The sequence below is a fragment of the Rhamphochromis longiceps genome, linkage group LG18 (assembly GCF_057381845.1).
Source record: "Rhamphochromis longiceps isolate RC_006_pf linkage group LG18, R_longiceps_female_GT1.1, whole genome shotgun sequence".
Classification (NCBI taxonomy): domain Eukaryota; kingdom Metazoa; phylum Chordata; class Actinopteri; order Cichliformes; family Cichlidae; genus Rhamphochromis; species Rhamphochromis longiceps.
The window spans coordinates 16769307-16882490 of NC_140574.1; the positions used below are offsets into that span (position 1 = coordinate 16769307).

At 39.0% G+C, this 113184-nt stretch overlaps 3 protein-coding genes across 5 annotated transcripts; all 3 read left to right on the plus strand.

Moving 5' to 3' along the window:
- The first annotated feature begins 13544 nt into the window (after nt 1–13544).
- On the plus strand, nt 13545–31119 carry rb1cc1 (RB1-inducible coiled-coil 1). The gene is made up of 23 exons (XM_085388544.1): nt 13545–13889; nt 15028–15160; nt 15250–15376; nt 15459–15629; nt 15800–16002; nt 16440–16854; nt 16954–17124; nt 17207–17391; nt 18221–18407; nt 19458–19539; nt 19632–19696; nt 19801–19904; nt 20976–21102; nt 21349–23279; nt 23747–23933; nt 26611–26719; nt 26916–27210; nt 28592–28640; nt 28737–28784; nt 29209–29267; nt 29481–29608; nt 29915–29985; nt 30225–31119. Exons 2-23 carry the CDS (start codon nt 15090–15092, stop codon nt 30300–30302), a joined length of 4863 nt encoding a protein of 1620 aa, XP_085244670.1. The 5' UTR covers nt 13545–13889; nt 15028–15089; the 3' UTR covers nt 30303–31119.
- Nucleotides 31120–39584: 8465 nt separating this feature from the next.
- Nucleotides 39585–79605, plus strand: st18 (ST18 C2H2C-type zinc finger transcription factor). 3 transcript variants are annotated; one of them, XM_085389964.1, is made up of 22 exons: nt 39585–39708; nt 57674–57789; nt 60779–60830; nt 61685–61715; nt 61895–62082; nt 65901–66611; nt 67299–67433; nt 68339–68429; nt 68525–68617; nt 69150–69358; nt 69644–69843; nt 71712–71957; nt 72998–73110; nt 73707–73769; nt 74082–74150; nt 74418–74480; nt 74817–74897; nt 76340–76561; nt 76715–76803; nt 76955–77058; nt 77157–77303; nt 77443–79605. In XM_085389964.1, exons 1-22 carry the CDS (start codon nt 39615–39617, stop codon nt 77581–77583), a joined length of 3258 nt encoding a protein of 1085 aa, XP_085246090.1. In that variant the 5' UTR covers nt 39585–39614; the 3' UTR covers nt 77584–79605. The 3 variants fall into 3 exon arrangements, with proteins under 3 accessions (XP_085246090.1, XP_085246091.1, XP_085246092.1); XM_085389965.1 differs by lacking the exon at nt 39585–39708 and adding an exon at nt 47395–47531; XM_085389966.1 differs by lacking the exon at nt 39585–39708 and adding an exon at nt 51620–51752.
- Nucleotides 79606–88349: 8744 nt separating this feature from the next.
- pcmtd1 (protein-L-isoaspartate (D-aspartate) O-methyltransferase domain containing 1) lies at nt 88350–110749 on the plus strand. The gene is made up of 6 exons (XM_085389148.1): nt 88350–88573; nt 101964–102420; nt 102754–102856; nt 103957–104128; nt 107827–107950; nt 108292–110749. Exons 2-6 carry the CDS (start codon nt 102114–102116, stop codon nt 108663–108665), a joined length of 1080 nt encoding a protein of 359 aa, XP_085245274.1. The 5' UTR covers nt 88350–88573; nt 101964–102113; the 3' UTR covers nt 108666–110749.
- Nucleotides 110750–113184: the final 2435 nt, after the last annotated feature.

The following is a 113184-nucleotide window of genomic DNA, read 5'->3' on the forward strand; positions in this document are numbered from 1 at the left end:
TTACGCACAGTAATCACTCACCAAATTGATAAAGATTGGGTTTTCCACACTAGGAGCCTCACCGTCATCATTTTAGCATTAATCAATGAAGGCCAACAGTAACTGCGGTTTGGGTTGCAGACAATTTATCCACAGGGGGCCCAGAAATCCCAGGTTCTCCATTTGTTACGGCTCTTTTGTGTCATTTCACACTACACATTTGTTAGTAAATTTGCACCTCTAAAATACATCTAGGCTCTGTATTAGTGTATTATATATAATCGCTACTGATGATGTTTTCCTACAAAAGCTGGAATTCATCAAGTTACCACAAACCTATTGATAAACAGAGAGCCTTGAGCCAGATACTATTTCAATATAGGAACCCCTCTGTGGTTGCCTGTGAAAAATGTAAGGAAGCTGCGTATGTGTATCAGTACAAATGTTTTCCCCCAGGCTCTCCAAACTGGATTCCCGGCCATGTTTATTCCTGTGTCTCGGATTAACAGCGTAGCGTCTTCAAGATTTTCCAACTACTAGTGCTCACAGCCATTTTGCTTGCATGTATTCCCTGGTAAATTGTCCTAGCTCATCATATATTTCCTACTAATTCTAATTCAGATCAACTTCAGTTGCGATGTTCAAACACGGCTCTTTAAAATAACAAAAAAAGGTAGAAGAGGAAAAAAAAATTGAATGGTAATCATAGCAACTGTAATGTGAAATGGCTTCCAGAAAGCAAGCAGCACCCTAAATATCAATCACCGCAAAAGTATCACCATGCATGGCGAGACATCATCACATAAAGGCCTTATTAATCAACAAAACAACAGGGAGACCTTAGTATCGATGGGAATTCATTTTGTAAGGGGTGTAATTTCTATTCACTCTTTTTTCAGCTAAATGCATGAGCCACTGGTTCCTTAGCAACAGACTCTGCAATGATGCAAGATTGAAGAGGAACAGATCTGCAGTTTCACAGTGCAGGTGAAGAGAAGTCAACCAATGTCTCCTGTTGCAGGTTTTCAAAGCTCCTTAAAGTTGTGGTTATTAGGGCGACCGTATCTTATTTAAGAGAATGACAAAGCACCATCAGACCACTGCAGTGTCTCATCAGAGGGATGCCAAAAACACCTTTTTGCTTCTAGTGCATGCTGAGAGACATCAGTTCACTACAGTTCTGTATGAACAAAAGACAGTTAATCCTAAAAATGCTAACAATGTGCTACGTTAATTGATAACTAATAAGCCGAAGGGAAACATTCAGTTAATATCTGTGCATATTCTGTTGTTAGGTGTCAGATATTCACAAATGTCTAAACATATTATCCCAGTTTATCATTTGGAATATGACAATTTCCCTTCTAAAGCATCAGCACTAGGCTTCTAGTCAAACATGCAGTGCATCATAATGATAAAGCTTTAGAAAGCATGCTTCAATACAACTGAAACATGCACTGTACATTAATGCAGCCCATATGGCATGTTTTGAGAACAACAGAAAGGTAGAACCAATGTGCATAAACTGGTCGGCCGCATTTAGTTAAATGCAAACATCCTCTCTTAAATTTACATCACATTTGAAAGCCTTGTTATTTTCCAGAGGATGGTTTAATTGCATCATAGGAAAAGCAGACTTTCTTTAGCTGAAGGAAACACACCAACTTGAGAGAGAACAAATCCACAACAAAAGTTGTGCTCTGCACCACAAAATTGTCCCTTGAATGCTTTCCATATTTATGACAGCCAACAGGGAAACAGCACTGAAACTGCCTGGCTTGTTTTGCTTTGGGTCAAGTGTTCGCTTGCCTTTTTAGGAAAAAGAAACAAAACATTTGTATGATAACTGACATCTGAATAGCCTTTTTTGACTTGTAAAAAAGGTACATCTGAGAGGTAACTCGTTAAAGGCTCCAGTGTTGTCCCATCAAACAGAATAAAGGCATGTCTACATTGAAAAAAAAAAGAGAAAATTATGTAACCATCCCAAAGCAACAGAAAAATTAAGAATATCATCCTTTCCTCAAAAGGCTGAAATGAGGCAAGACAGGCCAACCAATTAATTTTCCATTTTCACATGGAGATGATTTTCCATTTTCACACTGAACCTGCTCTAAAAACCAGACACGCCGTATAATGTTCTGATCCTGCTTTCATTTTTATGGCAGTGACCAGTGCCGTGTAGTGAAAATCCAGGTCAAAACCCCCAAAAAGTTTGTGCAAACACATTAATCCATCCATAGATTGGCCTGTGCTTCTAATTAAACTACACATATATCATAGCTTAATGGTGAGTTCACAAAACTTAATGGGAACTGTAGTTGTGTCATGCTGTGTCATAACCACGGCTATATTTGTGTTTTAATGAAAAACTCCAGTCAAATATGAACAATAACAATGTTGTAGGATTAGCTTCCATTTGCAGTTGTTCTCTCTTCATGATTTCTGCCTTAAACTAATTTCACAAATTCTTCATACTCTTTTTCCTATTCTAGAAACAGAATTTTAAAAGCACTATTGGGTTTTTATTTTTATATTATGTATTTGTTGATTCATTGTTAATTCAGCCTGTATTTTGATTCTTTATTTTTAATCATAAGGAATGAGTCCAAATCCAAAAGAAATGTGCACTTTCAGAGACTTGATCTTCCAGGCCTCTGAGTTTTGATTCACAGCGATTTGATAAACGGTCGTGTGAGAAGGTGGAGAAGTGCTTAAGAATCTGCTATCATCATTTCAGATGTTTATATCTGACAGTGCATCTTCTTCAGTCGATTTTGTCATGATGTGGTTGATTCCCACATACAAGGCAGCTATGTTTTACAGCCTCTGTCATCCTTGCTTTGGCATCTCACAAGATTTGGAATTGACTTCCAGTGCGACAAGGAATATGCCCAGGAGAGGCTTTATAACCAACCCAATCATGTCTATCACCATCTGTAGTGGTGCATCATAATGTGTTCTCTCCTTTTTTACCCTGACTGCATGTGAGTGTTGAATTTTGCCTCTGCATTGTTGAGGACAATTACTACTTTCACAGGACACGTGATCTCACATTTGGAAGCCTCTTTTTCACGTGAACTCAATATTAAAAGAAAGAAAAAAAATCTCAGCCCATTACTGGAGGTCAGCATCAGATGGAAAACAAGGTACCCTTTGGCAAATGCCATTAAGCAGCAGAACTAATTTTGGGGGGCTAATTACATTTGCACAGGCTGTCTCTTGTGAGAGCAATTGAAGAGTTTATTGTTAACACTGCAGTGCATGGGTGCAGTTCAAACCGCAAACAGGACTATGAGATCAGCTACGCCCCCAGCCTCAAAGTGTGATTGTTGACACTAGGCTATGCACCCAGGGCAATGTTACCAATGTGCATAAAAGAAAGGAAATGAGGACCCCCCACACCTTCCCCACCCCCCACTTCAAAAAAAAAGAATGGGGGGAAAAAGGAAAACACACGCATACACTACACCCCCTTTCCCTGAATCTCAATGAATGAAAAGCACTAGTCGAAATAGGAAGAAAAAAAAAACAAAAACAACAGTCATTCCTCCTTTACTCACCTTCAATGGAAATTACGTGTTCTCTGATCTGGTTCTGCAGTGCCAGGTCATCGATGCGCTCGATCAGGTCGTAGATTGCGTAAATGTTCGGGTGGACAGACTCGAACCGATGGATCTCTGCCCGGATGGCCGCTGAGTTGGACAAAACAAACTGCGAGCCGGCCGGGCCGGGCTGTGCAGCCTGGCCCGAAACAGTCCCCGAACCGAACTGACCAGCCCCTGAGCTTGCAGACGATCCGGATCCGAACTGGGACGGGATAGACTGGGGCACTGGGACGGGAACAGGCGCCGGGACCGTTCCTGGAGTGGGCATGGCTGGCTGAGACTGCTGCGAGATACCGGACACGGGGACGTTCGCCTGAAAATTCATCTTCTTCTTCTCTCTCGCTCTCTCTCGCTCACTCTCTCTCTCTTTAGAGCTACTAACTCTTTTACAGCGGCAACACAAATAAGAAGCAGACTATAATTTGGGATAAAAGCGATGCGAACAAAAGAAGTCCGCGCGATTTGATGGTCTGGAAAACGATCGGCGCAGAAGCATCAATAGTTGGTCGCCTATTGCAACAAAACGCGGCTCATATTATTAAAACTTGACTGTGATTCATTTTCCGTTATTGGCCAGATCTGTCCAGGGCCCCTTTTCTGTTGCTAACAAACCCGCAATGCCTACCACTTGGACACTCCTATGGGCAATAGCGCTGTTTTGGTCAAAGCCGATTTTCCTTAGTTGCTATGTTTGAGGCAGACAATGGGCTAGGCTTCAGCGCGGCGCCCTGGTCCACTGCCTTGAACGCGTTGTTTCTGCGCCGAAATGAAATAGTGTTTAGTCCTCTTTGGTCCAAGTGGTCCCTGCCCAGAGCCCTCCTCCGCATGCTGAAACGTCACCCATCACGTAATTGTACTTGAGAATGGGGGAGGGTGTGATTGGATACGGTGAAGGGAGAAAATCTCAACGTGCACATCATCGTAATAACCTACCTGACAGTTATGCAAGCCCCACACTCCCCCCCCCCCCCCCCCCCCAATATAATTTTCTTTACCCAGGGTTAGTGGAAGATGTGAAAGTAGATTCCGTATTTACATTAGCAGTCACATTGCGGTTAGTTAGTTTGGGTTTTCTTTCGCATGAAGACCTCAATCTATTTTATTCCCATGCAGACCTACACATTCACACGTTCACACTTGTGTGCGCGAACGTGGACACTCAGACACACACAAGATGTTATTTTAGACTATAGGACTTCTTTGCACCATTCTCACACTTATGTTACATAGTAATGTTTACTGGCTTGTAATTCCAAAATACCGTTTTTTCTTTTCAGTTTTACGGATTGCAACAAAAGCAAGTTTCAAAAACACAAGGGAGAACAGGCCCGAACACCACAAGCCTATAGTTTATCTTTTGCAGTTGCTGCAGTCCCATATTGTTGACATACCTATGCAGCCATATAAGGCAACAACAACAAATCTTTTTTAAAAAATCATAAGTAAAAAATCCTTCATCTTATCCCATGATCTGCATGTTTTCTGTTGTTTATATCACTTCCATTATAGAATTAGATGAGGTGCTCTTATATGGCTCACAGTTGTGATTTCTTCCCCAGTAAGAGGAAGAGGCAGAGTCACCTGCTGGCCTGAACGCACACTACAACAACAGCTGTTCAAGGCCAGATGACTGTCACTGCCAGTCAAGGTCCTAATGTTGTTGCAGCAGTGTGGTGCTGCTGATAAGGATTGACTGAGCACTGCTAAAAACAAAGGGCATGGATGCAATCTGGGTGACATCGCACGTGTATGTCAAGTGTTTTAGGTTTTTGATGCAGGGAAGAAAAACTGTTGAAAACTGAAATTATATATCTAAAAGTAAATGTAAAGCTATTCGAATATAATACAGGAAACATTAAAGTATTTCAGTCTCTCAGCTTCCAGGAAGCATGCAGCAGTGCAGCTCTTTTTCCATGTCATTAATAATACACACTGCAGTAATCGTCCTTTGTTATTTTCCCAGTGTGGCAACTGAAAACATGTATTCGGACTAGAGATTAATATTGCTTTTGAATCAAGTTATGTTAAAGAGACATAACTGCATATAATCCAGAAAATACCAATATCACAATTTTTTGTTCAGTATTATGAAGCTCTAATAGTTTCTCATGCAAGCCAAAAGGTTGGCATTTACTTAATGAAAACCATGCTTGGGATGTTTTTTTTCACCTGATCATGTATATTTCATGTATTATGTAACCAAACCTGTTGTATGATAATGCACATCAATGAACAGCTGCAGTATGACACATAACTTTTTGTTCTTCGCAGCAGCAGGATCATGTCTCAGCAATTATAAATTCAACAGCGAGAGCAACCTGCTGTTTTGAAGATTAGGATCATTATTATGAGTTTCATGAGGAATTATGTTTTTCCAACAGAACAACTTGCTTCAGCTGGGTCCTCACATTGATGAGGAAAACCTCAGTAAATTTTAAGAATCCCTCTAAAGATACTAACAGTATTTCCCAGAAATCCGCTGTAATAGATTATAATACATGATTAAAATGAGGCGGGGCGGGGGGGTAAAAGCCTAGATGCTTCTTTTTACTGCACATGTGTTATCTTCAGCCTTCTGCCACCATCTGTTGACCAAATATGGAACTCCTCAGCACACATTACTATGCCCATCCTGTTACACTCCATTTTGGTGTAAACGACATTTATAGCAACAATGATTGTTTAATCTACTTGTCACTCGTCGGTTCATTTCATAACAATGTTCCGTTTCCGCATTAGCATAATGATGACAATTACCTGCCCTGCGTGTTGATAAGCACTTTTGATAAATATAAAGCAGCAGGGAGCAACATGTTAAATTTGGTGGAACTGAAAATAGATTGATATTCACTCAGCACTATGCAGTTGGCTACTTCCCTTTTTGATTACATGAATTATGCAGGTAACTCTTTGGCTTAGAATGTTTGGACTCACTCTGTGGCTGGCACTGCTATTTGCCTTGCATCTTTTCATCCGAGCAATTTGTGTTATAAGGGCGATGACACAAGAACAAGCCTCCTGCAGGGCTTTCCTTTTTGGCAAAAGTCTACTTAATAATAACTGCATTACACAACAGGGCACCAAGTGTGTCTTATTAAACAGCGAGGCCATTTCTCACAATCAGAATGTGAAAAATGTAAACATTTACAGCAATATCTCTGCATTTTACTTCCTTTATTTCATTAATTTAATCTTTATTGACTGTTATGCAAGTTCAGGGTGAGCAGAAGCACAAATATCCACCTATAGTACACAAATAAAGATTAAGAGGAATAGAAACTCAGTGTATAACACTACCCATGACCTTTTTTCAGTTTGAATAAAGCCATTTTCTGGAATTAGTTAAATATTAACTTTAAATTGTTTCACAGTACTGCATAAGTTGAACTGATTAGATAAATCCCCTCGCTGAATTCCTTCATTTCTCACTCCAAATGATCTGCAAGAGTCTCAGAGAGCTGCCCCACTGCAATTGGAGCTACCGTGAATATTAGAATAGTCAAGCTCTATGTATAAAACCTTCTGAATTATTGATTTTCATTTTTACTTGCAAGATTAGGATCTAATTTTTTGCTTCCAGCTATGTTTCACCCACATCAGTAAGAAGTTCTTGTGGTCTAAACCGTAGGGTTTAGATCTAAAACCACGTAGCTATAAAACTATTTCAGAGTTTGCACAGGAATGCTGATCAATTTGTTGACAAGACAAGATGGAGCCACTTTTAAATGAGCACTATAAAACATTTTCTAGCAATGCACCATGCACACTGTAATGAAGTTATATTAATATTGATCACATAATATACCCATTGTTTTACATACTGCAGATAGCAGCTGTGCTGTGGAGTCATAACATCCTGCTAGCTAAATGCAGGGAAGCTTTCATACTTATTAGCTAAATAATTTCAGTCACTGATTTCCTGCATATTTTTGCAGAAATATTTTATATTTCTGCATACACAGTATAAATAGATATTGTGTAATTTAGTAAGTTCAAATGTCAAAATGCATGAAGCAATGATAAATTTGTGTTAAGTCTGAGTGTGAAGTGCCAGTCACACCCCTCATTCAACCTTCATTCACGATGTGGTGTGACATAAAACCATTGTGGTCACGTATAAGCCAAATACGTCATACTGAACTTTGTCTTTGTTTCTATCTTAGCTGGTTATCTGTGTTCTGACCTGGCATCTCCTCTGTGAAAAATAAATACACACCATGATTCAGTATCTTATTGATCCACCTTCAGCAGAAATAACTTTGAGTAATCATTTTCTATATAACTTTATCAGACTCTCACACTGACACTGAGGGTTTTTGTAGGTATTCATTTATGCACAGCTATCTTAAGATCCCAGCACAGTGTTTTATTCAGGTTGAGGTCTGGATTTTAATAATGGAACATCTTGATTCTTTTTCTGTTTTTTCCCCACCCATCAATAAGGTGTTTGTGCTGATAGGCTGTGTTTGGTTTTCTCCAAACATGGCGCTGTGCATTAAGGCCAAACATCTCATTTCGGTCTTGTCTCTTCTGTTGAAAGAACATTATTCCCGAAATCTCATGGTTTGTTCAGATACAACTTTGCAAATTTAAGCTTTATTGCTATGTTGTATTTAGAGAGAAGAAGCTTAACATTTAACTTGCTGATTCGGGTTTGTAGAGTCTGAAATGTAGGTCTTGGGTTTTTGAAGCATTGTACAGTCTGAGTGTTATGGTCCCTCAGTCCTCCCTGGCTTTCTGTCTCTCTCCCTTGGTTTTCTCTAGTCTCTTCTTTATCTGTCCTCGTTTGTTTCTGTCTGTGTTGTGGATGGGACTCATTGCGGGTTTCTTGCTTTGGCCAATCACATCTGTGACGATGATCTCATGAAGCAGCTACTACTTAAGGTAGTGGTTAAGGGTCATTGTTTGCTAGATTGTTGAACTACCTAGTTAGGTCTTTGCTCTTGAGTCTCTGGCTACTGTGGATCCTCTGTACAGACTCCTGGATTCCTTTCGCTGGAGTGTGGTGATCCTAACTCTGAGATTAAGAGTGTATTGCCTGTAAATGTTGGATGAATGGATTCCCCTCCTTCCTGGACCCCCCTGAAGGGCTATTCCACTTCTGCATTGTGTAAATATCTATCCAATATAAATAAACGCATTTAACTGTGATCTTCCAAGTCCTGTGCCTGAGTCCAACCTGCCTGTTAGCCTTGACTGACCTTACTGTGATGTCAACTTCAGGGAACAGTGCAGCATTGTTGAAGCACACTTGAATGCTAAAACCTTTGCTTTTATAAAAGTTCTCACAGTTGCTGATAATTGGATAATGAAGTTGATTTCATTAGCAGCACTTGGCTGATACTTGCCCTCTAGTCACCCTAATTCCAATGAAAGCAGTTACGTTGAACAGAACCACACACACACAAAAACAGAACAAAAAAAAGTTATGAATTGATTTTTATGTCATTGAGTCAAATATTTGGTTCCCTGCAACCAAGCCAGAGACAGATTGACTGTCTGCCTGATCTCAACTCATTAGGTGTATAAACCAAAGCTGTCCACAGAATCACTTTCTTCCATTGCAACCTCTCCACCACTATGGGCAAGATGAAAATCCTATTAAAGGATGTCAGGGACAAGATTGTAGACCTGCACAATGCTGGAATAGCTATGAGACAATCATCAGGAAACTCGGAGAGAAGGTGACACTGTTGGTGTGATTATTCAGAAAGAAGAAATATAAAATAACCATCAAACAACCTCAGTCTGGAGCTCCATGCAAGATCTTGCCTCATGAGGGGTGAGTGTGATCATAAGAAAGTTAGTGGATTAGCTCAAAACTAAATGGGAGAAGCTTGTTGATTATCTGAAGGCAGTTGGGACCACAGTCACCAAGAACATACTGATAACACACCTAATTGCAATAGATTGAAATCTTGCAGCACTCCTGCTCAAGAAATCTACACGCCTGCTTTAACTTTGCCAGTGAACATCTAAATGACTCAGAGAAAGTGCTGCGGTCAGATGAAACCAAAATCTAGCTGCTGTGTTTGGAGAAAGACAAATGACTCAAAGTACAGTCAAGCACAGAGGCATAAACATTATATTTTGGGGCTGTTTTTCTGTTTAGGGTACAGGATGACTTCACAGTATTGAGGGGCCAGTGAATGGGGTCATGTACCATAAAATCTTGGACAAGAACCTTTTCCCCTCATCCAGAATACTAAAGATGGATTGTGGATGATCATCCAGCATGACAATGACCCAAAACATACCACGGATGGAATAAAGGAGTGTCTAAATAATAAAAACATTAAGGTCATGGAATAGCCTAGGTAGTCTCCAAACCTCATAGTGTTAGGGATGGCTGTGTGGCAGGCAGGGTTGGACCCAAATGTAGGACTCAAAACACATGAATGAGCTTTATTGCTAAGCCTCAGGGGAAAAACTTGGAATACGAATACAAACTAAGAAACAATGGAACTTCGCATTGAAATACTAAACTACACTATGGGCAAAGAGAGACCGAGACAGTCTATACACAGATTGATGAGGGATCATAGACTAAAGAGACAGAGGAAGCAAAACTGAACAAAATGCACAGGACAAGGGACCACCAAAATAAAACAGGAAGGAACAAACACCGAGACCAAGATAAAGACACACAAGCTTCACATAGAGAGAGAAAACAAAACACAGAGAGAAGACCAAGGGAACAGAAAGGGAACACAAACGGAGATAAACAACCTCTAATCAATTGAAGGCACAGAACATAATCATAATTCTATAACACAAAGCCAGGATGTCAACAACACTAAATAGAGAAGTGTAATACAAAAATAATCAAAACTACAAAACCCTTAAACCTCGCCAAAACTCAAAACGACCATGACACATAGAGATGGTTTGACATCACACTGAAATGAATACAAATAACATCACAGACATCATGACTCTTTCACGTGAATTTCTATAGAGAAGAGAGGGAATTTGAATGCACAGCTTAATGAGTTATTAGTATGCACATGACTTGACATCATTTCATGAGCTAATTGAAGTAATTGCTGGAGAAAGACGTGACTCTCATTTAAGTTTGGACCTTCTTGGGTGCCATCCAAACACATCAGTTTTAACTACCATCTAAGGATGTAACCAGTGGAGCGAAGACATCGTCTGGCCTTGCTGAGCATGTGCCTCGCAGAGATTTAAGATAGTTCAGCTTGGACCAGCACAATGACCTTGCTGGATATTTTGGAGGATTCTTTTTTTTTATTCCAGTGCAAGTTTCTAGTTATAAAAACCATTTCAAACACAGTAATTAACACCAATGAATGAAGGTCATAATTTTAATAGAGTTTATTTACAACAACAAAAAAATCCTAACTTGGTATTGAATTGTTTTGCCAGTCAGCACATTTGGGCTACAAGAAGAAGCTTTCTAATGAGTATTTCTATAAAAAATATAAATGTATTTAAAATCCTGGTTTCATGTTGCAGCACATAAATCTGTCTGTTTTCTTATAGCATGTGGTGACACCTAATGTAACACACTTTAATTTGAGAAAACGTCAAGATGATTCTGTAATATGTAGGAGCAATAATCTATAAAAGCATGCAGTAGGCACAATGGCAGAATGGTTAGCACTGTTGCCTCGCAGGACGAAGGTCCTGGGTTTGAATCAATCATCTGGCCTGGGCGTTTCTGTGTGGAGTTTTCATGTTCTCCCTATTTTTGTGTGGAATCTCTGTATACTCCCTCTTCCTCTTACAGTACAAAAATGCAGTTAGGTAACTGGTTATTCTAACTGGCCAACAGTTGTGAATAGTTGTCTGTCTCTCTATGCTAGCCCTACAACAGCAACCTGTCCCGGGTGTGCCCTCTCTCTTGCCCTATGGCAGCTGGGATAGGCTCCTGCCACTCTGAACTGGAAGCAGAACAAAATGGATTGATGATTTTATGGTTGTTGTAATGCTTTTAAAAAGTTTTTACTAACAAAATTAATTTCTGTAAATCTGAGAAACTCGTGTGTTTGTACATTACTGTAACCCAAACTTCTGTTTGGCATTTTCAAAAGGCCTGGGATCATGTGCTTTTATTTGTTTTATTTGGACATTGATATTTACCTTAGAATAATAATATAAAACAATGTAAAAATGATGTCTATGCTCATTTTTAATGTTTTTCAATTTTAGCAAATAACCAGACTTGGTTTAGGTGGGTTAAGTCATTCCCATATAAAAAAAATCTCTATTGTCAAAACTTGTAATGTTAAACAGTACAAATAATTGTGTCTCATTTACACTGGAGAAATTCTGCTCACCATTAAAGTGTATAGTCATTATCTGAGGTTATGATGGTCTGCAGGGAGAAAACCTGATTTAAACTGAAGCACTGTGTGGCAGTGTGAAAGGTGATAACATGTTTTCAACATATTGTTTGGTTGAAAAAAAGTCCTGTGATATGGCGACCCCTAGTGGGCGTTTGTCTTAAAAACGTCACAGAGATTACAGAGTTTATTCTTCAAAATTAGAATTTATACATTTAAAAAAAATGTAACAGAAATGATGCAGCGCAGTTTGGTTGGAGGTGCCTGTATCAGATTTTTTTTAATGCATACTGTCAACCAGTTTCAATAAACCTTTGCTTATATTGTGGATCACTGACTGTTAGCATGAAACAAGGACTACTGTTAGCTGAATAACTCAAATATCTTTGTGAAATGAACAGAAATTGTGTACTTATATAAGGCTTTCATCTCATCATCATTGGAGAGTAAAAATGTTAAACATTGCATAACTAATATGTCTTCTTTTTATTATGGTTGTTTTAAAAATAAAAGAAATTGGGTAAAGATAGAAAATGCGATGAATCATCACAGACTGCTGTCCACAGAGTGCGATCAGCAGATACGCAATCAAGGAAAAAACGATTTGACTAAGTCCGTTCCTTTGCTTTTTCTTTTCCCGCTTCTTAAAGGCGCATAAAAACAAGCTGTGTTTACTGTATTATTTATTGATTTTCTGATTATGTTCAGATGTTATGTAAGACGGTGTTCTATAAAGTCTTATCTTCCATCAGAGTTGGTGATAAACTTAATCCCCAAACTACCTTTTCTTTGCAGCAGTATCATGCACACACTGCAGCCTTAACCACACCCCTTCTCATGTTGCAGCAGATTGGGGTTTTTTTCCTCGTTTTTTCCCAGAATACACCTGGAAAAGTGCAGTGACGAATGCATACTGATGGAAAATTTAGCAGTAGGTTGAGAGCATACTTTTTAAAACTATTCAGTAAAAATGCACATTTTGGTTTATTCATTCGTTCATTTTATTAATTCCATATAAATATAGAAATATATACCTAACTTGAAATTTTGAGACAATAAATTACATTTTTGACTCACCTCTGCCTGACAATTATTTATTTATTGAATTATTTATTTATTTAAGTGGTGGAAACAAGTAAAATGTTGCATTAAAAACAGCACAATAAAGTAATTAAATAGTAAAACTGTATTTATAAAACTTATTAAAAAAGTTATAAAACTTTTTTCTTTAAAACTTTTGATAGCATGATTTTACAACAAAAAAGACAGCATGGTAAGCCAAACATAAGTAAATACACAAAAGAAATTAAGCAAAAGTTCCTCATCATTTCAAATTTAAATATGAAAAAATTAAACTTTGAAAATTATAGAAAAAATACACAAGAAGTACTGTGATAAGGCCAGTGAATAAGTTACTTTAAGAAAAAGTTTATCTTTGTGCTGAAAATACTACTGTGGTGATAATAAAATGTTCAGTTTTAGTATAAATTTGTCAAAGGTAATAGTAATAATAATAATTATTATTAATTTATTATTTAAAAAGAGTCGGTCCTCAGTCTGAAACAGGAGTTACTCGGCTTGTGACTGAACTCTGAATGCTTTGAGTCGTAACGGATGAACGAGTCGTTCGCGGACTTCCCATCCGCAGATGACAACAACAAAACAAGCACAGCTACTAGAGAGGGTGTTAGCGTAGGTAGCCACCTGAGATAAACAACTAGTGGTTTAGTTCGTGTGCTACACCATTACGGCTGGAGTTTGCCAAATTAGAACGTTATTATACTGAAGCATGCTTACTTTGTGGAACTAATTATGACTGTCAGTTATTCTACTCTGGTTTAGTATACCCAACATTAGCTGAGGGGCTTGCTAAGCTAGCTCTATGTATGCCAATCCAAAACGGGTTAGCTAGCTAGCTAGAGTGCTAGCTTTTTAGCTAGCCAGCTCGCCAAGGCGAAGCCAAGAGCGAGAAGAGGGAGATGAGCAAAGTGAGGTAAGACTAAAGACATCGTTTATTTTAAAAATCCGACATGATATCTCATTCTCATAAATTATAAATCCAAACTAATGATTGTAACTCCTCTAGTTTATGGTTCTAAATTTGTCGACGTTAGTGTTGACTATCCTGCGCTAGCTCGTTTTAGCTAATAGCCAGTTAGTCAACGGGTTATTATTGACTAGCTAGCCTGCTAGCAGCTGTTGGTGACCACTTCTTCGGTGTTTATGATGACGGACTGGAGGCCTGGAGGTTATTAACAGCGGTTGAGTGTTTTCAGTAGACATAAAAATGGCAAACATGAACCCCGGTACCGGAGTATGCCTAAAGGATTGGAGGCCCCGCAGATATACAAACCGTTAACGTTGTTAAAGACAATTAACAGACAAGCAATTCAGAAAGCAGTGTGGCTTTTAAGTTGTTTATCGTTGTAACGGCTAACATAGCGCTAACTGTTTTGTTCTATCTTCAACTTTAATTAGCGCAGCCCATTTTGCATTATTAATTTCAGAATAAACGCAAACCCGTGTGAAGAATCTACTACTTCAGGTAGTTTCAAAAGACAGATTGTGTCTTTGGTTAGAATAATATGTTGGGTCACTATCTGGTTACCAAACAACTAGCTAATAGCCCAGCCTACCGTGTAGTGACTCAGCTACCAGGCTAATTATTCGGTAGGAAACAATGCACGGGCTGTCTTTGGAAAAGTAAAATGTAGTTATATTGCCTTTTTGTTGTTGAGTTAATTTAAATGACTGTACTGCATAAGCACACTCTATAGACTCTGTAAAGTATATTGTTATAACTACTTATAACATGCGGTGTAACAGTATAATATCAGTATAATATAAATATTACTCAAGTAGTTTTGTGCTCTGAATAAATGGCACCATTACTTGTCTTCAGAATAGAATAGAATAGCCCTTTGTTGTCATTGTACATGCACAACAAAATTATGGGTGCTCCACACCAACTTTGCAGGGATAAAATATTAATGGTAAGACAGCAGGAATAAATAATAAACAGGAGAAATAAATACAATCAAGAGGAATATATAATTCAATTTAATGATTTCAGGGATGTTTTTATTGTCTGTTCTCAACTACATTTTTTGCGTTATTGTGTAATTTTGCAGGGTTGTGGTGAGTGACTAAATGAACAAGACAGGCAAGAGGGAAAAACTCTGGGAGATCAAACATGAAGTTGTATGTGTTCCAGGTCAACAATGGCAGCACACTGACATTTGATACTGACCTTGCTGTCCAAACGTAAGAAGCTGGCATTGTAATATTAATCTGAAACAGTGGTCAGTACGCCTTGCTTAGTGTGACCTAAAAAGTGTTTTCCCTCTTCTCAGTGTACAGGAGCTCAAACATGCCATCCAAGCCAAATATAAAATTGCAATTCCACATCAAGTCCTCGTTGTTAATGGAGGAGAATGTATGGCTGCAGAGAGACGGGTCTGCAGCTACAGTGCTGGCACTGTGAGTTTTTCAGTTTGTTAGGTGTTGATTTTATTTCCTTGAATATATATAATGCTCTAAACACTGTTATTTTTATCTATAGGAAACCAACCCTATATTCCTGTTCAACAAAGAGATGATCTTGTCTGACCGGGATCCAACGATCCCCAAAACCACCTTCTCAATTGAGAGTGAGATTCAGGTCAAGGTGGAGGAGTCTCTTTTGATGCCAGCTGTCTTTCACACTGTTGCCTCTCGAACACAACTTGCTCTGGTAGTTAACAACATTTTTTTAAACCTTGGCCTGAAAAAAGTTTTTGAATGTATTTGCCATGAAATGTTTTTCAACTGAATTTCTTTACAAGAAATAATAACTAATCAATCATCTGTAGAATACTCTGAAAATGTTCTAATGTTGAGTTAAATATTTGTTAATCCCTCCAGGAAATGTTTGAAGTTGCCAACAAACTTTGCTCTTTCTGTGAACGTTTGGTTCATGATGAACACCTTCAACACCAAGGCTGGGCTGCTATAATGGCGAATCTGGATGACTGCACCCTATCTTATCAGAAGTTGCTTATAAAATTCAACACAGCTTATACAAATTATCAGCATGATCTGGAGGAAATCAAAGTGAAACTTACAAAGTAAGTGTTACTGTGTAACTGTGTAATGTAAGTAAGTGTTGGTTTGCTGATCTTTTTCAATAAGTTTAAACCTAAAATGCAAAATATTGTGTTTTTATTGGTAAATAAGTCTACAGAGAATATGCTAGAGGAACCATTTTAAATAATGTAGTTATAATGTTATTTTTTTAAAACAAATAAAATAGTAAAGAAATTGAACCAGTCTCAACTCACAAGAAGGTTGATTCTGATCATCTGGATGTAGTGTTTTCAGTCGGAGAAATGTTTCGTCACTCATACAAGTGCCTTCTTCAGTCTCAGCTGACTGCAGGTTTCTCCAACCTTATAAACAGTAAATTTGCACAAAGACTGAAACTAGAATCAACCTTTTAGGATTTACTTACCTGGATGAGCATGCATCAAGACAAGTCTCAACTCATCTTTTGTTATAATTGCAGGTTAGGGACAGCAGTTTCAGTAATGGCCAAGATACCTCTGCTGGAATGTTTAACACGTCAGAGTTACAGAGAGAGCATGGAGAAGTCCAGCTCAACCCCTGCAAAGGATTCAGATGAGACGGAAGAAGAAAAATCGACTGACTCTGTGCTCTGCACAGCTGAAATACAGATGCCCTCTAAGTCATCAGCATCCTTCTCCGCTTCAGGGACAGCCACTTGTGAGCCAGCTGAGGACCAGGAATCAAATGAAATGACTGACAGTGGTGGCCTGAGAGCTGCACTATTAGATGATGACACACCAGAGCTCACCAACCCGTCCGTGTTCAATGTTACATTATTAGATTGGATCAACGTCCAGGACAGGCCCAATGATGTGGAATCGGTTGTAAGGAAATGTTTTGACTCCATCAATAGGGTAAGTCATTGATCTATTTTTAAAAAGGTCTTGGTGGATTTTTAAATGTGCTGTGTTAAATTGGAATAAGAGGTTTGACTTTGATTTTGTGTCTTTCAGCTTGACCCGCGGACCATTCAGCCTTTCCTAACAGAATGTCATGACACAATTTCCAAGCTAGATAATCAAAACATGAAATCCATCAAAGGGCTTGAAGACAGGTTGTATGCTCTAGACCAAATGCTTGCAAGCTGCAAGAAGTTGGTGAATGAACAGAAAGAACTTGCTCAGGTATGCAAAGAAAAGCAGTATTAAATAGTTTTCTCTGCTTTTTGTTGTGTTATGAATTGTGCTCACATGTTTTTGCTTCCAGGGATTTTTGGCCAATCAGAAGCGGGCTGAAAACCTGAAGGATACATCTGTTCTGCCTGATTTGTGTATGAGTCACACCAACCAGCTGATGATCATGCTGAACAACCACAGAAAGCTGCTGGAAATTAAAAAGAAGTGCACCACTGCCAAACAAGAGCTAGCAAACAACCTTCAAGTCAGACTTAAGTAAAACCGGAAACCATTTCTTTTTCCATATTAATTGCTGATCCTGACTAGGGCTGTGCGATATGACCAAAATCTCATATAAGACATCTATCGTCTGATAACAACATAAATTACAAAAATTTTACATTTTCTGTAAATTCTGTGAATCTCGGGCAGCTCGACTTCCGTGAAGTGTTTCCAGCTGGGTGTCGCGTACCTGGAGTCAGGTGTTTTAATTTTAGACATAAGTTGTAGCGGCTGCCGTTTTCTTTGTGAGTGTTTATTACACAGCATGCTGCGGGGAAAAGCCTGCTCTAACGTTTGAGTCTAAGGTTTATTTTTTTAGCACCTGACGGCTCTTTTTTTACTTCTCATCTGTGAATACTCTGCATACTCTTTCACGTGATTCAGTTTATTTTGAAAAGTCTCAACAGGAGCTTGAGCTTTATTGTGAAAGGTTGTGGAAAATAAACAAGCGGACACGCGATGGTTTTACTGTTGTTGTTGCTAATGACAGCGCATAAAAACAGGCACTTGTCCGTCTGTAGTGTGGTTATATTAAATATAAGAGAAAGAGAGAACTTTAAGAAATTAATATAGCCACTACAGTGACCATCAAAATAATGAAAAAATATTGCAGTAAACAGTTTATTTTGTGACACCATGAAACAAACAATAGCATAAAATGAAATGATAGACGTTTTAATATCGTCATCCGATATATATCGTTATATCGTACAGCCCTAATCCTATGTTTAATAAATTGTACCTTGCTGTATTTAATATATGTTTAAAAAAATGTGATTATGAGAATTATGTTTTCAAATTCTAATGATTGGAATAATTTTAGATGGTGCTGCTACGTGATGCTTCATGCAGACCAGGATGCAGAGAAGCTTCAGGCTCTATTCAGACTTCTAACTGAGCTAATGGAAAGAGTGAGGGTGGTGGAGGCCCTCAGTACCGTGCCCCAGATGTACTGCTTGGCAGTCGTAGAGGTAGTCAGGAGAAAAATGTTCATGCGCCACTACAGAGAGGTCAGTACTGTTATTAGAAACTAATCATGCATTCAGATGTAGCAATTTAACAAAAACAGTCATCTCAATAAGATTTACAGAAATGACAATGTACAGTATGAAATCATATAATGAAAAATAGTATAAAGTACATAAAACCACATATATAGCCTAAAGAAAGGGTTTCTTTTAAGAAGATTCTGTGTGGGTTCCATCTGGGTATTTACACTTCCTAAAAAGTTATCTCTTTATATTAATTGGTTATTCAAAATTATAAAGATGTGAATGGTGGTCTGTCACTGTGTGTTAGCCCTGCAATGGACTGATGACCCAATCCTGAATTAAATAAGATGAGGGAAATGAATGGATGGATGGTCTTTGGGGGTTTTGTTGTGAGAATTCAGCTCTGTTTCAAGTGTGTAAGAAATAACATTATCAACACAAAGTTGCAACCATTAGGAAGCCTGTGCTAACAGGGGGAATTAAGTTACTGTAATCAGCTATGAAGTGTCTAGATGTGTCCAATTTTCTAACATCTGGCCATTTGTGGTGTGCTGTGTTGGCAGCAGCAGAAAAGAAAATAATGCCTAATTTGTGATATGTTATGACAGCTAAAGGTGTGTGACTTGTGTCTAAGCAATGTACGGTCTATGGTAAAGGTGCAAAAAGGGTGCTTAGCTCTGAGAAGGTTTGACTAATAAGACAGATTTTTGATGATTTTGATGAAACTTTCCTTTATTTGAGCTTAATTTTTTGGTCTTTATTATTTCACAGTCACAAGAAAGAATAGAAGTTAACACTTTGTGTTTTGGGAATTGCTTGAAAGATGGCTCCTCTGATTGATGTAGTTTTTGGCAAAAAATGTAACTGCTCGTTTTGACGGACGCTGCATACATATTGGCTTTTTTTGAAGAGTGCCTGCAAGCCTTCCATTAAGTTATGTCTAAATGCTCAAATCTAAATAACATTAAAACGATGTTAAGGAATGTAATCTTCTTGTGAAAATGTTTTTGAAACATAATTATTAATTTATTGCATAATCTTAATTAAATTTTTCTTAAATCTTTTCAGTGGGCCAATGCACTTGTCAAGGATGGAAAACAACTTTATGAGGCAGAGAAATTTAAACGGGAATCCTTTGGGAAACTCTTTCGTAAGTGTTTTTGAGAAACTCTGATTAAATAACACACCAATTCCACGTAAGAACAGAATTTTGACCCAGTTACTGTTTTATTTATTATTTAGGAAAGTCTTTTCTCCGAAATCGGTTGTTTAGAGGACTTGATTCATGGCCTCCAACATCATTTTGTGTAAGTTTGATTGAATTATCGTGTGTATCACTTTTTCTTTGTTAGCACTATTGTTTCACACTGTTTGACAGTCTATTTTTTTCATGGTTCTTAATTGGCTATAGACACGAAGGCCAAGAAGGTTTGATGATGAACTTCCAGACATCTCACTTGAGGACCTGCAGTACTTGAAATCTTGTTGTCCTGTTGAGGTGCAGCCTTTCCTCATGTAAGTCACTGTCTTGAATCATTAGTGGTTTTAAATATCATTAAATGGGGTTTTTTGAGAAAAAATGGAAAAACTATTCGTTAACTACCAATAGTTAACATAACTGAATTTATGGTTTGTTATCAAAATAAGCTGTTTAGTGTTCAACCAGGTCCCTGGCACTGTTTGTTGGTTTATTTAAATGCATTTATCTTTGGTTTATTTAAATAAATAAAACAATAAAGATATAAAAAGCTTTAGATATGTAAGAAACTGAATAATGAATAAATCATGGGACATGTTGTGGTTGGTCTTACTTGGGGACCAAGTATGTCATAGTTGGAGTTGTTTATAGTTCTTTATGATGGAGATTATGTGAATAATCTGAATATAGTCTGAATGTGGTCTTACAACATTTTATGCAGATTGCACTTTGAAATGCAGGCTCTCTAACGCTGTAGAGCAAAATATTTCAGTTTAAACTAGATATTAAAAAGTTAATTTAAAAAGTCAGACTATAATTAAGTGCTAATAACCAGAATCATTATAACTTGGTAAGACTATAAAGTAAAGGTCCGATATGATCATCTATAAGTAAACGATCTAAAGTATTGTTTGAGCTTTATTTTTATTTTCAGTTGCCGTCAGTTGCATTTGTCACTGCAGTGATGCATAGTTTCATGTATCACATAGTTCACAGTTTTAATTCTACTGAATTAAGGCTTTGCTCTTTATTTACCCATTACTGTGGTGATCATGGTCTCAGAACTCTGTTAATTATGCCTTTTCTTTTTCATTCGCCATGTACTCTCTTAACTAAAAGGGAACATACTTGGAGTTGATCAGCCAAACTTTGTTAACAACTGTTTAATCCTTGATTAAGTTAATCAAGAAATAAGTTTCAGCTTTAGACTCAGTTTGCTTTCTTGAACAGATTCTTGGTGTGAAAAGTGGCCTAAATTTATTCTGTTATCTCTTAATTGCATCAAATTGAAGACCTTCTAAGCAATCTTTTTAAACTGAAGAAATTCACAACATAGTTTTTACCAATATGTCCGTGTTTGTTTAGTTTAAAAAAATCTTTTTCTGCAGGCTTCCCACAGTGTGCAACTTTGAGCCCTTAAATCACCACATAGAGACACTTCACCAGCTGGTCCAAGCTGCGCAGAGCGTGGACGAGATGTCACAGACGATTACTGACCTGCTAAGTGAACAAAGAGTAATGATTTACCTTGGTTATATTACACATATATGTATTTGCTGTCCTAGTCTGAAATGAACACATAACTTAGAACAACTATCAAAAAGCAAACAATACTGAGGTATAACTTTAGGTCAAGCATTTTCTAATTTTTTTCTTTCTTTTTTTGTAATATTGTTTAATTTCTCTTTTCGTATTAAGATTAAACTCCAACTTGAAGAATATATTTATTTATTCTTGGGTGTTTTGTTTTTTTCTCCCTAGGCATCTTGTAGTCAGAGTGCCCACAGATCAACTACATTGTCTCCTCAGTCTGAAATGCCTGCTACCACAACAGCGGTGTCGCCCAAAACTCCTTCCTCTCTCAGCCTTCAGGGCCCCAGCTGCCAACCCCTTCATGTTCCTGTCCCAGCTCCTCTAGAGGACTTATCGCCAGACAGCATTGATGCACAAACATTTGACTTTGAAACCATTGGCCATCCAAACATGGATCCAGTCCTACAGCAGGGATCCCTTGATTTAGATTCTCTGGCAGAAAGCCCTGAATCAGACTTCATGTCTGCTGTAAACGAGTTTGTGATTGAAGAGAACTTGACCTCTCCAAACCCTATCAGTGATCCTACTAGCCCTGAAATGATGGTGGAATCTTTGTATTCTTCAGTCATTAACGCTATTGATAACAAGCGAATGCAAGATACCACAATACTAGAGAGAGAGAACTCAAAGATCGCTGTTCTTCAGCAAGTTATTGAGAGGTATCGAAGTGCTGCAGAGGAGTCCCATTCCAGCTTAAGAAATGTAAAGGATGACCTGTGTCATTTACGAGGTCTAGTATTAAAAGAACAACATGACTTTGGCTTTGTTCTGCGTAGTATGAGCACAGAGGTGCACAATATTGTGGATAGCATCTGTCAGACCCATGAACAAGCGTTGAAGGAGCAGCATCAAAGTGAGCTTCTGGCCATACGGCAGGACTTTGAGAAGGAGGTAAAGACACTAACCAAGGAAAACCAAGTAAACCAGAATATTGTTAGAGATGTTCAGCGTGCAATGCTGGAGCTCGAAGGGCTTATGGAGCGCAAGGAGAAGGAACTGACTCAGCTTGAGAATGAGAGAGAGCGATGGATTCAAACGGATGGTATTCAGACTGATAAGATCACCAACCTGGAGCAGATTATCAGTGATCAAGCTGAAGAAAATAAGAAGCTTGCAGCCTCAAGAGACTCTTTGGCCACTCAGCTTGAGAATCTGCACTTTGAGATTGAACGCAGTCAGCAGAAGATCCGACAGGAGCTGGAAGTTGTTGCACAGACCAATTTAAAAGAGTTGGAGGACAGAATGAAGCATGAACACAAGGCAGAAATGGAGACACTGACCAAGGGTAACCACGAGGCTCTGGAAAATCTTGCTGTTGAAAATAGTGTTAAGTTAAGCGAGGCAGCTGATCACCATGCCACTGCTATAAAAGAGAAGGACAGTCAGGTCAAGGACTTGGAGGCTCGGATAGCTGAGCTTGCAGAACTCCGCTGCAAGTTAGAGGTGGAGTTAGCCCTCAAAGAATCAGAGACAGAAGAGTTAAAGCGCTTGTTTGAAGACTCCAGGATACAGCAGGAAGAGGCTGTCAAATCCCAAATAGAGGCGGAGACCAAAGTTCTTGGTGAAGAACTGGCAGTTGTCAAAAAAGAGCTTCAGCTAAAGAATGAAGAGTATGAAGTGGACCTAGCAGAGCTCAGGACTCTCATGAGGATTGAGAAGGACCACTGCATCTCAGAGCTTGTTGACAGACACGAAGAGGAGACTATTTTGTTGAGCAACAAGCTCTCTTCCCTGCAGCAGCAAGCCCAGGAGGCTGAGAGGAACCACGCTGAGCAGCATCGGAAACTTAAAGAGGAATTAGATCAGCAACTGGCTGCTGTCTGTGAAGAAAAAGAAAAGCAACTGAATAGTTTCCAAGAACAGGAGCAGGAGTTGAGGACTGTTATCAGCAGTTTGCAGCAAGAAAATGACCTGCTTTCGCAAAAAGTAGAGCAGGACAGACTTGCATTTGAGAAACATTTAGAGAAAGAAAAGGCCACTGAGGCTGCAGCACCAGATGTCTTTAAAGACTTAGAGCAGAAAGAGGAGATGGAGAAGAGACTCTTAGGCAAGATTAGACAACTTGAAAATGAGCTTCATGAGGTCCGGTCCTCAAAAAGGTAAATGTTTAATCCAAAACAAGTTTGCTCTTCATGTTTCTTCACATTATTTTCACAGTTACAGGTTCATCACTTGGCTGATTAATGTTTTTGTTAGAGGTATTATGATTTTGCATTTTCTGTAAGTTGTTTTTAGTTTTAAATTTGGGTTTTCAGTTTAGTTTCCACAGTTTCCTGTGCTTAGGTTAGTTTAACATTCCTTTTAGTATTAACTTTAATATTATTATTATTATTATTATTATTATTATTATTATTATTATTATTATTATTATTATTATTACATGGGTCGTTTTTTCAGAATTTAAGATGTAATAAGTTAGGAAAAGTACAGTAATAAAGTGTAATATTGAGGCCATACATCGTAGCTTCTGGATTTCTATTATCTATTTTTATTTCAGTTAAAGTGTTTTTCATGGTTAGTTTTAAGTAGTTTAAGTTGATAACTTTGTTTGCTATGTGCCTTTCAGTGATGAAGGGTTGTCCCTGCATGCTGACGGACGTGCAGATGCTGGAGCACCTCTGTCTCTAGACTCAGCACTACAAGAGCGTCTGCAACAGGAAAGGGCCTCTCTGCAGGCACAGATGGAGCTCATGGAGAAAAAGAAGAATGAGGAGATACAGAACATCAAAACATCACTTATTGCAGAGCAACAGGTTTGTATTTGCTCTTGTTAGCTTATTTTAGGGTTCTGCTTTTGTTGATATTTGTCTTTTGTTGATATTTGAGTGCGGACCTATGCTAACATACTTGTGTGCAGTCTTCCAAAAACCCAACCGCATGTGACTGAACGTGGATGATGCTGTGCATAGGTTGAATGCCTGCTGGTTGAAAACAAGCTGGAATAGAAAAGAGAGCAACAGCGGAGTTCATAATAAACGGGGGAACTGTGGGGGAAAAAAAACCATCAAAGATCATCACGCACCGACAGTCACTGCATTGGACACAGCAGAATTTATGTAACACAATTCAGCTCTCTTGTATTTTCTAACTTTGCTCCTCTCTATGTGGTCTTTAAGTCTGACGTTATTAGGCGTTTCTGGGTCCAAACTCGTCAGTGATTAAAGTCAAACAAACACTGCGGCATCACTAAGAGATGAAAAACTGTCTAAATTATTTCATCTGTAATAAAATGATTAGTGTGGCTGCTCTACCAGGTGTAACAATTAAGTTTAACATCCAGGCATCCATAAAAACAGAATTTCTGAAATTTAATGGAGTTAGAAGTTAGCAGGGAGTTAGCTCGCTAGTTTCCATTTAAATATAATATACCAGGTTCTGACTGAGAGATTTCTGAAACAAATTAAGATGTACAGCTCTGCTATCACTTCTGACATAAATGAAGACAGAAAACTAAACAGCAGTGATGTTTGTAGTGTTACTGAAGTTGAACTAGCTTGTATATAATGATGTGCTACGTGAATGCTAGCAACACAGCTATGTTAGCATAATATAAACACAGTGAATCCAGAGGATGAATGCTAACTTTTTTCCAGTCGATAAAAATTAACGCAATGGTTAGGGACAAATGTGATTGCATGGCAGGATGCTGTCAGAAGAACAACTGAGATAATCCATCCACAATATGAGGTTGGTTAATAATATACTGCTGTATGAGCTGGGCAGTAGTTACATTGTATGATTTTAAAAACTGAGCGTTAAAATGAATAGTGGTAATAAAACCTGAGAGAGAGGCCGACAGTGATCACTGCCCTTTTTTTAGGGGCTTGTCCAGATTAAATAGAAAAAGATACAAGGAATTAAAACATGTTAAAAACGCAACAGCCTTAATAAACGCAGAGTAGTTTGGACCTAGAAGCAGGGTTCATACGTCATCACTTAAAGACCAGATAGTTGGCTAAAGACCAGATAGTTGGCTGAAGACCAACAAGAGCATTACCAAGAGTAGCCCACAGACCGCTTGTTTGTGACACTGCCCCCAGGTGACAGCAAACAGCTATAACATGTAGCAAACGATCTGCAAAACTGTTCATAGACTCTGTGTATGTCGATGAATGGGAATAGTAGTAGTAGCACTAACGTGTTTCCTTGGCCATAGGAGAGTGAATGCAATTAGCAGTGGCCATCTTCATTTAGTCAGTCATAAAGTGTGTTGTAAATGGAAAAAGCTGTTTGTGAAGGGGATAAGACCTAAACTAACTCAGCTGGAAGCAGCATACACACAGGAAGAAACTAGCGGCAATTTGATTACCAGAGACTTGCAGCACTGACAGGCTAAATAACCTTTAGCTGTGCAAAGAGGGGTGGATGCCTATTTAAACTACTGTCAGTTTTGAGGAGAGCAATTATTGCTGCAAACAGTGGGAGCAAAGAGATACCATTGACTGACATGACAGTGCGGGGGATGTATAAGAGGGTTACCAGTGAACCTTAGCCTAAAATGTCCACTATAGTGTCCAGCTGTCAGCTACAAGCGATGCACGGTGACCCAATTTCTTTATATATGCACAACGCTTCTTGTTTGGCAGCAAAGATTTTAGCATGGCAGGCTGCCATGGAGAAATATTAGCAGTAGAAAAAGTGCTTGTCAGTATAGCGTTATGGTAGTGTGAAATATTTTAAATACAGTTCATCCTCCCTATAGACAAAAGCCTTCAACATGCCATCAAAAGTTTCAGTGTTGACCTTACAACCCTTGTGTACTGAGTATTCAGTACTTAAGGGTCAGATCTCATCCATTTTATAAAACCTACCTTTAGTTTTCTGTCTTTTTTCTCACCTTCCTAAGTAAAAGTAGGGATGACTAATACATTGGCAACTGGATGAATGACACCGTTTACATATTACAGGTCATAAAATATTTTTCAGGATCACCTAGGGAACCAGAGTCTGGATTTTCCTCTAGGGACCATCTAGCTACAATGCTATGGACGATGAGCAGATCGCTTCATATGTGGACAGACATTTATTTTACTGTGCTATAGATTTTGTATTATTTCATTTACTGTTTACGAAAAAAAAATTGAGGACATCTCACCTTACTTTGCTACATCTCCCTTTGTAGTTGAACCTGATGAGACTTGCAACAAACAGAATTGTTAGGAGCACATACAGTTTGATTTCTTTTGTTATTTATTGTCTGGTGTAATACATGGATGTACGATACAAAAATATCAAAATACTAGGAGTAAAAGCTAACAAAACAACTGTAACTCCCATGGCTGCATGCTGATCTGTGTCCTCAGAAATTGGCAATTAAAAATGAAATAATTAATGCTTTGATATAAATGCTCTGTTCTCACTAAAATGGTTGTTAAGCTTGTCAAAATTTTTAAAATGTTAATAATAATAATTATTAATCTTTTTATCCAGACAAATTTCAACACAGTTCTAACACGAGAGAAAATGAAAAAGGAGCAGATCATCAGTGATCTCACGGAGAAGTTGCATAAAGTTACCCAGCAGCAGGAGAAAGATAAAGGTGAGTGTGTACTGTCCACATTGAACACTGTTTTTCTTACAGTTTTGGAAATGAGACATCATGGTAGCACCTCATGAATATTCATTACTTGTCCTGTTCGCTTGTTCTCACTGCCATAATATTCATTTTTAGGCTTTTGTCAAAAATAATGTTATTTTGTGTTTGTCAGTGGTTTTTATTTATACTTTTATTCCAGCTCTGATAGAGAAACTGTCTGAGGACCGGGCTAGTGTGATGCAGGAAAAGAAACATTTGGAAGAGGAGCTCAACCGTTTCCGCAGCACTGCACTGGTGTCCTCTGCCTTCTTCAACCCTAACCCCTCAGCTCAAGATGCCTCAGAAGCCGGAGCAGCAGCAGCTAGAGCTCTGCCCGTTGCTGGGGCTTGTTCTTCTGAGCCCCTCACTGAAACTGATAGATTGGCCTCTGTGGCAGCCATTCGAGATGACGAACATGTTGATTCAGCAGTGGAAGCCAGCATGGTGACCGTCCAGTAAGCATCTACTCTAAAATAAACATTGTGTTTAGAGTCTGAAATACGTCCACGTGATTATGTGCCTGACACTATTACTGTTCATGGGGAAAGAAAAATCAGAGCAGCACACATTAGCAGCACGGTTAGGACAGGTATCCTAACCAGTTATCCTATCCTAACCTCACCTGGTTAACAACTATGTGGGCTGCATTTGGACAATGTGTTTATCCTTACTCCACACTTTATATTTCAAACAACATTTGCAAAATACGTAAGAAACCTTCTCACCTGCGCATGATCTTGTAGCCACAGTTTATAGAGAGGTCCATGTAAAAGGAATGCACAGAATTTTGGTTATTCTATACATAATAGTTTTTGTGGAATCTGTGATGCACAATGTAATGTAAGTCCAAAAGTTTGGATAAACCATCACTGGTTAAAATTTTAACAGTATATCCCCTTCAAGGTCATCTCCTGGCGTAGTGATGCATAGCTTGCAGCTCCTGCTTCACTGAGATTGCTCCCTGGATGGCCGTTCTGACCACTTTTATGTGTGCATTTTTTATTTCATCATTGAGCTCACATTTACTTTGAAAGCAGACAGTAACGTCTGCATCAAACTGGCCATACCTCACAAGGCTCATTACTATTAATGACAACCGGTGCTCAAATGACATGACAGATGAATCTGCACTATCTAAACTCAAAGTCCATAAAGTCAGGGGAATGACAGTATTCACAAGAATGTACACAGTAAAATCCTCCCATATTGTCAGGCGCAGTTGATCAGAGTAGCTCCTACAATGAACAATCCCTACAGGTGCAAGAGGGCAGGGAACAATGTAGAGCTTCACAAAAGGGCCGTAATGGAACTTGAGGACAGTTTTTGCCTTTTTATAGGTTGGGTAGTGGGATCTCTTTGACTGCACCTTGGATTAAGATTTTAGTTACAGTTTAAGTTGGACAAGGAAACTACGAGAATCTGAGTGTGTTCATTTCTGTGCATTCGCAGTGCTGCAGTACATGGATTTTATTGCGCCAACATGTTAATCTCAAACAAATTCATAGTGAAACCTAAAAAGGTTTCCTTCATAGACAGTAAGTTTTGTTTAGATGCCGTCAAATCGATTGCGAGCCAGAGAAACAGACTTTTGTGTTGTGTTTCGAGAGCCAACTGTATAAACTAGCCAAAAATGGACGAACAGAAGAGACATTTGACAGTCCAAGGAAGGGAGGCTAGGAACCGAGAGTGTAAGTTAAAATAAATAAATAATTTTTAAAATTCTTAATATTAAGAAGCGCCAAGTGGTCACAAGTCAAAAAATGTTATGATTTATTTATTTAGTTTTACCTTTTGTATACTGCATCTTGTTAATTTTTGTTGTTGTTGTTTTTGTAGTGATACTATGATGTCAGAGGAGAAACAGCGGATAATCTTACTTGAGAGGGTAATTAGACATGCTGCATCTTTGTCATTGCATCTGACTGGATAAGAGTTTGTTTGTGTAGGCATGTCTGACTAATTCATTTAATATATGTTGCAGACTTTGCACATGAAGGAAGAAGAAAACAAGCGTCTCAGTCAAAGACTGGTCAGTTTATCATTTTCATTATAGGCTATGAAACAATTTCTCCACCAGGTGGCACTAGCATCAAAGAGTAGAATCCTGACCCAGGAGGCCAGCGAGCTCAGTGAATAAAAATGAGTCTTTAGGAAGAGGATCATTGAAATGTACAAGGGGTGAATTTTAGTGAAGCACAAACTTGTATACTAATACAAATGTCAAAAATGTACTTTTCTGGTGTGAAAAGATTTAGTCAATACTAATATTGCATAACTCGAAGACTGGTATAGTTTAGATTATGATATAATTCTGTCAGGTGGTAAAAGTATAAGAGTTCAAAGCCTATGTCACAGACAAATGATTTAATAATCCCCAGTGGAAGTCAGTTCTTGTTAATATTATTAATTTTGCTTTGATAACGTGAGTAATGTTGCCCTTCTCTTCTGTGTAGATGTCTCAGAGCATGTCGTCTGTGTCATCACGGCATTCAGACAAAATCGCCATCAGAGAGTAAGTGAATTTAAAAAAACGAAACACACAGGGCCTTAACATGTCCTTGCTGATGTGTGTGTGGTTTTTCTGTCATTATTGTGTACATTATTATGTATGTAGGTATAATTATACACATATGATTACCGTTAATGTATTTTCTTTTGTGTTTTCATTTTGCAATTCGGTTTCATCATCATTTGGTCTCTTTATTGGTCTTTTTTTATGTTTCAGTTTCCAGGTAGGCGATTTGGTTCTAATCATCTTGGATGAAAGGCATGACAACTACGTGCTCTTCACAGTTGGTCCCACCCTCTACTTCCTCCATTCTGAGTCTCTTACTGCACTGGACCTCAAACCAGGTCAGCTTCATCAAACCCTTTTGAGTTTAGCGTTGTGTCATTGAAATTTATTTTACACATTTCTTTTTTAATAATAAAATAAAAAGGCACGACTGATTGTTTTCTGATTTTATATATATATATATATATATATATATATATTAATCAAACATGAGAGCTTTGTGTGTTGTGTGTACATGGGTGCTAAAATAAAATGTAGTTTAATCTTTGTTCTTGCTACTGATGCTTGTTGGCTTTATTTTACACATAGAATTGGTGAACATTTTCTTAAGTTTATTTAACGATGCGATTTGTTTTCTTGTTTAGCATCAGGGACCTCAAGACGGCCGTGGGTGCTTGGAAAGGTGATGGAGAAGGAGTATTGCCAGGCAAAAAAGGTACTTAAGTACTAAAAATACTTTGTTTACATATTCGATTAACATTTAACCCTGTTTTACTTACAGTTTCAACTGTAGGCCTATAAGTGTCTTTTTTTTTTTATATATATTTTTTTTAAATCAGAGTTGGATTTTTTTTAAAGTCATGTCAGTAATGTTCTTACAATTAAGTACAAAGTTTGAACCTTCATTGTTTCTTGTAATGATCTCTCTCTCCTTCTCTTCCTCTCCTTTTTCAGGCCCAAAACAGATTCAAGGTTCCTTTAGGAACCAAGTTCTACAGAGTGAAAGCTGTTCCATGGAATAGAAAAGTATAATAGCCAAGTAATGAGCTAAAATGTATATTTATATAGTTTAATTTTTGAACAGAAACATCACATAATAACTCATAACTTGAAAATCGAAAGACCTAAAAAATGGAAAGAATTAAGATCGCCATCATATGGTTTTGCATTTTATTTTAAAATCCCACCTGCTATCACTTTTTTTGTTCTTTTAAACCCAGATTTGTTATTGTGGACCAAATGCTATTAAACTTATTAGGGCAATGCCCTATACACTGTGGCATAATGCCATCTGACCTGTATGTAAACTTAAACGAAATTTGGATGTTCAATATTAGTTCTCATTATCAGCATTTGTCCTTTTGTGGAAAATACTGTCATTATCAGCATAATTAAATGAAAAATATACATTTATTATAAATGTTTATGGAGGAATGTTCATGGCATGCATATTGATATATTTTCTTTGATTTACTTATCCAGATAAATGTTGTAGTTGGAAATGTAGTTAATGCTGTTTGTTACTCACAAAACAGTATGGCCCTGTGTCAATACTGAAATGTACATTATGACTGACTAATGGAAACAGTCGTCTTTGCAATCCTTGAAATGCACTTTCAAAACAATGCTTTTGTTGATTTGAAAAGGGAAGTTAATTGAGCTGTCAGAACTAAGTAAATATATCAGCACAAACTTCTCACTATCATAGAATATTGATATGTAGAAAGGAATACTTTGTGACTGTGTTTCATTATCGGGAGACATTGTATATTACCCATCAAATCACATGTAACAATAAATTACTGTATTGTAAAAGCTAGAGTTTTGAAACAATAAAGGACTGATCCCAAATGGATTCAATAGTTTTTTTTTCTTTCCTTTTCATTCTTTCCTCTGATGCAGAAATGTAACAAATACTTATGTGCACATTAATATTACAGGTGAGATATTTTATGTTTCATTGGGGAGGAGAAAGCCGACAATTATTATTTTTCACTGACACGTCATTCTAACCATTTTGTATAAAACAAAAACAGCAGAAGCTTTTAAGGCATATATAGTAAATGGCACCTATAATGATGATTTTTAAAATTTTCCTGGGGGAAATTCAGGAGTCAATGTGGAATAGCATAGTATAGTGTATTCATTTGATTTAGCATTTTTGCTTTTGTGGAAACATTAATGTTGGCACGGTGCTGCAGGAAACAGACTTCAAAAAGGCTTCAAATCGGGGCCCAAGAACGATGCGGCCCTCATGGAGAAGGAAGCCCACCAACATCACTTTCCCAGTTCACAGCGGGGAGCATAGCAGCTCTCCGCCGAGCACTCTCTACCATGTGGGTCTAGGGGTGTTTTAACAATGTTTAGCTCTATTTTCTCCATTTAGCATAAGCCTGTTGTCACATTTGGATGGCTCCTTCATAAATTGATGGTGTGATTCCTACAATTTCGGGACAGGCCTGAATGACAAAATATGCAACACAACATTCGATACCGAGGTGCCTGGCAAGCACCAACCATGTGCACTGGACAGGCTCTTAGTGTAAATGTTTACAACCCCCCACTGAGCTCAGTGCTGCTGGGAGTCACTCTCATCAGGCTGAATGGGATTTAACACTGCCATGTGTAGTCTCAAGCTAGTCTAGTCTCAAGACTTTTTTTCGTAACATTTTTGAGTTCTTATCTTTAGTAATGAATGTGAAATTTGGCTGCATGCTTAGTAAGTCATAGTGTAGTGTCTGTATTTAAATGTCACCAGTTTAATTTATTTATATCTTTAACACGCACACACATACATAATGAGCTTTAATGAAATGACAATTAGCAAAAATTATGTAGACTACATCTGATATATATATATATATATATATATATATCTTTATATATATACGTATATATACGTATGTGTGTATATATGATCAACCAGGTCATTTAAATTTAATTTGATTGAATATGAAAATCTGATTTCATAATAAAAGGATTTAAATAGAAATTACTGTAGTCTGAGTTAATCAGGTAGTTCCTTCTGCAGTTTGGACAGTTACACTTTAAAAACCAATTTTAATCGAGAGGTATAACAATGAGAAAAAAATTTCTTCCAACTTGCACTTGGTTATTTAAGAAAAATAAAATTGCAAGACTTGATATTTCTTTCACATCTTTGTTAGTAAACACTGAAACTAGGTTACTGTATACGGAACATTGTAAAGAACACTAGGAAAACAGTCCCCTTGCAAAACATTAGGAACAGACTATAGCTTTTCATGCACAGGCTGAAATTGTATTTCATTTATAACTAGCATGAAAAAGTAAAAAACTTGTTAATATTCTGAAGCACTCGGAAGATTCATTACAAATATACTCAGGTAATTGTGTAAGGACAGGTATATTAATGCAGCGCTCTAATGCCATCAGCTAAAAGTCAAAGACACATTATAAATGCCTTTGTTTGCATGTCAACATATGCCAGAGGCACTAAATGAAGGTTTAGATGAGTAAATGTGAAATATCAAAATGATGTCAAAGACGACTCACAAATAATGTCTTACAGTCTGAGATCTTGCGCTTTGTTGCTGATATATTCTGTATTTGAAGATAATACACAAGTTGTATTTGATTTTCCAATATCTCTGACACTATACTAGATAGATGGTGCTGCAAATAAACAAGCATTATTTGTAGAGTAAATATATGCATGAACTTCAAATGATGGATAAATGAAAATAAATAGGAAAGCCTTAACGTAACATTTATATTTTAGAAATCTAAATGGAGCGAGTGTGTTGAAGAAGAGCCAAGAGGCATTAAGGCTGAAACTGCAAACCAAGGAGTAAATCGACTTAATGCCATCACATTTCCACCCTATTCATGCCTAAGAAAAGGGTTAGGGAAAGAGATTAGGTTATATATCTGCTGTCAGGGACTGAAGAGACCAAGTAGAGAACTTCACCTAAACAGAATGATGATCAAACAGACATGCTTTAACAGACATGCTTCATAATCTCATCCGTTATTGTCCTCTCTCTGCCTTGACTACAGGTTCAGTAGAAAATCTTAGACAGGGGCAGATTAAATGTGTGATGAAATGTCTGAGAAATATGTGAGTATGTGAGAATATAAGGATGGTTGATTTTCTACCCACATGACGAACATAATCACTATTAGTAACACATATCTACATAAATATGATAATTCAAAATTTAAACACATTTATTGGGTTCATATTGGAAATCATAACCATCTGATGGCATAGTTTTATGGATAATTACCGTTATAGAGATAATGCAGCATGTGAAAGAAAAGCTTTGAGGCTTCTCCACTCACTGGGAGGAGAGTGCGTAGGTTTAGTTGTGCATCGGAGCTGTACCCAAAAGGCAAATATGTGGAAAGTTTGGTGACAAGCATCCAGGCGTGTGGTTAACAAGATTGCATCTGGTGAGCAGAAAGTGTAGGATATAGCTTAACTATGTATTTAAAAGGCAAATTATTTTCACATTAAGTTCAATGCCATCAGTAATCCTTCCAAATATAGATAGAACTATTTCATTTTCAGTAGAAAATAATTATTCAAATACCCTATAGTGCAAATCCCTTTAATTTAGTGCATGACACAGTTTTTGATTTCCTACCACAGAACAAAAACGGAGAAGAATCCAGTAAACATTAAAATCTGTTGTCTTATTTTGGTAATCTGGCTGCTTACTGACAAGTAAATAATCAATACAAATAGTTCCGAAGTGTCTGAAAATAGACAGGCGATTTAAACTGTAACTAACAGCCATGCATTTTCCAGCTGCAGTGCAGTGTTGAGGAAATGACACCAGCTTTGATGGGCTGTATAGCTTTTGAGATGAGCCTCTTTATGCCGCTTGCAGTTCCATTATGGCTTTGTTCGAAAGCTTGTTTACCTGCTGATAACATACACTGGTGGATTCAGGAGCACCGATCCAAAATCTGCTGCCAAAGTCACTCAAGTCTCATTGTACTGCAGGAGGGGAAGAATGAAATGTTTATGCGGAGGGGAATGCAAATGCTAAATGTGAAATCAAACTATGGGACCAATAAGGGATCAGAATAACTTTGCCAGGTTTTATTTTTAGCCCAGTTGCAATGCTAGCTTTGTGGAACACTCTTCACTTTAGCCTCTGTGCATCTGTGTGCTTAGGTTTTGCTCAGTGCAAAACTGCTGCTCTAATTTTACAAATAAATTAACTGTAAGTTGTTGTTGTTGTTTTTTTTTAAAAAAGGGGAGGTTAATCTGCTTCCATCACACGACACATGACTCTGATTTAACTGAAATATCCTACCTGACTAAAGACAGCCTGAATATGTTGTTGTTTGTCTGTGATAAGGCTTAATATCAAACAGCCAGCAGATCAAAAACGGTTCATCGAATCTCATCGTTGTACATCACTTGAATATTTTTGGATTTCACTGTTAGAAAAGCTACGGTCTTGGGTCAAAGGAATAGCCCCTTGGTTTGCATATTAAAGAGGATTTACTAGACCTCTGTTAGCCATGCATCCCCATGCAGGCCAGTCTCCAGGGGGCCAGCAGGGCCCCACAGACGGGCAACTAGGGGGCCAGGTGACCCTGTCTCTGAGGTTAGCAGGAAACACTAAAGAGGGATGGGCAGGGAGCTGAGGAGCCACTGAGTGCGAGTGTGCAAGGCTGGTGATGGCAGCTGTCAATGGTTTGGAAGGAGAAGCAGACAGATTGTGCGTTCTGTTGGTGCAGCCAGTTCGCCACCTGGCAGGCTTTTCCTTGTTAGAACTTCTTGCTGTTTCTGTTCTCATCAGAGAAATGTTTTTCCTCTTATCCTCTGTGTTCATGGGAAGTTAAATTTGTCAGAATGTTTAAAGATGTTTAATGAAAAGCAATTGTTTAAAGTATGCTCTGTGCATTGTACAGAATGGCTGCCGCTCATGTTTGCGATGAAATGCAGTCAGGAAGCCCGATTTATTAATGTAAACCTTCCATTTTTGTGATAAACTGTATTTTTTTAAAGAAATTAAATTACGGATGAAGAGAATGTATGTATGAACGCAGTATGCCTTCTCGGGGTTGACCTTAGCTGTATTATTTGAGTGTTCTTTAAGAAAAGAAGGTGTAGGATTTGCTTAGAAAAAAATAATCTGTAACTTTCAAATCCCATCATAGCCATAAATACTGCACCATGATGCTCAGTTGTTATGAAAAAATGCAAGCAGAAACCATGAAAAGCTTAAAAGTACATTTAAAAATCAAATTTGGCAGTGAGTCCTTGTTCCAACAGGATTAAAAAAAAAGTCTTTCATTTGATATAAATATATGCAAAGAGAGTGGTGTGGTGATCTGGGTGCCAGAGGTGGCGCTTTACTCTGGATATTCTGGCTTGGGCCGGTAAGGGACATAAATTAACATGAATTAACACATGCATGCAATAAGAAAATAATTAATTCAAGTTATCAGTCACCTCTTCCATTCCAGGAATCTGATTGACAAGATAAAGTAATGTGCAAACTGCTTTTCAAAGCTAACAGCCTGGAGCACCCCTCCTATTAGTTAGTCATTCCCTCAGTATCACACCCGGAATCTGTCATTTCACAATTTTCTCCTATAATGCATATGTGCCGCTCTCACCACTCCACTATAGCAACTGCCATCTAACAAGTTGACACAGAGAATGATACAATTCACGTCCAGTATTCAGTTCCATATACAGCAAGCATCTGAGGCAGACGGGTCAAGAATATGGTACATTCTGTTCTCTCTCAAAATTGCTTTTCCAGGACTCTAGAGAAGGTAGATAAAGCTCCCGTGATATCCTCCAGACACCTAAGGGAAGTTTTTAGGGTTAAAAAGTCTCGTCAGGTGTAAAAATAGGTTGTAGCGATGAAATTATGGGATATTTCGTCTTAAAAGACTCGTGCCTGCATAATTTTCATAGAACGTGATTCTTGGTAGGCATTTAAGTGTCTATATACACTCTATATAGGGCAATCCTCCTAAGAATTGTTAACTCAAACTCACAAAGCACATAAAACAATCACACAACAAATCTAAAATGCATACATCCTTTATATATAATTCACAGTAATAGCTTTATTTTTAAAATTATTCAAGAAACATGTTTAAAATGTGGCATTTTAGTGTTTTCAAATACCAGATTATTGCAAACACATTTTGCACAGCAAAAAAAAATAGTTTTGTACCAGGGGTCCCGGTGCTACAGCAAGTATAATACCATTTCCAAGAAGTTGAAATTCTGTTTAAAATGTGGATAAAAATACCAAGTCCGATGTTTATCAAATCATTTAAACCTTTTATTTTATTAATAATTGTACAAAGACAGCAGAAAGTACACCATAAGAGTACTAAGACAAACCCTTAAAAAAGAGAGCATGAACAGGGGCATGTTTACTGCTGGGTTGCATCATCTCTCCTTTTAACAACACTGTGTTTGGCAAATGAGGAGACCAACTGCTGTAGTCTTTAAAGCAAATGTTTTCCTGTACTTGCAGTATTTCAGCAGCTCAACAGTTCAGGACTTTCAGTGTTATATTTTTCATTTTATAATGTTTCTTTCAGTGAGGGACAGATCTTGAGTGCAGGTGAGCTAGCCTGAATAAATTACCACAGCGTCATGTTTTGTACAGGGTTAGATGGACATTGTTTTGCTGATATTAGCAAGGCCTTCCCTGAAAAAGACGTACGGCATTAATGGTGCCTTCACATGTGCGAGTTAACCCACGTACATGTTGTTTATATGTTTGTTTGTTTTTTTGTAGATGTTGGACTTTCTGACTAACTTGTATTTGTGGATGCGGGGACTAAGTGTGCTTTCTGTTTTCAGTGTTTTTGAGCTCTTGACTGATCTCTACTACAGAATAATGTCCATTTTTAAAGCAGCTATCTCAGGGCTCAAAGATCAGTGACCCTCAAAAATTATTTTTAAATTGAACTATCTGCTGAAATAGCTATAGCTCACCATGTGAAGTACAGAAAAACCCATGCTCTCTAGAATGTGTTTTTTAATACTCCGACATGTTTGTTAATTAACCTAATTAACCCGGGTGCTTTTTGTTTAACTTTTCCAGCGTTGTCCTTATGCCTGCCAGCTTCTAACTTCACTAAAATTGCTGTCTTTGCACTATTTCTAATATTAATAATAATAATACAGGGTGTCAGTGATATGCATACAATTATATTCTACTTTTATTTATAGTTTATACAGCATTCCACAGAACATGTAGGCTACATGTTACAGACACGTTACAGTAGGTTACATGATACAGAAAAGTCCAGGGTTGTTCATCTTTGTGTAGATATAATGCTTTTCTCAGCCCCTCGTCAGAAAAAGCGTATCAGTTTCAGCACAGGCCATTTAAAACATCCTTATCCCTTAACTTGTTGTCTGTTACCTTCCAAACATACTTTTGATAGTACATCAGTTACCCAAGCATCTCAGTCTGTGAACGTTGCCGGCTGTGCTGGCTAGTTTAACTTGGTGTTTAAGTGCCCCCTACCTAGTTGCTTTATTCATGCTACCAGCAATTAAAAATGTTTTAAGCCTTGCTTCATTTTTCTCAATTTTTATTCAACCAGTCTAGTTACCCTGGTAAGAGCGCTGCTTAAAAGAGCTCTGGTGAAATTTGTCTGCTCACAAATAGTAAGTCTGAATAAGTCGAATAGCATCAGGATTTCTGTTCACCCACAATTTGCGAGTTTTTAGCTTTGCAACATGTTTTATTTTTTAATGTCAATCATATTATATTCTTTAAAGAATATAATCTTAAAATCAAATTTTTTACCAGACAGTTTTTTGCTTTTTAAATTTGTCAGCAGTCTGAGGGCAATGAGGTAGAGCAAGCTATAAACCAAAAAGCCTGGTTGTCCAATTTTGGGTGACAGAAAAAAAAAGTCTCCAAAGGACGATAGTGCGCACAAAAGTTGTTCTGTTGGCTGTGAGTGTGGTGTCAGCCGGTCCCAGTCCCTGTGGCCCTCACCGTGCACTGTGCAGGCCTGATGGGAAACTGACTGCAGCACAGGACATGGCCTCGTTTGTTCACGGTCCCCCCTCTCTGAAAAGAGTTATGCTGTCTGTTTTGAATGGACAGCGTTTTTCTTTGTGTGCTCGATCAAAACACAGGGCAAAGTTAGTCAGCAAGTTGCATAGCTTCTGCATTCTGATTCTTCAAGCCTCTTTTGTATGAAGTTTAGCACAATGTTTTACACTGTGTTTGACCTGAATGGCATGCTGAAGGTAGGAACATTTTTTAAAAACTATCAAATAGAAAGGAGTAGAAAGTCATTTTCGTATGCAGTTTATTTTCTCACTCATTTCTCTGTGATAGAACAAAGTAAGTAACACGATCATATGGGGTTAAAAAAGCTCTGCTGTAATACAGGAAATGACAGAGTGCAGTGTTGCTGAAATATTTATATGCTTTTATCTGATCTATTTCCTAACCACAAGGTATTTGCCTGTGAATCCCTGGCACTTTTGATATTACCTGAAGGCAAATGGTATATAGATTTATACAAGTTATTTACAACAACAGCCAAGCCATTCCTCTGGAAACTAGGCTGCAGATCAAAGGATTGTTTTGATCTCTACTTAGCATATTTGTTTAACCTAGCCAGTGATTCTGAAAAGTGCACAAGCTTTTCGGTGATATGCAGAGCACCCTTTATCCGTCTTTTTCTTCTGTTAGCTCTGGATTTAAGTACTTTCTGTATTTAGGAGACAACTGGATTTGCCAGCTTTTGAAATTTAGTTGCCCACTGCTAGCAGTCTTGGCACTCAGAAATAGATAACTAGGTATGTTCCACTGCTAATCCTGATCGGCCTTGTAATAGTATTTGTGGACTGTACAGCACTCAATTAGGGCATAATGTGCTATTTTTATTTCCTTTAAGTTGGATTAAATATGAAAACATGTTTGTTTGGGTTTTTTTTTTCAGCTTCCATCTACTGTTTACTGTGTGGGTACTTTGCAAAGTATTGTTTTATACTGTTTCAATCAGTACGACTCTCTCCACACAGGATTGCAAAATGTCAGGAGAAAAACAATGTCCAAGCGCTCTCTCTACAAAAGATGCCAGGGCAATCAGGAAATTTTCTGGAATGCTTAAGAGAATGCATATGCACACAATGCCCTAATTCTCTCTTACTTTGGGTTTGGAAAAGATGAGCCCAGGTTTATTGAGAGCCAAAAAAGGGGGCAGATGGCTCACAAGAGGGATAAACCTGGGAAGTCATGCTGTAAATGTGTTTTACAGAAAACAATGAAAGGAGCGGACAAAGCGATTGTGGCAAAGTCCTTTGGAAAATGGAAAAGCAGCTCTCTAAGGTCCAGGACCATGGAGAAGCCGGATGAGCCGTCCGAGGAGAGTAAGGAGAAGAGCCTTTCCAACCGCACCTGTGAAGCCCCCCAACTCGGCAAGAAACCAGTTGGTAAAAGTACACTATTTTCTTATTTCTAGTCTATTCATACTAATGTGTCTATCCACTTGTTTTTCTTGTGGCAATTTTAATTATTACTGCAGTGACTTGGGTTTTTTTGTGTGTGTGTTTTTTTTTTCATTTGACTCTCTGGCCTGCCATATCCGGTGAACAAACAAACCACATTGTTGGGCAAGAGAATTCCTTTTGAGGGAAAGTGTGTCTCCGATGATACAGTGTTGCCAGAAAAAGACAAAGCAAAAAATAGCAAACACAAAAACAGTCACAGGTGCATGGGAAAAAGAGAGAACCGAGTGAATGGTCACTGCGGTCCCCAGGAGGTCTTTCAGTGTTAGCCAGTGCGGTGGGTGGACTTCTGACAAGGACGCTGGTTAGCAGCCAGGTGGAGTGTGTAACTGAGAATGCTCCTGTTTATTCTTTTCACATGCTAATGCGGCTCCTGTGTGACTTTAATGCGGCAAAACTTTTTCTTGGAGTTAACATTTTTGTTGTTTCAATACCTGCTCTTGTATCACAGCAGTGGACTGATTCAAAAGCTCCACACTCTTTTATAAAGGATTGGGACTGTGCCAGGGAGAGAGATACATTAAGTATGGGCTACATGGGGGGGGAAAATACACTGGTTGAATATTTTCAATGCAAACAGGTACCGACATTTTACTTTAAAATAGGCAGTCATTATTTGTGTTAAAATTATAAACGTGGACAATATTTTCAAGTTAAAGTGTCTAAATGGACAGCAGAAAGTGTCCATATGGGCTCTTTTGGTTTCGCTTATCTTGATTGCAGCATATTATCTCCCATACACTGAGTGTTTACATGCAGTATTATGGAGTTTCATCTACCCAAAAAATAAAAAATAGATACCAGCTTTCCAAAACTCTGTAATGAAGGACTGCATGAGGACCCACGTTTTGAGCAAATGCACCCCTATGTGGTCAAACTAAGAATTTGAAAGAAACACACAGGCCGTGCAGGCATTACCAAGCTTTTGTAGCCATGATATCTAACGTGCTCTATCAGTATTGCTCTAAATATTCAAAATCACATCTTAAGCTTTTATTAGTGCTTTATTAGTATACAGCCAACACAATATCTAATTGAGGAGCACAAAAAAGCAATATGGCTTCACACTATGGGTCTTTCCATACCTTGTAGTGTACAATCTGTAAATAGCTTCAAAGGCACTGCATCTGCCATCTGCACTTCTAGGAACTCTTCTGCATAACCATTAAAACAAGCTGTCTCAGAGGACATCATTCGTATTTCAGCCTCAACCCTGAATTACAGTGTGTTCATTATAATTATAAGGGAGGAGTGTTGCCAGGCTAGCCTGCAGAATGCCAGGTGCACACTTCCATAATCTACCATTTTAAACAACTCGGAGCATTAACAACAGTATCTACATGCTATTCAGCCATTAGTTCTCTTTGGCTTTCATGCTCAAACTCACATCATGCATCTGAGCATTTTGTATTCTGCAACAGACATACGAGCAGAAGAAAGTGCAATACTTTGTAGTGTTCCATTTTTCCTAAGCCTGCTTAGGTTATGTGACTGAGCCATGCCGCTGTGTGAAATTTTATCCCGATACTGGCACTGTATCCTTGTGAGGGAGTCTTGTAAAATAGGTTTACTTAGCGCCTTTGCTGGCATTTTCCGAAGATAGCAAATGCACACACACTGTCCGTGATCGGATTAACTCTTCAACAAAATGATGTAACTCTTTGTCTTTCTTGTGTGGCATAGGTTTCTGTGCTTAAGTTTAGTGGTCATCCGGTAGAGAATAGAAACACTTGAAATCCAGTCACAGCATTATAATCCATATATTATATATATAATAGATGACAGCCTTGGTTAATCATTCTTTGTCAGCCAAATGTGATATGTCACTGCCCAGAGTGAGTCATTCACCAAAAAAAGAAGAAGAAAAAAATATCCCTAGATTTTTTTCAGATACTGCCTCAAACCGCACAGCCACAATCCTTAATTAAAAGCTAATTCTAATTTGTAAAGCATTTATATTTGAACTTTGCCTGGTGTTCCTCTGTCATGTTGAGGCACAGGATTTAAATTTCATGTGATAAGTGTGAACGATTTTTTAAGCATCCAATACAGTAAAAAGTATGCGATGCCAAGTACACGGAGAACATGAATTTGCACCTGAGGACATATAGCTTTACATCCGGAGTCGCAAGGTGTGTCAAGACAAAATGTTAATTGCACAATTTATGAGAGAAATCAGTTGAAATATCTCCACGGATCCCATTTATTTACATTTTAATTACTACTATTACTTATTCTTATTTTTTGGATGTGACCATAGCAAGCCCAATTCCTCCCCTACACTAGAAAGAAGCAGAATGACTGTTTTCCACTGGAGGTTTAGATGCTTGTTTATCACTTTTAAATACCATCATCTTTGCTGAAATCCCCTCTCAAAAGAACCTTTCACTTGCTGGAATAAATTCAAATTAAAATTTAAATCCCTCTTTGCATTTCTTCAGCCTTTTTTAAAATAGCTGCCTCCTTTTAGAAAGCTGTTTATGTAGTGATCTGTTCATAATCCAGTTTGTTTCTCAACAGCGAAAAACACAGAAATCGTATTATCACTATCTTGGAGAGATGATGCGAGAAATCAGGAAGTATAAATGTCTGGATCTGTGGAAGTTTTCAAAGTTGTAAAGCTGAAGAATATGGCAAAAGCCTTTAAATAAAGTAGTCAGTAACACTCCAATTTGACTTGTAAATATGCTGCAAGTAAATTGTGCCGCAATATCTCAAACATATTTCCCCAACCTTTAGCAAAGCTAATATAAGTGTGCTCATTCAGTGAATACAAAACGTTTTAGCATGTTTCAGACAACAGATGAACAACATTTCTCTTACAACTTAGATAGATTTGATATCAGAAATCTTGATATGTGTTACAAACAGCTACTGAAGAGAGAACTGGGGGATTAACCCCTGGCACTGTAGCTGACAAGTCATGCAGATCTCTGTAAACAGCTCTTTCTAATCTTAGGAAGTGCTCACCTTCCAGTATACCGAGAAAAACAATATCTAATCAAAAATGTAACAAATATAAACAGAAACAGCAGACATTTACATGCAATGCCTTTTGATAACAATCCATTTCAGATGTAAAATGACGCAGAAGAGGCCATAGGGAAATTTAATTTGCTCAAGCTAGATTGGATTTATTGTTTGGAAACAAATTATAATTGTGTCTCCAGAAAGTTAACCAAGATCTAAACAAAAGGAAATCAATGACCCACCCCCATTAATCACTCAAAGCCAGCTACTTGTGCTGTAGAAACTTACTTCATAATCAATTTCTTTGTTTTGCTCAAAGGGCATTTGCATTTTCGTTCATGTCAGCAAGCTTCCTGTATCTGGCGCAATCAAAAATTGCAAGCCATCCACATTAATGGAGTTTTTTTTTCTATTTATTCAAGTGCATATCTCTGAATACTCAAGATGATTTTAGCTTATTATGCAAACAGCCCTGCAAATATTTTGTTGAGTGACAAAGTAAACTTTTCTGATACCTAATTTTTCCAGTGTCATGGAAAAAAATCTTTTATTTTAGTAGCCTACATACATCTGACACATTTTTCCTTTAGTTTTAATGACCAACAATCTCTAATGAATATCTTATCCTTAGGATCTTGCTACGGAGCACCTCTAGGACTTCTGAGACCAGACACAAATGCCTCTTGTTAGTTGTGTCTAGACATACTATTACAGCCACCAAGGTCATTATCAAAGCATGCATTATACACACCTGTTACCATTGTGTAGATGCTCGTTTTTGGCTGAACATCCAAGCTCCTATCTCGCCATTTATAGGCGTGTCTGCTTCATTGTCTGCCTGCCTGAGTGAAAAAGATGGGCACTCATATCTGGACCTAACCTCTCAATGACACAACAAAGTGAGTCTACAGGCCTTTGAAAAAGAAGACATCGACTGACCAATCAAGTGCTGATTTATTAAATGTAACCAATCAGACACTCTCAGTTTAGGCTGGTAAATGTAAGAACCAGTTGTGATTGTTGCCACTGATACTTATAGATGTAAATATATTTAAACCAAACTCTTATTTTGTTATTATTTTGTTTCTATGACTGCACTTTATAGATGTGAAAATAATGTTTGCTTGATTACCTGCCCCGTTTTGTAAAATCTGATCAACATGGGAAAAAGAGAAAGAGGACAAACAATCGCTGACTAATGAGGCTTTTCACTGAAATTGCTAAATACATTATATAGATAATTGTGGACTCTTTGTGTTCTCACTTTTACATTGTTTGGGCTTAAGCTTACAATGGTAAAACGTCTTGGTAAATAGCAAATTGTGAGCTATGCCATATAAAACATAAAATAAAATGGAATCACTTAGAATTGTGATGCAGTCTTAATAATCACCGTGGTTTCTGGATTTTATGATCCCGTGTGCAGCTTTTCTGCCATACAAACCTTAAAGTTTGGCTCTTTGGTTAATTCATCAGTCAGATAAATGCAAAGCTAATAATAAAAGCTCCTTTTCATTTTGAATGTACTGGATGTATGGATGCTAATGCCACTGTAATTATGTTAAACAACATTTCTTCCTATGTAGTTTCAGTAAACATTTGCAAGTGACATACAAGCTCACCTATAACCCTTTTCACCTCAAAAGTTTGGTCACCTGTTTCTTTTTTAAAAAACAGAAATTTGGCTACAGAGTAATTTGTATTAGTTCATTAAAAAGAGTATTTCACACCCTACTAGAGGAGGATTTATCAAGTTTGGAGAAACTTTTTCAAACTCAAATATAACCGTGGCCCTACAGTAGCTCCAAAGGCATTGGTTCAATGAAGAGATAAATAAAACCAACCTACATTTGTTCACAAAACATTCCAAATGTTATTGAAGTCTCTTCAAAGGACACTGAATAAACATATTGTAAGGTTGCCCACGGTCACACATAAATCGCCCAAAAGGGGATTGCTGGGAAGTAATCTAATCATTTCCTTTAACTGAGACACACTGACATGCAGTGTAGATAATGATCCCCATGAAAAATGCACTGTATTTTCAAAAGAATATTCCCTGTCTGTTGACATTAACATAAAGATAGTTCTACATCCTGGAGCCATATCAACAACATGTACTTATGTTTGGTTACCCATATTTGCATATGCAAATAATTTATTTAAAATTTAATTCAGTCCTTTTATGTGACTTTGTGGCGATGAACAAGCGGCATCAAGTGGTTGCACAATGAGGGTTCAGTACCACCAAGAAATACCATTTGTGTCATTTTAGACCGAGCTTGAAGCATTACAGCCGAAATTAACCACAGTTCAATATAGATTTCTACGTGTCTATCACATTCAATGGGACAGTGAATATGCATTGTTGTTTGGCTGTACGGGCTGCCACGCAAAATTAGTCGTGTTGCTTTGTTGAAATTACAGGGCGGGGTGTTGAGTGAGGGGGTTTGTTGAAGTTATACCGCTGACATTTTGATCCTGCAGTACATTAGAAGAATTCAGTTAAACATATTTGTGTAGGTTTCACAGGAGGAAGGTATAGTGTTCAAAACAACAGGGTGCTGTGACACTTCACTTTGCTTACATAATTTGCAGCAGAATGCAAAAAGCTTTTAGACACAGATGTGACCCATTGTAATACCTTTCTAAATGCAATCAAACACTTTCTACAAATATGAGCAGGACTTTTTAAATGTGAACCCTTGTTTGACATGTAATTTTGTCCAACCCACTCCTCTTTCATTTCTCCATCAGCTCTCTCCAGTTATGCCCACATTTTCAGTTGATGAAATAGCTTGACAAAACACTAGTTTATGTTGCATGTTGCCTCTGAATGAGTTCTCTCTTTTTCGAGATCCGAACAGATGTTATGGGCAAAAGAAAATGTTACATTTTCGTAAATGGTGTTGTTGCGCGGTCTTCAATATGCTCTCACAATTTGCCGGGACTGCTTAACACGAGTTGATTGTTTTTGTGTTTTCTTCAAACAAAGCTGATGTCTGGTCGTGGACATGAAATAATCATCCCTTAGAACAAGCTTGCCATGGCCTCACAGTGAGATTGTCTACATCAGGAATGAGAGAACATGCCATGTGATGAGATGCTTACATAGATGATCCTTTACTTTCATATATTTGTACGATTATCAGGTACAAATTGTGGAAAAAAGAGGGTAAAACAGAGCATGTCTGCTCTCTTTGTATGTCTCTTTCACAGTGTACCATGAATTGGCTCTTGAAGACAGTTAGAAATTAGACTTTCAAATGAGGCATTAAACAAGGTGATGATCAACTGCCAAACCTTAAGTAATGATATTCTCCATCCTCAAGTCCCCAGCCTTGCATAACCAAATGCACAAATCACAGGAAAAAGAACTGAAAATTCATTATTATTACATATTGTGTTCACACGTCAGTCCCCGGGGACTGGGGGGACATCACCATCAGATAAGCGTGTTTGGGTGGCCCCTACCATCAGCTGGGGAAGGGCTAGGCTTGGATCTTGAGGGGGGGCCCCCTCATGGGTATCACTTATTTTAAATCCTGAGCCTCACCAACCCACCCCCCTCTTTTGCCCCCCTCGCCCCAGGCTCCACCCAGAAGTGTGGTTGCCTTTGTCATTGTAATCTGGCCCTGTTTGCTAAATGCTTCCACTGTTTACTCTCTGCTATGGGGGCTTGTATGAACAGGAGTCAGCAGGATGCAGGGTGACATCACTTTGGCTGGGGGGTGGTGGTGGTGGTTTGAAAAGCTGCATTTGTGATTTCTCGGGGCCCCTTTCTTCTTTTATTCTTCCCTGTCTCTATCCAGGCCTGTCGAACGCATGAGCTAACTCAGGAGGCTAACATGGACTACAGGGAGGAATTACACCTAATTACTTGAATAACTGCTAGGCAGCAGCTTTCCGTAGTCACCAAAAATCATTTCCAGGTCTGTGCCTTTTAGTGATAGGCAGACTTCTGATGACAGAAAAACCTCAGACAAAGCTTTTACATTGAAATGGTCCAAGAGAAACGAAACAGGCTGACAGGTACAAACACTAAAAAGGAGGAGAATCAAATTAACAGACAAGGATTTCATATCATCTATTTTTGTTGTTGCCGTAGCGATAAAGTCGCAGACATTGAAACTGGTCTGTTCAGCCATTGTTATCATCCCTGGCCATCTGCTGCTGAGGAGTGACATTCCCTCTCATTTGCATGATGAGTGATGTATGAGGAGCTTGGGAGGGCATATGCCCTGGTCTTATGACAAACCAAGGGAAAGTTTTTTGTTTTTTTAAACACATAAAATGAGGATCAATATATGAATAAGTCTGGATGAAGGAGTTAAAAAAAAGAAAAAGGAATAAATCATCTGTGAGTGCACCGTGAGTGTATATGTGTCCACATGTGTGTTTGCCTGCATGTAGGCTGCATCCTCAGTAAGCGCACACAAATCTGTGGTGCCTGCGTGTGTGTCTGTGTGAGAGTACGCGCGCATGAGTAGAGCCCAGTGCGCGCATCTGCCTTCTTGTGTGCCTGTTTGTGTGTTTTGCGGATGTGGGAGTAGAGCGAGGAGGGGGGTTGGTGGCTGTTGATGTGCAAATGTGCATCATGTTGAAGGGCTGTGAATGGGGAGGTGTGACGTAAAAAGGGACCCGAACGCAGGTGCTTATCTCGAGGCTGTCAAAGGCACAGTATGTCATATTCCTGGGGACTACCTTTCAAAGCCACAGCACCAGCTAAGCTATCAAGAGACTGGGAGAAAATCAAACTTTTTGGATCACAGCACTAGGTTGGTGTCAAAGTTCTTTTTATTTAATATACTGTCAGTTTGGTCAGCATTTGTCATCAGTGATATGCTGTATCGCAAATGTGAACGACAAGGCTTTTAGCTCACGCTGTTAGATGCTGTCCTGTGCGATCCAAAGCAGCAGCTGAAACGCACAAGTGTTAGAAACTTATTTAGATTTACACTTAGATTTTTGAATTTTGATTTTTTTTACTCGGCTGCGGAACTCGCCTCGTCCAGAATTTGCATGACTATGTGAAAAAGAATTGTGCTGGCAGTTGTTTTTAACTGTGTCAGGGAGTGTTTGTTGTAGAAAATGTTGCACAGATGAACATGAACACTGCTTTCCTGATACAAATCAGTGTTCTTAAAATCTTTGCTGGAAAGCGAGCGCAGCTTCTGTCCAGGTTTCAGACAGTTTGAGAGGAGATTAAATGGCTCAAACTGCTTTTTGAGAGGCATGACCTATTTTTGATCATCCAGATAGCATGAGATACTGTCTACCTAGATTAAGTTCACAGCATTTGTGTAGAGTATAAGCTTGTCTTAGGAATAACACATGTTCGTATTGTGTGTAGAGACAAAGCATTGTCAGGTTGCCTGTGGCTTTGACAGTGACAGCTGTACATACAAGACCACTGAGCCTAATGCACTTAAACATTGACTCTGTGTTCCAATAACGTGTTTGAGCAGTCAGTCAAGTATTTTATTGCATCCTGTCCTGGCTTTCTGTAATTTGTATTACAAGTCTGAAAAAGATATGTTAATAGTGATCATAGTTTGACAAAAAAAAAAAAATCCACAAATCAGCTTTTGTGTTATTGTCTGAGGACAAATCTCAGATTTAGACAAATTCACAGGGCCGAAGCACTACAGTCTGTTTTGAATTTATGTTATCATTTGCATCATAACTGTGGCAAAGTTACAAAACTATATGCTAATGCCAAATGTAGTGAGACAGTAACACAGTCCACTAGCGAACTTTTGTGGTAGACGTGGGCAAGACTTAGCTTTGACCAAATTGTAAGGGGTCAAAGCACTCAACAGTCTCCAGAGCAACTATTGATTTAAGAGGATGGATGCTGGTTGGAAAAGTTCATCATTTACTAGTAAGTTGGAGCACACTAATGCCTCAGAATCTGCTTGTATGACCCATCTTCAAGCTGATCCCTGTTTTTTTATTTTTTTTATTTTTTTTAATTTAAGGAGCATTTTCTTTTAAATGAGAGTCAAGAGTAGATTAGTGTATGAATTATTAAAACGTGAATATTATTTCTCTTTTTTTCAGCAAAAAAAAATCTAAATGATATAAGCTAAATACTTCAGTATTTCTATACAACTTATATAAATGTAAACTAAATCTCTTATATTTGCCAGTGATTTTTATTTTTGTGAGGGAAATGATTCTTTCTGTCATTGTTACATTAGAAGAATTCCCACTGATATGACTCAGTGGTAAAATATATTAAATGCCACTTGTCATTGTGCCTGTTTGTCTCCATTTGATCATAAGTTTTGTCATCATCTCATGACAGGCAGCACTCATCTCTTAATAAACATGAAAAAGACATCAGATGATACAGTATTGTGTAACACATCTGAGTAATCCTTTGAAAAGTTTGCCCCGTTATACAGAGATTAAAACATATGAGGAGAGCGAAGTTACAAAGTTGCACCTCCACACTTTGTTTTAATTATAAAAGCAGCAGAGTCTGTGGTAGGGCTGTGTGCTAAAGCAGTGATAAGTAAGAGGCATTATTCCTCTCTGCTCCACACCCTCCTCTTCAAAGCACAGGGAAGTTAGTTGCTACACAACACATTAACGTAACCTTTGTTTGCCTCCAGGAACTGTCCATGGTACCTGCTGCTCAACAAAACTGGATTCACAAACCCATTCACATAGCTGAAATACACTTTAAATGACCGTGATGGCAAATTTGTTTTGTACCTATTTTCATGTATTTAGCACACAACTAAATGAATGTTATTTAACTTCTGGCCTCCTTTAAAAAAAACACGAAGAGCTTGTCTTAATTATAAACAAATTGCCGTCGAGTCTTCACATTGTCAAGTATAAAATACATTTCAGACGAATACACAATGTGTTACCTGTTTTTCCACTGCTCAAACTTTCAGTTAGTTAATCCAGGAAAATGAATTATGTGGATTTAATTCAACAAGGTCTCAGAAATGATCCATCTGCTGTTGAGCAGCTGGTGAAAGGATAAATGTAATTAATTACTTAACTTTTGAAGAGTATTCCAGAAAAAAACAGTGATGTTTGTTTGTCCTGCTGGAGAAAAATGTAAAGCAACAGTGTTAACAGTACCTTTCAATATTATTATTTATTTCTCTGAACATTTGAATATAATTTGCCTGCAGTCTGAAAGTATTGTTTAAATATGCTCTTTTATAAATGTAAAAAGCCACAGTTTGTCACAGTGGAAATATGTCCCTTAAATTAAAAGAGGTGATATTGCATTGATTCAAATTGAGCCAGTAATAAAGTCAATATTATAATATTTAATGAGTTGTGCATAATTACTGATAAAGGCAATTTATGTTATATAAATTAAAACAGGTTTGAGCTGTATTTTTACTGATTGGTGCTTTAAAAGTGGAATGATTCTAACCAAAGCACTGTAACTGGGCATTTATTCCAAATCTTAATAAAATATTTGGAGCTGCTTATAATGTCACACATGTTTTTAAGCTTGTTGGTAGCATACAATAAAATGATCTAAAAACGTTAATGTTGAATCAGGTGGGATTTTCCTGAAAAGACAATAAAAGACAAGAGAAAAAAAGGAGGTTTAAGTGAATACATATATTTGCCTGACAGGGGCAAGACTATGAAATGTTCCCAATTATTACTACATGGGATTTTTTTTAAATGCCTTTCTTTCCTTCTTTTTTTTTTCCCTTCTAAATATATTTCAGAATTTACCTTGATTGTAATGTACCTCATTGGCTGTGGTTTTGTTTGTTGGCCTAACTATAAAGGATCTGCTTATACCCTTGTGGGTTGGGAAGAATTAGGATTTATGAATTTATTTCCTCTGTTGTATTGTTTAAACAGCTTTGGTTTAGTTTTGATCCCTTCCTCTTGCCTTTGAGGCTGTTCCACGGTGTCAGCTGTTGACTGATAGTAAGAGAACTGCCTCACAGTGTGAATGAAAGAAAACTAGCGGTTGGTAAACACTGATAAGGGATAAATAGAAAGCGGTCAGGCAGAGATAGTTCTGTGGGAGCCCAGATTGTGTGCGGTCTGTTAAAATGAGATTCTGAGCCTGTCCTTTTTATTCTTCCTCCCCTCCCCTCCCCTCCCCTGTGCGGCGTTTGTCTGGAAAATCTCCAGTGACCCGGCTCGGCAGTCCCAGGATGCAGTATTCTCTTTTTTGTATTTGTTTTGTTTTCTAACAAGGGTCAAGTTGGCCAATAGACATGTCCCTGATGCTTATAGACAGCTGTCATGACTTCAAGTACTTACAATAGTTACATTTTACATGCATTCAGGGTTCGGCAACAACACACCAGCAAGCGAAGTGTTAAATAACTAACGCTGTACCCAGTTTTAAGACATCTATTTCTTTTTTATTCAACTATGGTCATATAATTAATCTCGACAGTCCTCTTAAGTTTTTTTCCCCCCTTTAAGTTGGAGCACAAATTCTAATGCATACTGTATGTATACCGTCAAGTATCATCATTCACTTTTGTTACAGTAAAACCACTCTAAATGACTCTTGCGTTTAATTATTTCAGTTTATTTTTATTATCCATTTTTTCCCCATTTTATTAATTATTTTATATATTTTTGTATTTATTTATTTATTTATTTATGGGCTATCTACCTTTCTTTGGTTTAGAAAAAGACCTTCAGAGGTCTTACCTTGAAGATCACCATGTGGTGTATTTATACAGAAAATAATTCAGACCATTGTAGCCCAGCAGCTAATGAGATTGGTTGTTAAGTGAATGACACAAAGGCTACAAAAAAAGAGGGGGGGAAAAAGCTTAGCGTTTCGGGTGAATATCACAGTGTCCCTGCACACACGCACGCACACACAACACACACACATACACACACACAAACCCCAACCAAACACACTCTCCTCAGCAGCGAGACTCTGGACTACCCTGTACCCCACCTCGGTATCCTTCTGCTCCGTCTACCTCCCCGATGTCCCCGAGAGATGCAAAACAAAGGCTAAAGGGGGCATGGTAAGTCGAGCTCGCGATTCTGCCCTGTCGGACATGTTAACACGAGTGCATTTAGATGCAGAAGACAAGTGATTGTGGCTGTGTGAGGATGCGATGTGCTGTGTAAGCCTCGGGCTCAGATAAGTAGATTCATGGCCGGGTCAATAACAGTGATGCTGTTTTATGTGGCTCAGAGTAAGATCACCACATTTCACTTCACCATTCTTAACTTCTCAATTCCTGCTCAAACTTTTTTTTCGTCTCTTTCCATTCGCCACAAGGCTGCTTGAACTTTATGTTAGTTTACATCGGAGCTATGACTTGGTTGTTATTCACGAAAAAATAGAGATGTTTATATCTGTGAAGGTTCTCAGTCATCAGAGATGTTTATACATATAATGGTTCATTTATTTTTGCGATGGTCAGATATCTTAATGTTGTTGTTTTGCTCGGTTTTGCCTAAAATGCATTGAGTGTTTAACGTAAAAAAGAGGCAGGACAGCACGAGAGAGGCTCGGTTGGTATCGACTGCTTTACTGCTTAGCTCGTTCAAAGTGAACGGACGTTTCAGTGCAAACACGCACATCTGAGCGCCGTGCAGATATCGTTTACCTTTCCTCCGACTCCTTATTTTGATCTTCACAATAGTAGCAGGCAGCGTCAGTAGTGGCTGCTGTAATACGAAATTTGAAGTGCATTAGCTTATCGTGCTCTTCTGTCAGGCTGGGAAGTGGGTGAAAGTCCATCTTGTATATTAAACCCTGGACTTAAGTCAAATTTACATTTTGTTAAAGATTACTCCTTTTATTGATGCATATAATCATATTCATGGACCATCTGCTGATTTGGCAAGCGTGGATCAAACTCACAAAACAGCCCTGCTAACCTTTTAAGTACAAAATAGTCTGGCTTAACTCTGCTATCCCAGAAGTCTGTGTGTGTGTGTGAGTGCGAGAGATTGTATGGATATTGGATAATACTTAATTTAGATCCTCCAGGCTGCTCATGCCATATTTTATTTTATCATGATCGCTTTGGTAGCAGACCAGGACTTGTGTTTGAACAACTGAGCAAATAATGTTTGCCTGACAATAAGCAAAGCAAAAGCTTGGAGTGAGGAATCTGATTAAACTCTTGACCACAGTGTACAGCTCTGAGTTTATATCTCTCACCATGGTTATGTGGATTTCACAGTGCAGCACTGCACACTTCCACCTGGATGCGAGCGGCCATACGGGTCTCACCTTTTGACCGTACTAAAGCACAGCTTCAGGCTTTTCTAGTTGTTCTGATGACTGATTTAGTCCTGAACTGTGTCCCAGTGTGTGTTTCACAGAAATAGGAATTCACCACTGGGCATCCTTACTGCATGAAATACTTATGTTCGACTCATTCCAAACAAAGCTTACGCAGATTGAGAATTCATATGCCAGAGGTAAATCCGAGTTAACACGGATTTATACTGGCATGAGTTAAAGGACTAGAGTTTGTAATCCAGGTGGCCGAGGGATTTTACCATACAGTGGCAAAAATCACTTAAAACTCCCCCAACATCCTGAGCCACTGAGCCCAGTGAGTAGACAGATTGTTCAGAATTGATGACAGCACAACTATTACAGAGCTGGACTCTGTCTCTGTGTGTGCATGTATGTGTATCCGCATGTTTCTGTGTATGTACGTATGCTCGTGTTTGTGTGTGCGCATATGTGACCATGTTTGCTTCCTATATGTGCTCAATTAATTCTAAAGGGTCTGTTTAGAATAAGACCTTGACAGATTGGTCTTATTTTTCCTCAGCAGGGTAGGGGAGGTGTGTTGGGACTACTGCCTTCTATCTGCATAAACATCCATAGCATAAATAAAAATACAGCAACCTCCATTTCTGTGGCCACGACTGACTTGCAGTTCGACCAAAGTCACTTTAATATCTAAATAATGTTTTAACACTCTTTGATCACCGTACACAATGCACTAAATATAATGGGTAAGAAAAACAAAGGGGCATGTCCGTGTGCGTGTGGCGCAGTGTCAGTGTGTGCGTGACCGTGCACACCCGTGTGCACTTGTGCACATGTGTGAGGAGGACAGAGGAGCAGAGATAGAGTGGAGTTGTTTAATGACAGGAACAGCTGACTCATTTAGAGAGAGCAGTGAAAGGTAATTAACCCTGGGAAAACTACAGCTGCCATGCGAGCTGTTCACTTGAGCGCAATCTGATTAGGAATCACTGCTCGAGTCCTGACTCCTTTCAGACACTATGTGTTCAAGGTAAACTTTTCCCTCTGCCCCGGAGAGGCCCAGAGCGCCGGAGACCTGCCTTTTGTGACGGGGGATTAGCTGGAACGGTTACTACGTTTCTCCAAATTGCAGACCACCTGGTAGCATTCATGCAACCTCCTTCATGAAAGGGGCTCCTTGGGCAGGAACAATGAGCAGGATTACTCTGCTCATTGTTACACCGGGGCTGGAACTTCTCTCTCCCCAAACACCTGTCCCCAAATTAGACAGGTTTGAAAAACCATGTACATGACAGAATTCAAAGATTCAAACTAACATGAGAGCGGTTTGGCAGGCTGGAGACTTGCCAATGGATGAATTGTTTGCCGCTCCATTTATTATCCTATTGATGGATAGTGCAGTGAAAGGAGATACTAATTTTATTTGTCTCAATATTTTGGTGTCCGTAATTGGATTGAAATTCACAAATAAAATAGCATATCATCTAGCCTTTCATACGATGAGGGAACTAAAAGCAGCAGAAATTTGGTCAAAAACAAAAATTGGCTCTTTGATGTCAGAAGAAACAATCTGGACTTGGTGCCTCTGTGTGGTCCGGCTCCAGATGAACTCAATTTAGAGGGAAGGCTTTGGGATGACTTTGGAAAGCGATTACAAGATTCATAAATCACCTCGGCAAAGGTGTCACCATCTGACTCTTTTATGGGACTCTTGCTAACTCTGTCCAATAACAAGTTTCCCCTGTAGTTATGCCATCATAACAAATCATTGAAGCGTTAGTGGCTAGCCAGGCTCCTAATTGTCTGTTAAGAATTCTGTGAGCTGTGTTCTTTTATTGAAGCATCTCTGTCTTGGAGAAGTGATAAGATGCCAATACGCTTCTCTATAAAAGTACTCTTTGGCAAAAGGCACAAACACTTTGCTTGGCCGTCAGGGTAGCTGTGAGGCTGTTATATCTGAAATCGCAGTTGACTTCAAGATTTTGACTGTGTCTGCATGAATCCAGAAACCTCCATTACACAGAGGAATGCTCATAAATTGCTGGCAGATTCTTTCTTTTTTAAGATACAGTATTTTTTTGCACATACATACTGCACATGTAAAAAAGCCTAATACTTTTCTTTTTCTGAGCTCTTAAAGTAGAGTTGTGCAAAATATTTTTTTGTTAATATAAGGGGAAATGCAAGACTGTTCATCCTCTTTTGTCCCTAGATTCAGGTGAAAATATGTAATAATATTATGAACAGAGCAAATCTGCCAGCGCCGTGAAGTGTTGATAAACTGTCAATTTTACCATGAAGGTAACTGACAATTACACATTGTGAAATGTTAAAAAAAAACAAACCTATAAATTGCACTTCTAAAAATTATGATCACTTCACCTTCTAAATTACATATTTTTTCTTGTGTTCATGGAAATCTCTCAAAAAGACATAAAAAGTCGCTTTGAACAGAAGTTTATCCATTTTCCATCTGACATAATTAAAAAACAACAACAACAAAATCTGTCATTTTAGCTGTGCATACAGTTTTACCTGCTTCTACAGAGATGATGGGATCACTTTCCAAGCAGGTAGCTCACCCTTTAGCTTCAGCTAGGCAGGCTGTATGTCTGGCTGGTTCTCAAACCTCCTATAGGGTCAGTATGAACTGAGATCAGTTCACAATTTCCTCGCAGAAATTCATTACAAGAAAATATGAAAGTAAAAGGTGCTATTGCCTGCCGTTCACTCTTTATTATACACAAACAGAAAACACTTAGCATGTAAAATTAATGTGAAAATTATTCCCGGGGTAAACTATAAACACAGAAGTTACCCCGCACATTTACCCTTTTTTTCTCCTTCCCCTAGATCAGAGTGTAATTGCCAGTAATCAGGTCTGTTTGCTGCTGATAAAACCACTCTGAATGCGAGGAACCCTCTTTGTGTGATGACTCAATTATGCCAGAAGTGGCTCATCAAACCTGGCCCATCAGCTGCTTTAATAAATAAGGAGGAAAACTTGCTGCAGGCGCATTATAATTCCATTCATTCCATAATTAAATCCATTCCAGTTTTAACCCTTCACTCAGTGTGCTTCTGGAAGAGGAAACAAAAACAGGGAGCGATGGGAGGAGGGGGGGGGGGAGTACACACCAGACAGTGACCTTGCACAGAGCACCCATCCGTTCCCTATAATTCAAAATGATACTGTTGAAGAAAGGTTAAGAGAAAAAGACTCGCGGAGAAAAGGATGGGAATCAGTTAAGACGCTGCTCCTGTGTTTTATGTATGCATTGTTTCCACACACGCACAGCCTTAGACAGTAATTATATTAAAAGAGTAATCTAATCATAACAGTTGGTTGGTTGAGTGTGCAGCACTGACATTTTGAAATCTTATTTTGTGTAATCTCATTTGCCTCTATCATCTCGCCTGTACCCCCCTATCTAAAGGAAATGTAAATAATGTAATTAATTTTATGGTCTCCAGAATCTTACTTTGCTACTCTGGCCCGCTTTATTGGTTTCAAGATGAGGTATCTGCTCAGAGTTTTTTTTTTTTTTTTTTACTCCATCACAATAATGTCTGCGTTAATTACACGAGAGCGTCCCAAGTGCACGGATAAGCTGGGAACAAGGGGACACAAAGACTCAAGGTCAGTGATGAATATCCACAGCAGCTGCACAGTATTAATAAGGCATTATTTGAAAATAATAATAATAGCATCACTTACAACAAAATGCGAGAGTGCGGTTTGAGTAACGTCAGGAGCGTTGGGGTGTTTTACAGACATTTGCTCTCCACCATCTCAGCTTGGATCCAGCCTCTCTGATAATGGTGCGAGGCAATGGTTATTCATGATTGCTGGACTGGGAAGGTCTCTCTCTTTTTCTATCCCCAGTCGCAGCCCATTCTCTCCTCTGTGGTGGGAATGCTAGCAGATGGGGTTAGGGGGGAATGGGCTGGGCTCAAGGACAGCTAGCAGCCAGATTAACACATAGAAAATCTCATGGACCCTCAGCATCAGGCTGCCTCCTTTCCCCCTGAGAAATCTGCCCTAGACGCAGGGAAACCATCCTCTGAGAAGCATTATTTATGTTGGACTTGGGGTGTGTGTGTGTGTGTGTGTGTGTGTGTGTGTGTGTGTGTGTGTGTGTGTGTGTGTGTGTGTGTGTGTGTGTGTGTGTGTGTGTGTGCGGGGGGCATAAATATGATTCAGCAGATGACGAACAAGCCCGAATAGTAGTGAGTCTTTTTCATATGCTAATGAAACTGAGTGAATAACCCCCACCCCCCTACTTTTTCCCCCAGTTTTGTTTTTCCGGGGAAATGCTCTGTGAGCTATAATTAAGAAGATGTTTTTTTCTTTTTTTCAAAGCTAACAGAAATAAATAATTCCATAATAAGATCTGTGAAGTGAAGAGGCTTAATGTACTCATTGTGTTCATCCTTGTTTTCCCTCTTGGATGTTTTGTATTAATTAGAAGCAAGCAATTTGATCCCTGTCAAGCAATCAATTTGCATCGTGTTCCTTATTCCATGTGAGATGTTAATATGCTCTTTCCACCTGTTTTCTGAATACATGTTCATGTTCACACAACAATTTAAAAATTTATGAATACAAACCCTCCAAAAGTTGGTTTTGGGATATGTGAAAAAGTTACAGATTGTGGGGTAAGATTTTAAACTTGTACTTATGTCTTTATTTTTTCTTCATAGATAATGAATTACATGATCATTTCCTGAAAGATAACAAGCGTGAAATCATCGACCAGGGTGAACAGTGTGGATCTGGCATCTTAGTCTACAGAGCGCTTGGGAAACTACAATCAAAGGTAAATAATCTGTCACAGACGTGGCACAGACAGAGCCTAGAGTGTAAACACAAAGTAAAAAATAAGTTTTGTTAGGGACAGAAAGGGATAAATGCTTGTGTAACAGTGTTTTGGATAAGTAGCATGCTAAGTGGTGGAGTGCCACTGCCCCTTTGACCACAGTGATCATAAAGTGAGATTGGTTTTTACTTATGCAGGGCTGTGGGTGGCTGGCAGATACTATACTCTTTACAGGCTATTGCTGAATCCGCTTTTTGTTAAGTGATGATTGCCTTTTATATGTCAGGTTGTCTCAACTGGATTTGTAGCCTAGTAGAAAGTTTAGAGAGAGATTTACTCAGCACTATTTCAGTGCAAGGACTTTAAAGACACACTAGTGTTTCACCAACATTAAAGTATGCAAAATGTTGATCACTTGCTCTTTTCCTTTTTGTGCTGCTTTTTAGTGTGTAGGTGTGGAACTCACAAATATATCAGTAAAGATAAATCAGTGACTTCATATAGACAAAATATAAATACAGTAAAAGCTTATTAAGCTTTAAAATTTACTGTTGTCGTTATTCTTTCCTATATTCTGTTCTAATCTGAGTGCATTTACAGCAATCCCATTTATTCCTCTATATTGTGTGCACAGTTGGAAGAAATTAAAAAAAGAAAGAAAAAAAAAATATATGTGTGTGTGTGTGTGTGTGTGTGTGTGTGTGTGAGTGTGTGCGTGCGTGCGTGCGTGCGTGCGTGCGTGTGTGTGTGATATAACTCTCTATATATTTATCTTTCTTTATAGATTTTTATTTTTAGATTTAGATCAGTGATCTAAACTTTTTCTGACTTGCACACCTTGAAAATCTGAAAAAAAGTCTCACCACCTACTTTACAATTTTTACAAAGTGGATTTTTTCATGAATTTAAGATCAGCAGAATAACTTAAACAAATTATATTTATTTAACTTGGTTCGACTGAATATCACTGACCAATTAATTTGATTTTTAGCAGATAATTACGGTGGTTAATATGTTAGAATTAGAATATTATACAGTAAAAATATGCATATTTTAAATTCCAGCGGTAAAATTTTATATTAACCTGTCCCTTTAACATTTTTAAGGACAGTCTATGTTTGCTAACATAAGATGTTTGTGAACAATTGTGACTTTTCCTCTCAGTACAGACAAGACATTATTACACCTGCCTGTCTTTGTGAGTGTAGAGGGTTTGGGGCTGTACTTCCTGACAAATATAAATGATAAATTACATAAATGTGCAAAATGTTGTTTATAAATGCCATATGTGGAGGTTTGATATAGATTATTATTATTACCCTGTACACCATCACAAGTCACCCTGTAAAATGTATAATCCACTAACGAGAAGAACTGTCATAGGAGAAAAAAAATGAAAAGGTAACTTACATAATGATTTTAGCCAGATTGTTTAGGGGATGTCAATAAAAGCTCCCATTTGACCCTGATTGTATCTATTTGTTCTGCTTTTGTAAACACTCCACATCACATGTTTACCCATGTTGTTGCCATGCCAGGAATACCTGTTAGGAAACCACAGATACCTAACAAGGCCTTCCTTGTTTTATTGTTACGTGTCACTCCTTGTTATATGGATTTGATACAAACTGTACTGTGTCACGACGACTGCTAACAGTGCGTCAGAAATGCCTGTGTGTCTCCATTTCGGAGCAGCGCTCACAAACAGACTCAGACTTCTATACGTGAAACTGATTGATTGAAAAAGAAGCTCTAGTTAAATATACAAAACAGCCACTAAAACTATTTATATCAAAATAGTTTTTACTGGTTAGGCTCACAATACTTACCATCTATTATTCTTATTATTCCTATTAATATAATCATTAATGTCATGAAGTTTGCTTACTTCACGTACATAACACACAATACTCTTGACTGATCAGAGAAAATGTAGATACTATAAAATAATATAAAAAAGTTATGTAAATATTTACATAAGATAGGCACATCTAAAATGTCACATAAAGAAAGGGGGGGAAAAACACCCTGGTAACATTATGAGTCAGCTGTGATATTTCAGTGCACTGATAACATCATTTGAACTTTGATTAATGTCCATGTTATAATCTCAGGTTGCATGATGCAAGACCAACATTTTGCCTTCAGAGCAACACATTTATACAAAATGTTAAAGCATGTCTGTGTGGAAAAGTGTTACAAACTAATGAGGTACATTCATTTTTACAGAATGTAATCTATAGTGTTTGGGAGTTGTTTGTCTCAATAGGCTCTAGTAATCAAAAGTAATGAACCTATTATGAGCAGGACCTCTGAGGGCCCGGCGTGGCATTAAGAGTGTGGCACATAAAAGGTTTATTAAAGGAAATTAAGGTCCATCACTGCCACACCTGCTCCCCTATTATAAATGTATGACAGGTCAGTGCCTTCAATCACAACAGCAAACGAGAGAGAGGAGTCATGTTTCCCATTACCAGGGAAAAGTAACAGCATATCCTATGACTCACAGATTTCACTGGCCTGTGACCACTATACGCCACCATCAGCCTGGAATAATTATGTTTAATAGGTTTTATTTGGGACCCACAAGCAACAGCCAGCGAGAGTGGATGGATTTTAGCAACTATTTTTGTCTAAACACACTCTCTGAGGTGCTGTCCGTACTTTAATGTCATTATTTAGTGTCATTACATTTTTACTCACCTTTGAAACTTTTTTTCCTGGCATTATACTTTATGTGTTTGCATATTACTGGTGTTTTTAGAGCTCTTTGTGATGTTGCCCCCCCGCAAAAAAAAAAAAAAAGATTTTGAGGCTCAGTGGCTCTGGTTACCCTGCTTACCTGCCAAACAAGGCAAAAAAAAAAAAGCACATTAATCTATTAAGTATTTAAGCCTTTTGTAATTTAAGAGAATTTAATTAATACACATTAAATGGATTAAAAAGGCTCTTTTAGTTGCTCATCTGTACATTTAATGGTTTATTGCAGATGGATTCTGAAGGTGAGGAGCAAACCTTGAAAACATGTGACAGTAACACAGGTGAGTGCAGCTTTCAGGTTTAGTTTGCTTTTAAATATGTGCACACACACACATACACAGATATGCACGCACACACACACACGCATTCCACTTATCACCATGGGCTAGGGGTATCAGTTCAACAATCCAACTTTATAACTGTCAATTTTATGTATTATCTTACCGGTCTGAAGAGCACTGCACCGCCATTTCATTATTCAGAGGGGAATAACTTCATTAAATTGGAACACTGGCTCAAATTAGTTAAGGAGTGTGTATATATTGTGTGATTGAAAACCTCTAGACTGGATATGTCATTATGCAAGTGTTCAGGGCCTCTGAGGCCTTCCTGCTCACGCTGGAGCTATTACTACAACTGGGAAAATTCATGAAAAGTGTTATTATTGGTCGTGCTTCATGGGAGTAGGGGTAGAACTTGTGAATGAGATTTATGCAGGCCTCTGGGAAAATTGATTTACCCTTTTAGATCATGTTGTCAACACTGTCAAAAGATGAGCTACTGTTGGTTTCCCAGAGAATGAGCAGACTGAATGAAAAGCTTTTCAGATCAATGAAGAGACCACTTCTACATCCTTATGCTGATTATACCCGATGGCATTGTAAAAGGGAGTAAAAAATCTATGCTAAAAGCTTGGATAAAGCGCGGGTAGCCCATGTGGTATCATCCCTAAAACATTATCTACAAAACAAATATTTACAGTATGTTGTAAAATTTCGTGACTAATAGCCCAAAAGTAGTCAGTTGCCTTAAACCCTTAGATGAAAAACATGTTGACAGATGCTGTGCTGCTGCAGTGGAAATGTAAACACAACTTTTTTTTTATCTGTTATTTCTTGGCCTTTATTTTTCACAGGGCTGGCTGACTCCATCACTGAGACTCACAGGTAAGCATTTTATGAAGTGCGCGCACATTTTCGCCTTTAAGCCAGAAAGGAATCACGTTCTTCCCAAATCTTAGATGTGATTGCTAAAAAAAAAACTGTAGTCTGAAGTTTAAAATAGGCCAACTGAGGCCTCCGCTGACCCTGCTGGGTTTTTCCTCTATTCCCTTGTTCCCCTCCAGCCCATATGGGTCCATGGCGAGGAAGAGGAGTGCTCAGGAAGGGGTGCAGGGTGCCCCCATCAACAAGAGAAAGTCCCTGCTGATGAAGCCCCGCCACTACAGCCCCAGCGAGGCATGTGAAGAGGAGAGTGAGGACCTGGCACCGCCACAGGACAAAGAAGAGCTGAGGAACATTGACACTCCAGCAGGTAAACAGATGTCCTGTTGTTTTGTCTGTTTTGATGAACAATTGACGCTGAATTTTAAAATCCCATCTGTTGCATTCATATTTCCCTCCCTCTACCATCAGCCAGCAGCCGCAGTCATTGTGCAGTGGAAGTGAAAGACTACACTGCTGGGTCCACATTAGTTGTGTCTCACATCCACAAATTGAAGTTTTGACAGCTGATCTGCCATGATATTTTTGGCGTGGCTTTACCCTCTTTTGATGAGGCCAAATTTCAGACCCCTCATCTGTCCTTTTTCAATAGCCAGTCCAAATCAATTGAATCCATAGAATGAGAAACTGAATGGAGGCGTGCACCAGTTCACTTTGATTTAAATTAAACTTCCTCCATTCTTTTCTACAAAATTTTTATTGAAGTTGCCTTTTGTGAAAAACAAATGAGCTGTCACCGCTGCTTGGCTGGCGTTCCGCTGTTTTACTCTCTTTTTTTTTGTTTTATTTCTTTTTCTTGTTTTTTTTTTTACTTACCCGCAGGGACACTTCATCTGCAGCAGTTAAAAATTGTTGATTTTCACTTATGCCGCCGTCCTTCTCACAAGCAAAAATGTTTTCTTTTTTCCTAATAAATTGAATTTTGTGCATTTTGGCAACAATGCTCGTGGTGTACATGTGCATTCTCGCCCACTATAATCTGCACTGATTTGGTATATTTTTAACGATGTAACTAAGCAACAAACGTAATTGTCCCTTTCAAAAGCTTTTGTTAGGCCCTCTAACACAGTCTAATACATAATTAGGCATAATGTCTACAGCTCATTATAGTACACATGTGTGTAGTTAAATGGACCAGGAGAGTAGCTCACTAAATTGTGTGGATTCATTGGAAATGGAATTTATTTGTTTCCTGGGTTCATATTACATTACAATTATCTAAGTTATTCACTGTGAATCACCAGTGTTTCCTTTTGTTGTTGTGTATTCCAGATAATTTTTCTATTTATCATTGATTGACTGCTTTATATATTTTTTTCCCCTTATTTGAACCTGATATTCACTAAAACAAAACAAAATCAAGCCAGAATTTTTTTAAAAACTAAAAAAAATCTGAATGTGTCAAAAGAACACGAATATTGATAAACATATTCAGAACATATTTTGCTGTGATTGTCAGATGTGGGGGCTATTTTCCTGTGGTAAAAACAAAAATTGGAAAAGTGGACTGGAGGCAGTAAGAATTTTTGCAGAAGGGAGCTGGTCATATCTGCATTTTAACAAAAAGGGAGAAAAATAAGCCTCTCGTTTGGTTGAGCCACACTGTGTTCAACTCCAGCCAACTGCAGCCCTGCTGCAGAGTGCTGGTAATGGCTATTCTGGAGTACAAACTGTTCACCTGTTCCAACACACAAACCACCGGAGGGATCCAAGTTTTTTTCCTCCGTGTCTTTCCTTTTTTCATTGCACTGCTGTGTATGTGTGTGTGTGTGCATATATATACGTGTGTTTGTGTGTGTGGATGTCTGTGTGCTTGTCTGACTGTATGCGGCTGTGTCAGGCCTGGGAGTCCATCTGGATGAAAAACAAAACCCTTGTTGCTTGCCTCATAAATGTAAATATGTGTAACTGGCTTTAATTTTTCATTCAACAGGGTTTGTCTTTAGATGCCTCTTTCGAAATATTTTTCACAGCAGGGAACAGATAGTAACACACCGTAATGTCGCCTGAGCAAAAATGCATGTAAAAGCACAGACATGTCAAACCAGACATGTGCACTTAACAATGCAGGAAATCGTATATTTAGCTTTTTTTTTTCATTAGTGCCACATAATTTCTGTCGTTTTTTTAAAGCTGTTTTGGCAAGGATTAGGTTTTTGTGTCGCTCCCATTAATGAGTCGCAGCTGTCTGATAATGCCTGTATCTGTACCGTCCTCTGCACTGTGTGATCTGATTCTCACAATCCATCTCTATCTATCTTCTCAATCTATTGAATCCTACTTTTTGGTTTGGCCTCTAATGTGTGGCTACTTAAGAGGATATGGACTTCCCGTGCAGCCTACTGAAAGTAAAACCCCTCACAGTCCAAAGAGCTTTAATAGCGCATAAGTTTGTATGATTTTCGAGGATCAAGAGAGATTTTGTTGAATCAATCCAGATGATAGCTTTCCATTGTTAATCACTGACCATGACTTAATATGATCAGTGGCGTTAATAAAACGTTGTCTCAGATGCATTTTGAGGGATAACCCTAACCCTCTTTGTCTGTTCCACTGATCAGACTTTCAGTGCATAAGGTTTCACACAATCTTGTGGCTTTCTGTGCGTATGACTGGGATTTTTGGATTTATTCAAAAAGATGGCAGGCCAAAGGTCGGTGCAAATTGAATTATTTAGAGCACTCAGCAAAATAAGCCGGAAAAAAGAGATTATATATAAGAAGACATGTGTGCATATTTTATTCATCTGCACTTGAAACATTATATGTGGTTTCTTTAACACCCACATAGGATACAGAATGCCAAAAGCTAAACACTGAGTAATTTGCTTGATTTAATAAAAATCTGAATTTGTTGAAGAGCTTTTATTCGTTAAAACTTTTTCGTAATGAATCTACCTCCTACTGCAGTATCCCGCCTTTGATTTTAATCTCAAATAATATTATATGTGGTTCAGCTTCCCAGTAAGCAGCAAATATGTCGAGGCAAAAAAAAAAAATAAAGATCTTAATAAGCTCATTATATTACATGCACAAATTCAGGCAGCAAATAGCATGTAGAACATAGGAAAGGCTCGTATCAGCAGCTATTCTGTGCTCCGCATACAGTACACAATCACACATTGGACATGTAATTTCAATATTTCACAAACACCTGTTTTAATTTAACAGTTTCAGTCAAATTTACTTGTAAAAGCTTGATAATTTTTTTATTTTCAGTTCAGCTTTTGACACTTTGACAACCATTAATTTTCCATGTAAATGCCCTGAAAATTATTATTTTTTAAAGTGCTGTAATGGCTCTTTTTTTTTAATCTAATCAAATTAAGCCAAAGATTTCATATTTTCAGCAAGTTTGGGTCAAGTTCACTAAGTCTCTCATTTTTGTGGGCAAAGCGGGCTCCCGTTTGTACCCAACAAATATTATCATCAGTTTTGTGAGTGCGGTGTATGGCTGGCTTTTCCTAAATCAGGTTCTGCCACACACACAGCACCATCTTACAGAGATTTGTCTCTTTTATCTATTTTCTCTATTCTCTGTTTGCAGGAATCCTCTTCACTTTTCTTGCTCTTATCCCTCGAAACAAGATGTACATTATGTTTTTCAAATCGGTTTTTCGGATGACAACATGTTGCTGCTTGGCTTGCACTTTAAAATACACATAACTAATTATAAACTGATGTTTTCCACCCAACACTGTGTAAATCCTTTCATAATCTTGTCCTAAATCTATATTGGGTTGTTGCTCCAATTGGAAACAACAACAAAGTGAAAAAACAATTGTCTTCCTCATGTCTGGGTTTCATGTTGAACTAGCAGAATGAAGGTTTATGTATGTTATCTAAAATATGCTTGAGGAATTGCTTGGAAATCTGACAACCTTGTGATTATCTTTCCAGTGCATCATGTACTCTTTTAAATCCCATAAATGGTTATAAAAACATGTTTTTCGCAAGATATTTTTCATAGAAAAGTAACACAAAATCTAAAACCTTAAAAGGATTTACAGAAGATTACCATGGGCGCACAATTCTTATCATGCTATGTGACTAAAGGGTCACAAATGAGCAAGTTCAGCATGCAAAGACTTGAACGTGTAGAATAATCAGTGTTGTCTTATTGTTTTAGATGGAAACTTAAACACAGTCAATGGAGTGACTAACAAAAATGGCTGCCATGATGTGGCAGCAAAGTCCAGCAGTTCCCTTGGCTGGTCTGAAGTTACGTCTGTTGGCTCGCCACAGTGTGAGCCGGACACATCTGAACCTCTGATGGATGAAGATGACGAGGAGTTTCTTAATAATGAAGAAGACCAAAGTCACGACAGGATGAGCAGTACGTCCTCGCCACAGAGTCAATATGGAGACATGAGGGAAGCCGAGTGGGAGCCTCTGGCTCTGTCTGCCAAGGTGAACAGCTCAGACTGCAGTCCTTCCAGACTCTCTGAAGATGTTACAGGCAGGAATGGGCACGTGAAAGAAGAGCCTCACTTAGAATTAGGTGGTCCACTGGGCAGAGCGAACATTTTTCAGGCTGAAGCTTTACGATACAGGCTGCTCCCCACGGAGGCGGACAGTGAAGGGGAAGCAGAGGCAGATAGGCCGCCTCGGCTAGACGCCTGGGCTCTGGGCCTCCACGAGAGAGGCCTTGAAATGAGCCGAGGGAGGGTAAACCTGAGCCTGCTGGAGCAGGCCATAGCTCTGCAGACAGAGCAAAGGCAGGTCCTGCACCATGCCTACAGAGAGATGGACCGGTTCCTCATGGAGCAGATGACCACCGAGAGGAGGCACCACAGAATGATGGAGATGGACGGCAGACTCACCTATCATGGAGGAAAAGGTAATAAGAAATAAAAAGGTTGATCTAAAGAAAAATCCAGTTTCATCCAGTTTAAATCAGATGGACCACTTGTGATTTGGATGATTGGGCGCTCAGAAAACATTAAAAGGAATAAAAGAAGCATTTTCTTTTAGGGGGGTGGGGTAATCAGAGGGAGGAAATCCTCTTAAAGACTAAAAACATTTTGGCAACAAGTGAAGTAATAAATAAACAGTCTAAAATAAAAAAAGAACTAAATTTTCTGATGGAATTGCGTCTACTCAGAATATTGGATTTTGATAGGAATCAACTGGATATTTAACCATGACCATAAGTCTTAAATCCTCCTAAAGTACCTCTCATGTTTCCCTCTGATTCTTCAAATGACTGCAGCTAAATGTGTAATCCTAGATGTAATCTTTCGATGGGTGGGCATTAAGAAGTGAATGCTCTCCGTTAAACTGCAGCCATAACTAAAATGACAGATTAATAGATGGTATTGTGAAAAAAAGAGAGGCTGACTTTGCATGATATTTCAGTTTCTTTACCTTTGTGTAATATGCATTCAGAACAATATATACAATATAATATGACACTCATATTTCTTTAGTTCTACTCTTAAAGACAGCGTAGCTGCATTCATTTTGCCATCACTTAGTGGTTATGGTGTTTTCTTTATTGTAAAATCTTTCTTTATTGACTCTACAGATTCTCCACGGGCAGATAAAAAGGATATAAAGTGTCCAACTCCTGGCTGTGATGGCACTGGTCACGCCACCGGCCTGTACCCTCATCACAGGAGTCTGTCTGGGTGTCCTCATAAAGTCCGAGTCCCCCCAGAGAGTAAGTCACTAAGCGGTTCTGTGTGTGCAAACAGTGTAATGGATGGTTTACACTCACAAAAACGACCAGTTTTACATTTTACAATCAGCCGACGGTAATTGAAATCCTCTTAGCACGAGCCCAAAACAAGAAAGGCCTGCTTATACGTTTAGCTGAATTCAAAGACGTGCACAAAACTTTTCAAATAAACTTAAAGGATTTTCTCTCTCCCCCTCCCTCTTTTTCTCGTAATGTGTTGTAATGTGTGAATATTGAATTCTTTTTTTTTTTTTCCCCCGCATTGGCGATTGTTAAGTCATTTCAATGTAACTCAACAAACATTCAACATTAAACAGTAATGTTACAAAAGGAACAGAAAAAGTAATTAACTTTTTCAAAAAAGCACATGCTCTTAGACTGGAGGCCGTATTTGCAAATCAAAGGGCTAGCTAACGCAGTATTCAAAAATAAATAGACAACTCCAACAAACTAATTGGAGGATATGTACAGAAAAGAAGTTTCTAAGGATACAGAGCGGACCTTTAACGACGTGTTTGTTTTGAAGAATATAATCAGCTGTCTTGTTACGCTCTCTCTTTGCACTAAGCTATTTACATTTCAGCCACATTACAGCATTCCTCACAATGAGAAAAGCCGTTTGTGTGTGCGTGTGTGTTTTTTCTTCTTCTTCTGTCTCTGTAGGATCTTTGCTGTGTAGGCTCTAATGTGCCGGTTATATAAATCTTCACTTAATGCAGGAAAATGTATTTGTTTTATTTCCAAAATGCTCGGCATATATATACGTTGTGTGTTTACCATCCTAATCTTTAAGCTTGATTATGTCTCGCATGTTGCTAATTTAGAAATGTTTATCTTTGCTTATCTGAGCTTATGTCATGTCTGTCTGTTCTTTGTCATCCCCTCAGTCCTGGCGATGCACGAGAACGTCCTCAAATGTCCTACGCCTGGGTGCACAGGAAGAGGCCATGTCAACAGCAACCGTAGCACCCACCGGAGGTACATCCACAGGAGAAATCCATTAGAAACTCTGCACCCTGTTTATACATGAGTTACAGTATTAGGCTAATGTGTTTGATTTCCTCCCCAACCAGTCTCTCAGGCTGCCCCATCGCTGCTGCAGTGAAAGTCTCCAAACCTCAGGATGAGAGCCTGAAATGCAGACAAACACCTGACCGCTCACCGAGGTATTATGCCACATGACGTTTTCAGTGCTCTCAGTGTGGTCACATGCAGGAAAATAATTACAGCGAGCTCTGTAGTGGACTGAAGTTCTACAGACATAACTGAGGTTATGCAAAAAAGTGATAAACACTATTACTGTTAAGGGCGGTGTAGAATATTTTTATTCAGCAATCCCAGCAGAACATGCCTATTTTGAGCTTTCCAAGCAGACATAAGCAATGGTTGCTGGTCCCTGTGAGTTCCTCTCTATTAGAGATGATAAAAGAGCAGAACTCTTTGTTCCCTGTGGATATATCATGGGCAGGATGCCCACTCCTACTATATTAATTAGTCTGGCAACCTGGCTGTGGATCTACAACACACATCAGATCCCAGACTCTGAGTGTACAAAAGCACTGGCATCCCTCAATGGTTAAAAACAATGTCTGCTCTTTACTGCTTTATATTAACTTTCTAAGCACCTTTCTCACAAGTTCCTAGGCGATTCTTTACCACGGTAAAGCATTTTATTGTCATTTGTTTTCCTCCTCGTAGAGCCCTCGGCCTAATAAAGAAATTCGAGATGAACCAGCTGAACTATAGGCTCTCTCACCCGGTAGCAGCCTTACAAACTAGCCTCACAAAAGACATGGACAAGTACAGCAGAATTCGCTTTGATTACGCCAGCTTTGATGCACAAGTCTTCGGCAAGCAGCCTCTGATGGGGACCAACCAGGACCCAGAAATGATGCATTACCCTGATTGTAAGTTTCACACATTTTTTGAAAAAAACAAACAAAAAAACACTTGTAAATAAGGATGTTGGATAAATGTGGATGCTTTTTTTTAGCCACTAATTACAACCTCTATCTACAAACGACACAGATCTACATTGTATATATTTGCAAAGACTGCCCTTTATTTAAATATCTGTGATTGATGCTAAAACAACAACAAAAAATCTCCTCTTTTTTCTGGGTACTTTTAAGTTTGGGTTGAACACCTGGTGTCTCAATATCTAAATGATTTGCTAATTATTTGTCTTTTAGCCCCTCAGCAGTATCCTGGCTTCCTTGGTGCTCCAGGTGGCCGCCTGCCCACCTCTGGTCAACACAGCCCGCCGAGTCAATTCAAAAAAGAAGACGGTCTCCAAGCCGCAGCAGCGACAGCCGCCATCCTTAACCTCTCCACCCGCTACCGGAAGAACATGGAGGCTGTCGCCGACCGGCCCTTGGCAACCTCCACAAAGGTAATCAAATTAGACCACTTGGAAAGGTATTTAATGTGGTCATTTTTAAAGGAACTCTGATTTGTGTATAAAAAGGGAAGACATCAAAAGACTGGATTTGGCAAAGAGAGCCTGGCACTCTGGTGGCACAAAAACAAGGAGGTTTCCACTCTATAAAGCTTTAATGTACACAAATGAAAATTTGTGTAATCACATCAAAAGAAGAAGTACAATCAGCCTTCTTTCTCAATTACAACTACTCGCCTTTTTTTTTAATAAAACATGTGGTATTGTATTTTGTTTCGACATCAGCTGGCATGTAAAAACCTTGAACTGTTGTCTGAGAATGCATCTTGCCCGCTGCAGATGGCAGAGGATATTTTGCTTAGTTATATGATCCAGCATAGGCTGTGTGTCTACACCAGATAGTCTTTAAAAGCATTTGAGTGGATTAAGCCCATCAGATAAAGGAGTTAACATAGCAAAAGTTTAATTCACACAAAATCCAAACTCTTTTTGGAGAAGAGCATAGATCCAAAATCTCTTCTGCTGTCATTATCTGTAATATGGCATTGTAGTCAACTTTTTTTCCAAGTCACTTCATGATTAATATTGATCGCATTCTGTGGGTTACATACATGCACACTGTACTGTAGATGATTCAAGGTTTCCACACCTACACAGCACAGATCCTTGTCTCCCAGCTTGTTGAGCTGAGAATGTGGCCCTGTACCAGGTACCAGCCCACTGAATGAATAAAACAGTGTTAGCAAGTTAATCATCTGTTCTCGTTTACAGCTTAGTTGTCTTGGAGAGACGTACAAAATAAAGAACAGCTTTCAAGTCTGAAAAAAAGGGGGCCATATTTAGAGTGTGATATGTCGTCTGGTGCTTTAACTTATACGCTTTGAAATATCAAATGCAGAAAAACGCTCGCTGAAAACGGAATAATTTTGCACGTTTAAAGGCCGTATTTAGTCAGTTATATGGAAAAAAACACATATAGATTTAGAGTCTTTGTTTTTAGCTCCAGCTGACGTTAGAGGGAAAATAAATCACAAAAAGTCTGCGCATCCTTTAGTTTTACAGTGATGTTATTTTGATTAGGTACACACACCATCAAATGGCTGGATAATTAAACTGGACGGCCTCATCCAGTGTTCATGAAAATTATCCCCTTTAATTAATTTGAAAGATCTCACACACACACACTTCTCTTTGTTACAAAAAATAATGATGTATAGGGTCTAATGAAACATATGGATTGAATAATTGGTTCCATTTATGGGAAAGGATTTTAACATCTAATGAGGTACAACTTTTAATACCATAAAACAGCCATAAGTCATCATGCTATTGCGTTTCAGCACAAAAACGACAAACACATCTGTCAGCGGGGAAACTTATGCCACATTAAGCTTTTTAATTTTTGCTATAATAATGATGACCTAAAACCAGCAGCCACCCCCCAGCTGCCATCTTGGTTGTGTGTCCCAGAAAACAGATGACACAGCTGTCACTGAAAAACTACACACCAGTGATTATATTTTTTTTTGTGTTCAACAGAATTAACGCTGGCTTAGTTTGGTACTTTGTCTGGTGTGAGATAACCACCGTATGTATTATTTAAATACACTGTTTGTTTGCGCTGCTTTTCAAGTCAGTTTTCGTGTTTACAGAGAAATGTTACTGGGGTTCAAGTCTGCCATATTGCCTCATTGTCATATTAATGAGGTATTGTGCTGTCTTATTTACATTCCTGAGGCTGTAATTAGAGAATGCCTTTTAATTTTATCCTCTGGCTTATTTGTTTTCATAAGCCACATCCGATTTATTGTACTCTTCTGTAGCACATCAGATTTTGTGCATTTCACCTTTGTTGTCTTTAGGACATGCTCATAGAGGTGGATGAAAACGGCACCCTGGACCTGAGCATGAAGAAGTGCAAGGAAAACGTAAAAGCCCAGAGCAGGACGCCTCCCGACGACCTGCTGTCTCCCCCTGAGTCCGCTGTGGCCAAAGGTGGGAGTGTGCTCATCAGCCCTGCCTTCTACCAGCCGCTGTGTGAGAGAGACAGCTGGGAGAGCCCCATCCCTGTCAACTTCAGCAAAGCTCGCATTTTACAGGACAAAGAGGTAAAAAAAGAAGTAAAATAAACAAGATTTGGATTATCCAAATCAGAAATGTTCGGGTCAAACGATGAATTTATATGCGAGACAAAATATAAATAAGAAAATAAACCAAATAAGTTAATGCCTGAACTCCCTCCAGGACTAATTAGGTTCTTTTTTTGTGTGTGTTTTATTCATGTATTTAGCTATTAAATATACCGTCTGCAGTCATTTCCCAAAATCTACCCGCTGAATTCTTAATTCTTCAGTTTCTCTGTCATTGTCACCAGATTACACAGATCTTGTAAGGAAACTGGGGGGAAAAATGAATTTTCAGGAATTTAGTATCCTGATATGTGTTACCATTTCATTTTCACCTTGATTGTTGTTTCATAGCATTTCCTTACCGACAGGAATTAAAACAAACAAAAAATGTATCAGTGCTGCCAGATTTACTCAGTTTTACTCAATAGTTTGACTAAAAATAAACTTAAACCTACCTAAAAAAATTTAAAAAAATCCAAGTGTAGACCTCGCCCCCAGGCTGAATGACATGCAGTGTTTCTAAGAGCATTTATGGAGACATGTTCTAAGGCCAAGCAGAAGCTCGAGCCAAATCTGTTAATCTATAAGATGTATGAATTATATTTACACTGAGGATGTGCTTATCTATTGCCCGAGGGTCTGAATGAGTCTAATCTGGGCTCTAAAGGTTTCGTTTCTTTTGATCTCACAGGTGGTATTCATTTGTACCACGTATTAAGAGTTGTCAAATTTGCCCTGCTTTTACATCACACACAACATCTGGTGATGGCACAGAAAAGAAGGCCCATACGTCGAGTTTGTACATCACAAACAACACGTGGATTAAATATGACTTTAAATGGATGTGTGGTTTACTACTGCAAGTGTAATCTCGTCTGCGTCGTGCACCGCAACCCCCAGGACTTGTTTTAAGAGTATTATTCAGGGATTTTGTTAATTATTCACTTTCAGGTCATTGCAGAGTGATGTCTGATACTTCGGACAGTTAAGGTCATGCTGTTATTTTATTTCTGCCTCAGCAGGAGGATTATGATCAGGTCTCCTTGGAAGACCAACATTACCAGGGAGATAGCAGCATGTTAAGCTCCAAGGCCAAGCTGCCATTACGGGATTCGAAGAAAGAGCTTCTGAGGTATGTGGGATTAAACAGCAAAACATCTCGCAGCAGCTTTATCGAGCCAGACACGTGTGATGTGATCATTCCTTTTAGCTGGCAGATGGTCAGTATTAATAAGAAAAAGTGTCACTCCAAACCATACATTTGTTCCAATAGTGGGTCAAAACACTGGAATGAAACTCACTGTTACATATGATTGTAACTGGTATGTCTGCAGGTTCATGTGGAGAAGAAATGTATCTATTTAAAAAGTGAGTTTTCTCCCCGTATGTCCGACCTAAGCTTAACACAACTCTTGACTCTTTGTAGTTAGAGTGCATGCTCTGCTGGGTCTCCTCACGAGAAACGTAGGATCCTCTAGTTTCCGCAGCACAGCACCCCCCCCCCCCCCACCAGATCCCCTCCCCTGTGACATTCAGAGACATTATTAAACTGAATGTTGAGCAATGTAATGAAAAATTTCTACTAAACTTTCCGCTGTACTAACTCTTTTTTTCTCTCTAATGAACATAAAAAGGTTCCCCCTGTATAAGAAAGATTCAGTTCAAGCTTGGGAAAGTCTGTGGGAAGTGGAGTAATCTGCGTATTAAATGCTTTGTGTTCTCATGCAGCTGTCCGACCCCAGGCTGTGACGGCAGTGGCCATGTGACGGGGAATTATGCATCACATCGGAGGTACTGTAATTAATTACACTCTCATTAGTACCAGCTAGCAGATATATAGACAAGGGAAACAATGCTTATTGTTTAATTATGTTGATTATTACAAGTGAAAACTTGTCACTTGTAGCTCGTAGGGTTTTTTGCAGCATATGTCATGTGCTAAAAATGTGATGACACAAAAAAGCTTTCTCGTGACGAACAAGCAGAATTGTGTTTTTTTAAAGTAATTTTGTATAAATATGCAGTGCATTGTATTAAGATTATTTAATTCAGTCGTGATCAAAGAGTGAATTAAAATGACTGTTAGCTCTTTATCCTCTCTAGTGTGTCTGGATGTCCCCTCGCTGACAAAACACTCAAATCACTGATGGCAGCCAACTCTCAGGAACTAAAGTATGTGTTCTGAAAACTGTTATTGTTGCTAAAGGATTTTTCACATTAAACTAGGCAGCTTGTTTTTGCTTCAGCTTGGGTCATCTTGTTTTCCTTCCTTTCCTTTTCCTTTCCCTTTTCACTTCACATTATGCATGATTTCCATTTACTCAACATGAAGTTGTTTTCTATTTGTGCTACTTTTCTGCATATTAGCATGAATCCCCAGCTCTGCTCCCAGTCTTTTGCTGTAAAAAGCACCTGGTCTCTGTGTCTCTCAACCTGCAGGTGCCCAACACCTGGTTGTGATGGATCTGGACATGTGACTGGGAACTATGCTTCGCACAGAAGGTAGCTGAGAGAAATCATCACAACTGAGCATGAAATACATTTGTCAGATGCATGGCATTCAAACAGATGGTGAAAGTCTCACTTTAAAAACACGCTGCACTTTTTGATTTCTTGTTTTTCTCGATTCATTTGACTGCCTTTTTATCTGTCTATCCATCTATAGGCACATTTCAGCTACATATGTGCTAATGCAGTAAAACTTATCTTTTTTTTTTTTTTTAAACATGAAAAAATTGCAACTTCCTAAACCTCACGGCTGCCTGTACAATTCCAGCCTTTATTGTACCTCATGAATAGATTCTTTCAAGTTAACTCACTGTCTCCAACCATTTTCAGCTTGTCAGGATGTCCACGTGCCAGAAAAGGAGGTTTGAAGCTCACACCAAACAAGGATGACAAAGATGAGCAAGAGCTTAAGTACGATTTTTTCTTCTTTCTTTTTTCTTTTTTGCTCATCCTATGCTGTCATGTTTGTTTGTTTTTTGTTTGCTTTTTTTTCTGTTTTAAAAATAAAACAACAGAAAACATTGGGAAAATGCGTCATGCTTTTGTGCCCGGGGGTATAGTACCTGGAGGCCATTAAGTTAAACAAAGAAAATAATACTTCTCTTGTCCTAACATTAGTGAATTATTTTCAAAGGATTAGTAACATGTTTTTTTTTCTGCAGGATTTCACCAGGGTTTTTATATTTTTTTTCTATTTTCTGAATGGGATATCTGGCTTATCACTCTTCACAGAGTGCTTTCTTTATAATTATAGTATATTAAGAAAATGTTGAATTGCCGGCTGTGATGGCATTGCACTCATTTGGAGCTTAATCACTGTTGTCTGTTAAAGTGTTATTGGAAAAAAAATATAATGGAATTGATTTGCAGCTTAAATCCAAAGTCTGATATATGAGCCCTTGTTTACTTATACATCTGGACACTGATTTTTTTTTTTTTTTAATTACTAATGCAAGGGCACGAGCTTAGGAATTAAACTGGAATAGATCTCATACACATTAAGAGAGAAAGGAAGAGAAAGGGGGAGGGTAGCAAATGTCCCTAGATTATTGTAAATAGTGGGCCATATGGCATGCCTCCATTGTCCGGGTGCCTTGCATCAAGCTACCTACCTGTGGTAGATGTAAGTAATGGGACCGGTGTTGTTTTGTCCTCTAAGTGCTGCTTTGCTGTTGAGTAACAAAATGCTGAAACAGGCTTTTTGCAGCAGCACTCCACAGCATGTGTGCCATTTGTATCATCTCAGGTGACCTTTCACCTTTATCAATAAGGGAAAGGGTTAGCCACCTCCAAATTACATTCTTTCGCATGAGGGGATACATGACAATTATCTGTAATTCATGTCACTCCATTACTGACCTGCAGAAAACAGGCCTGAAAATGCAACTGACAAACTCTTAATGATATTCAATGTGAGTTGTGCTTATGTTTTCAAACACAAATACCATCCACCTGGAAATGTATACAGTGAACAGAGGGCCCATTCAAACTCAAGTTTAGAGGATTAGTTACTTACAGTTAATGTGATTTTTCATAGCCCATCTCTAGTTTTTGGCGACTTCATTTTCTAATCAGCATTTAGATGGATTAATCAACTTAATGGTTAACAAATCTTCCGGTCTAGTTATTGAAAGAGATTTTTTTTTATTTTAATGGTCCCAGAGATTTTTTTTTTTTTTTTTTTTTGCAGTTTAACAATAAAGCAGTTGCTGTTGTTTTTGCGCAGCTGGATGGATTTTGTTCAGTGGGTACCACAAAAAATAACAAATGTTATTAAATGCAAGCTAGTTAGATTTTTCCGTAGTGTATGCATGTTTTCAGCGCCTCATCCTCTTTGTTTGTCACTACGGTAGGTGTCCGGTAATTGGATGTGACGGACAGGGCCATATATCGGGAAAATACACATCCCACCGCAGTGCAGGCAGTTGTCCACTCGCTGCCAAAAGACAGAAGGAGTCGTCCATCAATGGGATGCCCTTTGCCTGGAAATCCAATAAACAGGAACTGCCCCATTGTCCCTTGCCTGGCTGCAATGGCCTTGGACATGCCAATAATGTGTTTGCCACTCACAGAAGGTGAGGCCGCCTGTCCTCCATTTTATCTCTAAACAATACCGCTAGTCGACATGTTGCAGTCTTACTCTATCCACAGTCTTGAAGATGTTAAAGTTTAGTAGTTTCGGTGATTTTCTCCTGTCTAAAATTGTCATTTATGGCCTGCTGAACTAGTTTGTCCGGTTGCCCGCTGAACGCACAAAATATCAAGAAAAAGTACTCCGAGGAAGAGATGATGACTATCAAATTTAAAGCCAGCAGTGGTAAGCTACTCTGACATTTTGTGTGGCATGGCAAGTTTTTTTCTATTAGTGACACATATACTGGTACAAAAAAACCCAGTGAATGAATAAAATAAAAAAATCTGTGATCTCTGCTGGAACATGATAAATTAGACTATCTCCTCTAACCCAGGTGTTGAAAACAAAGATGATATTCAACATCTGGATCATGAAATAAAAGAACTGAACGAATCCAACATGAAAATAGAAGCAGACATGATGCAGCTCCAAACCCAGGTAAGTATTTACTCTCACAAAAATCATTGGTTAAAATAAAGGCGCGAGATCTTTGCCCGCTCAATTTGATGAGATCCCTGTTGTTTTGTACCCGAAAGCAGATCTCCTCTATGGAATGTAACCTGAAGACAATTGAAGAGGAAAACAAGATGATCGAACAGCACAACGATAGCCTACTGAAGGAGCTGGCTCACCTAAGCCAAGCTCTTATTAACAGTCTAACAGACATTCAGCTGCCTCAAATGGTACAGTAAGCCTTGACCACAGTATCCACTCCAGCTCACAGTGTTTAACCTGTCCAGAAAAAAATAAATAATCATTTTCCTGAAATTGTCATTTCTGCTGTGCTGTTTTCACTAATAGTCAAACATGTTTTTGTTGCAGGGGCCCATCAGTGAGCATAATTTTGAAGCCTATGTGAACACATTAACTGATATGTACAACAACTCGGAGCATGAATACTCTCCAGAGTGCAAGGCCCTCTTGGATAATATCAAACAGGCTATTAAGGGCATCCATGTTTAAGCTGTGGAGCTACCAAGAGGTTTCTTTGACTTGGGATAATGACACTAGATAGCTCTATTTTACTGAAGAGTTCTGGCTTGGCTGCATGTATAAGACAAGGCTTTCGGAAATGTGTTTGGCATTTTCTGGTAAATACACTGCACTGAGAAAATTACCAGCCAGATTTGTAATGCTTCTACTGTTTCTGCATTCACTCGATATGTTTATCCTGGTGAGATTTGTTTTTTTAACCCCTCTTGCACTTAATTATTTTGTATGGTTTGCTTGATTTTAATCTGTATGTGTTCATGTCACTCTTATATTATTGCTATTTATTACTATATTTGTTCATCAGTGTATTTATTTCCTCGATTTTTATTTATTTCTAAAAACTAAATGCGTAATATTTGAGAAATCAGTTTGACTTTCTGCACATTGTAAATTACATAGAAGCACATTCCAATTTCATGGCATACTTTCGCCACCTAGTGTTGAAAAACCTATATTATTGTTAGTATTATTATTATTATCATTATTATTATTATTATTAGAACATAAGTTGAATCTCCCTTCAAAGTGAAAACCTACCAAAACTACTAAGCATCAATGTTTTTAAGCATTGCTTTCTTTCCTTATTGGAGACTGAATGTATGGTAAGACAAAGTGAACACCAAGATTTAAAAGAAAAAAAAGAAATTGCAATGCAAATGTACTGTACCTTTTTCTACTCAACCAATAACAGCTGAATGCAATGAGGAGGTGACACTGAGCAAAAATGCAACATCATTCTGTGAACTGAATGTCGGATACTGCTTTGCATAGTGTGACCACAAAAAGAGTGCAACAAAAATCAAAACGATCACTTTGTCAAGATGTCTTTCTTTTTTTTTAAAAACAAAACAAAAAAATATAGATATTAAACTGCCTTCTGTGCACACTTTTAGTGTGCATATAGTATGTGCCTAAATGTATATGAATCCATAAAAATATACAAGTACTATGTTTTGTGGTAGGACAGTATTATGTGAATGGTGTCTGATTTAATATACAGTACAATTATTTTCATAGGCGGAAACGTTCCTGATGACTGTTTGAAAGCCGTTGTCTCAGTAGCTGTAATCTCAGAGTCAGGTTTTGAAATATCATGACTGAGATTGAAAGTCTGGTGTTAATTTGTTTTGTTTTGTTTTCTTTGATAGCGCAGAGAGGGGGCAAATAAGAAGGAGTGGATATCTCTTATCTGCTTAAAGGCCTTAACATTTCAGCCAGTCTTACAGTTTGAACATCCTTGGGCAGATTTGAATAGTAGCTATTTCAAAACCGAGCTGACGACCACTGCAACCTGCATTTTAGTTTCAATCATTACAAGCAAAAAAATAAAAAAAATATAGAAAAATGATAGTTGTTGGCTAATCAGTTGTTTGTTTGCATCAATTGCACTTTTGTATATGAGTTATTTTGTGTTTTTAGTTGCCCATACTGACCTTTGATAAAAGAAAAGGACCGGCTGGTTAATCCCCAGATAATAAAAAAAAGAGAGCTATCCATTTCAGCAATACATTTCTTTTAATTTCTGCAAAAAGACATCAACAACATGTAGCCTAGGACATTTTGAAGATGAAAATGTAACAGCAGAAGAGCCAAATTACAGAAAAACAAGACCCTGTTTTATCCAAATACTCGACACATTTTAAACAATTTTAATCTTTTAAAAACTGAATCACAGTCTTTAAATCGAACGATCTTTTTCTTTGTAACTTCTTATATGTAATTCCTATACCACACATTGTTTGCTCAGGAAGTTTTGTGAATAATATTTATTTTTTTCCCTGTTAGTATTTGATGTTTTGTAATGTGAAATGCTTTTTTGTGGAACGATATTAGTATGATATGAAATTGTACTGTATTTTTCTTTTCTTTTACATTAAAATGTAATGCTTTTTTCAGTTAAGGTAGTTTGTAAATTTAAACTTCCTATTACTTTTAATATTTCATAATAAAGATATGCGCTGTGTTGTACAGTTTGTGTATGGTAGAAATAAACTTTTCAAATGGTTGTGTGGTTTCTCAAACGTTTTGAGTCCACCGTGAATTGACTGCATCCCGTTTTCCTCCCCAATAAGTCAGCAGGCGTCAGCTTTCACGATGCATTAGCATCACCTAGTGGTGAAAAACAGGGACTGGATCAGCAGACGCTGGCAGTTCTCTGTGTGCAGTTTTTGTGCCATTTGGGGCTAAAATGAAAATAAAGGGATATCATGGCTTTAGAGCTTTTAGCTGTTGACTGCCACAGGTTCAAGTACAGATATGTATCTTTGCTACATGCCAATCCTACCAATGAAAAACACTGTAGACCTCAATAATGTCCCATATGTTCAGCTTAGAGATGCAACTAGTGATCATTATTGAAGAAACGCCCCCAATATTCAATTATTTGTTTAGTATAGTGTATAAAATGTAAAAACAAAAACAGGTGAAAAATGCATTTCCTTTAACCAAATGTGACATCATCCATTGCTTTTATTGTCTGACCAACAATCCAAAGCACAAAAACACACATCTTCACACTTCATAACTTACATTAATTCAGTTTTACTTTAAAAACAACATAAAAGGCCAATCAATTATCGAAATAGCCAGCTACACAAAAAAAAGGAAAATATCAAGGTTATCCATCTGGACCAAGAGTCAGCCTTTTATTAAACAGAGATGTAATTATTTTAATAGAGTTGTGTCATTGCTGTGACAGCCCTCCTGTTGTCTCGATGAAAGTCCTGGCCTGTTTATAATGGTGAGTGGCTGGCATAAGGGAGACCTCAGCTAATGCAACCCGCCTGGGCTTTCCAGGTTATAACACCTGGATCAGAAAAACTGGTCAATCTCGCTCTTCCACTGCACTTGGCATCCACCCCATTTGATGTTTTATGTCTTGGTTAGCTTATGTTTAAACAATTATCTATTGTTCAAGTAAACCTTTTGTGTGGATCCCCTTTTTGTCACATAAATGCGACATTATGAAAGTTGTTATGGTCCACTGAAACAGTGTAAAATGTTTTGTGGACTTCAGGAAGAATACCTGCTGGATTGCTGTAATTAAAAGGCTATCATAGGGTGAGAGGCTGGGTACATCTTGGACACGTTGCCAGTCTGTCACAGGTCCAACATAGACAGACAGACAACCCTTCATGCTTACATTCACACAGTATCCCCGTTTAGCCTAACATGCATGTCTTTAGACTGTGGGAAAACCCAGAGACAACATCAGCTTTCTTTGAACACAAGATTTTCTTACAGTGAGGTGACAGTGCTAACCAGTGCACCGTCGTGCCACCCTAAACAGAAAACTCTTCAATTAAAAAATAATAATAATAATGATAACAAAACAAAAACAAAAACAAAATGCAACTTTAATGAAATAATGTACATTTAAGAATGTCACTTTTTTGATTACTAAAAACAAGACAAAGAGGAAGGCCTTGAGACCGAAATAGGACCTGATCATTCCTAAAAACTTTAATCATGCAACAGAAAAATAAAAATATAAGTAAGTAAAAAGTAAAATAGGCAAGTAAAAAAAAAAAATTAAAATGACAAAATCACTGTCACTATTTTTCAACTTCAGTGTCAATATTATTGGACTTTACTTTTAAATTTTACCCAAACCATCATCATCACTATTATTATTTTATTTTCTATTGCTAAAGTAAAGTTAATTCCAGCATTTAGGCACAGGAGACAAAGCGGGTTGTCTACCGTCAGAAGGTCAATGGTTCGATTCCCAGCTACTCTAGTCTGTCCCTGTAGTGTTGTTCTGCAAGATACTGAACCCCAAGCTGCTCCTTATGCATCCATTGCAGTGTAAGCGGGTAAGAAGGTGCTTAGGTAGAGAAAAAAGTCCTTGTATGAAAGTGTGGATGAGGCTTGTAGTTAAAAACACTTTGGGTGCTCAGTTATAGTAGAAACGCGCTAAATAAGTACCAGTCCATTTACTGTTTACTGTGATTACTATCAGTTAGATGGATCAGAGTTTATATCTAAAATGCCTTCCATATTGAAATGTCCTTGTTTAAAAATAAAAACCATCATATGTACGCTTATGCTGCACCAGTAAAAGAAATATGAGCTAAAGTATAAAACCAAAGTTCAATATGTGGTGGGAGAAAACCACATACAAAGTTTGAGGTAGGCATGCAGACAGACACACACACACAGGGCATGCAAACACATTTCCTGTCACACCACACAAGGCGCCGTCTTCCTGTAAAGGACATGTTGTGTGTAAACTGCGAGAACGTGGCAGATATCTAAAGCCTCTTGATGGCTACGTACACTACAGTCGGTTTGAAGTGAGTATAAAATTTACAAGGATTGTGTGTATGTGGAGAAGACGTGTGGGAACACTGTTGCTAGTAAACACTTTCTAGGATGATCACACTGCTGTGCACAGTATCACTAAAATCGCGAGCTGCAGACACAAATCATGATGCTAAAAACATGCTCTTAATGGAAACGTTGTTTGATTTACTAGTCAGGCCTATTTAGTGGCCCATGAGTGACATGACTAATGATCCTGTATGAGGTATTCAATTACTAAAGACCCTCGAATGAACCCAAATTAGAGACTCAGCTTCCTTGTGTATTTTGTACTTTTAATAATTTGTGGTTGTGTAATTGGAGATCAATACCTCCTGCTATATAATTAAATCACTGACTGAGAAAGTACACAATTTCTACACAAAAGACGAGCATCTGCAGGAGTGAAGGAGCTTGCACCACAGTAACAGAAAGTAAATTCAGCAGAGTCCAACCAGATCATGTCTTTAAATATATTCTGTTATTTTTTATTTCTATTTTATGTAAAATCAGGGGAAATCTACTATTTTTTTCATGGTTCCAGGTCTTTGACCCAGTGTTTGGTATTCTGGACTTTGTGAATCTTATTAATTTATTATTGCTTTGATCGTGAAGAGTGGGTTACATTTTCTAGTTTAGTTTTTTCTTATGAGTTTTCTCATTATGCTATTTATCTGATTCAGGGTTATTTTAGGTTCTCCGGTTTCCTTTAGCGCTCCCCTCTTTCTGTCTTTTCCTCAGAGTCTCGTCTCTGTTTATTTACCTTCCTGTGTCGCTCTCTCTCTCTCTCTGTCCCTTGCTCTCTGTCCATCTCTCTCGCCCTCTCTTGTGCCCTCTCACTCTTTCCCTGCATCAAGTTGTGTGTCTTAGTCTGCATTTCAGTGCGTTTCCTGTTTTATTTTGATAGTCCTTGTCTCTTGTGTTTTACGATCAGTTTCCTTCTCTTACTTGTTATGTCTAATTTGTTCCCACTGTGTTTCCCAGCTTGTGTATATATTGTCTCAGTCTCTCCGTGTCCCTTGTCGGAGTGTCTACTCGTTTGCCCTTGTGTCTCTCAAGTTTCGTATTTTTAGTATTTCCCACTTTAGGTTCTCAGTTCATTTTGGTTTTTCCTTGTTTTGTATCAACTTTAATAAATGGTTCGTTTTTGTTTACTGGTTCCTGTTGTCCTGCGTAATCTGATATTGGGTTCTCTCTCTTCCTCACACGACCTGCGGCCGCAGATATTGCCACTTTTTGCTTACTGTTAATTGAAAAATAAACAAGCAGGTGGATCCCAGCCTGAGCAAAGACAATAAAAACATAGAGTTAAGCCCAAAAGTGAAACAACAATTTTTAGGTCAAGGGGTCTAAGAAATGCACTGCATTAACTGTTTAAGTTCCCATGTTCAGAGGCTCAAATATAAATGGACAGTGGTGTCATGGTCAGGTGAGTGCTGGTCTTCCAATATTTTATGTAAATTAAAGCAGAAATAATATTTGAAGATAATGTGTCAAACTTGTGTTTTGTAGCTCTTCACTGGAATTCTTAACAGGAAACCCAAAGTGATATAAGTGATGGAGATCATCATTAGGTTGAAAAATTAAAATAAACCTACCACAGAGAGAGCAACAACTTCAGAAGTGGCCAAATCAACTATCTGGTTCAGTCTCGACAAGAATGAATTCACTGACCAGCTCAGCAGTGCCAAAAGATCTGAAAGATGACAGAAGACAACTGAAGTGGATGATGACAGATTATTTCCTTTGTTAAGAAAAACAATTTTACATCAACTTTGTTGATCTGACTGCATGCTTTCCACAGTCTAAAACATTACAAAGAGACAAGCATCCTACTATGGGAAGTAAAACCTTAGTACAATACAAAGCGTGTTTAGAGAGAGCAGACTTTAGACTCATGTGTGTCTGCTGACCACAACTGCTTCCTTATTAAACCTGAGGACCTTCCACTCCCACACACTTCCCCAACAGGCCAGAAACCATCTGCAGGCTAAATTTAGGCCTGCATATTAAGGGAGCTCCTCTTAAGGGAGCTGTGTGAGGTTAGAAGGTGTGTGGAGCTTTCCAGGATCTTTCTAAGTTTAGATTCTTCCGTTAAAGTCACGGTAATGAACAAGAACAGTGTATCATGAGTGTAACTTACATGCTTTAAGATCAAAACATCGATGGAAATTATATTGCTGTAATGCACATTAGGCTATGGGATGTAGCTTACAGTAAGTTTCTTATGTAATAGAAAGTATATCTCATATATTACACGAGCATCTTATCTGGTTTTGAAAATTTAAAGCTGAAAAGAAAAAAGAAGTTATAACCAATTTAACATGAGTGATGGCGATAATTAGTGATGATAAGGGGAAAAGCTCATTTTCGCGAGGTGTAATAAATGATAGATTTCTTGCTGTCTGGGGCAAAGAAGTGTGTCAGACTTTTTAGATAATAGATTTTTTTCTATCGACTTTGATATCTGATTCCTTTTATAAGGGCACGAGGAGAGGAATATATATATATATATATATATATATATATATATATATATATATATATATATATATATATACATATATATATATATATATATATATATCAGTTTCCTATAATGTTGGAGCCTGGCTATGATTGGAGGCTTTAGGACTCTTTCTATGAAGTCCTTGGTATAATCTACCAATTATACAACACCTGAGTCTGAAACACCTCCAGAAACTACATACACAGACACTTGTGAAAACACTACAGGCAGCTACATAGAACTAATTAAAAAATAAACATTGAAGGTGATTAGTTTTCTTTGTCACGTAAAAAGGATAAAAGTCATTTTAATATAAAGCATGACGGATCTGGGGAAAACAGTGTTTTCCTACTTGGACATGGAATACTTTCCAGAAAGATCCGTTGATTTTCATAACCATAAATCCATCCAGCCGTTCATTTTCTGAACAGCCTCTCCATTCGGGGTCACGGGGGTGGGTCTGCAGCCTGTCTCTGTCGTCAAAGGGCGAATGGCAGGGTTCACCATTTACAGGTCGCTAATCTATTACAGAGCCAACACAGAGGGACAGACAGTTTAGCATTACCAATTAAACTAGCATGCATGCACCTCGATTGTGGGAGGAAGGTATAGTAGCCGGAGAGAATCCACACAAGGTCCAGGTAAAACCTGAACCCTCCACCCAGAAAAGCCTCAGCCAAGAATCCTCTAGCTGTTTGGTGACCGTGCCAACCACTGCACCATAATGCCACGATTTCAAATAGACCTAACCTTAGATATGTTTTGCTTATATCTATTAGTGAATTTAAAGGCATCATAATCAGTGTGGTGATTGTTTTTGTCAGGGGTATTTGTGCATTACTAGTGCATCTAAATAAGTTCTTTTTTCCTAATTTATTTCTAAAAGATAAACTTTAATATGTTTTATATTTATTGCATGTAAATGTAAACATTTCAACCTTTTTTGCTTTAAATTTAATTTGATTATTATGGTTTGTAGCTCAAGATATTTAGCTATATTTCTTAAGATAGATCAAAAAAAGATTTAGAATAGAACTTCCGGAAAGCATGCTCATTTTATATGCTCAATACTTGATTATGACCTCTTTGATGAAGTGCTGCATCAATGAGGCGTAGCGTGGAGGGGATCAGGTTCCAGCACTGCTGAGGTGTTGGTCTGATAGCAGCCTTGAGATCCTCTGTTTTTCTGGGCTGGGTGATTCTCATCATCGGTACTCACAGTACTCAACAGAAATCATAGATTCTCTGTGGGATTCAGGTCAGAAAAGTTGGCTGCCCAATCAGACATGCCACACCATTTATTACTAGTTTTGGCACTGTGGGCAGGTGCTAAGTCCAGTTGGAAAAGGAAATCATCATCTCCATAAATGTTGTCAGCAGATGGAAGCAAGAAGTGGTCTGAAAGCTCTTGGTAGAGGGCTGTGTTGACTTTGGACTTGATAAAACACAGCTGACCAACCATCACCACCACCAGCAGGTGACACGGCACCCCTAATCATCACAGATTGCAGAAATGTCACACTGGACTTAAAACACCTTGGATTCTGTCCCAGTCTTCCTCCAGACTCTAAATTGTGTTTAAAACTTACTTTCATCTGAAACCTTTGGACCACTGGGCAGCAGTCCAGTTCTTTCTCTCCTCACCAGGGTCAGATGCTGCTGCTGATGTCACTGGTTCAGCCATGGCCTGATATTAGGAATGCAACATTGGATATCCTTTCCTGCAGATGTCTGTGCGTGGTAGCGCTTGATGCACTGACAACAGCCTCAGTCCACTCCTTGTAAAGCCCAAGCTCTTCAGTTGACTTGTCCTGACAATTCTCTCTGGGCTGCGATCATCTCTGTTACTATCACACTTTTCCCTTCCAGGCAACCTTCTATTATTACGCTTCAATACATCACACTGCAAACAGCTAGCCTCTTCAGCACTGACCTTCTGTGGCCTAACCTCTTTGTGGAGGTTGTTGTGGATTTTCATCTTGACAACTGTCAATCAGCAGTCTTCCCTATGATTGTGGTTGTGTCTAATAAACTAAACTGAAAGACACAAAGCAAAACTCCAGTGTCACCTCTCATTTCTTTAAATTTAAGATCTTTTATATTTTTATATTATATTAAGAAAATGGGAAATAGGTGCTGGGATTTATTGAAACATGTACAAACAAACATGGAAATACAGCATTTAAGACAAAAACGGAGGTTGTACAATTCTAATGAGCTTGAACATCAATAATTAGTATGACCACATTTATTCTTCAACACAGCCTAAACTCTGTCAAGATGATCCCGCCTCCATCATGTTTTACAGATGATTGTAGATACTGTTTTATCTCTACCTGACTTCCTTTGTACATATTGATGACAATTTGAACCAAAACATTTAAATTTGGATTCTTATTTTCAGATCAGTTCTCATGTGATCTGGCATATAACAGCATTTTCTCCCCTTTCCCCTCATTGAGAATGGCTTCTTGACAGCCATTCTTGAAATGAGACCATTTCTGAGCGGGCTTCAGTGAACTGGAACAGCTGAATGAACAGCTGCACCCCAGAAGGGGTGTCTGTAGCTCAAGAGGTAGAGCAGGACACCTACTAACTGGAAGGGTTGTGGTCCAGTCCTTGGCTGCTCCAGTCTGCATGCCCAAGTATCCTTGGGGAAGATACTGAACCTCAAGTTGCTCTCTGATATATTACTTATATAAAAGTATCAATGTGTGTAATTGTTAGATGGAAAGTCAGAAGTGTTAAGGAAAAAAGCACATGTGTCAATGAGTGCATGTTGTGTAAAGCACTAAGTGCTAGAGCAGAAAAGTGCTGTACAAGAATCATTGACTGGAAGACTACATTTACCATCTCTGAGGTGCTGTGTCTTTGCTAATTGTTTTTTTTTTTTTTTTAAGCACACGACTTTCAGACACTCTGATGCATTTTTTAGGCCTGTTACTTCTTTTGTTCTCGACATGTCCAGTTTCCTCAATATTTTAGGGAGGCATTGCACACCATGCTAAGATATGCCAAGTTTTCTGCACATAGCACTTTGGGATTCACCTTGTTGGTGCAAAAATGATAACAAAATTTGACACAGTTTATCTCTGGCATTTTCCATAGATTCAACTAAAGAAATTTGAACAAACGATTTTTGTGACAAGCTGCTAGCAACAAAATGCCTAAAAATGCCATTTAAAATTGTTTATTTGCTAAGTCATCTGTTATGTGTAAACAACACCGGTTCTTCCCTTTGGTAAGGTACTTTTTAATGCTTGGTTCATAGGTCAGGGTCAAGCGACTCAACAAAGAAACAAAAAACAAAAAATATTCTTCTTAAAATTATGCTTGTTTAAAGTTTGGAAGACCTCTAGAAAACCCAAAGAACTGTTATTTAAAATCAGCTTTTTGGAAGTAAAATACAAAGAAAGGTGAAAAGTGACTCAAAACCTTTGCACACTACTTTTTGCTCAAAACCATGATGAAATATTCTAAAAATCTGAGATACTGAATTTCTGAGTTTCACCAGCCATAATATTTAAAATTAAAACAGCAAAAACTTTAAAATACTCTGCTTTATATGTATTAAATATAGACTTTTTTTAAAATAAAAATGTGAAGCAAAACAACTTTTTTCACGACATTCTACATTTGTGAGATGCACTAGGAGATTTGATGTTGTGTATCTTGCATAAGTTGTATTTTGTTGCATTTATAATATACTAAATTTGTGCTGCTACTATACCTCGAATACGTCTCTCTTCTAGAAGAACTTTGATTTGAGCGCAACGTCCTGGTGAAATAAAGGTAAACAAACATAATTTAAACGCGCACACAAACACTAATAAAACAAAATCCCAGTTGGTTTTGCAAAGATAAACAGATAGCATAGATAGCAGCGAGAGCAACAGTGCTTCCTTCTAACGACGTTTTAAAACCACGTGACCTGTGTTTACATCCTCTTCTCAGCTGTTTCTTTCTTCTTCCACTTCGACACAACTGCTTGCTGTTGCTACTTTATCTCTCCAACCAACCAGCTGGTTAGTTAGCGCAGTAAACTAGTACTTAACCAATTGAAGAAGCTGCTGGTGTGTGAAAGTAGCTGTCACTGACCGTCGCACTGAACAGCACTTTACGAGGAATGAGTAAATGCGACACGGCATTGTGAGTATTTCTTATTTGGATTTCGTTATTTAGCCAGCGGCTGTTTGTGTAAGAGTTACACGCTTTGTGTTGTCGTTGGCAGCTGTATTAGCTTTTCGTGGTGTGACACTGTTAAGTAGCTGCGCTGTGTGTTTGCTAACTGTGTAACGGCAGGATAAAGAGGCGAGCTTACCTAACCTGCTTTGTCTGTTTTTAGTGATGGCGCACTCAGGCCCACAAAAAGCTAACGTTAGCCCGCTTTAACTGCAACTCGCATAGCGTTGTGTTGCACTGAATGATAACTCAAACCCTCAGGTTCTACCTGGAACACATAATTTCACATCTAAATTCGTATTCTGCTTTATTTCTATGTTGAGGAGCGCACACGCTAAAGCTGTGAGTGGGCCTGGGGTGACTTTTCTAACAGAAGTGCGAGCTTTCTCGGGCGAAATTATACTCCGAAAGATCTGATTTATGATCGTTTTTTTTCCTGTGAGAATATTTCTGTTATGCTACACGAGTCTGATATTTTATCCTCTCCTTACCAAACCGGTTTAGCTAGTTGCTGTTAAAGACTGGGGTTAATCGCACTGCAGAGAGCTGGCCAGCAACTGCGTTTTGGTCGACAAGTGGGAACAAAAGCTGCATGAAAGCCTCAAACACACCACAGCCTCTCGCTGTTTGACAGCTGCTTTAATAAGTGCTTGGCGTATGTTTCTCACAGGTGCGGACGGCTTTGATTGAGGGTGAGCCGTGATTAATAACGCTTGACAGGGTTTCATGAAAACGCCGTTGTTGTTGTTTTGCCCCATCGTCACACGCAGTGCGAAGAAAGTCTGACTGGCCGCTGATTGGCTGACGAGCTGCGGTCTGTGTGGCAACCGCGAACACGTGACCAGGTTGCGCGCGGATTGGCTTCACCAGGTGTCAGTTGTGGGAATTTGGGGAACATCTGTGTACACCATTGCATGTAAAAACCGAGAGACCAGAAAACGGCGCAAACCTGGGGACTGCATTCCTCCCATAAACAGCACCTCGCTGGGGAGGTGTCACTGATCATATCTTAGTCCATTCAACAGGCTAAAAAAACCAAATATATGTAGGTTGTGATACCTATATAGATATACAAGCACCACAACTTACAAACTAAAGTATTTTTTTCTGAATTCTGATGAGTATGACTGCAACTATCTTATCAAATAACCTCATGATTATTAACTTAATACTTATATGAGCAAGGGACCAGAAAATGGAAACCTTTAGGCTAAGCCCTTGCCATAAACCTCATCTTATTTCATCGGCGTAACTTTGTGCTGAACATTGGGGGGTCAAGATCTCTGTCTAAATAAATAAATAAATCTGGGTAAATTCCCAGATGATTAAACATGCATAAATAGTCTGATTTTCTTCACTCATTTCAGTTATTACCAGCAAAATAATTGCAAGATAATTCATAATTTTATTGGGAGGGGGTTATATTGGTTGGGTCTGATTATTGGGGGAAGGGGGGTCATAACCCCCCTGGAAATTACGCCCCTGTCTTATTTTAAAGTTGTGGTCAGAAGTTTGCATACAGGTGCGACTGTTAAAAATAATTTGGGGCTTTTAGTGATTTCTTTCAACTGTTCTTTTTCCAGGATGGAGCGATTGCACAGCGCACATGTAACAACTTAAAAAAAAAAAACACAAATTGGTTTACATTTGTTTTTAATTTTCTCTTATCCATAAGGTCAGAAGTATACACACAGCTTAAATATAAATACACTATAACATACCCTCGATATAGTTGTTTTGGTCCGCAACGAAGTGCGATTACTGAGTTCACACCTGCACCAAGGATGAAAATGTACCAGTGTTGCTGCGATGAGAGGAAATAGGTTAGGGTTTTCAGGAACAACCCAGGAACCACCAAGGATGCAGCCTGTCACAAACTGGAAACTGCTCAAACCCGAGTGTCACTGTCCACAGTGAAATGAGTTTTACATCATCAATGGACGGAGAGGGTGCAGACCAAGAAAGAAGCCCCTACTCTAAAATCAACACCTTCAAGCTTGACTGAAATTTGCAGCTGCCCACATCGACAAGGCAAATGCTTGGAGAAAAGTTTTATGGTCAGATAAAACAAAGATTCAAGTATTTGATCACCACGACAAGAGGCATGTTTGGAGAAGTAAAAGTGACGCTTTCAAACCTAAGAACACTGTAGCAACTGTCAAGCACGGTGGTGGTAACATCATGTTCTGCGGTTGTCTTGCTGCCAGTGGTACTTGTACATTGCACAAGGTAGATGGAATAATGAAGGACTACAAAAGTTTGAACTTCACCTTAACTGTACCAGCAGGCCATCGCTCAGTATCTGCATTTGCGCTTGAAGCCATTTATAATTCTTAACTTGTTTGATGTGCTGCTTACCACAACAAGCACAAGCATAAACTTTGGTCTTTTAACTGTATTTTCATAAGTTTTACAGCTTTTCCTACTAATGAAAACCTCCCTAATGGCCATTAATGCTACACAAAGTAATTAAACAATAAACCTGTTCCACTCCAATGCCCCTGGTACCAGAGGCGAGAGGGAGAACTCTGGTTTAACTCCATGTACCGCCAGATCTGTTACTTGAATATAGACATGGGTGGTATCCACTGAAACATCAGGATCTCAAAGCCCACAAAACCACTCTGACTAAAATTCACTGAACTAGCAGCAAAAGAAGACCGAAACTACGCTTCACGTTTAAAAACAAACAACAAACAAACAAAAAAAAACCCCACTGACTATAGTGATTTTTCTGTTACTTTTGCTTTCACCACGATAAAATCGTACTTCCTGCACTGCTTTCTCTCTGTGTACTTTGAGACCTGTAGTTTCCCATTTAAAAAATCTATTTGCTGCATTATTCGCTTTCTTATTTCGGACCAATCTACCATTGCTATAGAAATCTTTTATAACGACTAGTTAAAAAAAACCACAAAAGAAAACTGGACAGTCTGAGCAATGAGCTACCTGCTTAAGATCAAAGTGGGCATGATGTGGCCCGCGGTGGAAAATGAGTTGGACACAGTTAGATGTTCCAACAGGACAATGATCCCAAACACACATCAGAACTGGTCTTCAGTAAAATGAAATCAATAAAGCAGGCTAACATTAATATTCTGGAATAGTTTTCCTAAAGCCCTAACCTCAACCTTATTAAAAATGTGTTCACTATGCTTAAAACCAGAAAACCAATCGATTTTAATGGACTCCACCAATTCTGCCAAGATGAGTGGTCAAATATTCAGCCAGAGTTATGCCTGAAGCTTGTTGATGGCTACCAAGGTCGAGGTGCAACTCGGTAAGAGACATTAAACTACTCAAATATTTACAAGGGTGTATTTATAACTTTGAGCCTGTATGCATGTATACTCAACAGTTCAAAGAAATCATTGGAAGCCCAACATTGCCATGACACTCATGGTGAGTGTATTTAAAAATCTGTCCACAAATGTAGCTATATGACAGGTGCACAATAGTCCACAGGACTAACACAGAGCCAAAGCAGACAAGAACGATGAGTAGACAATAGCTGGATGCCAGAAGCAGGGAGTTCTTATGTTTCTGGATACTAAAAATTAGGTCTGCAGACATGACCCATAACTATCCACGCATTTAGTGTGACTGTGAGATGCACCACCATGCACGCTTACACTGAAATTCATAAATGCCGTTGTGATCCCTTTTTTTTTTTTTTTTTTTTTTTTTGTTGCCTGTCCCATTTGGTTCTTTAGCCATCAGAATTGTTGTCTGAAGACCAACAAGGATACCCAATGGATTTATTTTGCCAAATGGATCATCATGGCCTTGCCGTATTGGTCCATTTGATCGACCTTTGTTTTTATTATTTATTTTATTTTATTTTCAATTGTTACAGACATGAGTGAGGGATAGGAAAGGGAGAAAGAAAGAGGAAGGAAAAGAAAAACAGAAGGGGAGAGGGACAGTGGAAAAAGGGAAAAAAATCTCCTGGATCACCTGTTGAGAGAGAAAGAATAGAAAACAAGCAAAAAAAACCAAAGCAACATACTAAACACAACACCATCGCATTAATCTAGCTAAGTGCAAACAGCAGTAAATACTAAATATTCAATGTTGTTGTGCAGCACGCAGGACAGAGAGCGCACAATGTGCTTTGAAGTAGCAGCCAAGAAAGGTGTAATTTAAGTCTACGAACAGTGAACATCCGTGTGGATCAGCGCGCTTGTATTCAAATGGTTTCCACATGTAATGGTCTGCAAGAGGATGTAGAGAATCATAGCCATGTCCCCCAGGGCATGAAGCAGGTATGGAGGAGATCCAGGCCCCAGACATCCAGAGGCCCCAGACATCCAGAGGCCCCAGACATCCAGAGGCCCCAGAGTGCGAGAGCCCAAGGAGGACCACCGGAGGGGCATCCGTGCCACCCTCATGGGAAGGGCTGAGGATCCCCAGACGAGGGGTCACCCAGTAGCCACCGAGCAGAAGCTAGAGGGGGCTGCAGTGGCGTGCCCGCCGGCTATGGCGGCCACCAGCTGTGCCAGAGTGAACCAAGCCGGAGGCCCGAGGGCCCCCCGCGCCCCGGAAGAGGCCTGGCGCCTGTTGCTCGGCCACCAATGCACCGACCCCTGAGGGCATCAGTCAACGGCAGGGAGTGTGGTGAGGGGAGATAGCCCTCCACACTTTGGAGGTCCTGGGAGTTCCCAGAGAGGTGGAGTCTAAGACCCGACCTGACATATAGACACAGGCACACACAGACACAAACATGCATTCCCACCCTCGTGCACACATATACAAACACTCAGCACTCACCCAACGTAAGGATTGACATAAATGGACACATACACACAATCACACTCCCCAAACATACTCTATATCCCGAGTCCAGGTACCCTCGCCCCCAGAGGGGGGAAACAGCACCCAGACCCAAGAGATGTTACCCTTCCCCCCGGGGTGGAGGCAAGCAGACCGTCCCAGGCTCTGCAGCAGCAGGGAGGCCAATCGGACAGCCAACATCTCCTCCCAGCCCCCCCCGCCCCGATGGCTAGTAGAGAACGGGGGTGTGTGAAGACCCCATACCTCCCTCCTCCCGCTCATGTGTAGTGTTGCTGCGTGTTGCTCTAAAGTGCATTTAAAACAAGGGAGAGCATGGTGCTGCTGCCAGAGAGCAGCAGGTGTTAGCACGGCCCCTCCCGAGAACCCAAATAACATCAATGTAACTAAAGACAATAAATGGATCAGGTGCTGCATTAATTTCACACAGATACATACAGGTCATTTCCTAAAAAAGGGAAATGTACTATTAACATTCTATTACATGTATGTGATTATTACAGATGTAATTCATATTTCAGAGTAGCAATTGCAAATTACTTTGTGTAATCAAGATGAGAGACCACGGCTATAAAAGCGAAGGTGGATTTGGGAAGCCTGTCGCAGCCATGTCCTGTCCGTATACGCGAGCCACCCATTGCGGAAGGTGCAAGATTGATAAGGAGAGTTTTCAGAATTCAGCGTATATTGCGGGACAGACAGGATCCTTTAGCTCAGCGCGACAGTGTGCTCATAGAGAGATATCGATTTTCCCGTGAGGGTATTATTTACTTAACCAACTTGTTGACGAGGGGGTGCAGGACCACCACCTGTCTTTTTTTTGCTCTGCCCTTTTCTTGGTTGCTGTTATAAACAAACAGATTATTCCAGGGTCTCTTTCCAAGAGACGAAAAGCAATATAAGTGATAAATATTACCATTCTGTAGAATATTCTTATATTTCACTTTTACCTGTTCCCATGTTCTAGTGGGTCCTGTTGTGGCTCTAATGTGAAAGGGGATATAATATAACATATTATAATGTAATATAATATTGGATAATATAGTGTAATATAATAAATCTACCCTACCGCCTACTGGTGTTGGCCAGAGGGGCCGATGGCGCGATATGGCAGCCTCGCTTCTGTCAGTCTGCCCCAGGGCAGCTGTGGCTACAACTGTAGCTTGCCTCCACCAGTGTGTGAATGTGAGAGTGACTGAATAGTGGCATTGTAAAGCGCTTTGGGTGCCTTGAAAAGCACTATATCAATCCAATCCATTATTATTATTATTATTATTATTATTATTATTATTATTATTATTATTATTATTAAATTACTTACGAGCCCTCTCTCCTTGCTTTTGCAGCCTTTGCAGTGTTCCCTTGCGTTCTGATTAAACTCTGAAACTCCTGAAATCCCTCACTCAAGAGTTCTTGCTCTGCTGCCGAAAAATACCGACATTTTCGCCGACCAATCAGAGGGTTGCCGATCAATGTTTCCACTATCGATGCGTAGCCCCTTTTACGACACCCAGTGATGTCACATTACTGCGTCCAGCTGTACTAATCGTCAACAGCAGGTGTGTTCGGGGAACCGGATTAGCGAGCTCACGGTTAGCGCGATGGTTTGGTCTTGGATGTGTCATTTGATCTTGGATGTAGTGAGCGACGTACGAAGAACGGGCCCCAGGTGGCCAGAAGGGGACAGGGGGGGGATGTCTCCCCTGCACCCTGGTGACACACCCGCACCCCAAGGCCCTACCTGTGTGGGTGGGTGTGGTGGAGCGGGAAGAGGGAGGTAGCCGGGGATGGGGAGGAAAAGAAGGGAGGGGAGGATGCCCCTCCCTAGGGCCAGCTCCCCCGCTGACCCCAGTAGGCACCCCCGTCCTCTGGTACCCACCAAGGCAAGGGAGCCCAGGCCCATCCAGACCGGGGCCTACAGCAGCAGCACTGCCAAGCCCCACAGGACCTGGGGCAGCCCACCCTACCCCACCGCAGAGGAAACTGTACCCACCCCAACATTCAATCATCTCCCAGACTACACAAGACAACAGACATCCAGGTTAAGTTTATTCTCCACCTCTCCTATGTCTCTCCCCCACCTGCAGAGTGGACTCCTGCAAGGATGGAACAACCTCCCTGCCAGTTGAAGAGCCCCCCAGTTAAGCCGATGCACAAGAGGCCCCCTGTGCCAGGGCTGAGCCCCTGTGCACCCACCCGCCCACAACCTCGGTGCCACACCGACGAGGACCGAAGCCCCCAAGGCCCAGCCAGAGCCCCAGCACGGAGGCGAAGCACCCCCGAACCCCAAACCCCCACGCCTGCCCCGGATCCACTCAGGAACACAACCCCCGGGTTAAGCCCTCCAGGGATAACGTCTCTAGGGGTCCTCCAGGCGCCCTAAGCCCGTCCCAACTCCACATCAACCACAATAGCTAAGGCGGGACCAAACCACGACCCCCTACCCCCGCTAGGTGATGGAGCCGATCAAAGGAGCCCAGAGGGATTGATCTAATGTGGTGGCAGAGGCTATATCGAGACTAATGTGATCTATTAGATGGTTTCTATATTGGCTAGAATTAAGATTATTTTTTATTTTTCCAGTTCATGAGGACCGTTTTCTTGGCGATGCATAGGGCAGTAAAAACCATGTGGACTGTATTAGTTTCTGTAGTGACATCATCCAATTTTCCTGTGCCGTTGTGTTCAATATAGTTGTTGATACAGTCATAAAAACAGACAGCAGTACTGTGTTCCAGGCTGATGGACCATCAAAAAGTCTGTGTTCGGGGTCCTGACCAGTGGTAAAGCTGCCTGTTGATGTTATTGCAATTAAGGTTTAAGCTCCACTGACCTGGAAAAAAATTAAAAAAGAAATATCTTGAAACAAAAGTAGAAAAACATCATTTCAGAGTATAATAGGAGCAGTTACAAAACCAGGTGTATTCCAAACCAACAATGGTAAATGCTGATAGTTCGACAACAGCAAGTTGCAGTCATAGTTATCTATTGATTACATTCTTATGTTTGAGTAAAAATCTATAGATTTCCAGAAAATATCCTTGAATATCTTGTATTTTTTTTGCTCTCAAACTGCTATTTTAAATGTGTTGTTTAGGAAACTGTTTAATGGATTTCAAAGGCAACATACAAATAACTTCATTTTAACTTCTTTTTTTCATCTAGCACCAAACTGAGATAAAGTAATTCCTACTTGAGTAAAAACATTGCTTTGATTTTGACCCAGAAATTCACTCTTGTCGTGGGACTGTGTGACTCCTAATCATAAGTACACAAAGACGGCAGGGGCAAAAATTAGAGGATTCAAGTAAAAATAGCTGGTGGATTTTTAAAAAATATATATTAATAAATCTGAGCGGGTTCGCACGAACGAAGAGTCGGCCCCTGTTGTTAGTCTGGTACAACACACACCTTTACTGTCATGTCCTCTCGCTGTTTGTGGCTAATTAACACAGAATCCCGTGGTGAAATTTAGACACGTAACAAAAACACTTTTTATTTGATTGCTACCACCACTAGCCTGATGGTGGAGCCATAGGAAAAGCCTCTCCATGACCTGCATGTGCGCGGGTTGTACATTGGTCAGCAGGTCGTCATGGTGAGCAGCACACTGGACTCCAGGATCTTAGTTTGTCATGCAAATAAAAGATTAAATCTTAAAGAGCGATTACCATTTGCACCATTTAGTGTAGAAATGCTTAGATCTGGCCTTTTCAGTACAACACGAACAGGCTCAAATCAAAAGTAATCCTAAATGAAAATTCTCTCACCATCATTGCAGCTTCTCATGGGACTTGTGCAGATCTTGCAATGAAATGTATTTACTGTATCGTTAGGTAAACTTCACATGAACTAAGCAGATACAGACATGGATATGACACAATTAGGTTGAATCTTATTGGGTGCACTCTTTAAAATGGAAAGGTCCTGACATTGGAGTGCATTGGTGGTCTGCAGGTCAGAAATATCATAAGAGAGATGTGGCAAATTAAACAATCCTGGCATTAAATCTAGGGGAGACATGACAATGATGGTGGTAGAAGTGCAATTTCCCAGCGGGGGAAAAAGATTTTTATTGCCTTTTTATTTTGGGGAAAAATTGACTGATTTTATACGTGTAGTTCTGTATTGGAGACCACTGAAATTAAGTGCATCTTGCTTCCAGGAGGACTTTGTGCAGATGCTACGAAGCAAACCTCCATTTACATGCTGTAGTTATGTCTGACCTGGAGTCAAGTATGTTGAACGACCAGTAATGTAAGAGATCAGCTCATGCCACAGGGAAGATGGTAGTCATCCTATAGTGAAGTGAAACTCAGTGGAAAGACTGTAAACTGTTCACTGTAGCCAGTTTAATGTGGGGTTTTTTTTCTTCTTCCTTGCACTTCCACTGTTGCTTTTTTTCCTCCTGTTCAAGCCAACTTTGTAAACTAATCAGCATTCAACCTATGCACAGCATCATTACTGTTGGGCAACGTGCTGTTAGCTTTGTGGAGGGCTGCATGCAAGTCCAGCCTCTGCCTTTGGTTGAATTCCAAAAATCTCTCTCTGCAGAGCAAAACAGACATCAACATTGTACTAATAATTACTTACATTAATTATTACATAAACACACAAAACGGGGCAGTAGACGTTTGATCCTAACTTTTTCTGCTGCAGTAAAATTGAGACACAACTATCATAAATTTGCCTCAAGAAACTTAAATTAAAACAAAAGTTGAATCATGAATGTCCTCATCTGTCACCAGTACAAATGAAGTACTCGAATACAGCTTCTTATGCAGGTTTAAAGTCCAGCTTTACAAGGTAAATAATTATGTAGTTACATAGTGACCTTGAAGTTGGACTGCATTGTTGTCGAATTTCCCAGAGGAACCCACCCGAGGGATTAATAAAGTTCTATCTTATCTTATCTTTTATGTCCAACTTTAGGAGCTGGTAGAAATTCAGTAAACGGGTAATAGAATTAACTTCACTATGAGTGTCAGCGAGCCTTAACATTATAGGTATCATAAAAGTAGACTTTATAGGTGAACAGCTTTAAGTCCTCCTATTGAACCTTGTATTTATTTTCATTGCTTGAATCCTAGCTTTACAGCATCAGAATGACTCCGGCCTGCTCTTTATAGCACAATTGAGACTAGTTTCTGTACCTTTCTTACAAGATTTACCGATTAGTTTTCTGCAAATACAAATTCTGTTGGAAAAGTGCCGCGGTATTAAGCCACAGGCACATAGGCATTTAGTTTCTTGTTTTTTGCCAACAAGGCTGTAAATTGTCTGAGTTTACACACTAAATGCTATTAACCATCGGGATTATCAGTTTACCTCACATTGTCTGCTGATCGGTCGAGTGCTTGTGCTGGTGCACTGCCTAAACAGGCCTGTCGTATTTGGTTGCAGCTCCAGAGCTGATCCTGTGTTGCTGGAGGATCTGTTACACGTTCAGTGAGGTGTTTATAACCGGGTCAAGCAGACACTCATGACCTGATACGCTGACGCACTTTCAGTTTGTGGGGGGCCCAACTCGGGACGTCATGTGTGTGTTTACCAGTGAATACTTGTTACAAAGAGGTATTTTTCTTTGCTTAAAATAAGCTTATTGCATGGCTGGTCTTTCTTGATTTGTCTTTAAAGGACTTTGTTAATAATCAGAGGTTTGAGTGTACAGCAGTGCCCAAAAGCACTTTTCTTGAATACCTCCACTGACCCATTTTTCTGGATTTTCTTTCAATGCTTACAGAGTGAAAAGGAGGATTAAAAAAAAAAAATACACCGCTGTGCATCAAGTGATGGTGAGCGAATCAATGGTTCCTTTTTTGCCAATGGAAAATTACCTTACTAGGCCTCCCACTACAAAGTCACCTCTGAATTTAATCTTTATTAGCTGAGTCAGATGTGGAGATGCTGAGGAGGCAGAGAAGGAATTCAGAACCTGTCTCCGTCGGCTGCATCACAGGGTGTGAAGGGTTTGATATTTTTTGTCATCAAAGCATTTATAAAATGATGAGAAACTGGCACATGTCAGGAGTTTTCTCTTTACAGCTACTGTGCTGTATTACATAGGAAATCCATCAGGTCATTATTTGTAATGTAAGCACCAAAACAGCAGTTCATATTTCAGCTGAAGCTCAGCCTTAAATGGCAGGTTTCACAGCTGTTTGACATCTTTCCTTCCTTATTCCTTTTTTTGACACCTCATCTTTAGTCTGAGCTTAGTTGTAAGAAGTTCAAATAAACAGCAGTTTTATTTGTGTAATTGTGTTAAGTGGCCAGAAGCAGCTTAAGTATCTGGTCAATCAACAGTAATAAAATATTTAAAGAAATTAAAATTAGAGCTGTTTTTTTTTTTTTTTTTTTGTTTTTGTCTTTCTTTCTAAAGGGAAAACACTCCCACTTAATTTGATTCAAACTTGAGATACAAATATTTAAAACTATTGACTCTTTGTGTTTGATATGCTGGTCCTGTTGTGTCTTCACAAACTTCTTGAAACACTTTTGTTTTGCTTAATTATTTGACTTTTACCTTTTTCGTTGGCATAGAATCTCAGTCGTCTTGGCTAATGCTGATTGTAACCTGCTCGATGGTGACTGGGTGATGCATTTTAGGGCAGGGCAAAGATGCACCTGTACAAAAGATTTAGAAGACAAAAAATCCCTCCATAATATAACTGAAAATAAAAGTGGATCATAGGCAACATAACTGTATTATGTGCACATTCTTGCTTACAACTAAAATATTTTTATAGCCCGACTGATAGGCCGATATTATCAGTCGATATTGGCTAAGTTTAAGTAAAGATATGACAGGATTTGATGCTGTGTAGAGGGCGCATGCACAACCTCTTGATCCAAGCAAAGTCAGGGAGAACAAGTGAATGAATAACTCCACACACGTTTAAAATTCTATATTGGTTGAGCTCTAAATGGCTATGTTTACAATGTCTGTCTTTGTAGATATCCATCCATTCTTGTTTGTTTATCCTTGTTAGGGTCACCGGGGGCTGGAGCCTATCCCAGCTACCATAGGGTGAGAGATGGGGTATACCCTCGACAGATCGCCAATCTGATGCAGGGCTAACACAAAGAGACAGACAACCATTTGCACTCACATTCACACTTATGGGCAATTTAGATTCTCCAACTAACCTAACTACTAACTGCATGTCTCTGAACTGTGGGAAGAAGCTGGAAGCCTTTGTAGATATCTCTTATCATAATCTATCATAAACAAACCTGTAATTTAATTAGCATCAGGCTAGTCTTTGGGCTTTGACATTTTGGTGATGTACAAACTGATAACTCTCACATTGCAGATTTTGCTGGAATGGTTGCATTAGGGAAGTTGTGTTTGGTTTTTTTTCTTTGAGATTTCTCAGCGTGCAGGCTTGTATAGCCAGTGCTGAGGATCAGGAAGTCTTGCACAAGATTTGGATATTATTTTTGGCTTGGGATGGGAAAAAAACCTCAAACTGTTGTGTTTTCTCATAGGGCTTTGGAGTTGACGTCACGCCGCAATGTATTGTGGGAGCGCGGCACCATTTTCGGGGTCTACGAATCAAAACAAACACACTGTGTTGGAACGACGATTACACGATGCTTAAAAGCAGCTCAAAAGAGAATGGACTGTATAGAGACCGATTGCGTCCAGAGGCGAAGCAGCGGTACTTGCAGAAAATAGCGTGCATCGGAAATGTGGACCCGTATGAAATACGGCTGTTTTAATGCTGTTTCTAGAAACTTTCATATGTGCTGTGATGGAAGCTTGTGTCCATCTTGCCCTCCTCTAATGTCAGCTTTCTGTTACATCACTCCACATCTGCCCTGTGGACATAACAGACTGCACAGTAGAATATGACATGACATTGGGGGCACAGAGTCTCAGCTGCAAATGCCTCGCAGCAGGTTTTTATTGTGAAAATATCTGAAAGTCAAAGGATCCAATGTGATTCTGAAAATATTGGTGATTATTTTTACTATTGATTTACTGGCAATTCTTTCTGTCCAGCACATTTTTGCAGGGCTCTAACAGTTTATAAATAGCATTTAAAACCTTAAATGATGAACTGTTGGCATTTGTCTTTTGGCAACAGCGAGCCATGTGTTATTCCACAGCCTCTGTAACAAAATTTAATTTAGGGTCACTAACTGTATTTGTGCTGTGACATGCCTGATATGTGTTGGGGAAAAGGGTCTACATACATTAGATAAAGCATAAACCACCAGTAGAGGGGAAGCCTGCTTGTCACTGTACTACTGGATTTGTTTCATCATTACAGCTTGATGGCCATTCTTTCACAAAGGCACTGCAGATTTAATACTTTGTAAATCTGTTTCATCCTGAAGGGATACTTAAAAAAATGGTAGTAAAATACATGTTTCATTCTTTTAGTCCCTTTCTCTCACTCATCAATTTTTCATCATAAGACAATCCCAGTTGTGGATTAATAAAACTGTTTTTATCAGCACTTTAAATCTGCACTTCACTTGTAGATTTAACCAGACACTGCTCCCTCACAGGCGTTAATGTCATAGTGTGTTCATCTCACTTTTTTGTGTTTCTCAGGTCACTTGCTGCCTGGACATGAACTCTGTCTGAACTGACACACGAGGAGCCACAGCGGCAGCACAGCCGTTCATCTCCATGCACCTCTGAGGACGAAACAGTCATCCTGAATACGAGTTCGCCCCTTAGGGTTCCTCTGCTCTTTTCACCATGGGGGGAGCTGTGAGCGCCGGAGAGGACAATGACGACCTAATTGATAACCTGAAGGAGGCTCAGTATATCCGCACAGAAAAAGTCGAGCAGGCTTTTCGGGCCATAGACCGCGGTGACTACTATTTGGACGGCTATCGGGACAATGCCTACAAAGATTTGGCCTGGAAGCACGGTAACATACACCTGTCTGCTCCGTGTATATACTCCGAGGTGATGGAGGCACTGAAACTGCAGCCGGGACTTTCTTTCCTTAATCTGGGCAGTGGAACCGGCTACCTGAGCACAATGGTTGGCCTCATCATAGGTAATCTTGGCTTACCCTCATTGTGGGAGGTGTTTAGATGTTCTCTAAAGTCTACATGGACAAATTTAGAGGAAATGATTAAGTAACTTCAATAAATGACATCACTGATGCTACTGAATATGGTCTTCATCGATCGATTGGTTTATAATACGTTCCCCAAAAATAGCACTAAAAACCTAATAAATGTCAGATAAGCAGTGTATATTTGCATATGTTCAGATTTGAGAAGCAGAAATCAGCAAGAATTGGGCTTTTTTTTTTTTTTTTTTTTTTTTTGCTTAACAGAGGCCATGAATTAATATGCCACATTTTTGTCCCCCCCCTCCCCCTTAGGGCCATTTGGTGTAAACCATGGAGTTGAGCTCCACAAAGATGTCGTTGAATATGCCAGAGAGAAACTGGATGACTTCATAAAGAATAGCGACAGCTTTGATAAGTGAGTATATGCTTATGTTTTTTTAAGCTCACTTTCTGACTACACATTCACCTGAATCGCTGGTGGTTGCCTGGTGAACGGCTCTCGGCAGGAAACCGCTATGCACATGACCGCCTGTAAAACGACGAGTAAGTGTTCAGGCAGTTTTTAGGCTGACGTTAGCCCTGCACCCAAAAAGCAGCCTTCTCATTCATTTAAATGAAGCCAGTGAGTCAGTGCAGCGGGGTGCCAAAAAAAAGGACTCCAGCAAAACAAGTCATTTGGCACAAAAAAAAAAAGTTGAACCAAGCTCAACTTTTGCTGCAAAGCATTGTCCTTGGCAAGGTGCCGCACTGGTTCCTCTCAGTATGCAAGTGCTCATCCCTGGTAGATTTCTGCCTTACTGAAATACGGAATTTCTGTTTGTCATGCACCAATTTATCTGTCAAACATCAGAGTTGGCCAATTTAGTCTTATTGACTGCTGCTTGCAAAAAAGATTGAATACATTTATGCTTATTCAAAGATGGTAAGTTGAGGCACTAAAAGAGTCATGCAGTTATTTTGGTTTTTGGTGTGTGGGGGGGTTATAGTGCAGACTTCTTTGATCTTTTTTTTTCTTACAGAAAAATAGATTTTAAAAAAACCCAAGTTTTATTCATTGCACATAATTTACTTATAATAGTTGTGGCTTTTCACAGTTTTTGAATGCTGTGTGTGACTTTTACAAAGTGCTCTGCTCTGTTGTGGCATCTCATAAGCCTTTAAATGCATTAATCTGTTACTAATTGTCACACCGGTGCAATAAATGGGTTAGCTGTGCTAACCACCTGCTGGCTCCAGCTGCATATTTATCATAAAGACATGAGAGTGAGAGTCAATCCTCTTATCTAACGCCCTGCCAAAAAAAAAAAGCTAATAAATGTATCCCCCAAAACATAAAGTGTCCTCTTGAAAAAGAAGTAGCTGTTACTGAATAGGAGGCACTAGTGACCGTTTGCCGTCTTAAATAAGTAATCTCTCATGTATATTTCTGCCACAATCTACAAATGTGATGGTCTTTGCAAAAAAAACCCAAAAACATGATTTTATTCCTTACCTGTCTGATTATTTCTTTCACAGGTTTGAGTTCTGTGAACCTGTCTTTGTGGTGGGGAATTGCCTTGAAATCTCCACAGACAGCCACCAGTACGATCGCATTTATTGTGGCGCTGGAGTGCAAAAGGACCATGAAAATTACATGAAAGTACTGCTCAAAATTGGAGGCATTCTGGTGATGCCTATAGAGGATCAGGTAAGTGCTGCAAGTCACCGGACTGATACGAAATCAACACATTGTGATTGCTGCTCAAAATGCTAACGCACAAGGGAAAACAAGGGAAAATGGCTTTGACCTAGTAGGCTTAGTTATGAAACTTTCCCATGCATTATTGAGCCGCGGCTGCACCTGGATTTAAGCAGCCGTGTACAGAGTACACACAGTGCTGTATAAATAAATGTTTTATTTAAAAAGTACGACAGGTGAGTGTGGACAGTCTGCAGGGCATGTGAGAGGGCACTGAGGATATTTCGGGATGTTGGTGGGGAAACGGTTGACAGCAACCTTTTCCAGTAAGAAGTTTAAAGATTGTGACGGATTCATGGTCAGTGCGTTTGGGCCATAAAAGGAACTGAAGTAAAGCGAAGCTTGGACTTGATAAGATATCGTAACCCAAGGGTTGAATGTTTTATGTTAGTAGTTATACAGGATGGCACTCTGAAGTCAGACCATAGAGGGAAAACATGCTTAAAGGAAATCAATCAGATTTTATACTTTTTTTTTTTTTAAATAAAGTAAAAAGGGAGGGGAGAGGGGAGCAGCAAAGTTATTAATCATGGCAGAGAAAATAATTAACACAATTCTGATCTAACAGCTTGAAAGCACTAAAGCCCCAGATTTACCCAGGCCATGTTCACACTGATGTGGATAATTTTCAAAATGCATCTTTTTTCCTCTGTTGTGGCCTTTCATCAGCACCAAGCTGACATCCCCCATCTCCATCTCCTCTGGAGCTTTTTGAAATTACTCCCCAGAGTGGACAAATATGAAACACCCATTCAGTAACCGGAAAGGCGGTGTGGAGCTTTCTGAAAATGACACCCTTCAGCACTGTTCAGATATTATGCTGTGCGGAAGCAGCATTGAGAAACTTTATTATCTGTATCCATCCACCCACCCCCCCACCCCCCACTCATTTTATACATTGACACAAGGAAGTGAATTTTATGGATGTCCAAAGCAAACCATAAAAATCTTCATGCGTTCATTTGAGAATTACTGTTAGACTTGGAAAAATGTCAGAGTAAAGCCAAAGACTGCTCGGTTATGGCAAAAATACAGACATTGGGAAAATTGTGGATTTATTATGCTATCATAAAGAAGATGGTTGTCTTAATCACACAGAGACTTTGCAGTATGTCTGTGCCCCTTACAGATGGCTATGAATGGATGGACTTCACAGCCTCTTCTTTATCAGCCCCCCTCCAAGCCTCATCACACCTCCCCCTGCGAAGTTCTAACAGTGCACACTGAGTCAGCAACTTTAAATGACTTTAAACGTGTTTTGAGAACTGTCACAGTGCAGACTCGTTATGACCCGAGCCAACATAATGGGTGATTGATGTCTCATGTACCGTAATTGTCGGGCTATAAGCCGCTACTTTTTGCACAAGCTTTGAACCCTGCGGCTTTTAGTCAGGTGCGGCTTTTCTATGGATTTTCCATGATTTTTGTGATATCGTAAGACGATTTGTTTTGTTTGTTCCGCTGTTGTACGGCACTACGTTGCCTGGCGGAAGGATCGGGGTTCAAGAGTGGTATGTTAGTCACATGTCCGTCCGCCAGGCAACATAGTGCCGTACGAAGTAGCGCGAAAAACAAACTTCAAAGTAGCGCTACGCATTCAGCGGGAGGCGTGGATGACGAGCGGCGATAAACCTGCGAAAAGCAAGTTATGCCCAACTCCACCGGTGGATTCTGACAGCGTGGAAAAGTGCGAAAACATCCACGATCACCAACGGATTTTGAAGGGCTGGACTGCTGCATGATGGAGAGGAGGACACCGCCACGGCCCTTCTGAGGGTGTTCGACTCTGATACTGACAACGAGGATTTCTTTGGTTTTGAAAGTGACAACGAAGGAGAGAAGCGGAGAGTGGATGACGAAGCCATCCTGAGCCTGTTCGTTTCCGACATTGGAGAAGAGGACTTTGGTGGTTTTAGAGCGCAGGAAGAAGAGAAAGATGGTGAATGACTGACTTTTCTTCTTGTTAAAGCCGTGTCACTGCACCTGAGCCTAAAAGGTAGTCCGAATCTATTTTCTGGTGTGCTGTAGGTTACTGTTATGTACTACATGTGCAAATATGTACCCATAACTTGTTTTTCAAAATATTAATAAAAGGGGTGTGTCTCCAAACAGCCATCTCTTTCCTGACAATTCCCTTTGTGCATATTCTCTTACATATGATGAGTCAACATTGAAACACCTGCGGCTTTTAGTCAGGTGCGGCTAATGTATGTACAAAACAGGATTTTCCCCTGATTTTAGCTTGTGCGGCTAATATTCAGGTGCGCTTTGTAGTCCGGGAAATACGGTAATCATTTATGTCTCTTGGATTAATCTTCTGTCTTTTCATATTGATATGTCATGAAGCAAAAGGACAAAGACTTTAAGGCTTTTAGCTTTTCAGATGCAAAATGTTACTGTTTCAATTTTATCTTTCACATTAGAACCCGGCTGATTTATCAGCAGGTCGATGTTATCGGATGATGTCAGCTATGTGCTGCTACAGCACTTACAGTAGCCAATACATAAAATTTGGAAAAGTGTCAGGAGAAACTGTTCAACCAGTTTTGACATTGAATAGTTTGTCCACTAGAGGGCACGCCGCAACTTTCCTGTTGGCAGTACTTGTTTGGAACAAGCAGCTGAACCTAGCAGAGTCGTCAGATCGTAATCAAGTAAATATGTTAGCGAAATCTGTTTGTGTGTCATGTGTCTGCAAGAAGGTAGAAAGTAAGTATAGGCTTATACATCGGATTTTAAATTGACAAATATTGGTATCGGCCAGATTCTAGTAAGAGCAGCAGTGGAGTGCTTGCATTGTGGCAGGCTGTATATTGCTGCTTCTTTTCTCTACTTAACTCTTCTTTTGCAAAAGAGATCTGATTAAAATAATTAATTAATAATTAAGAATTGAATTTTCTGTGTGTTAAATGTCTTTTTTCAGGAGTTTAAATGCACCAGATTAGCGGTTGCTTTTAAATAGCCAAACAATTTTATGCAATGCTCAGACATTTTTGAGTCTTTGCTGGAAGCTAATTGTATTTGGAAACTTTCATGTTAAATTTTTTCTTCTGTTTATTTAAAAAAAAAAAAAAGTATGGCAATGAAGTTTAACCCACAATGTAAGTCCATTAATAGCTCATTGGAAATAAATGCTAAAAGTCATAAAACTAAATGATGTTTCTGGCTTGAATACACTGGGTAAAGGTGAGAAAGAACGAGGAGCACAGACAGAAGTCGTCTCCTTGGTCCTCTGATTTTTATTCAGCGCCTGCAGGTTATAGCCGCTAGAGAAAGAGATTTGGGGCAGGGATGTCTAAGCCTGCAGCTAAGTTTACAAGAATAAGCCAAATTTGGAAGGTATATGCAAAATGAAGCTACCTTTAGCTTGTCTGTTCAATTCAAATGAGCCTAACAAGCATGCTGTGGTTGTGTAAGACTTGGCGCGTGTGGATGGAAGCAGTTAGAAGGATGACTTTTCCCCATGGTGGTGTGATAGAGGCCTCTTATTGGATTGGGATTTATTACACCCACAGTAACAGGTGTACATGTCGACTCGAGTAAAAGTCATCTTTTGATTCACCTGAGTCCAATGTTTCCACTCCTTGCTAAATATGAAGCATTTGATGTTTTTCAGTGTAAAGTTCAGTTTTTGTCTCTTTATACAGCTGACCCAGATAACCAGGACTGGCCAGAGCATGTGGGAAAGCAAAAACATCTTGGCGGTGTCCTTTGCCCCCTTGGTCCAGCAGAGCAGAGCTGATGGAGAGAAGCCCGACACTGTCCATCTGCGTAAGTTCCCACGCCTCATCAAACAAACAAAAAAAAAACCCTCCCAGTTTTTGTGTTTCATTATCTCTAACTCATCTTGAAATGCAAAGCAGGCAATATTTTAAATTCAACGCGTGATGTGTCGAGTCCTGTCGCGATATTGGCTTTGACATATGAAGCTCGCCCCGAGGCCGCTTCCTAGACCCAGTTATTCCTCTCCTTGAAATACCGAGACACTTTTCTCTTTCACGTCCTCGCTCGTTTATGCTGACCTAGTTGAAGGACTGGTGCGGCTGTATGGATTATTCTTATTTGTGTGGCGCACCGCCCTGAAGCACCGTGTCATCTCTCTTTGTCCTCAGCCCCAGTGACTGTCCGCAGCCTTCAGGATCTCTCTCGGATCTACATACGCCGCACTCTCCGAAACCTGGCCAACGAGGACAGCCAGGGAAAGGGGACGACGCAGAGAGTCCCCCAGAAGCGCAAACGCAGGCGCTGTCGCAGGCGACGCATCAACACTTACGTTTTTGTAGGCAACCAGCTGATCCCGCGGATGGTGGAGAGCGAAGAGGAGGAGCACACCGAGGAAGAGCACAAAGAGGTGGAGGAAGAGGAGGACAGAGACATTGGCGACATTGAAATCCTCAAGCAAGTGAACGTGTTGAGAGACCAAATAATGGCTTTACCGCTGCCTGAGTCACTGAAGGCATATTTGCTGTATTACAGAGAGAAATGACTTATTCACTTGATATCCCTTCTTAATGGGTGCAGTGAAATGCTGAAATGCTTTTCTTCATCTTTTTTCAGTACAAATGTAGCATTATTTCCACTTAATCTTGATGGCAAAACTGTAACGGAAAGAGACGTCACAGATAATATTGGATAATAATGTTATGATTGTCCTGAGTGTTAATTTTTTTTGTTGACATGTTTGTTTGTTTGTTTGTTTGTTTGTTTTTCTTTTGGTTTATAAATGGAAAAAAATATAAAGTAAATGAAAATAGTTTCAAAAATCAATTTTGAGATTCAGATTTTATCGCAATGTCAGAATTTCTGCAGAAATGTGCAGATTAAAAATTGTATTAAAAAAAAGAGTTCTTACTATATTTGTTAAAATACGATCATGCTAAGTTGAAGACTTTTATTGCACCTTTTTTAGAAGCTTTAACTTACTTTCAGTGTGTGATGATTTAATGATACTGAGAGGAGACACTGAAAGGCAAATAAAGCCACTTTCTCCCATTTTTTTTTTTCTTTTTCTTTTTTTTTTTTTTTTTGTTAAAGAGAGTTAAAGAGTAAGATGTTTGATAAGCCCGAATGGGGCACGTATGTCATTACTCTTCTTGGTATTTCATTTCAGGTTAATGCGTTTTATAACTTCCTATTACAAGAGTTCACTGAAAGACCAGAGTGGTTCATAATTTTTTCTACAGGGCACCTTTTAATGAAACTTTTTCTACAGGGTGCTGACATTCTTGTTTCCTCACTACTACCTGATCTGATAGGCTGTCGCGGGCCTCCTTCTCTCTTTTTATTTTGCCCTGTTCTGGATTCTTATAATATAATATAATGATGTAATTCTTAGTATTTGAATAAACCACATCAGAGGTTTAAAATAAGGGTGACATGGATACGATGGTGATTTAAATATTCACCTAATTTCGAGGGGAACTGGTGAAGGCATGATGTTCATACATAATGAATACATGCATGAATATATTGTATATGGGTGTTCCTGACTTTGCTCCTTGTGATTGGTCACTGGAGGTGATGTCCCAAGTGATCAAACTTTGAAATGTTTCTTTACAAATGACAACAAAAAAGGTTTCAAGATGGTGAACCAGATTGATGGCCTTGACACAAATCTCGAATTCTGTATAGTACTTTTCTTTTTTCTTTTTTTAAACAAAATCAACGACAATGCAAAATCTGACGCCTTTTGTATCACGGACAACAAAGCACCTTAATCTGCAGTCCTCAAGACAGAGAAAAAAGGAAAAAAAATAAAAATAAAAAGATGACTTTTTTTGGGCTTCATTTGTATTGTGGACTGGACTTAATGTAATGTAAATCCTCTTTAAGTACAATTTGCTTGCAGAACCTTCCTGATAGTGATGACTTTTAAGTGCCAACATCCCTCGCCCCATCACATTAGGACTTCTGTGAGTTTTCCAGCACAGTAAATTTCCCCCATAAAGGATGATATATTTCTACAAAAACATTCCACAGTGAAAAAAACAAAGAAAAAAACCAACAAAAAAAAAAAAACAAAGAAGAAAAAAAAGGGGGAAAAAACCCTAAAAACAAAACGGCACATCACTGATCCGACAGGTCACCGTTTTTCTTCACGCTTTACCATCACAGCATTTGGAAAGTTCCTTCATCTTACTTTGAATGCATAAATTTAGTATTCCAAAAGCTGAGTTGAATGTTGTTGATATTAATTCTATTCAATATTAAAGTGATATATCTATATATGTATTGTTATCATATGATTCTGCATACAGTTGAATTAAGTTGCAGTTGATTTGTTGTAGCGCCCTCTTGCTGTACTGTATCTTGACACTGGGAACTCTGTAGATCAAATCTCCACTGCTGTCTGTTAAATAGATAAGATATATTAGTGCTGTAGGTCTTCATTTTGTTCTGGTGTAATGACGAATATTTTGTTTGAAAACGGGGCTGGTTATTCTATTTAGTAGTTTTTGTGTGTGAAGAGGTAACATTTATTTTCTGTAAGGCTTTTTTTTTTTAATAGATTAATTCATTGCAGAGCTGTGCAAGTAAGCAATAATGGAATAATTTCTCAGCTTATAATTACCGATAACAACATAGTCCCATTTTATTTGCCTGGTATCCATTAAAATTCACATGACCAATTACAGCCATGCAACAGTTTATATACCATTATCGAAAATGTAATTGCTAATTAGCGAGCACATTAAGTATTGAAAGCAGGGGACCTACAACCTCGACTCTCAGGTCGCGCCTTGCACCAAAGTTAATGGGACTGCTGTGATTACATTTAATGTGGATGAGATTCGACTACAAAAATGGCAGCCGGTAAATACCAAGTCATAACCAATTATGTGCTCTTATATTAAGATCATTTGTTCAGAGCCAAAAGAGTTCTATTCCTGTTTTTTTGTTAGCTTTTTTTTTTTTTCTTCAGGCATAGGTTGATTACTCATAGTGTGTGCAGTTCATTTTGAAAATGTGGTGTTTCTCCGTAACGTTTGGCACAAAAATAAAGGTCACGATCACATTATGTGTCTTCTAATCATTCTAATTACTCTGCTTTTCCAATCTTATTTATTTACCAATGATGTCTAAATGTTGTCTGTTAGTTAAAGGAGTCCTTACAAATTTTTTTTTTCTCCTCGTTAGATTTCTTGCCGCTGCTCTTGTGTCACATTGTAGTTGTGGAGTGAATAATATCTGATGACCCACTGGACCATGGTATATTTAAGCTAAGTTGGCTAATGTTGGGTTTAATGGACTTTGGAAAGTTCGGTAAATTTATTGGCAGCAAATTTATGAATGTGAAATTTATGAAACTGTAAACTCTGCAATTAAAAAAAAAGTGACATGAAAAAGATCCATCCATCCATTCTCTTCACCTTATCCTCATCAGGGACTGGAGCCTATCCCAGCTACCACAGGGCAGGGAACACTGTCGCAGGGCTAACACAGAGAGACAACCATTCGCACTCACACACCTATGACCAGTTTATAATGACCTATAAACCTCCAGTTTCCAGTTAGATTTCACTGTCACATATGACTCCAGAATACTTGCAGAGCAGTTCGTGGTCAACTGAATGACTGCAAGGTGTCCAGATCCTGTGGATGCAAAACAAACACAAATAATTACCCCTTCACCAAAGTGCTTGACATGTGGTATAAAATTTGTGCTAACGTGTCGTGTTCGGTTTCTACTAAGCATGGCGCTGTGCATTATGGCCAAACATCTCTGCTTTAGTCTCACCTGTTCAAAAGAAATTGATCAGGAAAGTCATGCAGTTAGTTCAGATGTAACACTGGAAACTCAGCTTTGCTGCCATGTTCTTTTTATAGAGAAGAAGCTTTTCTCAGAGACCCTCCTAAACAAGCTATCCTTGTTTAGTGTTTTTCTATCATATGTGACTGAGGCCTTTAAAGTCTATGATGTACTAGAGCTCTTGGGTGATTTTTGCAGCTTCACTGAGCATTGTACAATCTGACCTTGGAGTGAATTTGCTGGGATTGTGGTGTTGTATTAAAACACAACTAAATGCTCCAGAGGGGCAGCACGGTGGCACAGTGGTTAGCACTGTTGCCTCCCAGCAAGAAGGTCCGCCATCTGTGTAGAGTTTGCATGTTCTCCCTGTGTTTGTGTGGGTTATCTCTGGGTACTCTGGCTTTCTCCCACATTCCAAAGATATGCAGTTAGTTGGGATAGGTTAATTGGCAACTCTAAATTGCCCATAGGTGCAAATCGTTGTCTGTCTCTATGTGTTAGCCCTGCAGCAGATTGGCGGCCTGTCCAGGGTGTATCCTGCCTCTAAGACAGCTCTAATAATATAATAATGTCTATATTTAAAATATGTGTTAATATAATGTGTTTAGCACATTATAGTTGACATTAATAGTAGAAAGTAATGTGGATTTGGCTGCCCAGTTTAATTATGCAGCATCACAGTGCTGCTTGTTAAGAAAATGTACACTTTATGAATCTGCTTTACCCAAGGATTTTTATATCTAAGTAACACTAGGCCAAAAACAGTGTGGAAAACTGTTTTGGTTAACCAAAATAAAGGAGTTTAAAGAGAAAAATGAGAAGTGTATTCCCAAGACTAAAGTATAAATATGTACAAAGTGCCCTCAGTTGTGTGTGTTTGTCCCATAATACCTGATGTAAACGTCTCAAACTTTGGGTCTGACATACACCATCTGCATTATAATAACGAAAAGCTAAAGCTAACAATGGAGCAATGTGAAAGAATAAAAACTAAAGTAAATGTGAGCTGAACTGAACTGAGAACAAAAGTTTAAAATAAACTAAAACTACTGAAAAAAAAGTCAAGTATATACCATTTGTTTAAAACTGATTTTTTAATTTGCACAAATATGAAAAAAAGGCTTCTCTGACTTTAAAGGGAGCTCAGCGGCGCACTGTGGGGACAGACAAAAGGCAGACACAAAGAAGAATATGTGAAAATGGAGCAGCGGCAGAGAAATCTTGACTTTGAGTACTCAATGGCATCTTTTATTCA

What these genes read in the sequence shown, in the direction of transcription:
- st18 (XM_085389964.1), top strand. Translation starts at nt 39,615, where the DNA reads ATGGAGAAGCCGGATGAGCCGTCCGAGGAGAGTAAGGAGAAGAGCCTT. An exon ending in GCATTTTACAGGACAAAGAG is followed by an intron (nt 71,958 to 72,997) that starts GTAAAAAAAGAA and finishes TTTCTGCCTCAG; the next exon opens with CAGGAGGATTATGATCAGGT. An exon ending in GCCAACTCTCAGGAACTAAA is followed by an intron (nt 74,151 to 74,417) that starts GTATGTGTTCTG and finishes CTCAACCTGCAG; the next exon opens with GTGCCCAACACCTGGTTGTG.
- pcmtd1 (XM_085389148.1), top strand. Translation starts at nt 102,114, where the DNA reads ATGGGGGGAGCTGTGAGCGCCGGAGAGGACAATGACGACCTAATTGAT. An exon ending in AATGGTTGGCCTCATCATAG is followed by an intron (nt 102,421 to 102,753) that starts GTAATCTTGGCT and finishes CCTCCCCCTTAG; the next exon opens with GGCCATTTGGTGTAAACCAT. An exon ending in GCCCGACACTGTCCATCTGC is followed by an intron (nt 107,951 to 108,291) that starts GTAAGTTCCCAC and finishes CTTTGTCCTCAG; the next exon opens with CCCCAGTGACTGTCCGCAGC.
- rb1cc1 (XM_085388544.1), top strand. Translation starts at nt 15,090, where the DNA reads ATGAAGTTGTATGTGTTCCAGGTCAACAATGGCAGCACACTGACATTT. An exon ending in AACAGAAAGAACTTGCTCAG is followed by an intron (nt 17,125 to 17,206) that starts GTATGCAAAGAA and finishes TTTTGCTTCCAG; the next exon opens with GGATTTTTGGCCAATCAGAA. An exon ending in CACTTATTGCAGAGCAACAG is followed by an intron (nt 23,934 to 26,610) that starts GTTTGTATTTGC and finishes CTTTTTATCCAG; the next exon opens with ACAAATTTCAACACAGTTCT.